Raw genomic sequence first — 144179 nt, forward strand, 5'->3', positions numbered from 1 at the left:
GTCCATCTTCAGTCTTTACAGTGTATGACCTAGGGCTTACTTCCTGCAGGACTGTTGCTTTTCTGTACCATGCATTACATCATATCTTGAGAGTGGTTGCAGGCTTTTTTGTTGCTTTGTCATAATTTTGTTTCTGTTTTCTCTTCAACAACTTTTGCTTCTGCCTCAGCTTTTTGTTCTGCTTCTCCACTGAACTTTAGGGTAGTGTGGTACATAATTTACGACCCATTAAAAGTTCTGCGGGAGATAAATCACACTCCAGGGGCGAAGCTCGGTAGTAGGGATCTGATTTGCTGTCTGTTGCCTTTTTTAACAGCTGTTTGAGAATGTGGACTCCTTTCTCTGCTTTCCCATTTGACTGAGCATACAGTGGACTTGATCTTATGCGTAGAAAGTCATAATGTTCAGCAATTGCAGTTGAACGATGGACCACTGTTGCTTACCACAGCTTGAAGTATTCCATGTCTTGCAAAGATTTACCTGATGTGTGTAATCACACAGTGCTGGAGAGTTATGTCATCTCAGGACAGCTGGAAAAGATATCTATCACTTCAGGTGAAATAGATCAGTTCCAACTTTTTGCCATGGTGCTATTGGAAGGTCAGCAACTATCATGGGCTCCCTCGCTTGCTTGTTGTGATATTTTAGACAAGTTTCACATTAACCTATCATCCTTTTGATATCCAGATTAATTCCAGGCCAGTATATTGCATCTCTAGCTCTTATCTTGGATTTTTCAAATCCAAGATATCCCTCATGAATTCTCTTGAGCATGTCTTGATGCATATTCTGTGGTACGACTATTCTGTCTTTTCTGAGCAATAGTTAATTTACAACACTAAGCTCTACTCTGATCTGGTAATACTGTGCACACGAGCCATTGGACAAGCCTTAATACAGATTTGTAATAATTGTCTGCTGCATTGGGTCCTTTGCTGTCTCTTCTGCAATCTGCTTTGATTTCAGGTCTGACACACAGAGGGTCCAACAGCCACCATATTCACATCCACAGTTGAACTCACATCACCTACGTGGTTGCCATGGGTGCTCGGTACAAGGCATCTGCTAGCACTATGTACTTGCCAGGCTTGTATATTAGTTCAAAGTCATAGTATTGCAGATTCATCATTAATCATTGAATTTGAGGAAATATTCAATTCAAGTTTTTCTTTATGATTGCTATCAGTGGTTTGTGATCAAGAGGTTCTTTGGGAACATGCATGGCCATCATCCTGACTCTATAGCCCTAAGGATGACTTTCTCTGAGGCTGAAGTTTGCCAAACCAAAGATTTCCAAATAAGGAAGTACAAAGATGAAATTAATAGGTATGATAGATTATTTCTTATACACAGCACTGACACTGATGTAAAAATGGTATTATCCCAAATTCACAGCCATTTGCTCTGCATTATATTCTTGTTGATGCTTTTTCCAGTTTCAAACCTGATCTTGTGAGGCTGCATAAATATCAGGCCTCTGACAGTTCAAGTTGCACTACAAGTTTCACAGATAGGACCATAGGTGGTGCTCCTTCCTACAAAAATGTCAAACATCACCGCAATTGAAAGCTCTTAAACTGTGGTCCACAGATGTCCATGGACGAAAGTGTGGGTTATTCTTACTCTATTAAATTAGAGTAATTAAAGCAGACCTACCAGTGGATAGGGCCTGCTTGTATTATATTATACTGCCATTCCATGCCATGTGGAAGACCTCTACTTTTGTAGTTCTCAATTTATATTCATATCTCAATCAATCAATCAATCAATTTGTATTTGTATAGCGCCCTTCGCTACATACAACATACAACAAATGTACAGCAAAATAAAATACATAAATACAATAAAATAAAATAAAATATAGACCTGTAAACATTTTACATGATCTAGAATAAAGTGAGTGAACATTTAAGTAAATAAACCATTTAGGCACGGAGGAGAGAAAAACAAAAAAACTTCTATATCTAAGGCATTCTGTTTTAAGTGAGTGAGCTCGTTAAACCATGGTGAGCGTTTCGTTGGTTTAATTCATCTTTAATGGAGCTACTGTATCTAAAGCAGTTCTTAGCATATGGTTGAAGTTATTTAATAATTTGTCTACAGATCCTGTTTTGATAAAGCTAGTAGTAGGCAACAGAGTAGTACATTTATGAATAGCAGTAGGAATTAGGCAACGAGATTTTATGTTCCTCTCCTCTCCACAAGCATGTGGGACAACTCAAACGAAGCATACAAACTACAGAATCAGTTTCTGCATTGTTGATCATGATTAGACACACTATATTGCAACACTACCACCCTTTTAAATAATAGAATAATTATAAATTATGACATTTGTTGATTTTATTAAAAATATTAAATGTAAACGTATTTTTCTTACAATTTTCCCTTGAAGTACTAGTCAAAATACAACTTTAAAGACAAACTGGGTGACTATTGGGTAAAAAATGAAAAACTGTATATTGTTTCCCTACTTTGCAGTCAATATCTCCTCACAGTGATATCTTAACAATCTTGGTATCATTTACCCCTAGTCTCTAGTTTCCAGTGATATAAAAACAATTTTTCTGGCTATCATCTCAACAATGAGTGTAATGTTTGTATTTAGGTGGGAATCTACAATCTATTTCTAATCTGTTCCACTTCTGTATCTGCCATGTCTTGGAACAGGCTGCCCTTTTGAAACTCTTGGAGGATTTCTGATCATGTTTTTTTTTTTTTTGTATTACTTCAAACCATGTTTTTACATATTGCATGTCTTTTCTTTAGATATTCAGTCTTTAGTGGAACATTATTATTTTTTATAATTCTAAAGTAATCTGAATTATTTTATTGAATTATTCATTTGAAGCTGTTCTATGTGAGACTGTAATCTTACTAGAGCTGGTGTTTCTTTGCCATATTTAGATCTGTTTTAATTTTACATGTTCAATCTGATTCAAAGTGTCAGTTTCCTATATTCTACATAAGTATAGTATTAGAGCTATCTGCCTCATAGCCTCGATTTTCTTTTTCAGTTCTCAAACATTCTTTATTTCTCAATGCAGGAATATTCATACCCACAACTTGCAGTAGTGGTTGGTGAATATAAAAATAGGTTTGGCAATGATCTAAAAACATTATTGATCCAAATTTAAAAAAAATGTATTTATTTTTTTAAGAAGAACTGGTTCTGGTAGATTATGTTTTCAGTTAAGTTATTTTAAAAAATATATTTCAGAAAGATGTTTTAGTACAAATAATATCCCCTCCAAACAGCTAAAGGGAAGCAAAGCATTGAATTTCTGGTATTGCTGCCACATTGCCACTTCTTTCTCTCATACCAAGACATTTTCAAACTCTGCTTACCCCTGTCTTTTGAAGACTAATGAAATCATACAGTTTGCAGGCATGACATGGTTAATTTGTGGATGTGTTTGACTTATCCGTGTCACTGTGTTTTGGAAGAGAGATGAGATTAAATTCAGGGCTGCCTGGCCAATAAGTTGTGCTGCCAAATGTGTGAACAGCAAAAAAACAAAAAACAAAAACATCAACAAAATGAAATTTAAAGGGCAAGTGCACATGTTCTGCCCCCTGCTCTTGTTCACTCACTTTTCAAGCTGCTTTTCTTGTCCCAAGATATGGGAGACCCATCTTAATCTACAGGAAAATGGTTCTAGTGACCAACTGCACAAATTGAACACCCTGCTTCTGGTGACCAAACACAAGCTGCACCTTTTTCAACATCCTTCCCCAGCTTTCACAATAATGCAATTTGTCTTTTAGGTGATTTGGTTTCTAAATCAGAAAACAAAATGACAGCTTCTCATTTGAGGTGTCCCGTATTTTAGGATATACATATATATACATACAGACATGCTCAAATTTCTTGGTACCCCCCCACAAAAAACGAAGAATGCACAATTTCCTCGGAAATAACTTGAAACTGACAAAAGTAATTGACATCCACCATTGTTTATTCCATATTTAGTAGAAATCAGACTTTGCTTTTGTTTTTCAACATAATATTGTAAATAATAAAACAAATGAAAATGGCAAGGACAAAAATGATGGGACCCTCAACCTAATATTTTGTTGCACAACCTTTAGAGGCAATCACTGCAATCAAATATTTTCTGTAGCTCTCAATGAGATGTCTGCACCTTTTAACAGGTAGTTTGGCCCACTCTTAATGGTAATGCTGTTGTATCTTTATGCCTGCATTAAAAGAATGTGCAAGAGAACTGGTCAGTTTATTGTGGGTTCCAAGGTAAAATAAGTAAATTGCTAACAGACGATTAACAGTGGTGTATTTCAGGTTAATTGCAATTAAACAGCTGTTTTTTTAATTAACTATTATTATGTTATTATTATTATTATTATTATTATTATTATTATTATTATTATTATTATTATTATTATTATTTCTTGGCAGATGCCCTTATCCAGGGCGACTTACAACATAAGTGCAAAAATACAGAGAAGTACAAGGCATCAATCATTACAAGTTCAACTAAAACATAACAATTCAAAATACATTTTACAGATTCCAATTTACAATTTACACAAGTACAGTAATTGAGGTCCTACATCCTGGACGGTGAAAGCTAAGTGCTGTCAAGATGTAGGGTTACAGGCTAGGGCTACGGGAAAGGGAGCAAGGAGGAAAACAATCAAGAACGCGAGGAGCATAATAACCTGAAGTGCTATCTAGCAGGGATAGAGGACTAATATTACAAGTGCTGTCAGAAGAGATGCGTCTTGAGTAAGCGCTGGAATGAGGTCAAGGACTCTGCTGTTTTGACTTCAGTGGGCAGATCGTTCCACCACTTAGGGACCATGGATGAGAAGGAGTGGGCTCTGGAGGAGGGAGAGTGGAGAGGAGTTAACCTTCTGGCACTACAAACAAGTGACAAATTAAAGGAAAAAACAACATAAAGTGTCTCAGTAAGGTGTTGATCAACAGAATGTGTAAAAAGTGTAATGTCCCAGAGGACAGCAGAGGTGGACCCAAGTGCAAGCTCACCGAGAGAGGAAGCAGGGCTAACAATACAGAGGGGAAATCTGAGAGATGAGGTTCAAAGACAGTCCAGGGGTCAATAGATGGGGCAAACAGGCTGAAACAGGCAATCCAAAAGGGGTGGTCGAAAAGCAAAGGCAGGAGGTCAGGAACACAGGAAAGTAAATAGCCAGAGGTAATGCTTAGAAATGCTGCAATGAAGAAGATAAGACTTAGCAGTGAATGAAGGACAAACAGGGGTTTAAGTGCAGGGGGGGGGGGTGTGGTGTGGTGTGGTGTGTGTGTGACAATAGAGAACAAGACTAGAAGACAGCCTTGAGGAACAGAATTGTTCATGGCAGGATAAGTACTCTGATGTCTTATGGGAAAACTCTCCTTGGTTTTGAATGAGTTTTGGCTGATGAGTGTTGTGCAGCCTTCCTGGCTGCCTCTGCATAACATGAGTGTGGTATCTTGAGGAGAAAAGGAAAGTTAACTTGAGAATAGATGCTGGATTGCTTTCCTATTTTTCCTACTTATCTGACGGGGCTGGTAGAGCCTGTTCCCCGGTGGTCAGCTGGGCCTGAGATGGAAAGCAGTGCACCTGTGGAGAGACATGCTGGGGAAAAGGATAGCGGAGGGACGTGAAGTGGAACATAAGTGTGTGTGTGTGTGTGTGTGTCCACCTGGCCTCAATGACGCGTCCCCTCTGAATGTCCTTTCCTTGTTCCCCTCTCCCTGCCTAGGATTGGTGGCACTGCAGAGCCTGGTCCAGGGGCTGACGCAGTAGGAGGGGGACCCCGTACTGCAAAGCCTCCTAGGAATCCACTGGCCATGAACTTGAATGGACACTTGTGACGAAGACTCCTTGCAGCAGATTTACACATTCATTCCGGGACTGACTTTGGGGGGCCGAGACCGACTTTATTTTTAGCATAGTTTTATTGTGGATTTTCTTGATTAGTTCGCATTTTATTTTGCCTATCTAAACATTTCCTATGGGTAATGGGGCCTCTAGGCCGGCGGACTTCGTGCCCCACCTGGCAACCATCGTAATAAACTTGTTGTAATTCCAAATATTTACTCTGTGGTGTGTACATTGGGATCTGGCTAAAGCCTGCGTGGGGAGAGCGGAGGGGGGGAGTAGTAAGACCCCCCTCCTCACTGGAACAAAATAGGGGTGGCATGGTCCTGTGACTGTGGCAATTGTTCCCCCCCTTTTGTCATAGTTGCATTAATTGTTTTTGATATCCCCTATGCTCCCTTTCCCTTCGCTCTTAACTTTGACTTAACATCTTGTCTCCACTTACCAGCTTTTACATTCTAGGATGCAAGACCTTATATATTGTTTACTGTATATCTCCCATACACTTGTGTAAATTTGTAAAATGTTTTATTGCACTTTGTGTTGTGCTTATATTTTGTAAGTTGCCCTGGACAAGGGTATATGCTAATAAATAATGATTGCATGGTTAGTATTCTGGTGATGATGAACAGGTGAATTGTGGCTGTAAGGTGTGATAATAACACTGACAGGAACCAGTGGAGGCAAAACCTCTGCTCCAGATGGTCAATGTGATATTTAGAGTGTGGAGATGTGCTGAAGCTTGGGAGAACAAATGGGATTCCTAAAATGTGCAGAACTAGTTTTTTGATTTGGAAATGTATTACAATCCAAATGTAGCAATTCATTGATTTACAAAGAGAAACTGAAAATATGCTTAATATAAGAGCGCTCAATAACCTCATGTATGAGAATTGTTATACTTCCTGGGTGTTAATGGGGTGTTTTCATTAAATAAAATGTGCAAACCACAAAAAACACTTGTAATTGTCAGTTTATCAAGTGTGTTTTATATTGTTTTAATGGTTTTGGTTTTAACCTTTCACTTAATGATGTATAATACCCTGCATTTAGTGTAATGGAAGTAGATGGATTATGAACTAGTTGATCTATTGGGAACAGAGGGTGTTGATAAGAGGAGTTGCTTCTAACGGGAGTGAGGTGTTTAGTGGAGTTCCACAGGGATCAATGTTAGGGCCTTTGCTTTTTCTAATCTATATTAATGATCTGGGTCCAGTTGCATAAAACTAAACCATTAGACTAGTCTTAATTTGACAGTTCGACTAGTATAATGCAAGTTACTCAGCTGCATAAAAATGAAGACTGATTAAAACTTAATCTGAAAAGTTAGTCTCCTCACCCCCAGGCTAACTTGGAATCTATCTTCCCATTGAAATGGATGGCTGGTATAAGTTACTCCTGCCAGAGATATCAATTACACAACATTCTGCTGCATCTAATACTGCTACTATGACATCAGAAGCATGACGTCATGGGCTCGGCATTTGAAACATAATGTTATAACACTTGGACTGCGGACATTGAAGCTTGTGATTGTGCTTATTCTGATCATAACGATGGAAATCCCGGTCTCATCAAACTTAGTTACAGGTGAGGACAGCTGTACGTGTTGTCTTTATGGATTTCCAATGTGGTCTGAGCTTGTATGTGTTCAAATTAGTGCTGCGCCGATACAACAATTCGATGTAAAATGGCAAGACTATTGTTCACGATGTTGTATCGATACTCGGACCTCTAGAGTCGATGTGTATTAATGTACGTATTTATTATGCTCGTAATATGCGAGCAATAATAAGGTTTGGGGTGAATCACACGCACGCAGTTCTGAGCTCAGTCCTGTAGAGGGCAGTGCGCTCGGGCGGCTTTGCATTCTGCTCCCCATGACAACACACCACACCCGCACACCAATAAACCCCCCAGATCTGCCCCATCTGCCCCATCTGCCCCTGTCCTAATGGGACCCTGCAGCAGTTTGCTCCAACACTGAGCGGCAGTGAAGCAGATTTTCCTGCCTCTGTACGCGTTTAGTCCTTCGCCGGAGCACAAAAGGCTCATTACGGCACTTTCTCTCCCCAGTAATTCAGTTTCCTCCGCGGAGAAATACATGCATAAACAAGTTAAATAAATACATTTCATATAGTTCTAATTTAATCGAAATAGCAATCATCCAGACGTGGTGTTATTGAGATGGGTGTACATGATAGTATTACAAGCACTGTATTATTATAACCTACTGTCCACGAAATAGTAAAAAAACACGATCATTTATTAAAATAGTGATCAGGCACAGGCCAGAGGTGTGGTCAATAAGTGACAGCAGCCCTGCTGTGAGCACGGAGGAGAGGCTGATAAAAAAAGCTAAACTGGAAAGACCTGCCTCTGGACGTGATCTTCACACTGAGAACGAACCCTCTGGCCAGGGTGAGCAGCACAAATCCAAAGGTGAGCTCAGCGGGGAGCTGGGACCAGACTGTGAGGGTTAGAGACAGTCATGCTCAATATTTAGCACATATGCACATCCCGGCAAAAGAACCAATTTCCAAATCCAGGAATTGCCTCTCAAACAGAATCCAGCATTTCAGGAGCTGCTTATATCCAAGGTGTGCAGCTCTACAGCTGGGAGGGCACGGCTCCAGGCAGCATGATCTCTTCATCACTTCATTATAACTACCATTGCATTGGGCTGTAAATATTCAGCAAAACTAGGCATTTCAAAATAAGAGACTCCTTGACAGGACATTTACTTCTCAAAGACCTTGTACTTAAAAAAGGCCAATTTCCCCACTGCTGAGTGTGATCATATTCATTATCAACATTTTACACAACAAGACCTAAATGTTTCCTTAAAGACCTGTACTGTTCCCTGCAATGCTTTAGGTGTTTATTAATAGAAGCTGTAAAGATTAATTAAGAAACAAACTATAAAACTATACAAGTGTGTGACATAATCAATGTCTAGCTCTTAAATCCACAGCCACATATTTCTGTTTCAGACAAGTTCTCTATGAGAAGGGGGAGCTGACAGGGACAGGGATTTATGGCTCGGTCTTTGCTGGGATCAGGAAAGCGGACAACGTGCCAGTAAGGATCTTCACTCAATTTCTGAAACTACAATGGATAATTAAATAATAATAATTAAATAATAATTATTAAAATATGGGTATATTGTCCAAAACTACCAATTTTAGTAGCTGAGTACAGTACAGTCATGTAGTCATTTTAATATGTGTCAGCAAGTATTACGATAAAGCTTAAATGTATTACACTTCAGTAGGTACATAGGAAAGATGAACATTTCATTATATAAACATAGTTGAATCTTAAAAAAAGATTCCAGGGCATCTCTCTATTCAAATATATACAGTAAAGTACCACCACCAGCCTGCACAGTGGTAACAAGGCATGATGGATCCATGTTCTCATTCTGTTTACGCCAAATTCTGACTCTACCATCTGAATATCTCAACAGAAATCGAGACTCATCAGACCAGGCAACATTTTTCCAGTCTTCAACTGTCCAATTTTGGTGAGCTTGTGCAAATTGTAGCCTCTTTTTCCTATTTGTAGTGGAGATGAGTGGTACCCGGTGGGGTCTTCTGCTGTTGTAGCCCATCCACCTCAAGGTTGTACGTGTTGTGGCTTCACAAATGCTTTGCTGCATACCTCGGTTGTAACGAGTAGTTATTTCAGTCAAAGTTGCTCTTCTATCAGCTTGAATCAGTCGGCCCATTCTCCTCTGACCTCTAGCATCAACAAGGCATTTTCGCCCACAGGACTGCCGCATACTGGATGTTTTTCCCTTTTCACACCATTCTTTGTAAACCCTAGAAATGGTTGTGCGTGAAAATCCCAGTAACTGAGCAGATTGTGAAATACTCAGACCGGCCCGTCTGGCACCAACAACCATGCCACGCTCAAAATTGCTTAAATCACCTTTCTTTCCCATTCAGACATTCAGTTTGGAGTTCAGGAGATTGTCTTGACCAGGACCACACCCCTAAATGCATTGAAGCAACTGCCATGTGATTGGTTGGTTAGATAATTGCATTAATGAGAAATTGAAAAGGTGTTCCTAATAATCCTTTAGGTGAGTGTATATATATATATATATATATATATATAAAAGCACACACACAAAGGCTTAAGCAGATAAACACATGTATATTCAGGAAAAGTTGTAAATTGCAATACTACTAAGCATTACATTTATATTTTAATGTATGATTATGTACAACAAGTTTGAACCGCTTTTTGTGTTAACTGAAATGGTAACTGAAAAGTGCAAACTTATGATTTGGACTATAATTACAATAAACTAATAAATAAGTATTTTTTTCATATCAGAATAATTTGCTTTACTAATCAGCATGACTACAAGTGTAATGATTGAGACTATTTTATGTACATCAAAATTGATAACCATAAGCATAACTTATTCTGACTTCCTTATTAGGTTATATACTGTGAGGTAAACACATTCAAAAGTAGTTCCAAACCTGACAGGTCATGTTCAATGTATTTCCAGCTTCTTTATGAAAATCAAATATTACACTAGCTTAGAATGAAAAAATATTGTTCATTTGTCTTTTGCCAGTTTAGGTATATCACACATACAAAAATACAATTAATACAATGTAAAATGAAAGTGTTGCACTTACTTTGTGAGTTGATCTTTATTCAGTGTCCTTCCCTGTGTGCTTCTATCCTTTTGGAAAACAACTGTTTTTACAAGAACAACATTGAGTTGTTTCTGTTTGGAAAGTTGTCTTGGAATGATATTTTTTAGGGTATGAACTAATATTGATAAAATCCCTTATGTGAAATGGAAAGGGAAGTTCACTGGGGGACCAATCATTGATAACCGTCTAAGGAAATTATGAAAGCTTGGAGTTACAGAAATGGAAAGTCTGAAATCTTGAAATCCTTTCAGAATCATGTTTGGCATACTGCCAGAATTTCAGCTGTCTAAGATTAGGTATTTAAATCAAGTTATTGCTGGAAACAGTGAACATGGTTGGTTTGTAATTGAACATAGTTTGTACATCACTAGCAGTGTGAATGATGCTATAAGTACTAAGCAATATTTAATCAACAAAGTTTATATTAACACTTACCACTACAGTGAGGGAAAAAAGTATTTGATCCCCTGCTGATTTTGTACGTTTGCCCACTGACAAAGAAATGATCAGTCTATAATTTTAATGGTAGGTGTATTTTAACAGTGAGAGACAGAATAACAACAAAAAAATCCAGAAAAACACATTTCAAAAAAGTTATAAATTGATTTGCATGTTAATGAGGGAAATAAGTATTTGACCCCTTCGACTTAGTACTTGGTGGCAAAAACCCTTGTTGGCAATCACAGAGGTCAGACGTTTCTTGTAGTTGGACACCAGGTTTGCACACATCTCAGGAGGGATTTTGTCCCACTCCTCTTTGCAGATCCTCTCCAAGTCATTAAGGTTTCGAGGCTGACGTTTGGCAACTCGAACCTTCAGCTCCCTCCACAGATTTTGTATGGGATTATGGTCTGGAGACTGGCTAGGCCACTCCAGGACCTTAATGTGCTTCTTCTTGAGCCACTCCTTTGTTGCCTTGGCTGTGTGTTTTGGGTCATTGTCATGCTGGAATACCCATCCACGACCCATTTTCAATGCCCTGGCTGAGGGAAGAAGGTTCTCACCCAAGATTTGACGGTACATGGCCCCGTCCATCGTCCCTTTGATGTAGTGCGGTTGTCCTGTCCCCTTAGCAGAAAAACACCCCCAAAGCATAATGTTTCCACCTCCATGTTTGACGGTGGGGATGGTGTTCTTGGGGTCATTCCTCCTCCTCCAAAGTTGAGTTGATGCCAAAAAGCTCGATTTTGGTCTCATCTGACCACAACACTTTCACCCAGTTCTCCTCTGAATCATTCAGATGTTCATTGGCAAACTTCAGACGGGCCTGTACATGTGCTTTCTTGAGCAGGGGGACCTTGCGGGCGCTGCAGGATTTCAGTCCTTCACGGCGTGTGTTACCAATTGTTTTCTTGGTGACTATGGTCCCAGCTGCCTTGAGATCATTAACAAGATCCTCCCGTGTAGTTCTGGGCTGATTCCTCACCGTTCTCATGATCATTGAAACTCCACAAGGTGAGATCTTGCATGGAGCCCCAGAGCGAGGGAGACTGACAGTTATTTTGTGTTTCTTCCATTTGCGAATAATCGCACCAACTGTTGTCACCTTCTCACCAAGCTGCATGGCGATGGTCTTGTAGCCCATTCCAGCCTTTTGTAGGTCTACAATCTTGTCCCTGACATCCTTGGACAGCTCTTTGGTCATGGCCATGGTGGAGAGTTTGGAATCTGATTGAGTGTTTATGTCTTTTATGTGTCTTATAGTGTATAAATAAGATATATACTATAATATTGACTGTTGTTGCACTAGTATAAGGGGTTAAAGACAATCTATTTGATGCCACCACCCTGTGGGTTAGGAATGGAAAAGAATGTAATGGAAGTGGGGGAGGAAGTATATATTAAATAAGTTATGGAATGTTGCACGCCATGGTCACTGAGTGATTTACATAATTTAAATAACAATTGCTTTGTAGGCCTATGCCATGGAGTGGTAAGATCAGCCAGTGACTGAGAACTTTTTTGTGACTTCAATTTCGTGCAAATTCTTTAAACTCAAGACACTTCCAAATGTGCAGAAACTCAAAAAATGTACTTGTAAAAATGTAGCGGTACTTTTTCAGATACGTCTGCCATATATTGTGTACTTATTTGTTGTTTTTGTATGTGCATTTACTGTTTGCTGTGTCTATACAGGGGAATAGTGTTTAGATATTAATGTATATTCACAATCATTGTATAATACACTTGGGTTTGTTATGGTCTTTATCCTCCCTATCTTTAAGTCTGGCGATCCCTTTCTGTCTTGGTTGGGAAATGTTACAATGTTCCATAGATGTTCAAAGCTGAGAGGGGTGGCAATGGCTCAAATGGGCAAAACCAACCGGCAGTGGCGGTGATTACGGAGTCAGTGTGAAGTGTGAAATTCAATGTGAAGCCTATCTACAAGCATATATAAGTGTAGAATCTAATCTAAGGTTATTGTTGAACATTTTACATTAGTATCAGCTGCCATTAGATGTTTTATGGATTTACACATACTAATCCTTGAACACCAACAGAGCAAAATAAAATTCAGCATCTATATTGATCACTGTAAACGAAATACAGACAAAATAAACATGTATTGATTACAATTACATTACTAGCAAGATAGATAGATAAAGCTGTTTTTCCCCAAACTCACACAGCAATAAACACACCGTAAGAACAAGTTCAACATAGAGAGAGATACTGTTCCCTTCACTGTGTTATTCAGCATTTACATACAGCGAGACAAAGGTAAAATAACAAAAATGAGCTACTGTAATTAGGTAGTCATTGAACATCAACAAAACAAAATAAAACAGCTTCTCACTTCTTATGTGCTTGTTGAACATTTTGCATATCTGCTGAAGTTACTTTAAAGGCTGTGCACCACTGTAATGTTGTTATAGCTACACGAGTCAGATCCAAACTTAATTAATCAATATATTTAAATAGATATATTTTTATACAATATACTACTTAATGTAAAACAATGTGAACACAGTCTAAATCTGCAACTTTGGTGAGCGAAGTTCCTCACTTATTGCTGTAGTATACAATTAACATAAAGACAATTAAAGAAAAGAAAACAATTTGTAATCTGGAAGTCAGGCTGGAGGATAATTACTAATATATTCCTCACCTCCATACATCTTGTGTTTATTTTCAATCATTTTATGTTTTGCAGTTCATATTCTTGTGCAAATGTCCAAATAAAGTTGGATGTGATTGAACTATTTTATATTAATAGTTTGTTGTTGTTGATGGCTGTAAACATGTTGTAAAAGCCCAATACACAAAATATATTTTACAGTGATATATAGTAATAATATAGACTAGGTTATAATTTGATTCAAACTAATTATTTGTTAATTACAGTAGATGCAATTGCCAGACAAAAATTATATCAGTGGATATCTGTATTTGTATTTTTTAAAACTCACAAATTATCATACAGTTTGATTCACATGATACATCATTCCACTGTCCATTCAATACAATAGTACAATCTTCTTTGCCTTTATGATTGTTCGGTTCACCACTTTTCCAATTGGTGAATCCAAGGGGTTTCTCTTCTAAATCTACAAATCGTCCTTCACTCTTCCTATCATTTGCTCCAATGTAAGCAGTCTGAGACTCTGCAAGGAACTTTGAAAAAACATCATTCTCCACTTTGTTTTTCGGTGTGGCCATTTTTGCACCAGCATCACCACAGATCTTTAAGCCTTGGTCAAAATTTCCAAGTTCTTTATTGGACACCATGTATTTATTGCCAACTCTTCTCCAGAGTAGAAACTGTGAAGCTGAAATAAAGAAAACTAATTCAATTACAGTACAATTTAATCGAGGTGAAATTATCCCTTGCAGCTTTTTAAGTCTACTTAGCATCTAAATTTTGGAAAAAAAATAAAAGTGAAGATTGAAATCAAAAAGTAAAATATGAATTTGAATCTGACTGTTATATATCCGAAATCCAAAACTGGCAAGTGGAGGGTCACTTTTAACATTTCTGACAACAGTAATATCAACATCTCACAATCATGTTTAATTACCTGAAACATTATTTTCAAAAAGCAATGCATACCTTTTTCAAGTCTGGATAAACTGCCTTGAAGTGTCTGAACCTGTGACTGTAATTTAGCAATGAGACTTGGATCAAATGCTGCACCTGAAATGAAGAAGCTATTGTTACAATGACAAACTTACTGGTAAGACACCACACTCTGCCAAGTTGAAATGAAGACTTTATGAAGCCAACAAATACATTCCTGGACAAATGTTTTCTGACCATTTTCAAAGAATAATAATAAAAAGTGTGGAAAATTTTATTCTGAGGAGTGAGGGAGGGCTAAAATTGAGAATTTTAATGTATGTGTATTATTTTGTTTGTCCATGCAGATCAATTAAGTGCAGTCTACAAAGGCTAGTACTTTTAGAAAACAGTTATAAAACTACATTTATGATACTTCATACTGTGGAATATATTATATATTCAATGTGTACATTATTGCCTGGGAGTTGCAAGATCACTAACTTGCACATTTAACAACTTAGGGATTGAACAGTTTTTTTAGCACTATATATTCCATGTTTACCTTGATGTCCTTGTTCACCTTTTTCACCTTTCAATCCTACTGGACCGATGGGACCAGCTTTCCCTGGAGGACCCTGGACTCCCCTCTCACCTGAAGAGAAACCCATAAATATTGATAGATGATCAGTGAACACAGTCGACTGACACTTAAAGTATGTAGTTGCTAAAGTTCTTCTGCTTTGTAGGATACATGTGGTTAAATTGAAACAACTTACAACAACAACCTGGTCCAAGATGGCACCAAAATGTTAGGCAGTCTTAATCACAGAAACATCAACTGTATAACATAGCATGCCAGTGTATTCAGACTATATCTATAACAATTTTTCCATGTGATTTAGTGTTTTGACTACTTATTTTCTTAAAGCAATTACATTTTCTTTAGTTTGGACTTGATTTCAGAAAGCAGTTAGTAAGTCCTTACTATTAGCAGCATTATGCAGCCATTTAATTTACAAAGAGCTTGAGTCTCTGGACTGTCCCTAACCTTTATCTCGGTTTGTTTAAAACATCCCTTCAAGGACAGATGTTGTTGAGGCTTAAAGGTACATCTCACTAGTCATATTTGCATTTTAGACTGAAATATGATCATTTACTCCTGCTTTCATATATTGACAGCGATTAATACTTTATGAATACCAAAGGCATGTTAGAAGTGTTTTTCATATGATGGTCTCTGCCCTGGACAGGAGAGCAGTCCATCACAGGGCAGCAATTTATAATCTAAATACTACAAAGAAAAGCATGAAATTGAAACATACCTGGATGTATTATTTATTTTACCCTCTGTTACGGCCCGGCTCTGGAATGTATCAGTAGTCGTGTGTGAAATAAATGGTCTATTTTAAAATCTGACATGAACACTTATTGTTCCAATGTGAAATATATGAACTCCACTTTTCAAACCTCTCTCTCCTTTCTGTCCTCCATCTCTGCCATCTTTCCCATCTCTCCCATCTCTCCCATCCCTCCCTGGTGCTCCGTTGTTGCCGGGAGTCCCTGGGATTCCTGGGTATCCAGAGCAGGTGTTTGTCTGGAGATCTGCACTCAGCCCCACACCGAGCTCCACCGTCAGCAGAGCCACTGCAATGAGCAGCGCTGCACACTGCCTGGACACGGGCATGCTGGGACTGGCCAATAAAGCACTCTGAAACAATAACTACATCAAAATACTGACAGGTATTAAACTGACAGATTTCCTCATGAGATATAATTTATCAAAATGTATTCTTGTCAAAACATTGAAAGTCTGCGAGACCTTTTTGACGAGTCATTGATATCATAGAGAACTAGCAAACAATTATTTAGGGAATGTTATGCATAGCATATACATATAATTGCTCTTGCATTTAATATACATACAATCATGAAAATGCTGTGCAAAGAAAGAACAAATACACTCCCTTTTCTAATGAATCATTATATATATATATATACACTCACCTAAAGGATTATTAGGAACACCATACTAATACTGTGTTTGACCCCCTTTCGCCTTCAGAACTGCCTTAATTCTACGTGGCATTGATTCAACAAGGTGCTGAAAGCATTCTTTAGAAATGTTGGCCCATATTGATAGGATAGCATCTTGCAGTTGATGGAGATTTGTGGGATGCACATCCAGGGCACGAAGCTCCCGTTCCACCACATCCCAAAGATGCTCTATTGGGTTGAGATCTGGTGACTGTAGGGGCCAGTTTAGTACAGTGAACTCATTGTCATGTTCAAGAAACCAATTTGAAATGATTCGACCTTTGTGACATGGTGCATTATCCTGCTGGAAGTAGCCATCAGAGGATGGGTACATGGTGGTCATAAAGGGATGGACATGGTCAGAAACAATGCTCAGGTAGGCCGTGGCATTTAAACGATGCCCAATTGGCACTAAGAGGCCTAAAGTGTGCCAAGAAAACATCCCCCACACCATTACACCACCACCACCAGTCTGCACAGTGGTAACAAGGCATGATGGATCCATGTTCTCATTCTGTTTACGCCAAATTCTGACTCTACCATCTGAAAATCTCAACAGAAATCGAGACTCATCAGACCAGGCAACATTTTTCCAGTCTTCAACTGTCCAATTTTGGTGAGCTTGTGCAAATTGTAGCCTCTTTTTCCTATTTGTAGTGGAGATGAGTGGTACCCGGTGGGGTCTTCTGCTGTTGTAGCCCATCCGCCTCAAGGTTGTACGTGTCGTGGCTTCACAAATGCTTTGCTGCATACCTCGGTTGTAACGAGTAGTTATTTCAGTCAAAGTTGCTCTTCTATCAGCTTGAATCAGTCGGCCCATTCTCCTCTGACCTCTAGCATCAACAAGGCATTTTCACCCACAGGACTGCCGCATACTGGATGTTTTTCCCTTTTCACACCATTCTTTGTAAACCCTAGAAATGGTTGTGCGTGAAAATCCCAGTAACTGAGCAGATTGTGAAATACTCAGACCGGCCCGTCTGGCACCAACAACCATGCCACGCTCAAAATTGCTTAAATCACCTTTCTTTCCCATTCAGACATTCAGTTTGGAGTTCAGGAGATTGTCTTGACCAGGACCACACCCCTAAATGCATTGAAGCAATTGCCATGTGATTGGTTGGTTAGATAATTGCATTAATGAGAAATTGAACAGGTGTTCCTAATAATCCTTTAGGTGAGTGTATATATATATATATATATATATATATATATATATATATATAAAAGCACACACACAAAGGCTTAAGCAGATAAACACATGTATATTCAGGAAAAGTTGTAAATTGCAATACTACTAAGCATTACATTTATATTTTAATGTATGATTATGTACAACAAGTTTGAACCACTTTTTGTGTTAACTGAAATGGTAACTGAAAAGTGCAAACTTATGATTTGGACTATAATTACAATAAACTAATAAATAAGTATTTTTTTCATATCAGAATAATTTGCTTTACTAATCAGCATGACTACAAGTGTAATGATTGAGACTATTTTAAATACATCAAAATTGATAACCATAAGCATAACTTATTCTGACTTCCTTATTAGGTTATATACTGTGAGGTAAACACATTCAAAAGTAGTTCCAAACCTGACAGGTCATGTTCAATGTATTTCCAGCTTCTTTATGAAAATCAAATATTACACTAGCTTAGAATGAAAAAATATTGTTCATTTGTCTTTTGCCAGTTTAGGTATATCACACATACAAAAATACAATTAATACAATGTAAAATGAAAGTGTTGCACTTACTTTGTGAGTTGATCTTTATTCAGTGTCCTTCCCTGTGTGCTTCTATCCTTTTGGAAAACAACTGTTTTTACAAGAACAACATTGAGTTGTTTCTGTTTGGAAAGTTGTCTTGGAATGATATTTTTTAGGGTATGAACTAATATTGATAAAATCCCTTATGTGAAATGGAAAGGGAAGTTCACTGGGGGACCAATCATTGATAACCGTCTAAGGAAATTATGAAAGCTTGGAGTTACAGAAATGGAAAGTCTGAAATCTTGAAATCCTTTCAGAATCATGTTTGGCATACTGCCAGAATTTCAGCTGTCTAAGATTAGGTATTTAAATCAAGTTATTGCTGGAAACAGTGAACATGGTTGGTTTGTAATTGAACATAGTTTGTACATCACTAGCAGTGTGAATGATGCTATAAGTACTAAGCAATATTTAATCAACAAAGTTTATATTAACACTTACCACTACAGTGAGGGAAAAAAGTATTTGATCCCCTGCTGATTTTGTACGTTTGCCCACTGACAAAGAAATGATCAGTCTATAATTTTAATGGTAGGTGTATTTTAACAGTGAGAGACAGAATAACAACAAAAAAATCCAGAAAAACACATTTCAAAAAAGTTATAAATTGATTTGCATGTTAATGAGGGAAATAAGTATTTGACCCCTTCGACTTAGTACTTGGTGGCAAAAACCCTTGTTGGCAATCACAGAGGTCAGACGTTTCTTGTAGTTGGACACCAGGTTTGCACACATCTCAGGAGGGATTTTGTCCCACTCCTCTTTGCAGATCCTCTCCAAGTCATTAAGGTTTCGAGGCTGACGTTTGGCAACTCGAACCTTCAGCTCCCTCCACAGATTTTGTATGGGATTATGGTCTGGAGACTGGCTAGGCCACTCCAGGACCTTAATGTGCTTCTTCTTGAGCCACTCCTTTGTTGCCTTGGCTGTGTGTTTTGGGTCATTGTCATGCTGGAATACCCATCCACGACCCATTTTCAATGCCCTGGCTGAGGGAAGAAGGTTCTCACCCAAGATTTGACGGTACATGGCCCCGTCCATCGTCCCTTTGATGTAGTGCGGTTGTCCTGTCCCCTTAGCAGAAAAACACCCCCAAAGCATAATGTTTCCACCTCCATGTTTGACGGTGGGGATGGTGTTCTTGGGGTCATTCCTCCTCCTCCAAAGTTGAGTTGATGCCAAAAAGCTCGATTTTGGTCTCATCTGACCACAACACTTTCACCCAGTTCTCCTCTGAATCATTCAGATGTTCATTGGCAAACTTCAGACGGGCCTGTACATGTGCTTTCTTGAGCAGGGGGACCTTGTGGGCGCTGCAGGATTTCAGTCCTTCACGGCGTGTGTTACCAATTGTTTTCTTGGTGACTATGGTCCCAGCTGCCTTGAGATCATTAACAAGATCCTCCCGTGTAGTTCTGGGCCGATTCCTCACCGTTCTCATGATCATTGAAACTCCACGAGGTGAGATCTTGCATGGAGCCCCAGAGCGAGGGAGACTGACAGTTATTTTGTGTTTCTTCCATTTGCGAATAATCGCACCAACTGTTGTCACCTTCTCACCAAGCTGCTTAGCGATGGTCTTGTAGCCCATTCCAGCCTTGTGTAGGTCTACAATCTTGTCCCTGACATCCTTGGACAGCTCTTTGGTCATGGCCATGGTGGAGAGTTTGGAATTTGATTGAGTGTTTATGTCTTTTATGTGTCTTATAGTGTATAAATAAGATATATACTATAATATTAACTGTTGTTGCACTAGTATAAGGGGTTAAAGACAATCTATTTGATGCCACCACCCTGTGGGTTAGGAATGGAAAAGAATGTAATGGAAGTGGGGGAGGAAGTATATATGAAATAAGTTAAAGAATGTTGCACGCCATGGTCACTGAGTGATTTACATAATTTAAATAACAATTGCTTATAAACAGAGATGTTACATATACCACTCTTCCAAATCGAGTCTATCATATTAGCAACTTTTAAAAATAATAACAAATAACGGCAGACGTCAAACTTAAGCATGAATGCTCTCTCAGTTTGTTCGGCTGTGTTGACTCACCAGATTTGTCTTCCCTACTGCAACTATTATCACATCAACCATGCTTTAGCAGCGTGCTCTTACTCCTTGATAGTGATTATAGTTTCCATTCCATTCCATTCCAAAACCATCTGCCACATATCTGCAGTATAATTTGCATAATTTGATGCAAAACCAATGTGAGGTTTAAGATAGGTGTTTTCAGTAATGGCTGCTGATTTGACACTCACCTACAGGCCAACTTTGTGCAGGGACTGGGACATTGTTGATGTATGCATACAAGAGAGTAAAGCTACATCTAATATACTTACAGGCCTTACATATTATATCATATGTTAATGTTTTTTTTCCCCACTGGTATTCCCCCACCACTGTCCTCCCTCAATCCTCCCCCCTGAGTCAGCACTGTTTGTATCCCCCATGAGGACACAGGCACATATACACCTCCTGTCAGCACAGATCAATGCCCATGTTTGGAAAGTCCATGTTGTCAGGAGAGGTCACTGCCCAGTATCAATCCTGTTTTCCATCTGTCTGTGAGCAATAGTACAGCTGAGAGAGAAGTAAGCATAATTTTAGCTCAAGGTTTCTTTAACTAATTTTACACTAATTTCCAGATTCTCCAGGAGGTTCCTGGAACTTCATTCTTCCCCATTAATGTCTAATATAGGCAGTGCTGTGCCACAGGGCAACAATACACATCTAACTAGGTCAAAACACAGAGCTCACAGACCTTAATAGAACCGCAGTCACCAGCAAATAGTTAACACCAAGGCAAGGGTATTCCTAGTGAAGACCTCCTCAAGATGCGTGATTAAGCAGTGAGCTATTACATTGATATCAATAAAAATAATACTGGCAGTTTTAGATTATGAATCACATGTGAGAAACCAGACAATCACAGAGCAGCATTTCCCAAAATTCCTATACCTCTTATCTTGTACATAAATGCCATCCCATGTATAGAAATATCAGTATTAAAAAATAATAAAGCTAAACACGCAGCTTGTAGCAGCTTAAATGATGTAAATCATAAACATAAACAAAAACAGATCTGAAGAAACATATAAGTATACATATAAAAACTTGAAAAGCAGCTACTAACTTGTTCTATAAGGTATGGTTGGAGATCCACTTTTTCTTTTGCAGAAGAGGAAATAAAAATACAGCTAATCTCTGCAAGCATTACCTTGCTGTTTTTACCGATGGCACAGGCCGTACATATGTCACACAAGCACCATTACAGACCGAAAATCACCAAGGTGGTCGTAGACAGCCCCAATGTCACTGAAGTACAAATGTACTCCCCAGCAGGCAAAATACATTAGAAATGACATTGTTTTAACATTTCTTCCACGTTGATTGTCAGCATTGATTTAATAAGCCAAATACAACCAACATCTGTTGAACCCCAAACAAACAGACTGTTGGTTGAAATTACTTTATTAAAAGGAGTATCATCACCCCTGGACAACTCAGACCACCACTTCATCTCCTTTTCCCTTTCTCTCCCCTGCCTCCCCACCCCACCCACTCCCTATGTCACCTTAAGCCGTAATCTCCGCTCCCCCTCCCCCTCCACCCTTGCCTCCACTGCTCTCACTCTCTTACCTTCCATTGATTGTTTTTCACATCTGTCTGTTAACTGTGCTACCTCCTCTTTGTTCTCCTCCCTCACCTCCTCCCTTGATTCTCTCTGTCCTTTCACATCTCATCCTGTCTGTCCCTCCCCTCCTCAGCCTTGGATCTCTTCTGTTCTCTGCTCAACCCCGTCCAGGCTGCTGAACAGAAGTGGAAGAGGTCCAAACTCCCAGATGTCCTGTTCATATGAGCTACTAAATACCAGCACATGCCAGATTTCTTACATTGATACAGGAAAACAGCTCAGTGTGTTCATGTTAGGCTCGGGCCGCTAGAGGGCAGATTCATACTTGTTTGGGTGTTGAGTGTGAAGACCGTACCCTGTGTTGACTCTGTGGTCCATCCACTTGGAGGTTTTCCAGTGCCGGCATCATCCCCCTTGTCTGTAACCCTCTGTGTTCAAGACTGAAAAAACTGTGAGCTGGAGAGATAGGATGGGGGCTTTAACTCATGTAGCAACAGCCCAAACAGAGCAGTGTAAAGGACTTAATAAAAAGTTTCCCTCCCATCTTGATTTTAAAGACCCTGCTATAGCTCCCAGGTATCCCAAGGACATCACTATACACCGATCAGCCATAACATTATGACCACTGAAAGGTGAAGTGACTAACACTGAAAATCTCGTTATCATGGCACCTGTCAGTGGGTGGGATATATTAGGCAGCAAGTGAACATTTTGTCCTCAAAGTTGATGTGTTAGAAGCAGGAAAAATGGGCAAGCGTAAGGAGCGACTTTGAGAAGGGCCAAATTGTGATGGCTAGACGACTGGGTCAGAGCATCTCCAAAACTGCAGCTCTTGTGGGGTGTTCCCGGACTACACTGGTCAGTACCTATCAAAAGTGGTCCAAGGAAGGAAAAGCGATGAACCGGCGACAGGGTCATGGGCGGCCAAGGCTCATTGATGCACGTGGGGAGTGAAGGCTGGCCCATGTGGTCCAATCCAACAGACGAGCTACTGTAGCTCAAATTCCTGAAAAAGTTAATGCTGGTTCTGATAGAAAGGTGTCAGAACACACACTGTATTGCATTTTTTAGCGTACCAGTCAGGGTGCCCATGCTGACCCCTGACCACTGCCAAAATGGGCACGTGAGCATCAGAACTGGACTACGGAGCAATGGAAGAAGGTGACCTGGTCTGATGAATCACGTTTTCTTTTACATCACATGGATGGCCGGGTGCGTGTGCATCACTTACCTGGAGATCACATGGCACCAGGATGCACTATGGGCAGAAGGCAAGCCGGCGGAGGCAGTGTGATGCTTTGGGCAATGTTCTGCTAGGAAACCTTGGGTTCTGCCATTCTTTCATTCATTCCCTGATGGCATTGGCCTCTTTCAGCAGGATAATGCACCCTGCCACGAAGCCAAAATGGTTCAGGAATGGTTTGAGGAACACAACAAGTTCAAGGTGTTGACTCAATCCAATCGAGAATCTGTGGGATGTTGCTGGACAAACAAGTCCGATCCATGGAGACCCCACCTCGCAACTTACAGGACTTAAAGGATCTGCTGCTAATGTCTTGGTGCCAGATACCACAGCACACCTTCAGAGGTCTAGTGGAGTCCATGCCTCGATGGGTCAGGGCTGTTTTGGTGGCAAAAGTGGGACCTACACAATATTAGGCAGGTGGTCATAATGTTATGGCTGATCGGTGTATAAGGTCTTACATCCTAGATTGTAAAAGTGCAGACATGATGTTAATTCAAATTTAAGAACTAAGGGAGAGGGAGCATAGGGGAAATCAAAATAAACAATGCAAGTGCTAGTGCAAAGGCAAGAGTATTACAAAACATTGTATTAGTGCAATCTTACAGGAAAATGAATTACTAAATTACAAGTAGAGTCTGAAAAGGTGTGTTTGAGTAATTGCCGAAAGGAGGTCAGAGACTCTGCTGTTTATACTTCAGTGGGAAGGTCGTTCCACCACTTAGGGGCCAGGGATGAAAATAAGCGGGCTCTGGAGGAAGGGGAGTGGAGAGGAGGCAGAGTTAGTCTTCTGGCCCTGGAAGACCACAGGGGTCTGGAGGGGATGTATGGAGAGGGATGTCTGAAGGTAGCTTGGTGCAGTGTGGTTGAGACAGTGGTAGGTGAGGGTCAGCGCAGGATCGAGGGTGACTCCTAGGTTTTTAGAGGAAGAAGAGGGAGAGAGTGTTGTAGTTTCCAAGGGGATTGAGATGGAGAGATCAGCAGAAGGTGAGGAAGGGGGGGGGGAAGAGTAGATCAGATTTGGAGAGGATGAGCTTGAGGTGGTGTGAGTGCATCCAGGCGGAGATAGCAGACAAACAGGAAGAGATGTGAGATGGGATGAGAGCGTCAGAGGAGGGAAAAGTCTGGAAGATCTGGGCATCATCTGCGACAATATGGTAAGAGAAACCATGGGATGCAATGAGGGGGCCCAAGGGAGCGAGTGTAGAGAGAGAACAGGAGGGGGCCCAGGACAGAGCCTTGGGGGACACCTGTGAGGAGAGGTTGGGGGGTGGATGAGGAACCTCGCCATGTCACTTGGTAGGTCCGGTCGTTGAGGTAGGTTGAGAACCAGGTGAGAGCAGTCCAAAGGGATTCCAAAGTCTGCGAGGCAGGAGCGGAGGATGGAGTGATCGACAGTGTCAAATGCTGTGGAGAGATCAAGGAGGATGAGGACTTAGGAGAGGGAGGCCGGCCGAGCACAGCTGAGGGAGTCAGTGACTGCCAGGAGAGCTGTCTCAGTGGAGTGAGGTGGGGTCAAGGGTAGGTGTCTTGAGGAGTGGGAAGACAGCAGCTTGTTTAAATGCAGAGGGGAGACAGCCAGAGAGGAGTGAAGAGTTGAGGAGGGAAAAGATTAAGGGGGTTAGATCAGGAGCAGTTGCTTGGAGAAGGCGAGTGGGGAGAGGGTCCAGGGCACACGTTGTGGGTTTGTGACCTAGGAGGAGAGAGGACAGTTCAGAGTCTGAAAGAGAATGAAGGGTGAGAATGAAGAAAAGGAAGCTTGATCGGTGGGAGACTTTGGCAGGATGGGAGAGGAGGGGGGACTGTTGAAGAGCTTGCGGATATCTGAGGAGAAGAAGGAGGCAAAATCATCAGCAGAGAGAGAGGAAGGTAGAGGAGGGGGAGGTGGGCCGAAGAGGGAGGAGAAGGTGGAGTAGAGTTTGCAGGGGTTGTTGACAGAGGATTCAAAGAGTGATTGGAAGTAAGACTTCTTGGCTGAGGTGAGTGAGGAGGAGAATGTACACAGTAGAGAGCGGTAGAGTTCGAGAGCAGCTGGGTGTTTGGACCTCTTCCACTTCTGTTCAGCAGCGCGCAGACTGGTTGGGGTTGAGTGGAGAACAGAAGAGATCCAAGGCTGAGGAGGGGAGGGACGGACAGGATGAGACGTGAGAGGACAGAGAGAATCAAGGGAGGAGGTGAGGGAGGAGAACAAAGAGGAGGTAGCACAGTTAACAGACAGATGGGAAAAACAGTCAATGGAAGGTAAGAGAGTGAGAGCAGTGGAAGCAAGAGTGAAGGGGGAGATGGAGCGGAGATTACGGCGGAAGGTGACAGAGGGAGTGGTTGGGGTGGGGAGGGAGCAGAAAGAAAGGGAGAAAGAGATGAAGTGGTGGTCTGAGATGTCCAGGGGTGTCACAGAGAGCGTCGAAGTGGAGCAGCCTCTAGAGAAGATGAGGTCGAGCTGGCGATCTGCCCTGTGAGTTGGGGGAGACGGGGAGAGAGAGAAGTTAACAGTGGAGGAGGGGAAGAAATCCGGCAGAGTGGGAGGAGTTGGAGAGGTGGATGTTGAAGTCTCCCAGGAGGATGGTAGGTGAGGATAATGAGGGGAGGGAGGAGAGAAGAAAGTCGAGTTCATCCAGGAAGGAGGTGAGTGGACCGGGAGGGCAGTATTGAACTAGAAGGAAGAGGTGAAAGGGAGAGGTGAGTTGGAATTCAAAGCTGTTAGTCGTGATAGAGGAGAGAAAGGGGGGGGACAGAGAATAGGAAAGAAGGGGAGAGCAGGAGCCCTGTTCCTCCTCCCTGCCCTGGTAAGACAGGGAGAGTGGGACAGGACAAACAGGGAGAATAGGGCAGCAGGGGAGATCCATGTCTCGGTGAGAGTGAGGAAATCCAGAGAATGGTGGGAGGCGAAGGCGGAGATTAAGTCGGCCTTGTTAGAAGCTGAGTGGCAATTCCGCAGGCCTCCGGAGACAATCGGTTTTAACCTTCACTGAGAAGGAAGGGACGTGCTCCATGCAATTGTGCTTTTCGTGTCTTGAACGAAGGATGTTGTTATATTGTTTGCTGCTATTTTCTATTATTTTAGTGGAGGGGAATTGGGTTTTATTTATTCTAAACTTAGTGTGTTATTCTATTATTTTCGTTGTGTTTCTTTAGGTAGAGGGAAAAAAAGTAGTTTAACACACATCAGTAACCACAATCATGACATGACAGCAGCTCCCTGGCTGTATTATGAGTTTCACATAAAACAGCGTGAGAAATGAAGTAGTGGGAAACGACTTATGGTTGATCTACTTGAGCAAGTGACTGAATTTTAAAATAATAATAGCTAGCTTGTTTAATGGATTAATGTCACACAGAATAGCATCACCTGACACGACAGGTGAGCCGTGAAGTGAAATAAATTATGAATAACGTCTGTAACATTCCTCTATCTTGCGCCTTCTTGTCCTTGTCCTCTTTTCACCTCTTCCTCTTCTCTACACCCGGCCGGAATGCTCTTGTAACCTGGGCCTGACCTGCCCCTCCCGCACTAGTTCACGTTTGTATGTCAGTCACTCCGCTAGGGGTCAGCATATTGTGCACAGTGTAAAAGCGCTCGGTAAGAACTTTTATTTTTGATTTTTTTTATATTATTTTATATTATTTATGTAATTTGTTATGGGCCCCTTGATATTCTGGGGCCCTTGGTGACTGCCTAGGCCACCTGTACCTCTGACCGGCCCTGATAATACAAGTGCAAAAAGGAATGATACATTCTAAAGGTACACAAGTGAAATAATTAAAGAAAAGTCCAAAATAACAAAAGTTAATAGATGAGTCATCACACTGTGATGTCTGTGACACTAGCATAATGATAATCCTAGTATAGATGTTTTATCGAATGCAGAAATACATCACTGTCTTGACAAATGTGCAACTACTACCTGATCCATAATTATGGTGTCAGGACAAGGTATTTTTTAAAGGAATACCATGCAAAAAAAAGCTGATATGTGATAATGTTATTGATGTGTGATTAATTTATTTAGTGATATTTATTAAGCTTATGTAAGTTATACAGAAAAAAACACTAACACCGAATTTCTGAAAAACTGAGTAAGTTATGGATCCCAGAGTGTTGTAGACATTTTTATATATAAATGTATTACCCTGCTAACACACAACGTTGCCAACATTGTGACAATGTTGTGTGTTAGCTGGGTAGTTGTTCTTAAGAAACTACATATATAGGCTGCGACTGTGCATTTCATACTGTATATTTCATGATATGCTACACAGGACAGATTTAAACACACGTGCACTTTATTTAATAATGCAACACAGTTTAATTCTCATGCAGAGAAATAATAAGGGAAAATATTTAGGATACTAGATGAAACAGGAGCAGATACGTCAAATATAACACTTAATTCTCTAACAAATACTATCATTTTTAAGGGGACAGGGGCACCAGAAATGCGCAGCAGTGGTGTAGTGGGAGACAGCAGTGGCTCTCTCTGGGCAGTAGATGGGGCTGTCCTGCGCATGAGACGAGGGCAGAGAGGAGAGGCGACAGAAGGGGGTGAGTGACCAGGTGCCCCGCCCGGGGGTCGAGTGGATGGAAGACGTGAGAGCAAAGGTGGGTGTCTGCCCTTTCCATTCGCATGGAAGCTTGTGGCAGCGCGTGCGGAAGATGGGCAGCCCCAGGGCTCCCGAACCCCTGACCATCTGCTCGGGTGCCCTGGACCCCGGGGTCGCATTGCCTCTGCCCTCTGCGCCTGCAGACCCCCAGCCGAGAGAGCGGCTGGAACCCTGGAACAGACGAGACTACGTGGGGACTTGATCCAAGTCTTCAAAATCATGAAGGGCATTGACCACATCAAACCAGAGGAGATTTTCCAGATCAGCAGGGACACACGCACCCGGGACACAAATGGAAATTGGGCTACAAGGCATTCAAAACGGTAAACAGGAGACACTTCTTTACAAAGAGAGTTATCACAATCTGGAACAAACTCCCCAGCGATGTGGAGGATGCTGAAAGTTTGGGAACATTTAAAAATAGACTGGATAGGATCCTTGGATTTATACTTATAATTAATAGAGGTCAGTCAATAAGTATTAAAATGTCTCATTAGTGACCCAATTCAATATTGTTGGTAATATTTTTTTGAGATAATGTAATTATGTTTAAATGACACTGTTTGGACAAATTGTATTTTTTTTTATGTATTAAGTGCCATTTTCCCACCAATCGTGAAGCTGGGATTTGTATTGGCATGTTCATTTTAAACAAACGGCACAAGAAAGAGCGCACATTTCTATTCCATTTTATATCTGTGGATAGTAGATACTATAAATCATATTTTATGTTCCTAAGTTGAACTGTTGAATAAGTTGTTGTATATCTAAGGAGAACACATGGAGCAACAACTTATGTTCTGTCTTGTTTAATGATGGTACTGTAGAATTATTTGTTTCATTTAATTTTTTATAATTTTTATAATTGTATACCCAAAAACATTCTATATACACTCTCTACAAAATGTAGAATGGTGTCCCTGGAAACTAGAAGCAACAATGTAGAAGCAACATGTTGCATTCTAAATGTTCTAGCAAAGTGTAGCAAACTGGTGTCCCTTCAGGTTTAGTGTACAACAATAGGGGCTGGTGTGAGAAGCTGCATGCATCAGTGGGTCAGGGAGGTGGAATATCTGTAGGCCAGTTGTGGTGGGCCGGTCTGGGTCAAAGTCCAGGGCTGTTTAGTCCCAGTTCGTCCCTAAAGTGAATTATAACACCAAGGTTCCTGACTTCAGTTGAAAGTGACTTAATGAAACCGGGGACCAACAGAGATTGTTTCTGAGCTTTCTTCAAGGTGGATGGGGTGCCAATGAGAACTATCTACGGTTAAACCGTAAAACAAATCGTTGAAAGACATCCGTGAGTTTATATCATGAAGGCAAGTGACCAGAGCAGATGGAGTGTGGTTTGGTTTGGTGTGAAGGTAGATCTGGGTGTCATCTGCTTAACAGTGGAATTTGAGACCATGATTCTGGATTATTTGACCAAGTGAGTTTAAATAAATGACCGATCTGTGTGCAGAGGCCCAAGGACCAAGCCCTGAGGGACCAAGTTGCTAGGGCAGATTTGTAGTTACAGATGGAGATAAATTGCTGTCTATCTGAAAGGTAATATTCGAACCAGGAAAGGGCTGAGCCAGAGATACAAAGGAGAGATTCCAAACGAGTGAGAAATATATTACAGAAAACTGTGTCAAAGGCAGCTGATAAATCAAGGGGTATGAGAATATTCGGCTGCAATGAGTATGTCATGTAAGACTTTAACTAGTGCTGTTCCAGTACTATGATTAGTACAGAAACCAGACTGAAAGACCTTGAAGAGCTCGTTTGTGGACATGTGTGATTGAAGTTGAAGTACAGTGCGCTCTACGACAGAGGTTCACAAAAAGAGGTTCACAAAACTGAGCTGGCCCATTTATCGTAGTAGCAGGGCTGGCCATTGAACACAGATCGGCCAAATGCATAACAATAGGGTAAGTAGTGAAATATTAATGATTTGAACCAGAAGAGGGGATAGAACAGGAAGACATTTCACTGTGAGGGAGGTGGGCACGGGATCCAGCAGGCAGGTTGTGGTTCCAGCAGTCGGTAAGAAAGATATTGTCAACAGGGCAGAATGAGTGGCGAAATGGGGAATAGAGGAATCAGGAGCCCAGCAGTGACAGCAGATGAGTACATCCAGATTGCTGTCACCACAAGAATTGGTTTCAGGTGCCTTCTCGAGAGAAAACCTGCAACTCTGCACAGTTATTATTTAGTTAGGTTCAAAGTTTCCCAGGAGGAGGAGTGGCAGCCAACAGTGTTATTTGATGAAGGCTTTGATATTATATAATTTCACAGTCTTGCATTTGGGAAGCAGTTGTCTGTTGTGTATGAGTATGGTAGCATGTTACCCATTGCGGGAGATTAAATTGCTGACAGACAATGCAGATCCACTGCCTGTGTTCTCCCCCAAACCCCCCATTGCCTAATTAGCCTAATGCTACTGTACAGCCTATTTCTTTACTTAATTCCTCATCGTATTCAATTCCATGTAAAATTCACACAGACTGTGCTCCCTCCAGAGGTCACATGTTGTATTTGCTGGTTGTGTTATAACTGGAATATTTCATATTTCAATAGTTTTCATATTAATCATGTGAAGCTTGAATCATAATAAGATGGAGGTATTCTCTGACAGCCCAGGTTTACTGGACTAGCTAATAATGTATAGAATGCAGCCTGTCATGTTATTGAGATTTTAAGTGGAATAGCTACACAGCAACAACAGATCACACAGACAATTATAAAAAAAACATTATTTCCAATATATTCTTCATGTAAACCTGTGTACAATAAACACATTTGTAGATTTGTCAAAGTTTGAATAACTGTTCTTGTTAATATTGTTGTTATTTGATTAACTTTAGTGCCTTATGAAGCCAAAACATTATTTGCATTTTCTTGTCTTCCTCCAAGTAAATAATAAATTAAGGGAATATGATAATATTGTGGGGGATTTCACCATGAAAACAGAAAAATACATAATAAATAAAGCAGAACTGACTGAAAAGGCCTCTTTTCACTTTTCACTGGCAAACATGTTAGATTCCCACCTAAATCCAAACCTTTTTAAACATTCCACTTTTCTACTTTCAGATAAAGCTTCAGTTTATAGATAATCCTGCTGCTTCCATATTTTGAGTTATTTTAACTCTTCAGCTTCACAATGAGACATATACAAATACCATCCTTCCCATAATTAGGCAAACATACTGTGTGAAGTTTGATATCTTTCAATTGGGGCTTTGTGTGACATTTTTGTAGGAAAGAGCACCACCTACGGGCCTATCTTTTCAACTTCTAGAGCAACTTGAACTGTCAGAGGCCTGACATTCATGCAGCCTCACAAGACCATGCTTGAAACTGGAAAGGCAGCAACAAAAATATAATGCAGAGCAAATGGCTGTGAATTTGGGATAATACCAGTTTTACATCAGCATATGCAGTGCTGTGTATAAGAAATAATCCAGATTCCTATCATACCTATTAGGGCTGGGCAATATGGCCAAAATACAATATCACGGTATTTTTCCCATTTCTGACGGTATGACGGTATTTTTAATGGCCATTTTATACTGTTCATAAAGCAAAAATAATAGGACACAACTGACATTGAATTACGATTCCTGTTCTGTGTCAGTTGTCTTGAAACCAAATCATGTCCACACTATCGACGACGCACCTTTTTTCGGGACAGATTCACTAGGGTCAATTTGCTGTGAAGTTTCTCCCACACTACTCTCCTCCATCTCTTCTTCATTCATTGTGCATTGATCACGTTTGTTTATGTCAACACGCAATACACATGGCATTTATTTTCGATATTTGGCTGAGGCGCATTCATTCCAGAACGAGGGCCGCGTTCGAGAAGCGCAGTTCTGCGCAGAGACTCAGAGATGCGTGTTACTGCAGTGTTTCTGCGCAGAATCGCACAGCGCAGCGCAGCTCTGAGAAGCTGCTGTGAGAGGAAAGCTGTGGCTGTGAGACACAAGATTGTGCAGAAAACAAGAGGGACTTGTTAAGTTGAATGAAAACTACTACAGCCCTCTTGTCAACTTTCATTACACAATGAAGCTGTGAACAGTTACTGTCAAAACCATAGATATAGAATTCTAGATCGACACTTGTCAATGCTTTATTAAATAATTACATCAATTATTTTTAAAAATTGAATGTTAATATATGATGTACAATAATTAATTTGTTATTTAAATGATTGACAATTATATTTATTAAAATAACTAAAATATAAAAATAATAAATCATCCAATTACATCGATTTCTGCAGGGTTTGTGAAGAAAGGTGATCGCGTTCTTGTAGCGCAGATCTGCAGGATCCAACCGATCCAATTGGTGGAGCTGTGCAGACCTGCGCAGATCTGTGGAAATTTGCGTTGCACGAACACTATCGGCGTTTTTTTATGTCAGACAGCGCAGTCTCAAGCAGCCGCGCAGCGAGTTGTGGGATACGCGAACACGATCCAGTTTATTGGTAGCTGAATGCTATGACCCAATGACACAGTAAATAGTAAATTATTCAAAACTTTAAAATACCGATATGATGGTTTAGTAAAAGTCCAAACCGGTCCGTATATTTTACGGTATACCGCCCAGCCCCAATACCTATTCATTTCGTCTTTGTCTGACACAGAGGCTGTGTTTAAAAAGTGACAACGGCCTACTTCCTTATTTGGAAATCCTTGGTTTCACAAACCTTTTCAGCCTCAGACAAAGTTGTCTTTAGGTTTATAGAGTCAGGATGATAGCCATGCATGTTCCCAAAATGCATCTTGTGGGTGATTAATTAAATAGTAAGTATAATATAAAGTTAAATAAACACATTTAATAACTAATCAAAACCAGTATGTTTGTTTCAGCAATAATGATTGACAGTGATAAACAAGTGTCCTTTTCAGTCAGTTCTACTTTATTTATTATTTCTTTTTCTCAGTTGTGAGGAAAAATTTGGTTTTCATGGGGAAAAAACGAAACTACCACAAAATCATCACATTCGCTTTATGATTTACTTTGGAGAATGAAAAAAATGCTAAGAAAGAATGTTTTGCCTCTCCTGTGACTAGAGGTTAAAAGTACAGTTAAACAAATGAAGCTTAACAACGATATTAACAAGAACAGTTATATTATTTAAACTTTGACAAATGTATAAATGTGTTTATTGTACACATGCTAGGTGCGATCACATGCATCATCTGATCATCTTGAGGAATTTATCCAAAGCAAATCAATTACATCTGACTGTGTTGGCACATGATCAGTAACAATGGTGGAACAACGATTAATCCTGGTTTAAGCTTTCATTCTTGGCCCCCCAACCTTAATACACACATGTGTATTCTCACATCTGTATACTACACTCTGTAAAACTGTGTAAAAACATTAAGCAGTGGAAGCATCACAAAACGTCAAAAAGTAATATGTAAATCTATTACAAAATAATTATACTCATTTCAATTGCATTCTATGGGTATTTCATTCAGCAAAGTCACTGGTCTGGTGTGTTAATTTGCAATGGATAGCAGCTCGGATCTACTGTCCCATATATTATCATTTCTCAGATAGTTCTTTGAGTGAAAGATTGCAGAATGACCTCTTGGCAGGTGCCAGTCAGAGGAATGTATACAAGAAAAGTGCACACCTTTGGAAAGCAACAAATTGCATTTTTGTACTGAGCTTCCTGTGTCATTCTGTTCTGCAGTTATCATAATGTGATGAAACACAAAAGCTTTTTATAAAAATCTGTGCTCCAGGAAAGCATGGGCCCCAGGACTGCTGTACTACAGATACCTCAGCCACTGGTCAGTATAAACCCAATGTAGTGTATTAGATTATGAAAGTAGTTATATAAAAATTAAGATGACACAGGAGAGGGGTTTCCCAGTACCATGCAATAGCTACAGTTACAACATTATTCAACCCAACTCAACACAATGAATGCTTCAAGTGGTTTCCCCAAATTCAACTGAAAATGCAACTTATAATGACTTTTCCAGTCTCTGATTTGCAATGAGGTTTGAATAATTTTGCTCACAACTGTATGTAATAATGATTGAAATGCAGTCCAAATTTAAAGTATAATAGGCTGCACAATGTACTACAAGTATGACATCACATCATGTGAAAAGGGTGTAGATATGAATTGCTAAATGTGGGCAGGAAAGTGAGAAGGTCAAATAAAGCTTGTGGACCACATATGGTATTTTGGATATTTTAAAGGGGGCAGAAATGGAAAATCAAGAGAGAAACCAGAGACATAAAGAAGGATGTAAAATGCAATTTCTTTGCCCCCATAGCAAATATTCTATTTCCCACATCCCTTTTATTTCTGTTCCTAGTAGAAATCAGTAGTATGTACAAAATTGTATCTTAATCTGCTTCAACGTAAAACATGTCTCGTAGTCAATTTATCTGCAGTCTTGTTTGTGGTTCTTCTTTATTTCATATTTGCTGATTTTTCAATATCATGGGTTCATTTTTTGTGTGTGAGTTGTCTTTATGTACACACGCAATGCCCCTCCCACAGGAAGACTCACCTGTGCCCCAGCACTGACCCATCCACGCCCCTCGGACCCTGTTTGTTTGGGTTGCTATGATGGGGAAAACCCAATAGAGATCTACGAGCCACATTTCAGGTAGTTTCAGTACAAATGGCCCTGGCCCTGGAGGACTGTGCCTGTCAGTCTCCTCTGGATGTGCCAGGAGAGGAGTGAAGCAGCTGTGAGGGCCTGGCGGCAGCACTCCCTCTCCGCTTTGGTTCAGGTGAGATAAGAGAGGCCTACCAGATCAAGCTGGAGAGCATGAGCCTGTACTTACAAAGGTTGCAAGGTTTTCGGATCTACCAGAATGGTTATTTGTTTTTATTACTTTTCCCTCAATCTGCAAAAGTGTACTTGCAAAAGACTGAAGTTTGGTAAATTTGGTAAAGCAATGTAAAAACACTTTTTTTGTATCAGTAAAGCTTTCACAGTCTTGTCTGTGTATTAAGAGAGGCACATTTCAATCCCATTTGCTCACAGACATTTGGTGTTCACAGAAGAGACAGAGACAGATCTAAGGTGAACCATTTTACAAATTTACTACAATAATAATGTACAGTCAAACATGGTCAATAAGCGTCAGCATAGCATTAAATATATAAGCAAGGCTATAAATATGATTTTTATAATGACAGTAATAGGAGAAGCATTTCAGAACATCAGAGTAAAAACGCATTGGGAAGATTGTATTTCTTTCAAGTTATATCAGAGAAGCATCCTGAACTTTCCCGTAGCATATAATCGCATCCGCTGGCCTACTGTGGTCACAATCACGCCTACTGAGATTCCAGTCTTTCAACAACCCAGAATCTGAGCCATAGCTCACCTTTCAAAAAGCCCGGCTGCTGATACACAACACTTTTGCTGCTTGCTTGTGTGTATTTCTATACAAAAACCATCACGCATAACTACTGTACACTTAACCATAAATTACATTGAAAATCTGCATATGACACAAAACCTCTTCAAAGCGGTAAAGCCACAAAAAATAAGAATTACAAATTATTAAAAACAAAACATGCATCTACATTTAGTGTTCTTGTGCAAGTATCACAAAGTAATAAATATGGTCATATTTAAGAAAGTAGAAGCTTTCCATCGAATTCTCGCACCAAGAAACCTATTTATATTCCCAATACTTCCAGAAGCCCCCAGAATCCTGCTTCCTGTTCCATGAAGCTGCCACTAAACATTAGTCTTCACATCTAGAAAGAATGGTGTCCCAGTCTGTGACTGTCTCAGCAATAAGCTGTGTGAACCTTGGCTGAGATTGTAGTAATGTCAGTTTTTAGCCCTGCCCTTATTACATTTGACCATCTTTTTTGTGTCCAAGAATGAGTAAGTATTTCTGAAAAATTAGAAGGAATTGGCGTGGTTCTTGATGGTCAGGCTCAGATTAGTGACACTGATGGGTGAAAGTAAATCTCACTGCAATAGAGGCACTTAAAACCAATTGAGCAATATGACTTAAAGTTCCTTATTTTTCCTTGAACCACCTTACATATATATATATATATATATATATATATATATATATATATATATATATATATATAAATATGTAAATGTAAATATGTATTCCATTGGGAAATACATACACAATTCATCAGTCACCCATTTTGAATTGTATTTGAGTGAAATCATAGTACACTTTTTTTTTTTTTATAATTAGTGGCTTCAGTTACAGTTTTAAAAAACAATCGCACACAAAATCTTGCTACAGATGCTGATTTCCAGTGGAGTTCAGAGGATATCTATGCAAAAACAATTATATAGGTACAGCTTATATTAAAATCATGTACCAATACAGGCTAGTTGAGCACATCTGTATTGAACCTCATTGAAATGTATTATCATTTATTTGCTACAGTGTCCAGTGTCCAAGAATAAAATGTCCTTGTCAAACAAAACAATATGCTTTTTCTCTGATTGTTGTAATGTGTTGCAGATTTTGGAAATACCTTATTTCACTCAAAGTTAAACTGAAATTTAAATGTGTGGACTTTAATAAGGAAATTACCATTCACTGTGTTTTTGTTTTCGTCTGTTCATTTACTGAACATCTCCAGCAGGGGGAGACAAAGTACCATGTTGTGCCAATGGAATGAAAAACATTTTCCTTTAATTTACAGTTAAAGCAATGGATAAATCTGATATTTAATATGTGAGTGACAAAATCCACCATGGAGTGTAAAGTGTTGAAGAATTCCTTCATGTATGTAATGTATTTTTAAAATGTGTTAAGTGTAAATTGTAGCCCTATACAAACACAAATTGCTCTACATTTTCTTTGTCTAAAACTTGTTTTGTATAAGCTTCTTTAATGCGTAAGCCTAATGGCCATTTACACAAACAAATGGTACATAAAGAATAAAGAATGATACATAAAAGGAACAGCACTGAAGGAACCGAGTAGTTTCTCTGGGATTTCTGTTTGCTGTTTTCATTTAACTAAACTCCTCTCAGTTCCTCCAGCAAAGGTTAAGTGTAGATTTGGAGTCAAATATTTGAGTGGGAAATACATCAATAACACGCAAACTGAAAATCCTCCATGGCAGATTAAATATTCCAATTAGAAGTCTTTCAAACAAAGATGGTTTTGTGTAACAAAGATACATCAGCTTCTCTCATTCTCTTATTCATGCTCACAGAATGGTGTAGTAAATTAGCCCAGGGAATAATAATCTAAGGAAATTCCACTTACACAATCTTAACAGGATATTTAGCCAAAATTAAATAGTGGTACACATTCATTCCTTCAAATACCATATTTCTAAGTACCTCTTTTCTTACTTCAGATGTCTATACTATAAAATGTGCTGGAGTGTGTAGGCAGGGACATAGAGTTTCATTTTTAATTATTAGATTGCTAATGGGATGCCAGGAGGTTATATAAAGACTATTAAATGCTAATGGTGGTGAATGTCACAGTGGGTGTTATGAAGTGTTTGTGGAGTGGGAAAAAGTAAAAAAAAAAAAAATTAGAAGTCCCCCCAGGAGAGCCACTGACAGTACATTTTATTGGTGAGGGACTAGCCCACTTTAAACTTTGACCTTTGTTCAAAAATGAGAAGAATAACTAACAGTCCTTGTCTCCCTTGATCTGACAATCAAAGATACAACTGTGGACTACAGCTGGCAGACCCTCCTGTCAATTTTAAAACTGCATTAAAGCAGTAGTCTGAATTAGAGGAGTAAACCAGAAGGGCATGCTGACTTTATACAAAGGTAGTGCCATGATTGTTTTCTGTTTCCAATTAGTTTTTAAAATATAAAATTGCAAGAGTACCTCCAGAAAGTGTACTGTTTACTGTTGTCTAAACAAGGCTGATTGGAGACCACAATGCATTCATCCAGTTTTACATTCAGCCAAAATTTGAAAGCTGAATTTTTACCAAATTTTGGTAAAAGCCATACTGATGGCAAAACTGTCTTTCAGATATTAAAGTTATATCATTCTGGACTTCTTAATTTTGGTATTTTAAAATCTAGTGTATGTCTATATTTTAGTTTAGTTTTTCTTTCAATGTGTTCTGAATAGGTAAGAGACATGTGAAATGGTCAAAGCTATATTTAAAGTATGAAGCTTGGAATTGACTGAACAGCTGTACTTGGTGAAAACATGTCAAAGAACCTTTGATAAATATTGAAAAGAATAGTGCAATGTATGGGTTCAACAATTATTTTTCTAGTTATACCCCAATTTGGTATCACCAGCTTTATATTATTATCACTACTATATATTACACTACTACTACTATATTTTCATGAGCAGATAGAGAACACAACCTCCTCTCCAGCCTTCACCAGGTGAGCTGCTAAGAAGCCATAAATAGTGCTATTTAAAACTTCCACATTTCACATTATATTTTTCACATGACTAGAAACTTACTTCATACCTTGGATTGGTCATTTTTGTTTATTATTATTATTTATTTATTATTTCTTGGCAGACGCCCTTATCCAGGGCGACTTACAACATAAATACAAAATACAAAATATAACCACTTATAATTCATAGGAAGCACTTATGCTAATTTTCTATTCTGTTACTGACCAATATCCTTCTGAATATTGTTGGCTTTGTGAAATTACTTGTGAAGGGGGGGCTGTGTAATGTCTAAAACAGCTGGTTACCTAGGAGTCCATAATAATATTAAATATGTACAACATCTACATACAAATAGTTCTCAATTTTTTATGTAAAAGCTTTCGTTTTTTGTTTTTTCTCCCTGAAAGACTGAAGTTTTTTTTTTTTTTGGAAACAAAATAAATTCCTGTAGTGCGAGTTTCAAGGTAGCTGTAGCTTCTCATACCAACTGGATAGTTTTAAAGGGGGTCTTTCTCCACCATTTCAGTGATAATGTCTATGAGGTGGTCCAGCCCCCAGAGGTAGCCGTCCTCTCGGTTGCCTTCCTGCCAGGTCAAGCGGTGGCTCAAGACCTGCCCCTCTGGCAGCGGAGTTGTCTTCCCAAAGTCTATCATCCACACCTTGGCCTGCTCTCGCTTGTCGTGGACGAAGAGGAGGGAACTGCCTATTACCTGAAGGTGAGAGAGAAAGACATCCAGTATTAGTCCACTTTAGACCAGTTTCAACCCAACAGCAGTGCTACCTAAGCTATGTACACCTTTAAGCCATTACTGTCCTGTGGACAAATTGCTGATACAGTTGTAATCAATTAGATGAGCATCTTGCCTTTCCTCACCTGCAGGGGCCTATAGAGTTCCACAAATGAAGGTTTCAGATGCCAAACCCTTTTAATTGTTAAATAAACTTCATGGAGGTGAAAAGACTGAGCTCAGGAAATCCAAATGTAATTATTTCGTGGTGCAGTTTGTACTGTTCATTTTAAAATGCTTTACACATGTAAGCATGCACCTGTCATTTTGGAAGCTCTAGAAACTTGCTGTTGATGAATGTCCTTAAAGGCATCATAAAATGTATATGTGCGATCTCTACCTAAGAGACAAATATTCTAATTATTACAGACCTTTTACATTTATACATAACTTACATATAAGTTACATATACATATAATTGCCCTTCAGAGTGCATTTTTTGAGGAAAACAACTGAATTGTTTAATTGTTATTATATCAATATCAGAAGAATAAACTGTAATGCAGAATGTTTGCAGTGGAAAGGTCCTGCTTGGTAACATACATGATTGGAATTTATAAAGACATTAAAATATTTAAGTTTAATTTACATATCAAGGCCAACCAAACTGCAATAAAAGAGATTAAATCAGAACATTCAAAATAAAGTTTCACTTGTATATACTTTCTCTCCTTTGAGACCATAACAGAGATAAATTAATACAAAAGTTTCCAATCTGTAAAGATACTATCACCACTAATATATACAAATATTTCAAAGGAATTAAGGAAGTTAAGATATTGAGTTATGTATTGTACATTTTATTATAGTAATAATACTCTAATAAAGAACAATGGGACTTAAAATAAGGTCAACACTAGGTAATTCTACTGCAGTAGGTTTTAAGGGAATTTAGGGAATTGTTTTTATTTTCAGATTAGTGCAATATAAAATCCCCATCTTCTTATTGTAGCTAAACAGTTTGAATGAATATTATCTGAAGCAAGCTAAAAGGAATCTGAAGCAAACTAAAAAACAGTTGTTCATGTGGCAGGTCTTTATTTTGTCATTGTTGCAGAAGTCACTCATTAGATGGCACTTGGTCTCAGCTAAATGCAAAAAACAAAACAAAAAAACTCTATCTTAATAGTTTACTAAATAATAAGGTACAATGGCACATTAAGTCAGGGGTCAGTGTTTATCTGGCCTACCAGGAAACCTTTGGGTTGTACTGACCCAGATACCACCCTCTACCATTACCCACCCCAAAGGCTGAATTATCCTCCTTTACACTCGTCCCTCTCTCTTTCTCTCCCTCCATCCTCCAACCCCACTGCAGCACTCAATGAGACTTTTCTACACATGTTGAACTAATGGCATGCAGGGGGAGTTATATGCATCTTAAATAGTACTTGTATTTGGTTTTGATTTGAATATGCTGCAGTGCAACCGCGTGCCACCAGACATCCTGAGTTTATGCCACAACTCACCAGAGAGACCTATGACAAACCCAAAGCCTTCTCGGGTTATGAATTTAGAACTTAGAACGAAGCTACAGGATGCTGATCATTCAAGTCTTTTCAAATGTAGTCTAAAGCCCAAAACTCCCATTTTCATTTTCATCTCACCCAATCTATGAAGTGATTTTGTTTTATGCTCATTGCATAGCAGGGGCCTCAAACTAGGTCAGCAAAGGGCTGTAGTTTCTTGTATTTGATACAACTGGAGCTCTCATTTAACCTAGATCAATTAGACAAATAGAAACATAGTTTTAAGGTTTAAGTCAAGTTACAATAAGTGTAATGTCATTTACAAATTGCAGAGAAGTATGAAATGCATGCACTTCTTCAGCTAATCTGGAGGCTGTTTCCCTTAATCAACGTGAGTCAAACGAGCATTGTTTCAAATCTGAAGCGTTTGCCAAGCACTATCGTAATTGTACAGGTTTTTTGAATAGCACTGTGAGCTAACAGGTAGTCTGGGGCATCAAGAGACGAGACGTGAGTCATGAAGTACATCAATGCACTACGCTAACATCTCCCTCTCGCTTTATGTGGTAGTATGGCTGCAATTCAGAGAATTATGGAAGTCATTGTTGAAGATGCCGCCCGCACAGTACATTAGTAAGAATGGTAACAATAGTAAGGCATTGATCTTTGTTGCTATAACATCCCATTTTTAAACATTTTTTTTAATTTGTTAATGTTGTTTTCAGCTTATTAAATAATACATTTTGGCCTCTGCAAGTATTTCCACTTCTGATCTGGTGAATATGTGTCTTCGTTTTGTGGTGTCCTTCTCCCTAGTTAAATGACAGCTATTGTTTTCCCTTATTCTTTTATTAATTATTAAATTTTTGCGGTGAGAATAAAACAATTATGCATGTATGTGGTTGTCACATATATGATGATTAAGTTTCAATCTACGTTACAATACGAACATTCCCTAAAAGGCCTTTTAAAATGTAATATTCATCTTTAATCATGATTGAATCCCTATCCTTTTCAGCACCTTTACCATGACCGCACTTTCAGCAATCTACTTAAAGATCGTTCATCAATGGCAGTTTCACAAGGTGGTTTGGGAAACACATGGGAGGATGGATCGACAGCTGCGGTTAATCGTGTGAATTATCTGGAAACCTCAAGTACTATCGTTCTCATGGAGTGGCTCCCAGAACAATTAAGAAAACAACTGGAAAAAAGAAGACACTGCAGCTCTCTAAGTATTGCTTTAAAAATACATAACACACTGAAAACACAGGCCGCCAAGGGTTCTGCCCGTTGCAGGGACCACCACATTAATGATGTGACTAATTAAGTATGTATCCCCCAAAGCATTATTTTTGTCCATTACAACAACAAAAACAAAGGTTTCTAAATATGGGGAATAACTTAACCGAAACCAAAGGGACTCATTTGTTCAATTCTTTGTTCTTGTCACAACAGTAACAAAGTTTTTGTTTCTCAACTGGAATGGCATAAACTGGTGTCAGATGATGGAAGCTGTTGTAATCAAACCAGGCTGAATGTGTACATGCAACAGCTGTAGCATCTGGCAAGCAACCAGTCAACTGAAAACTCTACAGTTTCGGATGTTGGATTGGTGAGAAGGGTGTTTGAAAGACGATTTTCCATTTTATGTATCCAGCACCCCTCTCCCGAAAGAAAAGTTTCCTGGTAGTGAACATGTTTATAATCTTGAGGGCTACACCTGCCTGGCTGAGAGGGTCAGCTGTTTCTCCTTATGAAACTAGATTATAAACATCTGCTATTGTTATTAAATACAAGGTTAATTGATGTGACCGCTCTTTCACCCCACAAAGATATAGAGTATCATCTCCCTTCACCTTTATTTTCTGAAAATACCACTCCTTTTCGGTCATCTGCTTCTTCTACAATGAGTTTCTTTTACACTGCCTGCTGACTGTGCAAACACACACAGATATTAATCCTAAGAAGCCATAAAGGATTCGTTTTGACCTTTGAGAGCTTGGAGCCTTGTTAATGACTGTTGATTTTCTTTTTTCAGTTTGTTTAGTTGGAAATAGGAAGGAGGATGTTGCTACAGTTACAGTAAAAACCATTAAGCAGAATCGGTATCTCAACCCAGTCTTTAAAACAAACAACAGAACTTAAAATAACTAAGCAAGGAAAGGAAGAGAAAATTACCTCATGTGATTTGAAAAATTGTGATATTTCCAACGTGTCCCTTATGTCCTTTAGTCTGTTGAGATAGCAGGCCTGAGAAAAATTTGAAAATAGATGCAAGAGATTATTTATTGTTCTGTAGTCATTATTCCAGGAAATCCTGGAACACCCACTGACCCTTAAAATGTACTTAATGTTTATTATGAGATAATTCCTTCACTGTTCAAAATAAATACCATATGACGCACACTTGTGTTGAGGCTGGGAGGCTGGGCAGAAATGTGCTGCACCTTAGCACTGCAGCTAACTTTTCTAATGATCCTACTGAACCCTGATTGATCATGATTGACCAGTGTTATCATGTGGGGTAGAGCAGAAGCTGCTGACTAACTTCCGGTTTATTTTGTGTAAGAACAGATTAAATAGGAGACAAATTACATCAGAGAAATTAAACATAAGTCAGCTGCTCTTTACAGGCAGAAGACAGTCAGTGAAATGGTCACCAAATTGGACAGGACGAGTCCTTTATCCTAAGAAATCACATTACAAAGGTCATGGCACGCCTTTCCTTGGAGAACCTTAAGAACCTAAATAAGTTAGTGTGTATACAACATATACATATAAAACTCTATGCGCTCTGTGTTTGCAAACATTTATTTGAATTTGCTTTGCCATTGAGTAACTTTCACAAGTGTCAACAATGCCTACAAAACTTTCATTCTTCATATACTTATTCTCCTTCTTTAAACACTCTGAAATCACTGAGCCTGTTTTACATAATTGGAAAATTAATATCTCTGCAACAGAGTAGAAAACTCATAATCCATCCCCTATATAACAGCTACAAAGGTATGTCAACAGTATGTCTTTAAAATAATGCACCAATACAGCAAGTTGGAAGCTCTTTTAATGGCTTCGTGGAAGAGTATTGACCCATTGCCCTTTAACTGCCATGCTTAATGGCCAACTGCAATAGACACACCACTACAGTGCACAGTAAGTACAATTAAAAAAAATAAAAGTTCCTTTATTGACAATGTAATTGTGCAATACCTTTTTATATGCCCTTCATGTGCAGCACAAAGGGCTCGACAGCCTACTAGGTCTCTGGCATTTAAAAAAAGGATTTCCTCTATTAATAGAGAGGGAAGTCCTTGGGAACTCCCTCTGATTCTTGGCAGCCACTCAAGATATCCCTGCGTCACAGGCAGGGCCTTTAGACTCACCAGGATGTTCTTGTTTCCCTTGACAAAGTCCCGGAAGGCCTCAATCACTTGCTCCCTGCTTTTGGTCTTTTTGAAGTCTCTGTTTACTGTCCCATCTTCCTTCTGTGGGGGAAAATAATTAACGACATGCTTAGTTGATATTACTGATGTTTGAATAGAGACAGAAAGAGCTCTGTGAAAGAAAGTGATGCCTGTTATAAACACTACAGGAGAAGAGTGAACATAGTGGTCCGCTTTTCTGTAGACCTGGCTCAGTACATAGCTAACATATTTGCTTTTGGCAACGTTTTGTGAGATTGTACTTTGGTTGTATTTTGGCACTGACAATAGAAACCTATTACCCTGAGCACACTGTAATTAAAGTCCCCTGATTGTCGCACAGCAATGATGCATGCACATTTCATACAATTGTATTATTCTGCATGTATATATAGTGTATTTTGTATTTTAGTAAACTGAAAGGTCCACACAGGTTCGGATTCTGGATTGGTGAGAAGGGTGTTTGAAAGACGATTTTCCATTTTATATATCCACCACCCCCCTCCCAAAAAAAAGAAATGTCATGGTTGTCAAGACTATATAGAGAATAAACCAAAAAAGTATATACCGTGCTGCTGTGAATGTTTATCATATGGTCAAGATGCCAACTCATCATGCCAATCCAGTTTCTCTGGAATTGAGTTATATAGATATAGTTTGATAAATATTTTAACAACATCTCCTTAAGTCTACAAGTCTGTGTTGCCACAAGGTTATTTGGTTAGCTGGGATGATATCCACAAAAAATGCCACGATTTGTTTTCCTTTAAAAGTCACAGATTACACTTGCTTGTTCTCACTATGTCAATTTATAATGTAAAATTTATTAAATGACTCCTAGACTCTGTGTGTCCTGCATTTTAAGGACAAATCTCATGATCTGAGGTTGTTTACCAATATTGTACCAGTGTGCAGCCAACAGATTGTCAAGTCACATTGCTGGCCTTATCAACCACATTTGTCAGCTTAAGCTAGAGGGTTAAAAAATACAGAGTGAAAAGGATGATTTGTCATTTACAAACATTGTGCAGTCAGATAGAATAATGCTGTTTCTTTGCTGTTGTTGTTTGTTGTTAACTTTTATGAAGAAAGGAAAAGCCCAGACATTTTTTTCCTTGTTGGTATGAACCCAGCAAGGCCCCTTGGACAATTAATTAATCGGTCAATTAATCAATCAATGAATCAAAGAACTGATCAATTGCATTACATAGTAATTAGTAATTAGACAGATTAGTATTTTTTATGACAACCAAACTGCTATACAGTAATATGTCTATATGGCTTAATAAAATGAATTAAACAATAAAAAATAAATCCCTGTATACAACACTGTCCCCACAAAAGGTAATTCATGTTTGACTAAGAAATAAGCTTTGCAAAAGACAAAATGTATACAAATACAAATAAACATTGCACAATTACTAGTGACTGAAAAATGTCTCATTTCATTTCTTATGGACAGGGCAAAAGCAAAGGAACATAAGTGCTCCCTCTACTTCTTAAGACATGTTCCAATGAACTCTTAGAAAGACTAATTTGTATATTTGTAAATATTTATAATTGAGTTTTCTAATGAAGGCACAGTACTTAGAGAACATGTAAGGAAACAAATTCCATAGACATTGGAAAAAATATATGTGTTTCTAGCGGGTCTCTTGTTAGATCTGCTCCATTAGTATTTCAGGCTTTGGCCCAAAATGCTTACAACATCCCACTGTTCTCCTTTTATTAGTCGTGGTGTGGAATTGAATACAGACAGGGAGTACACAAGCATAGATGGCAAACTCACAGAAACAGCCCTGTCTGTAAGAACTTGAAGCCATTCTCAGAGGCTGGAGGGCAATCTCTGATCTCATTACCACAATGAACAATCCTACCTTCTATGGGCATTCCCAATATGTAAACTCTGAGATGGCACATTTATACACTATTGTTATTTTTGCATGACATCTTCAGCCATCCACGGTAGAGGATTTATTTAATGAAACCCTATTTTTAAATTTTTACATACCAAATATGGTCAGGTGGGGGGATTTACGTTTTCTCTGACTTACTGTGCTAAATCAGTACAACGTAATGCAATGCCAAAAGGTGCACTTTTTCCAACAGTTTCCATTTGGTTAGTCATCTGCACATGACACTTAATACGAGACATACACAAAAGTAAATGTAAGGTTACTATTGTGTGAAGATATTAATAGAAATGGAAAATGAAAAAAAAAAAATCTAGCTGCCCACCAACATAGCATAGAGGTAGAATACTTATGCACTGTATGTACTCAGTTTAATAAATACATTATAGCAAGAACATGGCAAACTATTCTCTGTTTTGACATTGTGTAAAAACAGTATTAATCTTACATTTGTGAGTGTAAATTAGAATTGTGCTTCTTTCCATCTAGTCTAATTGTTAATTCATTCATGATACATCAGGGCATTGTAATGTATTCATTTAATCCCAGAGGCCTTATTTAATAATTATTCCAAATGCACCAGGATACAGGATTGTATCTTTGTTTTTTCCAGAGACATGTGTATGATATAGGCCTATCTGTTTTCAATCAATACCCACAAGTCACCAAAGGAGCTGCTGGAGGGGCTTTGGTGGTTTTAAAAGACACGTTTATCCCGCCTAAGTTTTGTGATAGGTGTGATTTTGCATTGTGCTCAGTAAAAAAACCTAAAACTTAAGAAGCAAAGACTAAGACATTCAAAGTGCTTGTAAATATACTGGTGTCTTGTCTCATGCAAATGAATAAAAGCTCTTTCTCCAGTGAGAAATAATAAACCTTCACAAAGTCTAACAGAACTGACTGTTGAAAAACTTGCACAGTCCCATTATTTACCAGGCGATTAGACTACATAAGGAATTGATAGGTGACAAACATTTAGTAGATATGGTATCTAGAGTAGTTATCACTTCCCTAGAAACAATCTCCTGAGTCTGTCCATTATAATTCAACACATTTTTTTTTTTAATAGCAAGGCCTATATTTCCCACTGCCTAAATTCTTTTCAGGTGAAAGTTAAACATCACACCTAAGGAGGAGAAATGCGATAAACTGTAGTTGGAAATTACAAGGTTTTCTTAAAATAGTCCAGGGATAAGGATTAACCTGCACCAGACTTCAACCTTTGTGGAAAGTACAGGATGTCAGGAGCTGATGTCGGTTTTCAATAGAAATGCCACAAGCAGGCCCATTTTGTGACAAAAACATGCAATAGTGTACATATTGGAACAGGGAGAATGAACCCAGGAAATGTTGTCTATAACAACCAGACAGTGGGCAACGTAATACATACTGGTTATCTACTGACACTACGCACACTAAACAAACACTTTGGCGATTCCAATTTTGGAAAAAAGGACAACCTCAATGTCAGTTAGCCTTTGTATCAATGTTGTACTGCAATGCAACAGTTTAACTACACTTTTACTAACCACTAATCAAGTTAATTATAACACAAACAGTAAATATTTGAATTTTTCCTACAGTTCTCTTGACTTTTCGTATTTGCTTTACTATATTGGACCTTGAAATCTTAGTGTACTATACTAATCATGGCTTAGAAAGTACAGTATATAATGGTTTCCCATAGTGCATTGTAGCAAAGCACAATGAAGCATGCTGAATCCATGGCAAACCTGTGGTAAAACCATGTCAATAGTGTGGTAAATGTACTAAGGGAAACTTGCATAAGGGTTTCTATGGTAATTTTGTCTATTTTCTTTCTCAGTATTCTGGGTTAGTATAATTAAGTCATTCAGAGGAATGAGAGCCCAAAGATACAGCAGCTCTCCCAGAGGAGGGATGCTGTCAACTACTCAGGAGAGCGCCCACCTTGATCCCCTCGATACGGAAGCCCAGCGTGGCGGTGGAGCTGATGGTCTCCCTCCACTGCATGTAGCGTGGCTTCGTGACGGCTTGCTGATCCTGCTCCTCAGCTGTGGGAGCATTGGGATCCACCTCGATCATCTTCTGGTACATGTCCTTTCTCAGAGTGGGCTTCTTCCGAGCTTTCGTGAGCTCATCCTCGAGATACGTTCTGCATCGCGGAAGAGGGCGGAGAAAAAAAGGCATTTGGAAATAAAAGGTAAATGTTTTTTTTCAAGTACTCCCTTTTTCACACTCTAGCCCTGGATAACTCATGTCTTCTGGTTTCTGGTTCTGCCCACCTCTTGACTGCCTGACTGTCACCTTCATTTTCTCAGCCTGACCTTTCCAAAGTTAGGTTTCTTCATCACCTCAAACAATTACTAAGAAAGACAGACCGATAAAACGGTGGTGTCAGGCAGGTAGTGAAAAGCACAGCTGGAGATGAAACTAGAAGAGAGAGAGGCTCAACTTCTGATAGAGATAAAAGGTTGGAAATATTTGGAAGTGTCTTATTAGAACTGAAGCACCAACAGAAAAGTCTAAGGGTATTCAGTTTTTAATTCTTGAAAAAATACAAGTTTACAGGTTTCTAAATAAAATAAAATAAAATAATCACTATTGGTACCATCAGTAGTCTCAGCTTCAGCGTTGCAACTGGAACAATTAATTACCTTCTTAATTTCTATGTTCGTTAGAATGCAATGTCTTTCCTGAAGCTTCTAAATCAATTCCATCTGATTAAGCCATTTAATCTTTATGTATCAGACGCAAACACAAACCCGAGATCCTTGTATCTTATTGTTTTGTTTGGACAGCCTTGCTCAGAATTTGCTAATATCCTGACCATCTGGTTGATGCTATATCTGTCCATGAGCTTTGCTGTGTTCCAGGGCAGTCCAGTTTGAGCAAACAAATTTCTGCTGAATAAACGTGTGAGAAGAGTGCAACTGAGGGTCAGTTTCATCAAGGTCTTTGCCCCTCAGTGAAAAACACAATTTCTTTCAAATGTTTTGTGTGTGTGCGTGTGGATTTAAAAGAGGAGAAAAGTTTCAATTCTACAGCAGCATCAAACATCTTGTAATGTTTAAATTTGTATGTATGTTTAAACCCCAAAACTTGTTGTTTTATGAATATCTATACAAGAAGTACATCAATGTAAAAAAATAAGAAAAAACGTAATGTTCCTGCAACCTGGAGATTTTCACACAACCTCTTTGACCTTCATGTTCACCGCAAAACAGAAATGTTTGGATTCTAAAACTGACAAACTAAAAGTGGTCATTTGTTTTGATACCATATTGGAATACAAATCTGGATTTTTGGATTAGAAACTACTATCAGAGCTTTACTGGATCTGAAAATGCTATCACTCTAGTCTAGTGGTTAGTACAGAAATGATTATTTTTCCAAATTGATTGCTGAAGCTGTTTTATCTGTTTGATATGATACTGTACATTTTTTTTTTTTTTTTTTTTTAATTATTCCAAGTATTGTCAGTGTGCAATGGCTACACAGCTCACCTGACACCCATCTTACAGTCCATGACACAGGGCAGGTCAAACTCTGCCAGCAGGTCATCCATCTGGTTGTATTTCTCGCCATCTTTTTCAACGTCACCGTGGTAGGCGGGCACGTAGGGCTTCAGCACGTCGCTCATGAGCCTGTCCAGACATCGCTGCTCACACTCGCAGTGCTTCTTCAGGATCCTGCCGTTGGCTCCGGCCTTGAAACTACCTGCAATGTGCACAGCATCCCTCCATGTGAGATCATAACAGTCATCTTACATGTGTAACAAACTAAAGTACGGGGAGAACATGCAAGTATATCATTATTTATAAGTTATATCTGAATCAATATCTCTACTATAATAGATATCTTGGTCTATGACGAGATCTATCATAGCGTACAACAGCATTCCACTATGTGACATTTTATTTCTGATATTACATTACTTAATTTGAGTGCTTCTCATCTGGTAATGCTTCCTAGGGATTTTTTTGTCCGTTATATTTCCATAAGTATGTGCTTTTCTGGCAAACAGAGAAACAGCTGCCTCGAATTGGCAGAGAAAGTAGCTTTTATTATTTGAATAAATGAGATATACACCAATACACTCTTATCAAACTGGACAAACTCTTCCAATAAATCTTTAACTGTTTTATCCTTGTCTCTCAAGTTGAGTGGTGAGGAATGCATATGCAGAGATATACACACCAAGGTTGTGCTACAATCCAGAGGTTTCTGAACTAAAATAAGTCTTCAGATTCCAAGCACAACACTGACTGTTTGCCCTTTAATAGACCCCATTTTATACATGCATACAATTTTAATACTACATACCCTTTTCTCAATGTGAATGTATCATGTCAATCTACTGTTACAGTGATGGAAAAAAGTATTTGATCCCCTGCTGATTTTGTATGTTTGCCCACTGAAAAAGAAATGATCAGTCTATAATTTTAATGGTAGGTGTATTTTAACAGTGAGAGACAAAATAACTGCAAAAAAATGCATTTCTAAAAAGTTGAAATAAGTGAAATAAGTATTTGACCCCTTCGACTTAGTACTTGGTGGCAAAACCCTTGTTGGCAATCACAGAGGTCAGATGTTTCTTGTAGTTGGCCACCAGGTTTGCACACATCTCAGGAGGGATTTTGTCCCACTCCTCTTTGCAGATCCTCTCCAAGTCATTAAGGTTTCGAGGCTGACATTTGGTAACTCGAACCTTCAGCTCCCTCCACAGATTTTCTATGGGATTAAGGTCTGGAGACTGGCTAGGCCACTCCAGGACCTTAATGTGCTTCTTCTTGAGCCACTCCTTTGTTGCCTTGGCTGTGTGTTTTGGGTCATTGTCATGCTGGAATACCAATCCATGACCCATTTTCAATGCCCTGGCTGAGGGAAGGAGGTTCTCACCCAAGATTTGACGGTACATGGCCCCGTCCATCGTCCCTTTGATGTGGTGCAGTCGTCCTGTCCCCTTAGCAGAAAAACACCCCCAAAACATAATGTTTCCACCTCCATGTTTGACGGTGGGGATGGTGTTCTTGGGGTCATTCCACCTCCTCCAAACACAGCGAGTTGAGTTGATGCCAAAGAGCTCGATTTTGGTCTCATCTGACCACAACACTTTCATCCAGTTCTCCTCTGAATCATTCAGATGTTCATTGGCAAACTTCAGACGGGCCTGTACATGTGCTTTCTTGAGCAGGGATTTCAGTCCTTCACGGCATAGTGCGTTACCAATTGTTTTCTTGGTGACTATGGTCCCAGCTGCCTTGAGATCATTAACAAGATCCTCCCGATTCCTCACCGTTCTCATGATCATTGAAACTCCACGAGGTGAGATCTTGCATGGAGCCCCAGACCAAGGGAGACTGACAGTTATTTTGTGTTTCTTCCATTTGCGAATAATCACACCAACTGTTGTCACCTTCTCACCAAGCTGCTTGGCGATGGTCTTGTAGCCCATTCCAACCTTGTGTAGGTCTACAATCTTGTCCCTGACATCCTTGGACAGCTCTTTGGTCTTGGCCATGGTGGGGAGTTTGGAATCTGATTGATTGATTGCTTCTGTGGACAGGTGTCTTTTATACAGGTAACGAGCTGAGATTAGGAGCACTACCTTTAAGACAGTGCTCCTAATCTCAGCTCGTTACCTGTATAAGAGACACCTGGGAGCCAGAAATCTTGCTGATTGACAGGGGATCAAATACTTATTTCACTCATTAACATGCAAATCAATTTATAACTTTTTTGAAATGCGTTTTTCTGGATTTTTTTGTTGTTATTCTGTCTCTCACTGTTAAAATACACCTACCATTAAAATTATAGACTGATCATTTCTTTGTCAGTGGGCAAACGTACAAAATCAGCAGGGGATCAAATACTTTTTTCCCTCACTGTACATAGGACTATATATTGCAGCACATAGGCCTATATATATATATATATATATATATATATATATATATATATATATATAAGAAAAAGTGTTTCCTTTCAGCTGATGTTAATGTCCTCCCTACCTGCATGTCCAGCCAGCTGGATCCAAGGGTATTTCTTTTTGAAGGACATCACAAAAGGAGACCAATGTACCATGTTCTTGATCTTCTTCCATGATTTAACCTTGGAAAGAAATGTTGATTGATTTACTTTATGAGAACCATAAAGGAGAAAGGGTTTCTTGTGATGTTCTAAAGGGTCTGTGCAGGTACAGTAAAAACAAAAAAGATGTAACTTTTCATCAAAATCAATAGAAAAATAGTCATGTGTTAAAAACCTTATGTACAGAACAGGAATACTTTAAAATTAGCTACAATCTAAGTTATTCTATTTACTTTCAAACTCTTATTTTCATTTCTAGGGCCTAAACTAGTAAGTACGTGTGTTATAACAGAAGGTACAAAACAATGTTATAAGGTACTGTGACACAACTTCAGAAGAGGGCTTGCACAACACCTGGACAAAAGCGAGATTATTCCTGTGTTTCCCCTATTTCACATTTACTGCATGAACAGTTTAAAAGGTGTTGATATCTTTTTCGTATTGCACACATTTTTACCAGTGGTCTCTGTTTCCTCAGATTATCCCCTGCACATTCTAATTTGCTTATCAGAGCAGACAAATAATTTTGTAGCCCCTAGGAAACTCAGATAATCCAATGATGGAAAGTAAACCATCAAAACACTGGTTATTTTGCATATCCCCATCAACAGCGGCTGCTGCTTAACTGCCTCACTTGAGAAGTGCTGCTGTGATGTTAGAGGTGCTAACATATTGCTTTCTGGAACTATGCAAATTTGTTAGGGTTTGCAAAACATTTGTCTGATCACATTGCAAGGCACAGAAGTCTCTGTGAGGTAACTCAAATTGCTCCGGCTTTTCTATGAGACGAAAGAGAACTAGTTGCTTAGTTAATGCCATAGCTCAGTGATTTCATAATCGTATTACTGTAACCCAGACAAGGCTTGGTCGACATTACGGGGGGGTTAATTAAATTGATTTTCCTGTTGTTACTGGGACACACTAATGTGTAAAATTAGATAGCATATGAACTCTTAAAGGTGACTAAAAATAACACTTATTGGTGAAATACTGTAAATTAGAAGCTCTATACATAACTCAGCTAGAAATATGATGATATTTTAAATGTTTCAGTTGTGATGAATCAGAATATCTAAAAAAGCAATCTAAGCTCTAACAAGCAATAACTCTCTCTCTCACACTCTCACACACACATATAGATAGACAGATAGACATATATATATATATATATATATATATATATATATATATATATATACTCATAGCTGTAGGTTACACAACCAATGGAAAATTGTATTTTTTATTTAAAAAAAAAGTCAAATTCACCACAGAACATCCTGGGTGACTGTTGTCAGTACATAGAACATGCTGTACATGTATTCTTGAGATTAATGTGATGCTTCTTGGTTAAGTTCTTTCCTTCATTGGTGGACTGTTGAAAACAATCAAGGACACTTTGTACGCACCTTGGATTGTGCTGTCTTGATGGTACAGCCATTAGAAAAATTGTTACCTGTGTGATCCAGGTGCTTAGATACAGTTGTTTACAGTCACCAGAGTATTTCCTGTTTGGTCTTTGTGTTTTTCTGGTCTGTTCACGGGTGCTGGGGATTCACTGCTCAAACCAAGGTTTGCACAAGTGTCTTTCCTGTCTGCTTGAACACTTTGCTCTACACTTTTAAACAATGCTCTCGATCTGGATGTGCTGATAATAAACCGCAGTGGCACTCCAACAGCCGAGTAAATCCCTTCCATTAAAATTTGAAACGGTCGCATGAATTAGTCAACATTTTATTCTTTATTTAGAAAGAAATGTTTCAGTATCAGGTGGAAAATCTTATCTTGTACTAATATGATTATTCTGTCTTAAAAATGTATCTGATTAACTCGTCCGTTAACCCTTTCAGATGTGTAGCTGCCATTTGTATTTCTGGTAGGACTCTTGTCACTTTCACTGCACAAGTAAATTTTTCTTGTATCAATACTGAATTAAGAAAACAGAAAGATATGAGTAAATGAATAAGCACTTAAACAGCAAAAGAAGCTGATCATCCAATCATTTCAGATTTAGATGCTACTCATAAATGGCCTGGGAAGCAATTTCAGCTTTTACATCCCAGTTTTCACCTTAATGAAAATGCAAAGATATAACTACATTAATAAAATAAAAACAGGACACAATTTTAAATCACACGTAGTGGACTTTGAATTTTGAAAGTAATCTGCAGCAGACACTCTTTAGTATCTATTTATAATGAATAAACCCAAAGTATTGATACGCTTGACTAACTGTCCACTGACAAAGCTGAAACAAAGGTAATTTGGAGGTTTCTCACCTCTTGCCTGTCCAGTACACAATGTTCCTTATAAAGAAGTTAAGTAAGTGTGGTGGGAATGAAGAGGTTAATGATAAAAAGCCTGGCAAACAAACCCTCAACACTCTCACATTCCCTTGCAGGCTATTCACCTCTGCATTCCCTGGATACTGCTCACTGAATGTAGTAACAAGTACAGGCAGGCCGTCTAACTTCATAGACCTGTATTCCACATTTTTTAATTTTAAAGAGAAGGCAAACATTCCCGAAAGGCCTGGGAAACAGGGTTGTTTTCTTTTTCGGTTTTAGCCTGCATCATCCAGACTTTAGACATCAGACAATAAATCGCACAAACATACTAGCCATGTACACAAAGAATGCACATTGGTATCGTGAAAACACTTTGCTGCTGGGACCCCTGTCAGAGCAATACCAAAAGTGAGTTGAATTTTGAAGCTTGACTTGAAAATAATGTATTTTTTTCTGTTCCAGCTCACCTGCTCCTCTAACAGCTACACAATGTTCTGCTAATCACATAATCTTTGTTTAACTTTCCATGCTGGCACAAAAGCAAGGTTTGGGTTTCCAAGATATATGTGGGGTTTCCCTTAGTTACTGTGTTGGTTATAAAACCAGGGGAAGCCTTTCTCAATCACAGCTCATATCAACAGAAAACTCTGCAGGCTGCTCCGTATCCAAGGTCACTGATAAGCAACACAGCAATGCCTAAGCTTGTGAATCATGTCCTGACAGGGCCCACTGTGCATGATTTATGAAAGAAATATCCTTAAACCGTTGTTCCCTAAAGAGGTGCTTTTCAAACCCAAGAACCGCAGTGATGTCTGCTTCAGTTCGACCTAGCATGCCTGAAATCACAGTGCAGGGAATTATGGCAGGGATGGTTAATTAAGCAGTGCCAATTATAAATAACCTTTTCAACCATATGTTCTGCTTTTTATCAAAAAATGTAATCTCTGTGAACAGTCCTGTTTATTTAATTTTACACACGACATGCAGAACTTTGCTCTAGAAACTGTGTGATGAATAAATATTTTTTCTGACTGCTGAAATGTCAGGTATTTTGGTGCAAACGTCGACACAGAATACAGTGTGGAATATAAATAATAATTAATTAAAACTCAGTTCACATTGTGGTTACAGAATTTCTCCAGCTGAGTGAAATAGAGAAAATAGAGAAAATAAGGGGTTCTGAGGCTATTCTTAAAACATTTCCTTACTGGAAGGACAAGACTTATGAAAGAAACACACACACACAAAAACAATCACAGCAGCTTTTGTCAGTAAAACAAGACTTTGGAAGAACATAAAAGGTCTTAATGACTATCTCTGTCTGGCCAGTGAACTTTTTTTCCAATCATGTCCTTTTATTCTGCTCCAATAGAGGGAATAGATTTCCAGATGAAACCCAAAGAGTCACGTCATTTGAACTTCATGCCACTGAAAATATGAGCGATGTGCCTCGACACAGTGGAATACCTTCACACAAAAAAACATGTTGTTACTCGGAAGGTTGCCCGTTTTTGTTCAGACTTCACTGCCTCCAAAAAGCCAGTCAGCTTCTCTCAAGCGTGTGGTGGAAACTCTACAAAATAAGAGGTTGTTGCCTTTTATGAGTACACTGCCTCATCAGCAACTGGGAGATAGCTAAGAGCAGATAAGACTATGTGGACTGCAGGACCTTGTCTGCTTAGAGACTTTTATTTATTTTTTACCATTATCTCTCCTGTCATTAAAATGATAAGAGTGTTTAAGGAACATATGCCCAGGAATATGCAACAATGATTTTCTGGAATAAGCATAAAATGCAACTCAAATTGTCAAGTATTATCTCTGGTTTTAGTCTGCTAATCACACTTGAGATCTTTCATGATATTAACTTCCTGAGATGTTTGATGTTCTAAACTAAAGCAAGGGTCTCAAAGTAAGATAATGGAGGGTCGCTGAATCTTCTGTTTTAATTGAAGCTGGAGCATTTGATTACTTTATTATTCTATATTCGATCAATTAGACATTGTTTAAGGTATTTAACAGTTGATTGCTTAACATACTTTTGGGACCAAGGTGTACAACTTATAACACAATTGACAGGCTTTAGAGAATTATTACATGTTTCCAGTTAATTAGCTAATCATAAACAGCAGATATTGCAGAAATTTTTGCAGCAATAACCATCTCTACAAATTCTCCATCTATGCAATACTTGATTTAATTAATTGCAGAAAATGTAATTGCTCTTCACTGCAAATGACGACTAGAAATTGTCTAGACTAGTTGAGTTGAATCTGTTAGACAATGGTCTTACAAAGTCTATAGAGCAACTATATAAAATTGTACTTTTACTTATGGAAGAATTATGTTAGATGTCTTAGGTATTTAAGAAAACTTGTGGCTTTTTATGACTCATCACTCGGATGAGGCTGAAATTAAGATATGAAGTATTTGATTCAATTGTTCACGGCTCAGGAACTTCTCCGCTATATGTTTATTTGTTCATTGTTCAGTTTCCATGCTTTTCTTGATTCCGTTCTCAAACCATGGCACACCTTTATTTTAATTGATGGATCTTATCAGTGGAAAAGTCAAAGTTGTGTTTAAACGAAAGACAGACCCGATATTTACATAAAAGCAAAAGGTACACCACAGGGTTTCCGGACCAGCCTCAATTAAAATCAACAGTGACAGAAATTCCATTGATTTGCTAAGGAAATCTGGTCAAGGTTATCTCTGCCTGCCCTTGTATTGTGACTAACTCGCGCCAGAATAAAGCAATTAGTAGCATAAACAGCAAAATATTCCTTTTAGAATTCAAATCATGGAAAAAAGAGCTGCAGACTGAAATTAGCACCACTTCTCCTCAAGACAGGGGAAATCAAACATTTTTTAGGTAGGCTTTGTTTGGTGGTTATGAATGAAACAGTCTGAGTTTCAAAGGACCATGTGTTTTGCATTTCAATTTTGAAATGGCTGCTTTAAGAAAGTGCCAATTATCTTTCATTGAGCTAAAAAAAATGTGTTCAACTGTTTTCTTTGATTCACAATCAAAACTCACATTAAAGCTCTGTAAACCTGATTACATAGGTACAGTAATACATTTCATATTTGATTAAGTTCAATATCAGAGTCTTGAAATAAACACAATGCATTGTTTTATTAACTTGGTGGTTGTGAGATGGTTATATTCTCTGCAACACTGAGAACAATATCACAGTCTAGTAGAGTTTGCTAAGTCATGAAGAAATACAGACAACTGAAACTCAAAGCTGGTGGGTTAATCTATAGTAAACCATGCACCCCCTTTTAAGACTAGAAAAAAGTGCTCTTGCAGGCAGAGAAGCTTTGGTCTACACATCTGAGAAAAATACCACGGCCTTAGTCACATCTGTCAGATGGAGGACTCATTTTTTATGACGTATACATAGCCTGGGATAGAAGTATATCTCATATTATTTCAGTTTTGTCTACTGAGAAAACCTTGAGACTCATATGATAAGAGAATAGGGTTTAGCCTCCCAGGTCTTTTAAGCATTACGGCCTTTCTATTTTCTCTTGTATTTCTTAACAAATATGTTTTTGTTTTACCTCAAGTTCAGTTGCCACTAGCAAAGGTGACTCCATGATGTTCCCACAAATCATGAATCTACAGTAGCTTTATAGAGGATATTGGTTACTTACTACATATGACTTATAATGACTTATTTATAAGCAGTGAGCCTTTCCATTTCAAACACAGTGCTCAAATGGTCAAACCCCCTCCATAACCTCCAATAAACTCCCCATGTTTCTCCATAAATGTATTACAAATACTGTATATTAATCAGAAATTAAATGTTATAATTTGTTTTTAAAGGTTAACATTTGTCAAAAATGTAACTGTGACTGCACAATGAAATGTCTGGCCCCTTTCAATGTCTACAGTTTTACCGTACACAATCTGAATTACATACCTTCATTTTAAGAAGAATCACCAATTTATGTATCATTTTATTAATGTATTGATTTATATATTAATTGCAACATTAAATTGTATTTCATCACCTGAATCAACTTGGGGGGAACCCAGAAGAGAGAGAGAGAAGTCTCAGTGCTTTTCATACTTCATTAGTTATAGGTGCAATTGTTCGCCCTTCTTGAAATTAAAGTGCTTTTCATTGCCATTGTGTTTATGTGCCATGTTTATGTCAAGTCCTCAGCTACACAGAAATATTCATATTACAAAATGCAAAATGAAAAATGTAATTCTCTATGGACATCTATGGTACCATGGATCTTTGAATGTGTGCACCATGCTATAAAATCCATACAGAAACAAGTAATTGGTGACATTAATCCGGATACAACAATGGTTCACCAAATGTTTGCATCAATACTTGCAAACAAAACAAACAAAAAACAACGAAAATATTTTTTCATATCCGTCAGATGAACAAAACAGGTTACACTGGAGAAAATATATGCAGTATAGTGACCGCTTTAAACCCAGCGCATATAAATACTGTGCTGTTGCTGAGAGCAATCAACAAATCTGTAAATTTCCTATTTACTGTCCATCGCTATCAGTCTGTTTGCTGGTCTCTCGGTCCCCTTTTGAACATGGTTTACAGGTTTCTATAGAATATAATATATTTACACACACTCAAAGCCATATGGTACTATAGATATCAGTATATAGAGCATTGCCCTGTATTTTGATTTGACATCGACTTTAATCCTGAAATGGATGTGTATACTCACACATAACGGTAATGAAAAGCAGTTTTATTTCAGAAAGAGTGAGCAATTAGACCTTTAAGCACCCACTGAGCTGAACATAAAAGAACAGCAAGAGGAGCTTAAATAATTTCTCACACAATAGACATTTTTCATTTTAAGGAAATGTATATTGATGGCAAGTATTGGTTTTACTAAGACTTACTTTGAAGACAAAACTAAAGATGAGTTACATCAATGTGTGTGTATCAGTACAATAACACAAGTCTACCAAGAACAGTTACTCACAAAGAAAGATCATCATTGAGAGCATGCTTTACAGCTTGTGAAACACTGGGGCCTCGTTTCTGATTTGAATTAGGACTGTTGTTATCTACTTATCTGGTGTTTAAAAGAGTTGTCTAGACATAGACTAGAACACATATCTGGTTACTAATGAATCAGCAAATAGGAATTTGGACAAACCTACCTACCTACCTACCATTAACTAGATTGGTGATCACAAAGGAAACATTCACAAACAGCCAAATGAAATTATAAAATGATATTTTAATGCAGTGAGATGTGTGTTTCTGTAGAATATTAAAAAAAAAAAACATTTCCCCATTTGTTGAAGTTAAGTCTCTCAATATATGTGTAAGTTACCACATCAAACAGAGATACAAATCCTCTCCAGACACAGTAATTATAAGTCAAACTAAGAACTAAATACATTTAGATTTGTACAAACTGCAGACAAAAGAGAACTCCAGTACATTTAACAAAGTAAAAATGCATTTCAAAGAACCTGAACATCAGCAAAATGAAATGTAAATAACTGTAATTAACAAAAAATCACGTTAATGTCGACTGAGAAGTGAGAGCTTTAATTTATTTTGCTGTCATCCTCCTAGTCCCGAAATGAAATGATTCACTTTGATAACTTTTTATTTGTCATTCTATCTCACAAGGTATTGTGTAAGGAATGTGATCAATTCATATGTGTTTTTCATTTTGAGTCAATAGATATTTTGTTTTGATTTTAAAGTCTGTAGTCTGCAAATCTAGAAAAGTCCTAATCCTGCATTTATATCTCTGTATTACTGACAGGCAGTTTATTTATTAGCAATAATCTATGTTGGTAAAGCCACAACTGTAGGATCTAAAGCCCTCAAAGAAAAAGTAAAATTGATCAAATTGATTACCTGTAATTCTCTGATGAAACAGACAGCTGACTGTGTTAAATTATAAAGCACAGGTATTATGTACCGCCAGGTCTGTGATAGAAAGGATGGCATCATGGCATCATGGCAGGAGAAGTCGATCCACAGTTTAAACTCAGTACAAGATCTGTATCCAGGTATTTTCAAAATTACTGCAACCAAACTAGCTCGTGTCAAACAAATGTTCTCAGTGCTTTCTCTCCCAAAAGACTACTTAACATTACAGTCAATTCTGAAATTAGTCATTCCTACAGCACATGTAAATATGATCTTCCCTGGAAGACACAGAAAAAAGAGCACTTGGTAAGACTGAAATTTGTACGATTGGATAAAATCCCCGCAAAAAAGTCATTCTGTTGGAATGCTCTCTTTTAAGCTTTAAATATTGTTGCAACATTAAACAGCATCCTTGGGTTTAAAAGCCACCTGCTTGTACAAAACATTTGTATAACATTTCCCTGTGTTTTAAATGTCTTGGTGTGGAGTATAGGATCATGGAAATTAGCCCACCTGGAACATACGACAATGTCAGTTCTACAAAAGCATCCCAAAGCTTTGGACATCTAGTGCTAATATCTCATGAAGTCCTTTACATCCCACAGGGGAATTTCAAAGCTTCTCTCAATATTCTGAAAGTTACTGTAAACGTGTTTTTGTTTTGCCTGATAAGTCTGGTGTTGTTACTGTCTGTTTGGATATTAAGTCTATTGGGCTCCTTTTTTCTGGGAAGTTTAAACATTCACCTAGAGCTATGAAGCCAGAAAAGGTCAGAGAAAGTGCAAAGACAAAGTTCCTCAGCAATTTGTAACTTTAATGATGGTATCTTGGGTATATCGTAAAGTTCAACGTAAAGGATAGTTCTGCATTACTTGTGAGAATCAAAAAGACACTACCCTGTGTTCCCTTGTTTAAAAAACTAAAACAACTAAATCAACATTTCCAGGAATAAAAACTGCAAAACTACAACAACAAAAGCAAAAGTGTTTTTCTGTCTATATTAATGTATTCATAAAGTGCTTTATGTGCATAGATTAAAGGCTGGAGCTGCAGTAATCTCAGCTGTCTCACTTTTACTCTGCTCTGTCCTTGAACTAAAACACCAACCCTCTGCATTTTCCACTTGCTTACATACAGTGTTTTGTGTAATGACAAGAAAGCTTAATTTGCAAGGCAAAAACACATACCCGCCACAACAACTAAATGATTCTGATAAAAACAAGTTTACCACAAATATATTGACAATGCATCTATTCTGATTTGCTATCTTCCCATTCGAATGCATTAAATCACCTGTAGTGTATCACTGCCACCCAAAACAAAAGCATGAGACAAGCATTTCCCCATTCTTCCCCATTCTTCATACAGTATATGTATGTATATGTATATGTATACATGTTATTTATATATATATATATATATATATATATATATATATATATATATATATATATATATACATTCACCTAAAGGATTATTAGTAACACCTGTTCAATTTCTCATTAATGCAATTATCTAACCAACCAATCACATGGCAGTTGCTTCAATACATTTAGGGGTGTGGTCCTGGTCAAGACAATCTCCTGAACTCCAAACTGAATGTCTGAATGGGAAAGAAAGGTGATTTAAGCAATTTTGAGCGTGGCATGGTTGTTGGTGCCAGACGGGCCGGTCTGAGTATTTCACAATCTGCTCAGTTACTGGGATTTTCACGCACAACCATTTCTAGGGTTTACAAAGAATGGTGTGAAAAGGGAAAAACATCCAGTATGCGGCAGTCCTGTGGGCGAAAATGCATTGTTGATGCTAGAGGTCAGAGGAGAATGGGCCGACTGATTCAAGCTGATAGAAGAGCAACTTTGACTGAAATAACCACTCGTTACAACCGAGGTATGCAGCAAAGCATTTGTGAAGCCACAACACGTACAACCTTGAGGCGGATGGGCTACAACAGCAGAAGACCCCACCGGGTACCACTCATCTCCACTACAAATAGGAAAAAGAGGCTACAATTTGCACAAGCTCACCAAAATTGGACAGTTGAAGACTGGAATTTCTGTTGAGACATTCAGATGGTAGAGTCAGAATTTGGTGTAAACAGAATGAGAACATGGATCCATCATGCCTTGTTACCACTGTGCAGGCTGGTGGTGGTGGTGTAATGGTGTGGGGGATGTTTTCTTGGCACACTTTAGGCCCCTTAGTGCCAATTGGGCATCGTTTAAATGCCACGGCCTACCTGAGCATTGTTTCTGACCATGTCCATCCCTTTATGACCACCATGTACCCATCCTCTGATGGCTACTTCCAGCAGGATAATGCACCATGTCACAAAGGTCGAATCATTTCAAATTGGTTTCTTGAACATGACAATGAGTTCACTGTACTAAACTGGCCCCCACAGTCACCAGATCTCAACCCAATAGAGCATCTTTGGGATGTGGTGGAACGGGAGCTTCGTGCCCTGGATGTGCATCCCACAAATCTCCATCAACTGCAAGATGCTATCCTATCAATATGGGCCAACATTTCTAAAGAATGCTTTCAGCACCTTGTTGAATCAATGCCACGTAGAATTAAGGCAGTTCTGAAGGCGAAAGGGGGTCAAACACAGTATTAGTATGGTGTTCCTAATAATCCTTTAGGTGAGTGTATATATATATATATATATATATATATATATATATATATATATATTGTAATGAAAACTTGGGAGCATGATAACTGGGAATAAAAAACTTGGGAGCATAATAACTGGTATGGAAACATTCAAGATTAGATTTTTTTATTGTGCATTCAAATAAGGACTTGCTGTAAGATTTGAATCCACTCATACAAGTGGGGTTTCATACGAAAAGCTTCTCATCTGCAAAAGAAGACTTGAATCATGTGGCCCAGTGCAAAAAGTCTTCTTAAACAGCTAGTGATTTGGAAGTCATCCCAACACAGAAACAACAAATTCTTTCAGTTGCTCCCACACTAGGATACACACAGCTCCCACACCGCCAGTGTGAGATTCTGTATGGCAAAGCTGAACATTTACAAGTTGTAGCTGTAATTTACATCTTATAGTTCCTGTATTAATGTGAAGGTTTTATTTAATGTAGAATCACTCAATACCAAATCAGCATCCCTCACTCGTTTGGAATTTAAAGCTCGCTACAGTGACATCATAACTCTGACTTTGAACAGTGTTCAAACACTGCATGCTGGGTCTGGTCTATTGGCATAATACACTGTCTGGGCTATGCAGACATGTGCCTGTAATGGTGGTTCAAATAAAAGATCTCACCACATAATCTGCATAATGATAAAGTTGTAGTATTTTTGAAGTTGCCATGGCTTCCCATAGTTTAATAGACATCTCCAAAATTTAGTGATTTATTATTTTCTATTTACTACACCAAACCACAGTTGTCTGTACTGAAATTATTGTATTCCCACTGTAAGGTTTAACTTGCCACCCTTGAAACACAAATACCACATCATAAATTATTAAAGGTCATAGCTGTTATATTTGTGGCATAATACAAATGTTCACAAACGTTTAACACAAAAGAGAAAATTGAAATATAACTTAAAATGCAATCCAACATCTTCAAGTAGATGTACCTCTCTAATTAATACTAAATCAATTTAAAGGGGGATACCAAAAATAAATATTATTTATATTTTAAACCAAATTTAATATATTTTGGTTCATTTCTATGGATTGGGAGATACAACCTAGAACCTAAAATGGTGTCCTATGTTTATCATCCCTCTAAACATGTTAACTTGCTCGTACCACAAGAGTAATTGGCATTTAATCAGTGTAGTGTTCAACAGAGCAGAAACGATAACAAACCCAAAAACATAAGGTGGCTTACTGTATTATGTCTGCAGTTGTTCGGTCATTGTACTACAATGTGTGCTTATTGTATTTTGGACTGATTGTATCACTGCACTTTGTAATGTTTTGAAATGTTTCTCATGTAAGGGTGTCTGCTAAGAAATAAATAATAATAAAATAATAATAATATTGTTACTTTAGTTATGATATGTTAATATGTCATTTAATTGCATTATTTTTGTTTTCCATTTTTCCATTTTTCATAACGTTAAATAACACTGAAAAAAAACAAAACATCACAGCTTTAAATAATACAAGACTTCAATTTATAAACCATATTATTTTACTTAAAATTTATTCTCAGGACCACAGGAAGTTAGGAACGGAGCCAAGGTTAAAAGAGAGTTTTGAAATACATCCGTACTTTTTTTTTTTTTTTCACTTGTGCTTTCTATAAAGATATAGCTCCAAACAAATGGACAGAAATCTATTGAAAACAAACTGCTTTGCTTGACACAAGCTTGCCGACTGAGCTGCGTTGGCCTCAGATGTAGAGCCTCTCGTGGTTCTTTGCTGCAGGGGAAGTTGATTTGGGTGCTGCCTGACATACTGTCATTAAACTCAAAACAATGCATTGTGGCAAGACTTAACGCAAGAGTAGTTTCACAAGCCTCTAGGGTACCTCTCTGAACTACAATTCTACTACTTAAAGAAAACCAAAATGAAAACATTAAACAGACCAACAAAACTGAAATCAAGGCAAATACAAAAAGGAGTGTTCAAGAGGAAGAAAACAAGTTACAAATATCATGTAACCTGCAGAGTTATTAGCATGAATGCCGCTAACGTGTTTATCCAAGACAATAACATCCCCCCCCTTGTGCGTCTGAAGGCTGCCTGCTTGGCACTGCTACAACTTCAATAACATGAGACTGACTGTCCCAAAAGCAAACAAAATCTGTAGCCTAGTTTATAATACCAAAAAGCTCCTGTTATGTCCCTTGTTCCAGTTACTTATGTCTACTGTATGTACTCTCAGGGGTTTTATCTGCTTAGATTAATGTTTGCCATGACTTCTGAGAGAACACTGAGAGTAGGAGGAAGTGTTCGAAGGAAGTAAAATGACTTGAGAAGGGAGCACCACCCATATTCATCCCCACCACCCATCTCACTCAGCTTTGGGAAACCTTTTTTTTTTCACAAGCTTTAATTGTTGTTGGAATACATAGACAGATAAATATTCATACAAGAAGCACATTTCCAGGAGGATTTTTTAATTTATTTTCATCACATAACAGAAAAAGGTATGCATTATACATGGCACCTTCAAATATAACACTTGACCTCTGAAGTTAAGCAATGGCTTGATTGTACTTGGATGGGAGGCCCTTTTGAAAATAATTCTCCTGATGATGGACCAGTATGCAGCACTCTACATTCTGTGTCAGAAGCAAGAAATGTATGCCGTGTGACAACATGCAGTCTGTGTTAGTTAGGCCTTTTTAAAAATATAATGTTAAACTGAATCGCAAACAACTCATGGTCATCAAAGATTAATTTGCATGACTTGCCTCAGTAAGGGAACTGCACTTTCTTAGCTAAATTACAAACCAGGGTCTTTCAAATACTGCCAGACATGAATAATGGGCCGGATTAAATCAAAACGTTGACCCCCCCCCCCGCTGATAGCAACCTACAAACCTGTACATTATAGTGATTATATTTATGATTAGAAGAAAGTGTCATCTTACTAAAAATGAAGCAGCAACTGAGTATAGGCCTGTAGTTTTCTATTAGTGGGTGGGTGAAAGTTTTGATTTAATCCCAGCCAAGATCTGCTATGGATATAACATTAAGAAAATGGCCTGACACACTTTGCACAATATTAACATACATACAGTTGACAGCTGTTGATTTAAAATCCATTACTGCTAGTGTAAACTCTTTCAATGCATGTAAACTGTACTATCAGTCCAGACTCTTAACTCTTGAGTGTCACAATGAAGTAATGTTTATAGGTCTCTATAAAGACTCGAAACCTGCACAAAAGGGGGAAAAAAGTTTTAATGTTTAGCTATTCAAGCTAATAAGTAGTAATTGGATAATTCAGAGGTCAGATGGAAACAGAAGACCAAGCGGCCTTTGAATAGCAGAGATGAGGAACCCTTTATTTATGTCTGAGGAAATACACTCTTCTCTAAATTACCACAGGCTTGTACTCTACACTGCGTTATCTTCACATTAAACCAATATTGTTCCATGACCACAAGATGAACATCGCTGGCCGCCGTCACCTTTGATGCAGCGCAATGCCGTCTGCGAGCTAAAGGTCAGTGTAAAATGGTTGTGCAGTTCCACATGATCAGCAGGACACATCCCAGTGAGCATTACTGTACATGCAACTATCAATAGCCTGATGTTTCTTAAATTAGGACCGGAAGAGAGAGAACCTTATCGTGGAGTAAGCAGCAAAACCTCACAGTGTAATGCCATTGTTCAGATAAAACAGCTTTCTAAATTCAGAATGAGGAAAGGGATGCCGCACTTTTAAAGCAACTCTTTAACCTCACTCATGTTTTAAAGTTTCCACTGAGCGTGAAGGGAGGAAGTGGTTTTTAACCCTGCGAGAGGAACCTCTTTCTGAAGCACGAAAGTGGTATAGCTCTACGGCAGTATTTTCCACGTCTGCAAAGTGGTAGTAAAGTCAGCAATTAAAACACAATTCTTCACGATGCACCCAGTTCATTGGCTAATCCGGCAGGACAGCCACAAATAACAGCATAACAAATATTGTCGCAAACCATTCTCCCTTGTGATCATATATACACACATCTCTTACTTTACTTAACTTCTCCTTCGTTAGGACTTTTGTTGCCAGTGAGTTTGAGAGCAGTGCAATAAGATAAGAAAGGGTGTCTTTAAGAAGCACCTTGCACAATTGCTGACATTCCTCCATTCTCCATTTCCCCGGAGGATGCATTGTATTGTTCAGACCCTTGGTTCAAAATCACCTTGCCAAATAAACAAAGGAAAAGGACCTCTTACAAGAAAATGGGTTTGTGCTGTAAACAACTCGAACGTTTATTTTACTTGAATTCAGTTTGCAATATGAATCACCACAATATAGGGAACGCCAAAAAAAGAAGCCCAATCGAGATCAATATGAGAAAGACTCTTGAATTTCTTACCAAAATTAATGTATGGTCTTGTGTTTATTTTTAAAATGTTTTAATTACGTCAGATGCTTAGCGTAATATAATATCTTGACCTTGAGACAAGCATTGGAAAGTTCACAAGCCAAAGCAAAACCCACATCCAAAACAACCCAAACCAAAGACTTTGTGTAAATATCACTCTTTTGCATGTCACAGGCCCTGCATGGCACACAAGGAAACACAGACAGACACTACTGTTTGTTTTTCCTTGGCATTGTCAGATACATACTATTTCCATGCCAAAAGACATATAAATATGTTTGTCTTCAAAGCTTGACAGATGCACAGCACGGTCGGTGGTGAAACTGAAAAGCATACAACCTGAATCGCTATAGAAAAAGGTTAATCCAAGCAAGCACTGATGTCAAACAAAGTAATGTAATATTAATGGTATCAAATCAAAGCAGAAACTACATGCAGTAATTGTTTTTAAGCAGTAGCCCCTACTGATTGAACATAGCATATGTGGGATTTATTTGATAAATATGGATTATGTGAACCTCTTGTGTCACAAGAGCTTGTTAAAGTTTGGTCAGTAATAGGGCAGAGACAACTGAAAGATTTTACAACTAATGAATGCAGCAGTCACGTTATTTAAACTAGTTGCTAAATAACAAATGGTATTTTCCCTAAACTTGATATGCTACCCTTAGTGCAGTCGTTGTGTTTAAAAAAAATGTCATTTTTCCAGCATCCTTGCACTTCCTTATACAGATAATAGCATGTATTCTTCAGTGTCATACTCTGCATGATCAGTTTTCTAAACATGTCAAAACTGCTGGGTTTGCCATATCTTTTCTATGGTTTCTCTGTTCATGTTAAAATGTTAATTTGAAGCATTTTGAATCTAAACATTAATCTAAAATTAGATAATAGATGTGGTTATTAGTATTATTTTTACACAGTCATTATAGGAACAGAGCATTAGAAAATAAAGCTATTATTATTATTATTATTATTATTATTATTATTATTATTTTACAAGTCGTTTGACTGACTTTTATTTACTCATTTGACCCTAAAGAGTAATTTTCCATTGTTTACTATAAGCTGTCCAGCAGAGCTTCTTATCAAAACAGGTTCACCACACATGAAAATATTGTTCCAGCAGTTATTTTTGGTGCAAACAACAGATGACAGCATGCACAGCTTATTTTTGCATTAAGCTGTAGACATGGTGAGCAGATTGCAGATGAATAAGAAAAAATATATAATAATGGGGGTAAACAATGTTCAGATTCGTCATCAAATAGCAACTGTCCATAGTCCAAAAAATAACATGCAGCTAAAAACATGTATCACACATAAAAATTAAACCCTTAAAATGGAAAAGGCCATTCCATAGAAACCTGCTTTAAACGCATCTGTGTTCATTGCAGATGTTGTTGTTGTCTTAGTTTTCTTCCTTTCTTCATAAAAATATCTGTGTAATAAATGACTGTCGCTCTTAATTTTCAAAAGTCCTCATTCAAATTTTATAGTCTTGGTTTTCAACCAGTTTTCTCTTACAATGAGGACATGGATTTAAGGACAAAGCCCAAAATACAGGTCCCGAGACAAAGGCCTTTGTTACCTCCTACTTTCACATTCCACACACCACATCATTCAAACCAGAAGGGATTCCTTTAACTTATTTCAGTTAAAAATTAACTACAAATAGCGTGAAAGGAAAATAGTCACAATGTTGTTTTTAGATTTTTTTACTGACAGCAATCCTCTCACATTTTCAACCTCGGTGGCTATTGTGGGAGTGTCAAAGTGTTACTCTGTGCAAAGCACAGTACACAACAATGTTTTGAACCAACTTCAAATGCTGTGACCTTTATTTATACTAAAACCACTGTGAAACAAGCGGTAAAAAATACTATTTCACAATACTAAAACACAGGCTTCCTCCTCCTCTCGTAGAAGATAACTCTTTAAAACAAAAGTCCCCACTAGTTATTGAATGTGTCCAGACACACAAAGTCAAACACATATCTCTTGTTTACCTTACACAAAATATGTATGTTAAGAAATAATAACATAACAGGACATTTTCTATTATCCTACCCTTGTTAGATAAGCAGAAGTTGACCTTTATTCTTTAGTTTGCAGTCTGCAGACACCAGTACTCACTGTGGTTTATTTGAACCACCCCATTGGGAAATACAGGGTTAAGCGTTTTTTGGTGGTGCTGTGGGGATTTTAACTGAGAAGGCCAAGGCAGGTAACACCACTGAAGAGGTGCATCAAGCAAGGTGTAGAAACAGAACCACGACAGGTGTGTGAAGCAAGCTGTTCGCTGCCAGACACCTTGTGCTTTCATCCTCTGAGAAGACTGCAATGGTGCGCGCCTCATTTGAAGATTTCATTTCATTTTCCCCCTCGGGGCAACATTTCTCGCTGCATGAGCCAAACAAGGTTGTAATTTGCAGTTCTTAGAAAAGCTATTGCGCAACAAATGAAAAGCATGCCTACATGGATGACATCAGACAAAGGATGGTTTTATCGGACCAGTATATCAACAGCTAAATCAAGGGCGTCACCTGCTGCAGTATCACAAAAAAGGGGATAAAGTGGCAGGCTTAACTGTTTAAGTGTACAACCCATGTTTCTAGATAGCAGTAAAGTGAGCAGCATTGATCACCTAAAAGATTAATCCACTGGTAAGAATAAAATTGTGGTTGAATATGAAAGAACCAAGTTATCCCCTTTTAGCTGAAACGACTGAAAACAAAACAAGCCACAAGAAAAACAGGAGAAAGACGTGAAAGTATTTGTGTTGCTGCAAAAATCTTTAAATAAAGCTATCAAATAGACTATAAAATAATAGGGGGAAAAACAATGAACAGCAACCTTGTCTGCATCCTCCTATAGCAGATGTTTTTGGATAATACAGTCTTTTACAATCTGAGGTGGGATCTGTCTTAATTGTAAAAGAACAATCAGTCTTTGATCAAAGAACAAGTACAAAACAAAAAAAAGTGTGGCCAGTCTTTTTGATGACCGATTTCCAAAGAATAGATAACACTAATTTCAGACAGTCAGATTGTTTGCTAAGATGTATCAGCACAAGACCAAGTAGCCTGCACAACAACATCTTCAGGTTAGTTTGCAGAATAATCACTGTTTCACAGTACTTCAGTTATTGGAAGGCCTGGCAATTCTAGAAGAGACATCTTCTCATTTAATTGCTACACTATGGTGATCTCCACGATCTCAGCTACAACTAGTATGAATGAAAGAAGGAACTGAACACTCATTACAATCAGTAACAGTTATATCTACAATAAATTGCTCTGGTCATTCTTTGTGATGACATCAGCATCAGCACAGAACATCTTCAGGTTTTTATAATTGTGCTCTTTGTGGGACAAACCTTCCAATTCCTTCCCATTTTAATTGCTTAAAATATACAGTCTTTAGTTTAACTGTCTTTTTTTAAACATCTCTTTTGCTTTAGGTCTGTTGTTGCCAAGACACTGAGCAAACATTATGTTCAATCTGTCTACAACTAGTTCAATAAACTTCTCTCTTAATCCTAAACAACTCTTAATGATTAACCAATAAAGGTGGTCATTATATTGTATCAAACCCTCCCATAATCAGCATTATTAATTATTTATAGGCTCAATTAGTTAAATTCCAGACATACAGATGTGCTCAAATTTGTTGGTACCCTTATAGCTCATTGAAATAATGCTTCATTCCTCATGAAAAGTGATGAAATTAAAAGCTGTTGCATCATGTATACTTGTGAGCCTTTGGTATGTCATAGAATAAAGCAAAGAAGCTGTGAAAAGAGATTAATTATTGCTCATTCTACAAAGATATTCTAAAGTGGCCTGGACACATACCCCTTAGAAAAGATAAATAATTGGACTATAGTGATATTCCAAACTAATTAGTTTCTTTAATTAGTATCACACATCTCCAATCTTGTAATCAGTCATTCAGCCTATTTAAATGGAGGAAAGTAGTCACTGTGCCGTTTGGTATCATTGTGTGCACCACACTGAACATGGGGGCAGAGAAAGCAAAGCAGAGAGTTGTCTGAGGAGATCAGAAATAAAATAATAGACAAGTATGGTAAAATGTATAGGCTACAAGACCATCTCCAAGCATCTTGATGTTCCTGTGACAATAGTTGCAAATATTATTAAGATATTCAAGGTCCATGGAATTGTAGCCAGCCTCCCTGGGCGCGGCCGCAAGAGGAAAACCGACCCCAGATTGAACAGAAGGATAGTGCGAACCAAAAAGAACCAAGGATAACTGCCAAAGAGATAACTCCAAGGGGAAGGTACGTCAGTTTCTGATCGCACCATCCGTCGCTTTTTCAACTAAAGTAGCCTCCCAGGAGGACTCGGCTTTTGAAAGAAACACATAAAAAAGCCAGACTGGAATTTGCTAAAATGAATATTGACAAGCCACAATCCTTCTGGGAGAATGTCCTTTGGACAGATGAGTCAAAACTGAAGCTTTTTGGCAAGTCACATCAGCTCTATGTTTGCAGACGAAAAAATGAAGCTTTCAAAGAAAAGAACACCATACCTACAGGGAAACATGGAGGAGGCTCGGTTATGTTTTGTGGCTGCTTTGCTGCGCCTGGCACAGAGTGCCTTGAATCTGTGCAGGGCACAATGAAATCTCAAGATTTATCAAGGCATTCTGGAGCAAAATGTACTGCCCAGTGTCGGAAAGCTCTGTCAGTTGCAGGTTATGGGTCCTCCTACAGGAAAATGACCCAAAACACACAGCTAAAAGCACCCAAGAATGGATAAGAACAAAACATTGGACTGTTCTGAAGTGGCCTTCTATGACTCCTGATCTGAATCCTATTGAACATCTATTGAAAGAGCTGAAACTTGCAGTCTGGAGAAGGCACCCATGAAACCTGAGAGAGCTGGAGCAGTTTTCTCAGGTTGAGTGGACCAAACTACCTGTTAACAGGTGCAGAAGTCTCAGTCTGAGAGCTACAGAAAACATTTGATTGCAGTGATTGCCTCTGAAGGTTGTGCAATAAAATATTAGGTTGAGGGTCCCATCATTTTTGTCCTTGCCATTTTCATTTGTTTTATTATTTACAATATGTTGAAAAACAAAAGCAAAGTCTGATTTATATTAAATATGGAATAAACAATGGTGGATGCCAATTACTTTTGTCAGTTTCAAGTTATTTCAGAGGAAATTGTGCATTTTTCATTTTTTGTGGAGGGGTACCAAGAAATTTGAGCCAGTCTGTATGGTCATTTAACCAGCTCACCTACCCAGCACTTCGTAAATGTCTAATGCAATTTCCCTAATGCCAAAAAATCTTATTAAGAACTATAATTATTCAAGCAAATAATTTATTTAAATATACCAGGAAAGCCTGGCCTAACAGAAGCATTTAGAAATTAACCTCAAATGAACACCCTCAAACATTGGACTTCAATCATTGGAGATCATTTCAAAGGCCAGTGAGAAAATGGATGCAGTTCTGTTAGTTAGTAAATTAAGTTGAAACAATTGGATGTGTGAAAAAATGACAGTCAAATGAGTTAAGAGTTACACCTAAAAATAAATATGGCAAAGTTATCACAAGCTAAATTGAGAAAACAAGTCCGATTTGACATTGTAAATGCTTCCTCTCTGAACTGCAGTACACGAAAACACATTAAGACTGCACTAGTAGTTTCCCATTATCTGCTCACTATCAGTGTGTTTTCCTTTTGTGCCTCGCAATGGGTCTACCTAACAACAACAACAACAAAAAAGATCTCATAGCATTTCCTGTCCCGTTAAACAACTCCCTCCACCACCACGGCTAGCACGGAGGCCCAGCTGTTTGAACGCTTTACGTCAGCTGGTTTCTAGGCAACCATCTACCACAGGGGTGTTACATTTTCCATTGCACTGTGCTTTTACATTCTGAAGTTAATTTCAACAGAGGAGCTATATATTCAGGCAAAAACTACAACTTAAAAAAAAAAAAAAAAAAAAAAAAAAAGATATACAGCTGTCATTGTTATTCCCTAGGGCCTGAGTGGAATTACTACAAATAGGAGAACCCAGAGTAGTGTTTTACTGTGCTGTGAGCAATTAGGCACACTTTGTCAGCAATTTCCTCTAGCACTTTGGATGGAAATTAAGGATTCCCCAAGAAAAAAGTGTGTCCATCCATGAATTTAATTACAAGTAAAATTCACTATGTTTTGTCCCATTATGATTTGAATGTAGGCTCATGGCAAGCAGTCAATACAGTCAGTGTATTGTTTTTACTCCCATTACAGGCAATCTGTACCTCTTTTTCGTAGTTCTAAGATTAATTCCTGGCCTAACTGTTGATCGAGACAACTGTTTAAATAATGACACTGCATGTTATTTTATACAAGGTCTGAGAACAGGGGCATGTTTAGAATTTGTTTTTGATATTCCCCATATTTTTTTTTTCTTATGTTTCAACAATTGCATACCTCCTCATCCCACATAAACACACACACACATTTGATAACTTTATAAATCATATTATAGCTATTGAATGGACCTCAAGAGATGATAAAAGACGTAGAAGAAGACCACATAAAAGATGGGAAGATGAAATAGGAAGCTTAGCTGGTATGACCTGAAAAGAGACGCTGTACATCAAAACAAGTGGAAACATCTTGGGGAGGCCTTCGTCCTTTGAAAGAGGCTGCTGATGATGATGATATTGGCCTATATATATACACATACATATCCTGTGATTAATAACCATGTTAAGATAATGACTGATGAGAAATTGCATGGCTGCTTTTTATTCTATTTTTGTCCCTCACCAATTAAAGAAAGTTATAATTATTACCAGGAAGGACATAAACCAAATAGCGACTAAAAATCAGCAATAGGATTAAGCACTGAAGTTGTTTTTTGGTTGTTTTGTTTCTTTATGGCAGGGAGAGGCCAATAATGTATGTCTCTGCACCTTAATGTCTTTGTGTATAGGCCTATGTCTTAGTGGGAAAAAGAGACATGGCAACCACATACAAATTAACTTTTAATCTCTACTTGAAATGTATGGGGGAGTTATAAGCCCCCTCGAACACATACCTTCCACCCCCACAGCAGCTTTAGGTGCACTAGCATTCACACAGGAACAGCCACCCACATATATATGCAGGTACACATGAATTTCATTTAAGTACACAGTGCAAGTATGTATTGAAGTCATACATACCCTCTTGTAAGTACCTATGTTGCCATCTACCATGAATTCACAGTCATAGAACTGAATTTAATTTCAATTCCTTGAACTGAATTCTCAAAACAGATATGGTTTCATGTGTGTCACACAAGGCAATTCACAAAACTTTGGAAAGAGTTGTATTCTATATTGTTGTAACTGTTTATCAGTTGTTTGCATGATGTTTTGGAATACGTTCATGTGCCTAAATGCCCTGAAGTGAAAGGCATGTAAGTACAGTTAAATCTGAGCAAATAACTGAACAGTGGGTGGTGGGTGCAATTGTTAATTTGGCCATAATGTAAACATAGAAACATTACCAAATGCATATTTGCAAAAGAGCATGAATGACAGCATGGATGACAAAACTATGACAGAGTTGCAATCTGAATACGTGGCAGGATAGACTGTTATAATGAGTTTTATACTTTCTTTCTCTAATGCTTGCTCAACCGCTAAATGGACACCATTATAATATCTGTGCTAGTCACCTCCTATGATGTATTTGGTACTTTAAAGGGAAAAGTAAGTGCCTATGTTTATTGTTCTAAATATAAATAAATAAATTATTCTTTATATTATTATTTTGTTATTTAAATAACAAAAAAAATGCTCCATAGAAAGACAATCTTTGGAAAACAGTATAATTATAGTATGTAATTTGCGGATCCTGACTAAATGTATTTTATCTTGTATAAAATGCATCTATATAATAACATACAATGGATGTCAACCATTATGATAAAAGGGCTTTGTTTTTTATTTATTGTGCATATAGAATTTAACTTATTTTGTTTATTTTGTATGTTTTTTAATAAATGTGCATACTATTAAGAAGAATAAATGAGAAGTGGATTTGTTTTTTAAACCAACCCTATACTAACACAAAAATACTATCAATCTTAACCATGAAGTAAAGTCATGTTAAACCACATTCTTCAGACATCTATAGAAATAAGTGAGCAGTTATTTCTGTGTGTGATGTGTATAAAGCCGATATGATATAGGATCCTACAGTTTACTAGTTTTATTATCAACATTACAAAAAAACTCTAGAACTGTCATTAGACAAGTGTTCTCCTGTTGTAAGTCAGTTTTAATGTGAATTTGGAACCTCATACAATGGCTAGATAATACGAACAAGACACATAAAAGATTAAATAATCTTTCTATCAAAATCCAAATTCAGGGGACTAGTCCAGCCATGGTTCTGACAGACGGGCTGTTTATGTTATTTAATTATTTAATTCTACATTATTAAAAAAAAAAAACACATTAGGGAACTTTAACATTTTTCTTGCAGTATATTGTATATTGTGACAATGAGGTCAAATGTTATAGATCAAATATAGACCCAACATTTTTTATTTTGCTTGTGCAAGAAACGCAGGAAAACGACATTCCAGTCACAACAGCGCCAGCCCCAGTATTCAAATTTTGCTAAGCACCTGTAATCAGGCAGTGCTTTTCTAGATTTGCAAATCAAATCAGGACTGTGACCAGTGTTTACAAAAAAATATTAGATGCTCACATTACTTCTGAGAGGGCAGATCAGTTTTTAGTCCAAGTTCAAGTTTTCAACCACAAATAATTGAATTGCTTATTATTAACACAATCCTGCAAATCACCTGAAAGGCTCTTACTCTTTGATCATTTATTCACACTAAGCTGGACAACTAGACAACTACCAAACCAGGATTGGTGACAATTTTCAATGCAAACAGCTTTTGTTGAAGAGCAAAGATAACACCATGTTCCTTAGGAAACTCATAAGTTAACAAAAACAGTATGAAAATTTTTTGATGCAAGTGCAAGGAGTACAACTGTAAACGTTTAGTCACAATTTATCCGTGGGCTTACATAGACCCTCTTAGATAAGATTATCCACTTCTAGCAGTCCGGCAAGAGATTTGCAATTGAACAAGAACTCATTGCGCCTGACTTAATGTGCGTTTACCAGCCAGTTCAGTTCTCAAACATTCTTATGTATATCACAAATGTCCAAGTATGGGGATTCTTATCAATTACAATAAAATACATACTCAAATTTAAAAGAAAGCCAGAAACTTCAGATAATTAAATTCAAATATCAAACAAAAAACGGACACAAAATGGGCTCTCATCAGACTAAACATTCTACCAGTACTAACAATGTAAACTAAACCATTCAACAGAACAATGATCACAATCAATTTAATTTCTAAACAATTACAAGGAGATTTGTTAGTACTTAGATACCATTTTATCATATAATGAAGCAAGCTAATCTATAAAGAAATGTGTTTGAAAGGTTGCATTTGGTATCATATTATGAGTAAGAGAAGGTTATGTACCTATATTAATTCTTAACAAGGTGGTGAGATGATGTTTTGTATTCATTATGATAAGAGGATTAGGAGGACAGCACACAAATAAAAAATGTTAATTTAATGGTTGTCTGGGTATTGTAATACTAATAGAAAAAAAGATTGTGTACAGTATGAATGTAATTTTCCACTTTCAAATTCATATATAGAATTAACATTAACATCACTATCTTGAAATTGTTGTGTAAACATATTCTATACCTACTCCTTTGAGCAGTTATGAGAAAGAGTGCATTTTAATGTATAATCTAAATGTAGTAATGTAGTCTATTAGCAGCACTGAACCTCAATTATTAACTTAATTGTAGTCTGTTTTATTCAACAAACATTAAAGAGAATTTAGTTTACTTAAGTCACTATCTGTCAAGTTTATTCTTGTTTTTCCCTTCTACCAGTATGATTTCATAAATCAGCCCAGACAGAGATATTATTGAAGAAATAAGGGTTAACATGGGATGGAGTGCATTTGGAAGAAACAGCACTGTTGAAAGGAAACCTACCCACTTGCCTGTAGAGAAAAGGCTGTGAAACCTGGTAACTAAATATGAAAATGATACAGAAACTGCGGACAACACAAAGGAGCAGGGAAAGATAAGAAGAGATGTAAAAGGAAAGGGATGGATCCAAGGACAAACCAAAATATGACATGGAATGAGTGAAAATGTTAAAATGGGCTTGAAACATTGCAAGAAGAACAGATCAAAGATGGACAAAGGAAGCTATTGAATGGATCCCAAGAGATGGAAAAAGACCTAGAAGATGAACACACAGAAGATGGGAAGATGAAATCACTTTGCCATGAGATGGAAAAGAAAAGCTGTAGAGCAAAACAAGTGGAAACATCTTGAGGAGGCCTTCATCCAGCAGTAGATCGATAAAGGCTGAAGGTGACGTTGATGAGATACATATATATGTGTGTGTGTGTGTGTGTGAGAGAGAGAGAGAGAGAATATGATAACTATTCAAATGAATAATTCACCCCACTGTGTTACATTTGAAGAAAAACATAATGAGCTGACGTTGAGCTTCAAGGAGTATTTGTTCTCTCCAGACAACAACAATAAGTGTACTGACTTCCTGACTTCTTCACCACATTCGTAATGGTCTGAACAACAAAAAGTGTTTCAAACACCCTGCTGCAGTGATAAAGAATTCATGAGCCTCGACAATTTCCTGACAGCCATACCAACAATAGGAAATTGCCATCAGTTAAATCCACCATATCTCTATGACCTTGTGCTTGTCGTGGTCCAACAGCAACAGCGGAAAAAATAAAAAACTCCAGCCATGAGGAAAACCCTTTAGAGAAAGATAGCGTTCCGTAATCTCAAAACAAATGGAGATATTAATAGAATAACCACAGCAAGAAGATGAAATTTGTATTGGATTTTTTTCAGTGCTAGCACAATAGTAAATCCCTCTTCCAACAAAAAAACTAAATAACCCAAAAACGTTTTTTCATAAACGTTGATATATTAAATTAAGTAAAATTGTGATTTCTAATTATCCCAATTTACTGACAATACTTCTATGAAATTTACATCCCATTTCTAAATCCGCTGCATTAACAAATCATATTTTCAGTCAGGTGAATGTTCATGCATAGTACGACAACATTAACTCATTTACTCATTTTAATGAAGGCTTTGGGTATTTGAATCTCTAATAATTAAAGATATGGTGTGTAAGTTTGCATACATGTTGCTAACGTAAACTTATGTATGGTTTTTAAATAATGTAAAGAAAAAAACATACAGGAAAAAAATATTGTATTTATGTCTGCACATCAATAGATGATCTGCAGTACAATTCTCTAAGTAGCACATTTTACAGTGTTTAAAACATCATTAACACCGGCTGTACTTGCATCGTACTTTACCACAAGCTTGCAGTACTTGCTCTGCAAAAAGGCTGTTTTTTTTTTGTTGTTGTTGTAGGTTTTTTTTTTTTTTTTACTTTTCTGCTAATATGCAAACATACAAGGTTCTTCCCTCATCTGATTAGCACAGGGAAGGAGACACCATTAGATGTTTTCAAAATGTTACAGGAAGCCCGCAGTCTTTGGGCAGGAGGTTACAAATCAGCCTCCAGCACAGGCCACTAGTTGAAAAACTGCCAGAGCTCAAGATTAGGTTTGACTTTCCTTTTGCCGAAATGCACTTTTTACCCCCTCAAAAAAGTAAAAAATGTGTTCTACTTAACAAAAGCAAGTAAATTGTCTCTCTTCGAAGACCTTAAACAAACAGCTCATAATTAGTGTGTCCTCTAAACTCATAACACTGAGGAAATGCTAGAGACAGTTTTTTCTTCCTGGTAAGTTCTTTGGTTATACTTTGAAACAGTATGAGAGAATGGCCTGGCAAAAGAATACAAATAGTTAAATAGCTCAGTCAACTTTAAATTGACTGATTAACCTGTAATTAACGTCTTGAGTATCAGTATATTCAGGTTTATGTCAACTTTTTTAACACTGATACTAACAGGAAAGCAGGAGAGGAAAATAATTCCTTTGAAATGTATATTACTAGATAGTAATTTACTCCCTTTTCTTTTTCTTTTGTTTAATCTCTAGCATGGACTGTGTAATGTTACAAATACCTGCTAAAAATGTTAATTACAAATATTCTCCTTCAATTACACTGTGCAAAAAATAAATAAATCCATTGTTTGTGTATTTTAACATGACTACAGGCATCTTGGAAAAATTAACTTACATGCAGAGAAAACAGTTCTCACTTAAACCATTTAACAGACAAAAAGCGACAGAGAGTCAAGCACCCAGGTTAAAAGAAGCTATGGAAATCAGGCTGGGTGGAAAGGTTTCACCTTAAACAAATGAACTCATTTCAATGCTCAATTTCAAGCTTACACAGAATAAAAAAGTATGATTATCAAAGCTCTATCTTTGCATATTAAGCCATTTGTATCAGGTAGAATATTCTGCTTAAAAACGCTGCAGCATTGTACTTCCATAAAATACTATTCTCATCATCTTCTCGGGATTAAGAATACAGAATAATGAAAGGCTGAATGTTTTACTAAAATGGACCCAGTAAAAAGTAAGTCAAGGAGGGGGCTGCAAGGACTGTGATAGTGGGAGGTGGAGGAATGCGAGGCAATCGATGTTGGGGAAGGAAACACATCCCCAGCAAAAGGGACAGGAAGTGAGGTTTGTGATGCTAGTTGTGGGGAATTGTCAGTTTCCATTCTAAATATATGTGTACCTTAAATCTTTTATTTTCGTTTTGAGAGAGGGGGCGTGGGCAATGTAAAAGCTTCAGAAGCTGGGGTTTAAAGGTTAAATTCCGACGCTATTCTCATGTAACATGTAAGGCTCTGTGATGGCGAAGCTGGTACCTACAGAAAAGTCCACATTCCCATTGAAAAGACTGTGAATCCTGCTGTACATTAATACACTCCACAACAACAACCTCTTTGAACATAATTGTCTTTTGTATTGGGTAGCGATTGTCATCTAATACTCCTCACCTCGTGTCACTTGAAATGCTTAAATAACAACAGAAACAGATTGTAATTATGAACAGGAACAACATGGAGCAATATTTGAAGTGTATTTAGTTAAAAAAAAAAAAGAATCAAGGACACAGACTACATCGATAAAAAAATATTTGTAATGAACAGCACTCAGGAGTTTATACACACAGCAGAATCTAAATGTGGGATTTAAAAGTTTAACCTTCAATTGAAATGAGTCAGTTCAGAGAAGCACTTACAAATTACTCTGAACAGCTGGACTCGGCACAATCATGGCTCTTTCTTTTTTTCCTTTCCTTTCTTTCTCACGTCCCAGACAAAGTCCCACACAAGGAAAGCAAACCATGATTTAGTCTATTACCGTCTGGTTTTAGAAATCCTCGTGTGTGAAGGCCTGGCAGCCGAAGTGAAATGAGTTTCAGAATCGAAGTGGAGGAGGATTAACAGAGCCATGTAATGGGCTGTAAAATGTCAGTTGCCAAACGTATATTCAAACAACCACCTGGGACTGAAGCTTATGCATAAATATCCCTGCTACTCATGTTACATGTTATTTTCCAGCTATAGGAACACACACACAAAAATAAAACAAAGAACACGGAGAAAAAACTGCGGAAAACACTTAACATGCTGTATAAACTCAGTATAGTTATGATTACAAATTCAGGCTTGCCGGCAAGTTCTGTGTGAAATGTAAAGTGTTAGTTCTTCAGAAATACAGTTCTCAATTCTATGGATCCAGCAAGAGGGTGATTTAGAATCTAGGGAATGATATACAAATATGTGATAGTTGATACAATCTGCGTGGTGTACCATAAGGGATTCCACTTATTGGTCTGTAGGGAAACCTCATGTCTGACCTGGATAGTCACTGCCAAATTATGTCAAATTTGATGTTAATGCTGAATAATATGCACTAGTGCCAAACCACTGATCTCATTCTTCTGTCAGCTTACGAACCCAAGGCTGTTGACAAAAATAGCAAGCGAGTTTTCCACCACACATTTGCCACAACCTCTCACTGGGGAGGTCCTGGGTTGAATGGTTTTCTGGTTCGAACGAAGGTGAGGTACATTTTCATTATTATTATTTTTTTTAATTTAGCTTTTCTAATCAATGTTTGTAAAGAGCACAAACATTCAAATCAATATACCTAATTCTTTCAAATGCGGCCAGTCAATTTTTATTATATAGGCTAAATATTGCATTTATAAAATGAATGGAGCAATACAGCACCTCAGACATTTAACACACGTACAAGCAGTGTATAGAGTAAATAAATTAATAATGTCTGTTTTAATATGTGAATATTACCTACGCCTATGCAAAGCTTACACTTTTAGCTTTGAGAATGAAAATGATCAAGATACACATCTACACCTGTTGAGACAACATTCAGTGGAATTTGGCACATCACAAGACTGCACAACTGACATCAACAACAGACACTCCAACTTGGAGGAGAAATCGATCAGAAACAAAAAACATACAGGCCGACAGCTGTACTATATTTTGAAATGGACCTTGTCCCTTGTCACTATGGAAGTTCTTTCAGTAAATTGAGGCCTATCTTCAGGCTTCTGGCAGAGGCTCATTTAAACTGCATACTGACTACATGAAAAAAAAGGGTCACCGCTACAGCAGAAATGCCATTTGGATATTAAAACTAATTAACTAACACTGATAAAGGTCTTCATGCACTATATCATGTTTTGATTAAATTATATGGCTTTATGATTAATTGCTTTATTATACCTTTAATTTCCTCATGTAACCTAATCTATTTCAGCGATAGCAGTGATGCAAATTATTGCACTTACTGTACTTTGACCCATTGCAAAGAGAGGTAATAAGCAATAATAACCTACATAATAATAATGACATAATTACATGAAATGGGACAAGTATGAAACACTGTGCTCTCTGATATACTCTCTCAACTACATTCATTTTCCATTGCATTTTTCCATCACTAGATCCTGTTAGATGAGCTGTGACCAAATAATCTCTTTCTGGCAATTAAATATATTCTGAATAAAGGGTCGGGGCTTGAGTCAGAATTCACAACAGTACATTGACAAGGAGCAGATTCACAACCTCTACCAGCCCCTAGACTGTGTATCAGTACCTTTGAAAATGATGGACTGTAAGGACATACAAAACAGAAAAGCCTCCCCTCTTTACAGGCCCAGACCTGCCTGAGAAAGGGCCTATTTTGTATTTATTGTTACAGAAACCTAGCCTGAGATTACATGAAAAGTTTGACCCTCCCTCTAATCACAAATTACAAACTTGTAGTCAGAGGCTTCTTTCTCCTACACACAAATAAACTAACAAAAAAAACAACTTCTGAGTTAATCCCAATTTTAAATACTGCCAATAGATCCAGAACCAAACTAGTGATTTATATCATACCATTAGGTTTTATGTATTTTGAAAAATGGAAACATGATGCCAACTTTGATGTAGGCCTATGCCTATATTTCACAAAAACACAGCTTACATCAAAAGTGCATTGAGTTGTGTTTCCAGTTTTCAAAACACATAAATCTAAAAATATAACTTCTCATGATCAGCAGTTAAAACATATATTATCGCCTCACCTCTAACAGCCGACATGGAGCACTGTGAGATTATTAAAATTAAGATTTCATTAATTATTAAGATTTTTAAAATAACATCTTTAAATATGTCTCTGTTGTTTAAAAATACATTTTAAAAAGCTCTGGCAACCTCCATTCCCCCCTGGAGCAATGTGGCTTATTAAACCTTATGTGGAACTGAGTCGTTCTGTGTATGAGGCCAAGTCTCCCTTTACCTCAGAGACTGAAAAACAAACTGTGAAAAGCCTGGAAAGAATTTCTATGGACTGGCAATGTTAAGCTGTCTAAAAATGGCCTTGAGTTTGAAAAACAAAAAACAAAACAAAAAAACTCTGGTCAGCCTTGGCCAAAATTACTCCCGGTAAATAACTGTGAGGGAGGGAATGGGAAACAGACTGAACCTAGGATTAAAATAAAATCCTGTATAAATGAATGACCTCGGCAGCAAAGTTCAAATCTCGAATTAATCTTCATAGACTATTAACAAGAAAGATATTATTACAGTTAAATATCAACCTAGGCCTATATTGATGTGGCTGATAGCAATACCAGTGAAAAAAAAGCAGACAGCCAATAGCAAGTAGGCCTACAATATGCAGATTTTGTACTTTGTTTAAAGGACATATATGTGTATGTTCTAGTAGTAGTTCCAGTTTAAGGCTCATTCCTCAGTTTTCGCTCCTTTTTACTTGAACAACACTGAAAGACTCTCACTTTGTACTGAATACAATAAAGCACAAAGCATAATGGTTCTGTTTCCTAGGTTCAGACCCTTAAAATAACATATTTCAAAAAATCTATCAATTTGACAAAATCAAGACTAAATACAGTTATATTCATGAGACAATTTACATACTAATAGAAACACACAGTGAAACCCAAGTAAAAAAAGCAATGAGAGTCAGGTACTGATTTACTACTGCACAAAATAAATCTGTGGAGGAATATGAAAATATGAAGTGTCTGACTGATAAATGTTACATTTTTGAATCCTACCAGGATCCAGTTGCTGAACTGAAAAGGGGATAACAGGAAACTGGTAATTTTTTGTGTTTCCATACAATCAATTAAACCATTCAACTGCTCACAGGCCATGATATATATATATATATATATATATATATATATATATATATATATATATATTTTTTTTTTTCAGAAGAAGAAACAGCATAACGTCAGAAATATTTGCAGTTCAGTTTCATTTAGAGGGAGAACAACGCACACTACTCAATATAGGCCTAATGCATTTCAGAGTGGAACTAGATTCCTGTATCAAAACTGATCTGTTTTATTTCTAAAGCCTTGAAGATTTAATTATTCTTCCATTATTCTGCTATAACTGAAACATACTGAAAATTCTCTGGAAGTCAAACATAATAAAACGTTTGTTTATTGTATTTTTGGTCACCCCCGCTGAACTTTTTGTGCAATGAAGTTAAATAGAAAGTAACTCCACTTCTCTCACTGTTATAGCCTTAACTATAACTATTGCCTGGAAGGGAGGCTCTCATTAGGCCTAGGCCGTGGACCCCCAGAGATTTATTTTCTCCTATAATAATCTGCAATTCGTAGGAGTTTTGTTCTTCTCTCCTCTGTGCCTAATGGTTTATTTTATTTTATATAAAGTTTATGGTTAATTTATTTGTTTATTTTATTAACTTTGTTGTTGTATGTTTATCAATCTGTAAAGTGTTCTGTGGTTACCCTGCGGAGGGCACTATACAAATAAAAAAGTATTAATTGACTGATTAACTGTACTATGGGAGAAATAGCACATTATTTATCCAGCCATCTTTCAATATGAGGTGAAACACACTGAGAATAGCTGTATTTTAGTATTTCTATGTCAAAGGTATTGGGACACCATCTAGTCATGATCTACATCCAAACCCTACAGAACTGAGTACCTTGAGGGTAGGTTTAAGTGGGTGGGCAATTGAAAAGTGGTAAATTGTGTCATTGCTTGGACAAATTAATCATTTTCCTCCAGGTCGTTTAATATTTTTGTAATTTGAATCGAAAGGATTTATTTTGTAATTATCAACCTGAAGAAAAAAATGAAATGCATATGGTATTGATATATTTAGAGTAAACAGTATATTTATATGGTAAAAAAACAGTTAGATCCCATCATGTATACAGCTCACTAATAGACGAATTACACTAAATACACTATTTTTTTAAATCATGCTCTTTCTTCACTAACAAAATATAAAGTAGTCATACCAGTACATTCAAATTCAGGATTTTTAAAATAAACTAAATCAAACTTTGCTGAATAAAAGTACAGCCAGAATGTGAAACAAATACACTTACATGCCAAATGTCTCATTTTTTTTATTTATGTTTTAATAATACTTTGCTTTTGTGGTTTTTCAGTTTCCTAAACATTTTGAATATGTAGTTCCCACGGAAACAGGGAATTGTTTCAGACAAACTGAAGATGATGCTTTGCAGCTTTGCTCTGGCAAGTTCATGAGCTGCAGAACAGAAGTGTAATTGACAGAAAGGGAGTAACGTGTCTTTATCGATCTCCTGCTTTCATAACTGCAGCACTGCAAAACAACAATGCACAGAGTACACTGAGAGAGAAGCTACAGTAAACAACTGGGCTTTATCTTCTCGTGTAGGGTATATTCTGTTTTGTCCATTTCAAACAAACTTATCTCTGTGCATATGCAATGACAAAAATGTGCTTTTCAGTGGAATGCAGACTTGCATTGCATTGAGCATGGAAAAATGTCTATTTTTTAACATACATTTTCTCTTACTGTGAATTCTGTCTTAGAAACCTAAAGGGCAAGAATTGCACAATATTTATCCACCAGCATAGACATTACACTGAAACGGCATTTTGTTTCAAAACTAACTGACAACAAAATCTGTATTTGCAGGTGTGCACTGCTTTTGAAACCACCAATTCCTTTCTTTAATAGTTGTATTATTTTCTTACTAAAAGCCTAATATACACAAATCAAAAGAGTATAAGAAAGAATGCAGTCATTGCACAATGTCCAATGAATCTACTGTTTGAGTTATGTGCCGTTTAACATCTGCCTGAGATCTTTTTACATTCAAACACAAATCGTCAGATTAATCTAAAATAAAGAAAGAAATTAACTAAAAAACGACTGCCTACAAGGTGCAGTGGGGATTTATTCATGCAGGTGACCATGGTCAAGTGTTTCGGCAGCATTCATAATATTATCACTATCTCAGGAACTGGGGGACAATGTGTGATGTACAAAAGACTACTGCTTGCCATAATAAAATGATCAAGCCTGAAACACACCCTCAACACAAATGTGAACCCAAATAGAAGAGTTAATATATCTGTCTCTGGTACTTTGGCCTCGTTTGTCTTGTAGGACCTGAGGCACACATTCATGCAGGAGCTTGCTTTGTGTACAACAGAAGCTGACACGCTGTGGGGAAAATGAACAATTACAATCATACTACTATGTACAATTATGGCAGGGGCTGTTCATTCATATATAAGCTACTTTGGCAGAGTAAATATGTCTTTAAAATAAAACACTTGACATTTTGCAATAATCCCTGGGTATACTGAATGGAAAGCCCTTGTGCATGCAAGCACTTTGTTAATAAGACTTCCAATCTGTTTAAAAAGCATGGTCCTGGTCAAACACAAATGAGAATGTGGCCACACTCTAGAGTTAAGAAGCCCTACCCTAGGACACACCCTCTGGCCTGAAAGGGCAAGTCAGCTTTGAGTGCTTGAGAAGGGATTAAAATGTTATACAACTGTCTTGCTCCATTCTCAGTGTGTCCTTCCCCATCGTGTAAAATACAAAGACTGTATTATGGATTCCAAAACAATATCAACGAGTGACTAACTCTCTCTGACTTCGGTGGGTTTGTTTATGCTGCAATATACACACTGCAGGCATAGGCAGTGAAATGAAACATCTTGTTTTCAAAAGTGTCACGGAGACACAAGACATGGACCTTTTCCCACGTGCTAATATGAAATGAGTCCACTATTAGCCATTCTGAACTGCAGTATATTTCATTCTGAGAGCTTTCCTGCAGGCATGTTGTCCCCTTTGGTTACGGTATCTCTCATACGCATGAGTATAATATTGCACTGACACCGACACTGCAACTTCATTAGAAAATCACCTGTTTCCAAAGCCTGAGACGTTACACAGAACCAGCATTTATTTGCATGTGAGCATTCGACTTGAGTATCGGCACTTTTTAGTTTCCATTTCAAACAATGTCTGTTTCAATGGAAAAATATTAAATGCTGCTGTATTTGATAAGAAAATATAAGTCCAGTGTACGTATTTTAACTTATTATGAATTGGTGACATCATGATACAAAAAATAAGAAGGAGATAGGAAAGGTGTAGTAAAATGTAGTTACAGTACCTGCACAGCATTCCACACATTTACTTTCACGCATTTTAAACAAATTTATGTCTCAGATCTTTGCTGCTCCCCAAGTAGAAGTGTTACTGGCTTGCACAATGACTGCAAGGTAAGCAAGCAGACACCCCAGTGCACCCGTTCCAGTCGTCAAGAAAAAGTGCAGTCCTGGCTTGCATGTGAGATCACTGACACATATTTGTTTTTGCATTACTAGTTTAGTCGCTATAGCAGATGCACAGGACTTTGAACAGTTGATTTTTTAGAGTTCTCCTCTGAAAGCAAATTATATGAGTATTCAAAATAGTTGCTAAATACTGTATGTATAAAGCTAAGCATACTGGAGGGGGTCCTCCTAGAGAAAGTGAACAATTGGATAAAGGGGGATTACTGCGCTATAGCTTCATAGATGTAAGCTTGTCACGAGGAAGAGTTTAGGGAATTAAATGTAAATATTCAGACCTTTAAAAACATTTACCCATGCAGGATCTGCTGGACATTTGAGTAAAACCAACAGACCACAATCTGCCATCACATCCTTTTTCTCTAAAGCATGTAAAGAAAAGGAGCTTCCAAGATGTTTCGTGCCACAGACCTGAAATATGTGAGTAATGTTCAGTGGCAACCTCAAAATCAGTTCAGCTGATCAAGGTTAGTGCCCTGGGATGGGGGTCCAAAGTGTTTTTCTAAAGCAAGTAAGATATAGGCCTATATGTAACTACATTATAACAGCTGAATTCCATCTGCTCAATTATAAATGATTGTATGTTATAGATTAAAGTATTCACACCCATTTGAAACCATGTAATTCTGTGATTCAGTCATTGATTTTGTTTAGTATTTTCTGTTGGTGCTTAACTACTAATGGTATCTTTTCATTCTGAAAACACAAGAGCAATCCTTGCATATTTAAAGGCACAGCTTAAATGCCAAAAAAGGTATTGTATTTCTTCAAATAAGCAAAAAATTGTCTTAGAGATTGTAGCTGGAGAAAAAGATTATATTGAAAAAACAACCTCTAACAAGGATAAAATCAAGGGCCGGATTAAATCAAAACTTTGACCCACCCGCTAATAGCAAATTACAAACCTGTACATCATAGCGGTTACATTTATGATTAGAAGAAAGTGCTAAAAATGAAGCCGCAACTGAGTACAGTTCTGTAGTTTTCTATTAACAGGTGGGTCAAAGTTTTGATTTAATCCGGCCCCAAGTCTATTTTATTGTATTCATTTTTGTATATACATAAGCTATATAAGTACAGTGGGTCACAAAGTAATATTGATTTAATACAGAACAAACTCCACTAGCCTGACACAGCCTGAAGAGGGATGGGGGGTGGCTGATTTACAGAAAGGCCCTGTCCTGCTGAGAATCTAATTAAAAGTTCAAAACCGAGACAAAGAAAAGTAAGGGAAAACAGAAACCTCTGCTGCTTCTTTCTCTCTATACAGAAAGGCTGTTTGTTCTTTGCCGAAACCCCCTGGGCAAGTTCCACATTTTTTAGTTTTATTAAAACAATGACATTCTGCAGAAACAACACAGAGAACAATCCATCCCATATTAAAGCACAATCAAGAGTGAAGTCGACTTTAGCAGATGTTCTGACCACAGGGGAATGGAGTCTTTTAACCTGTATCGCAGAATTATTGTGGAATGAAAAAAGTACATGTAGCCCTAAAGCACAAGATTATTTTCCATTTAAGAAAGGTTTGTATCACGTGGCTGTATACTGGGAACATTACCAACAATTAAATAAAATATATGTGGAGACAAGATACAAATAATCACGAAACTGTCACTTGTGAATTCTTTAAGCTGTTCAGTGGTCAAAACTGGTTAATTTATTCAATAAACCCCCAGTAAAGCGACTCCGTTAATCCACCTCTTTCAAGCTAATCCAAATAAAACACCAATCAAACTGACACGTTTCTAACCAATGTTTTAGCCAAGATGTGTTTCTGCAGCCCAAAGTGTCAAATATTAGCAAAGTGTCAAGTGTTTGTTGTCACAACATTCATTATTGCTTGACAGTTAGAGCCGCAAAGACACCAAGACTGAAATGTTATGTCCTGCTGTGCTCTGCTATGTCCTGCCTGGTCTGTCCTCAAAACAGTTAATAAATTAACTTTTTGTGAGATTAATGATGGACGGAGAACCACCTTTTTCTCGGTTAATTACTTGAATGATAGTTTGTTTATCAGAGAGGTTACTGTTTGGAATAGGTTACCAACGATGGCTAGAATCACATTTTCCAAATATTAATGGAAGAACAATTTCCTATGCCAAAAGTCAAACACCATTCCTGGCTATATTCTGAATGACTTTTTATTTCCTTCACTAAAGCTTGCAAAACAACTAATTTTGTGACATGCTGGTACAATATCAACTTCACAAAAAATAAGCATCAAATATTTCTCTCTTGGCCTGGAATTGATTGATTTCACTTTCTTAGTTTAAACTTCCTTCATAGATAGACATATAGATTAAAGTTGGTATGTTGTGGTATGTTTCAGATACTCCACATTTAGGATTCATATGATGTTTTTTTTTTTTAATAGATGAGATTTAGGTAGCACCCCCAGAAATTGACCAGATTTTAATCATTAAATAATTTCAGATTTATACAAATACACATTTTGGTTTATGTGAAACCACCTATGCACGTTTGGAGAAGAATATGTGCAAGTCCATTTCGAACAAAACCTTAACACATATGTGCTTTGTTGCTCGAAAACAAATTCCCAGTCAGATTCTCCCTTTGAAGGAAGCCAGAGTATGTGAAACGTATAACAGTGTAACTGAACTGTCTCCTCACACAAACATAACTGGAACTGAGCTGCACAACATCATTTATCACACATCCAGGCCAAAGCATAGTCCACAATGCTAAGACCACAGTCCAAAAACTTATCTTTGGTTCATCCTTAGTTTGCCTCATGCCCTCAAGTTTAACTAAAAAACTTGGATTTGATCATTTCTGGATATCATTATGGTCTACGAGAAATGTCTGGCATTCAGTAAAACAAAAATACTTTTGCAATTATCGTGAAAATAACTCTTAAAAGCTTGTATTACAACATGGTGGTGACAAACGTTTCTTGTGTTTTGGCTGACTAGGCAAGCACTCTGTTTGTAGCTTCCCCTGGGATTCCACATGTTAAAATAGTTTGTAAAAATGCCCTCTTCTGTTCTGTAAATTTCTATAGATTGCTTCTGTTTTGTTTTTTTCTTAGTTCACAAAACCGACTTTAGCTTTATGCAGCACATACATTACATGCTGCATAAACAATATTTATATATAAATATATGATTTTGTGTCATTTTTCAATAACCTTACAGAAATATGCCGTATTAAACATAATTCTGAATGGAGAAATTTAAAAAATATAATTTGGGCAAGTCAGGACACAACTGTAAAAACTGATTATTCACAGAAAGCATTGTGTTCCCATTTCAGTAATTTAACGCATGAAGAAAACATAAATAATAAGACTCACCGCTCTGCCTTGTCCAGCCTGCAGGAAAGCAGATGACTGCCCGTCTCCACGCTCAGGGTCGCTGGAGATATCTTCCTCAGATTCCTCCCAGGAGGAGGAGAAGCCAGTGGAAGAGTTGGAGGAAGAAGAGAGCTTCCTCGCTGCTCTGGTGGAGTTAGGGCTGGGCTGCAAGTCGGCCCCTTCCCCCGAAGCCTCCATGCCGTGGTCCGTGATAATGACAGAGGGGATGTTCCCCACCTCTGGGCAGCTCCCTTCACCTAAAGCAGAGGCGGCAGCTTGCTGCTGGGTTTCCGTTGGCTCGGCTCCTTCCTTCGTCAAGCAAGGCTTGGTCCCTGCTGCTGGCTCTGTCGCTGCCAAGTTCTTGCCAACCCCCAGTGAACTAGGAGAATGACTGCTGGCTGAACTGTCTACTTTACTCCACGTTCCTGCTGATTCGTTCACATGTTGCCTGCCCTGTTCCCTATTTGGGTCACCCAGGCTGTTTTCCTTTCTGCAGTTCCCCAGTCCTCCGTCTGAGCTGCTACACCCTTTCCCATTTTGAAACTCCTTGGGGATACTAGGCAGGCCGTCCTGCAACTGAGGAGAAGCTGGACACCTCCTATCACCCTCCTGTGTGGCCACACCGGGCTCAGAGGGGGATACAGGCCTACGGCCGGTCCGAGGGCTGCGCAGGATCTCAGAATTCTGCACCTGGGTGCGAAGGTCCGAGATCTGGGCTTCGAATAAGCCAACTTTTTTGTTCACTTCCACATTCTGTAACTCCCGGTGGATTTGTGGGATCTGCACTGTCCGTTTCCAGCCCAGCTCCCCACAAGTGCTGGGTGCCTGGCTGTCATCGCTGAACCTCCCCCGGTTGGGGCTGCTCAGTCTCCGCACACGCTGGCCCACAGACACCCCCAAGGTGTCCGTCTGCCTAGTGGGAGATCGGCCTCTTGGGCTGCCTGGGTTGGGCCCACTAGGGAACACAAAAGATGTCCTGGGGGAGGTAGGACTCAGGCTGCCAGGACTGTACCGGCCTCCACTCACCAGGAGCTGGCAGTAGTTAGCGTTTCGATCTGGCACGGGCAGCACTGGTCTTGCCGTCCGAGGACTACTATCACTTTTCAGATTGTTGGTATTCATCATAATCAGGCTGTTCAAGGCATATGCAGCCATAGTATCAGGCTGTGGGTGACTTGAAGATTTCCCATTTAGCCTTGGTCCTGGTTGTTCCATTGGCTCTTGAACCCCAGCATTGTTTTGGAGGGGGTGGGGGGGGGGGGGTGGGGGGGGGACAGACTTGGAGAATACAGAAGTTGGTGGTAGGAAAATATTGGGGCAGTGAGCAGTAGGTGCTGTTTTTGTTGAAGCTACTTCAGGTACATAAACAGAGTCTGAGGGAATAAAATAGAAAAGCAGCCAGTTCAGTGAAGACTGATTACATGCAACAACATTTCTTTACTATATTGATAATTGTATTGCTTTACAGCCAACACTGAGCATGTTGTGACTATACTGAACTACTAACACACAGTTTGTAAGATTGCTACTCATCACAAAATACAATATAAAGCATAACATAGTCTAATTCTAGTATTATATCTGTTGACTGTGTTCTTCACTGTCAATATTCCAGTTTCTGAAGAAATATGCAATACAAGTAATTATGCAGCTAATATGTCCACTTAGACATGCCCAGAGTATTCAAAAATTAAAGTAACAGTGCTGGTAGGTTGTGTGTGAATGGTGCAAGAAATAGCTTAATTATGCATTACAGAAATAAATGATGTCCACATGTCCACAAAAAATACAATTCAATTTTGTTGAGAAGCAAGAGTTTTTCAGGGTAAAACTATGTTTAAATGGCAGCAGGAACACAAGAGAAGCCATGGCAATAGTGAAAACAGATGTTTTGTTTGTATTACCTTATATGTCTACACTTAAAGACAGAGGAACGACTATTGAAGTTTTGCTATGTTTTGGGGATTTTCAGACCTCCTCCTCTGAGAATTGTGATATCATCCAAAAAAAAAGGTGGGTAGTTGAGAAGGGAAGTCAGCAAGAAAATCACTAATTGAAACCAGCAGGCCACATGTCTCCCTTCTGTGGAATTACACCAAGAATCTCCTACAAATAAACTGCTACAATATGCAATCCTGGACAAGATTTTTTTTCTTGCTTTGGAGCAACTGAATACCATCTTTTTACAGCTATTGCAACATGTCATTACCAAACGTCAGTGGCACATTAACAGGAGCAAACAGAGTATTAGTAACATAGATATCGTTACTCCAAGTTGCAGAGCATGATGATCAGCAGAATATCAGCAAACCCTTGATGCAATATCAACTGGATCATTGACACTGTAATTGGATGGCTGGGCACTTTTATAAACACACTGGGTTTTTAGGATTTTATTTTAAACAGTGCTTCAAAGCAACATCTTTTTATAAACTGATATGAATAAATAAAGTTTACCCACACACAGGCGTCTCTGCAAGCCACATGTTAGCAGCACCACCTTAATAACAAATCTATCTTTAAATCGCACCCTTATTTACAAAACCAATTCAACAAAAGTGGCCTAATCTGTTTAAAAGAAAATCAACTTTCCGCCTACAAGCTTACACTAACTATCTTTCTGAAGAGGGAACTGTACACACAATTTACAGTACTTGAAAAACACTCTCAACTTAAACAATGAACAGGCTTTGTATTTCCTTAGTAGGGGATGATCTAAGCCCCACTCCTGGGATGCCACCGCCACACTATAGATCTGATTCACTTCTATCAATGGAAATTACCATGGGGCAAAGGGAAGGAAATCATGTGAAATACGTTTAACTTGTCAAACTGACAAATGAACCACGATTAGAGTGATCTGCACTTTATCAGGAGTGGCAATTGTGTAACTGGGCCTCGTGCCATGTTACAGTTCAGGTTCCTCCACACTCTGGTAGTAGAGACAGGTAAACAAAACCATATTTCTTTGGGGGGTGGAGTTAAAAAGTCTCTGCTGCTCCTGTGAATCAGAGCTTCATAATTTACAAAGTCAGCAAAAACATACTTCTATGTTGGGGGCAGCAATTTCAAAAACACTCCAACAGCATCAAAACACATTTTGACTGCACTTCAGATGGAGATACTTGAAGGGTCGAATTAATACCTTCTGTGTTCGTCTTTTCTATTTCTCTAATTGTGACATTTGCATTTTGCATTCAGAAGGCCAAGAGCACAGTGTATTCTGGAGTGCCTTTGTTTGATTAATGATACTTTCTTGGGTTTAGCTATAAGTAACCATGTTTAATTGAGAATTGGTTACATAGTATGCAATGGTTATCTAACACCAAACTGAGCACCACATTGTTTTTTAAGTTTCCATAGCCAAGCGTGGAAAATTCATCTCGGTATGTTTCACCCCAGCACACCACAGTGACCACTGCTGTGCAAATGCAAGGGGAGGTCAGGCCAGATTCACCCTCATAGCACTAGATTCACTTAGGCTGTCCATCAAAATACAATGATGGAACTCTTTCACTGTGAGAGAGTCAAAAGATGCAATTTGTTCATCACTTCTTTATACACACGCGAGGATGCCACAGGGAGGTGAAATTAAAATCTGGTATTGCAAATTAGGGAGAAACAGAGGAAAATCTAAACTGGACATCATTACAAACATCTCTTAAAATATAGTAAAAATAACTGATTATTTAAAATATTTGAATTCTATGCAAACTTTTTCTGGTTTGATTGTTTGTTTTTTATTCGTGGGACTGAATATACAGCAGTATCCTAAAAGAGATGTATCCTAATGCTATGCTTTTCTCATCACGTCATCATTGGAATAATGTGAATTTGGCTTGGCTTAACGAACTGTGAAAATCCAATCATCCCATAATTGAACACATGTAAATGGAAAAGTGCAGCTGCAGAAGTACTTGGGCTGTTAACTTGGCTTCTGCATGTGCTCCACATCTTCTGAATTATTCTGCTTATGCTGTGTAGTATGCATGTAAAAAGCAAGCTGGAATATCCTAAAAACATTTTACATTTACACAAAAGCCCTTATTTCATGTCTTAATTAAACATATTAATCTTTTTGTATATTGCAATATTTTATTTAGTAATATAGAAGATGTACTGAATATTTAAGTACAAAAAAGACTCTTAGCAAGATAAAACTTGTTTGCTGTACATGGTGAAATGTAGTCTTAATTTCAGATTCTTGAGTGTGGAATGTTCATTTAAAACAAGTCCGATGCTGTAATGTTTGCCATTATTCGCAACTTTTCGAAAGTTATTCTGATTAGGAATCTATGTTGTTGATGTAGATAAATGTTTATGCATTCCTTTCAATTAATCAATGAATTCAATTAAGGTGGCAAGTAATAATACAGACTGTTCCAAAAAATCAATGAAGGAACTGCATCCAAATCTATATACCACCACCACTACTACTACTACTACTACTACTACTACTATCAATCAATCAATTTGTATAGCGCCCTTCGCAGTACTACTACTACTACTACTAAGAATAATAACAATAATAATAATAATAATAATAATAATAATAATAATAATAATAATAATAATGTATGTACAGTCATCTATAACACTCATATTATGTAATATTTATGTTTTGGGGCGGGAAATAAAGTATCTGTATGTTTCTTTGGTTTGTTGTTGTATGTGCTGTTTGTATCTACTCAGTTCTCTGAGTAAATGCATATTATATAGACATGTACCCCAAAGCAAAAATGCAATAGTTTGTCAATTATTTTTCTTTAGGATATTTTTTTTTAATAGTGCCATTAAAAAAACTACGAAATGGGTAATACAGTTTTTGTTAGGTTGCTTTTTTTTGTCGCTGCCGAATGTAACTTTTTTAAGTGTAACTGTTAGGCTGTCTGGAAAGGCTGCCTTGGTACAGTGTCAGGTAAATATTCACCACTATAGAGTCTAATCAGACGTTATTTTATTAATGAAATCGTATTTCGGTGTCTGAGAGTGAAAGCAACAATTCGAGCCATCCTTCCAAACTAAAATCTCTGAATAATTTAAGAGGAAACGTGACTTCATTTCTACACATGTATATCGTCTAGATTAGAGTATGTGTATTGTGTATACAACAACAACAGCAATAATAATAATAATAATAATAATTAAGAAGAAGCAGCTATTGTTACATAATATTCAATCAGGATGCAGCTACTCTGTAACTATGTGCACGTCTTTGGTTTTATGTTTCGTTTTGCCATAGTCACGGTAACAAGTGACTCGTAGCTCATTTCATGTGTGTTGTTCCCAAAAGCACTCATTCACTGTCCTTAGAGCACTTCGTCACTTTCGTCTGGCATTATTACAGTATTGTGGAAGTGTGCAGACGTATGGCTACAGCATCCTTCCTCGCTTTAAATCCCCTGCTTTCTCACCAGTGCTATACTGCGACTTCAAACCTTTCCCAGGCACAAATGACAGTAAAACTACGATGCCCATCCCAACTGTGCCTCCTCTTACCTTGTTCAACAGGGCAGCAGGTTTTCCCATCACAGACCCGTCCCCATGCCCTCCTCCACCTCGACTGAAACACTAAGGTGAGTGGGGAACAACTCCTACATAGGTCCCACCAAGACCATCTGCTCAACAGGCTCTGAAAGCTGAACCCCTCTCACGATTTCCGGATAGATGGTCGACTCGTACAATATGTGTTGTTGTTTTTTTTGGTTCCCTCAGTGCAATTCAAAATCCTCACGATCTTGACCAGTTCAGTTCTTCAATGCTTAGCCTTAGCGTTGCCTGCTTGTTTAATGCACACAGAAAAGCAGGAAGGAAGTTCAACTGTCTGCAAGGCTCAAATCGACGGAACAAGCTGCTCTCTTCTGTATCGCCAAACAGCAGGCAGCAGGGAAGCGCTTCAAGAAAGAAAGAAAAAAAGTTTCCATTGCCGTCTTAAAAAGCTCTGAACTGAAGCTGTAGCAGTTAAAGCAGCGGTTGTTTTTCATTGTGTAAATCTGTACCCAGCGGCGCACCACTATTTACATACATGATGCTCAAGTACAATGTTCTCTTTATTTTTGAAATTGTACATGCACTTTTTTTTAAAAAGAAATCCGTTTAAATGAACCCCATCAGCAGGTATGTAATGATGTAATTCATATTTTTATCATGCTAAATAAGACATATGTTTCTGTGTTTGTTTGCTTTTTGTTTATTAGTTATATATATATATATATATATATATATATATATATATATATATATATATATATATATATATATATATTCTAATAATACAATCTCCTCTGTGACTGAGAAAAGTTAAATGATCCAAACCCATTGAAGTATTAGCGTACATAATGAAGCATACATGTGTGATAAACAAGAGTATTAAGACTGTTCGTTGGGAATGAAAGCAGAATGAAAATACTGAGAATATTACATAATGTGTACATGTCAACTTAAAACGTTTCACAATAAAGTTGGAGGGGGGGGATTAGCAATAATTGTTTGGTGTATTTTCTAATTGAGAGTCATATACAATGTTTCTGTCGAAGTATAATATTAGTACCTTATAGTACATCTTGGTGGACGTCTGAGTTTAATCTTTTGCTTTTCATGAAATTAATATAAACGATTATACAGTAAAGTGGTGTGCAGTAAATGTTCATGTTAATATATAGAACAATAAATTATTAAATATGATTTCGCATAGTTGCACTTTATTTGTGTAACTATTTTGAAGGAAAATTAAGTACTACTCTTGAAATGTCTTGAACATTTGACTAGTACTTATTTATACAGTCATACTAGCATTTAAGGAAAGGGAGTAATCAGTGATCAGTGAGAAATGAAGACATTCTAGAAAATCTGGGTTTCGCCTCACAATAATTTTGTAAGCGAAGGTCCAGGCTCATATTGAGTGCTTCGATCCTCTTCCAGTAACATATGGTAGGTGTGTCGGGTCAGCGTCAGGTTGCTGATTCGGTTACTCTCTGAGCTGTGTTGCTCATTTTGTCATTGGACCCCATGGAGAAGGCCACATGGTATCAGGATGCCAGTCTGTATCCAAAGGTAGATTGCCCAGAGTCAATTCACCTCAATCCATGTGAGCAATTTCCACATCCTGTTAGATCTGTCAATCTGGTTTCTTTGAGTCACCTCATTGCTGGATTAATGGGACTGTATTGTCTGTATTTCAGATACCAGCCTCTGGGATCCCATTTAATCTGACCCAGGGTCTTTTATCACATGTTGTCCATATGTCTATATGTACGCCTAAGAACAGCGTTTTTGGTTATTGTTTAGATCAAACTTAATTGTTTAGACTCACTGAGCCCTTGATTTAACTATTTTCTTAATATACGCTTACCTTTTTTTTTAGGCCAGATGTGCTCTTGCCAAGACATTCATCAAACAGAATTCTGTTCAGTCTGCCCTAACTTTTTTAAGAAATCATTGCTATCTTAAACCAAAATTTTATTTTTCATTGAGGTAAGTGGTCAATTTATTTTTCAAACAAAAGCCATTTGGGTATTGAAACACCTAAGTGAGGTTAAATCAATTATTAAATCCAGCTCCTAATATAGGGTTCATTTTCAAAATAGCATTTCATTTGTTTTCAAAAAAGCCTCTATGAAGTAAATAGTTCCATTAAGGCATTTAATTAGAACAAGTGACCAAGAGCTCAGGTGGAACAAAAAACACAGAGGGTCCTGGGGACCAGAAATGGGAAACACTGCCTTAGGGTACGAATCTGCTGAAGGTACGTTGTAATAATGCCCCATCAAGTGAAGTGGACAGAATTTTATATTAACATCCTTTATACAAATAAGGGCCAAGCGGGTCAGGCATCTGTTTCTGACTTAAGTGCAACTTCTGCAGCTAAACACAGACCAATGCTGTCAAACCTGTATAAAATATACAGTTTGATTTGATTGCATAAGCAGAGTCCTTCTGTAGAGTTTCTTAGGACAGCTTGCCAACTAATGAAAATTAAACCATTGCTTCAAGAAGATCTGTATAGATTATGTAGTGACCATAGATTTTGATCCTCGATTGCTTACTCTTCCTGCTCGAGATTAGTCGATTGGGGACATTTCTAGTTTTTGGCAATTAAAATAATCAACCTGTGTCCAGAGGCTTTTATTATCTTCTGATGTATAATACTATGGGCAGAGCAATCCTGGTTTACTCCTTTATCAAAAGTGACTCACATTCAACAACCCAAGTGCATAATGTAATTTTAAAATTAACTACAAAAGTAATCTAGTGTTTAGTTGTTGTAAATGTAGACTAAACAAAAGTCTGAAACTACAGCAAATTAAGGATAGGATTATAATATGAGACACTTGAATAGCAAGTATGTAATGTAGGGGAACTAAGAATGAAATAAAATGTGTAGTGATGCAGCTCATTGTTGGTGATAACAGATAAGCATGCGAGTTTATCTCAATTATTTTATTTGTTTCTGATTGGTATATAAAGTGAGGGAAAAAAGTATTTGATCCCCTGCTGATTTTGTACGTTTGCCCACTGACAAAGAAATGATCCGTCTATAATTTTAATGGTAGGTGTATTTTAACAGTGAGAGACAGAAAACAACAAAAAAATCCAGAAAAACGCATTTCAAAAAAGTTATAAATTGATTTGCATGTTAATGTGTATAGATTATGTAGTGACCATAGATTTGTTTAACTTCCCCTGTTGGACAGGACGAAAAATACTAATACCATAATTATACTCTAAAGTAATCAAACAGTAAATGGAAGAGTAGTTATCAAACAAAATACTGAAGTAATGTAAAGTCTTTTGTTGGTTATGATGATGATGATGATTATAATAATAATAATAATAATAATAATAATAATTATTATTATTATTATTATTATTATTATTATTAACAGGCTAATAACTCATATTAGATTTAGCAAATGCTTTTATTACAGACGTTCCAAACAAATGCTTGCAGGCTTTTATATGATCTGTTGTTTTTCATTCATTTGCCAAAGACCTTTATCCATGTCAGTAATTTGAAGATAATAACATTGGTTATTATGGAGAAATCAATTACATGTATGGTTAACCTTAGTACACTACATTCAAGTCCTTTGTTTTTATGTTTATATGTCATTTGTATTTATTTATTATTTTATATATATATATATATATATATGATATCTAACAACAATGATTAAAAAATTGCTGTATTTATAAACACAACTGTTTTGTGTGACAGTAGGAAACTAGGGAATTAAACAGGTAATTTTCTCTTGACTATCAGCAGGGTCATGTGAAGGTATCTTGACAGGTTAGGTTCTAAAAGAAATAGTAATGACCAAAAAGTATAGTTTACCTATGTGTTTGTTTGTATAAATGTATTTCTAAACATACTTTTTTCTCTGGTATTACAATTCAGAAACTGCTAGTAAAACAAATCCTTGCTTGACAAGCCCTGTCTACAAGCACAATGAAGTGTCCAGTCTGTAGTGATTTTGCACTTTATCTTGGAGATTGACAGTGCCGTGTTTATACGTGTGTAAAATAGGTAAATGTTTTTTGTCAGAGATTTTATGATGCAAAACTAGAAAGTAGTTATATTATTATTAATAATAACAGTAACAATAATTATAATAAAACTATACTTTCTTCATAGAACTTTTACCTTTTGACTACCTGGAAACCAGTAGTTATAATCATGGAAAATGTATTTTCATACCAACTATCAGGCAGTGTCTCATTCAAATTAGAAAGGCCACTAACGTTTGTATTTTCCATCCACAGTTTAGCATGTCAGTTGATAAGCTTCCTTGTGATTTAGTGACTAGAGCACTGTGAGACAAAATGCACTCTTCAACATGAATTTCAGAAGAGATATCTTATACCAGAAATCTGTCTTTAAATTTCCACTGTACCCTGTTTTTTTAATCCAGCTAAGGATTTTATTATTATTGAATCGATCTCCTTATTTCCTTTAGCATATAAAAATTACCCCATTTCCTTTGTAGTTATCTAAGGATATTTTAAAGCAGTGTTCCTCATTCATTTGCCCCAAAAGAGTGACCCCTCAACTTCCTCTGTACAACCTGGGCACTGCACATTTCATATAAAGTAATCAATTATGAGTATTTGTCTTTAACTACACATTACAAGCAAGCTTCCTTGGTTCTGAAGTTGAAAATGAAAAAGGTAAAGTTAGAAATGTTTGGTTTTCAATATGTGAGAATTAAGACTGCAATGTAAGTGACCCACCAACAATCACAGTTCTTTATTTGAGCCTACACCCTGTTTTAGTGGGCAACACTGATTTGAAGAGATCTATATGACCTGCAGGACTCTGGCTTGCCCCTCTGTTCCTTTGTTATTTTCCAAGAGGTAGAAGAAAGATGACATCATAACGTTAAAGACCATTCATTTTATTTTCCTCATGATTTAACTACGCTTATACAATGTTTTTACTTTACTTTACTTTGATTTCCCCTAATCTGCATTGGGCTTCGCACTCCCCAAGTTGCATATGGTGGTTCACCATACCTCGTCATCGCTGTCCCTTGATTTCAATATGCTTTACTAAACTTTACTGTGATTTTACAATTCTATACCACTTTTCTAAGGGGACTGTCTACATCTAGGATTCTGTTTCAACAATATAACTGTGAAGGGGCTTTTTTTAGCAGTTGATATTTTGAACTCAGTAGGTAAACTTAGTCTTACTTGGGCGCAACAGGAAAATGTTCCTTGAATCTGTTTCCATTTATTCTTAGCATCCAGATATTGCAAAGGCCAGAGCGTGGTGTCCTTAGCCTCTTATTGAAGGAGGATAAATACAAGACAATAGCAGAGCTTCAGGTCTAAATGATTATGTTAGTGATCAGGGTATGATTATATTATAGTGTATATAATCAATGTATACTTATATTTTCCCCACAATTTCTTCATGTAAAGTTGTCTTTAATCCTTTAATTTTTTTTTTAACCAGGACACCCTCCACTACTTTTTAATCTTACATCTGCTGGTCTTTAATCCCCAGCAATATTTGAAATGCAATAATGGTAATAGAAAATACAACAGCTGTTTTTCATAGTCTTTGAAGACTGCACATCACCATTAGTAGATCCATCCATCCATCCATCCATTTTCGAAACGCTTATCCTGGTGAGGGTCACGGGGAAGCCAGAGCCGATCCCGGCAGACATAGGGTGCAAGGCAGGAATACACCCAGGACAGGACTCCAGTCCATCGCTGGGCACCATTAGTAGATGACAATTAAAAGGTTTAGTTTTGACACCATTGGCATTTCATTGGATAATAATTTACTTTCTAAGGATTGTTTATTAAAATGTGCCCATGCTCTGAGGGAACCGATTTTCTAACATAACAGGTATGAATCATGTCATTTAAGCTTAATTTTGTGCCAATACCTAATGTGGGCAATAATGTGCCAACAACGCCATCTGAAGTTGATCATGTGAACTGCACATACATCATGACTGCTTGACCTTACAGAATTGTTTGCAGATGTACAACTGAAAAAAGAAAAACACATGTATGCTTAAAAACAGTTATTTATATAAAATAAAATTGTTAAAAATCTCCTGTGTTGTATATGTACATCGGAGCATACTGAACCTATTTTTTCAACTAATGCACAAGGTGTGCTTATTAAAAGAATAATTTGAAAGTTTATAACCTTCACTTTATAATGTCACATACACCATAAGATTTCTATTTCACTTTCATTTTGCCTTTTTTCCTTTTGGTGTGTTTTAATTCCCCCCTCCAGTTTTATTGTGGATCTGAACTGTAATACCCCTGTGTGATAAGACCCAATGCCCATTTTCCAGCTACAGATTATTATAGTTTGTGTAGTCATACAGGGAATGGGCAGAATACTGTGTTTGGGTTGTCTGAACTCCTGAATAGGTTTAAGACCCTGTGAAAAGGAAGTAATGTTACAAGATGTAACAGAAGATATGTTTTCAAAGACATCAGCATACTTTATGGCATATTTCCAAAGAACTGAAAGATACTTTATAAATCAGCATGGACCCCCTCCAAAACTGTTCTGCTTTGCTGTGAGACATCCCATTTAAAATCATTTTCAAGAGCAGATTTTATCTACAGTTGCCAATATATGTATGTAAGGAAACTTGACACATATTTTAGGTATAATGTGATAAAAGTGAGGTATATGAATATGTAATTAAATCTTGAATCTTAAATCTTGTTCATTCATTTGAACGATCACTGTTCTGTGACTGATGATTGATGGTTGATGGTTGATGGGTGATGGGTGACATGATCAAGAAAACAATAAATCCTAATGCAGGCTTAATATCAGGGCATCAGCTCCTTCAATAGCTCTGAACTGAATTCCATTCAACCTGCTTTTATACCCTTGTTTAATGAGCCGCTCCCCCGGATCAAACCATTTTCCAAACATAAGGGAACAAAATAAAACACCTTCTAAACCATACATAGGTTATCAAAAATGCAATACTTTCAATGCAATTAACAAAACAAAACCTAATTATCCTCAAATACAACATCTAAGCCTGCCCAGCTCTTAAGAATACCATGATTGGGAAATAGCATAAGACCCTCAAGAAAGATGGCCTCTGTAATGGCCTCACTGCCCTAAAACAAGATGGCCACCCACCTCCCCAAACAAACCAACTCAAAGGTGAGTATTTTTTCCCCTTTAACATCCTGTGTGCTGCCATACATTTAATAAAGGACATCATCTTTAATTGAGTTCACATGGCACTGATGAGCCGATGTTGGATGGGCCTTGCTGCATCACACAGTATAATAAGATTACTATACATGTTATATCTGTATCCTACAATCAATAAATGTTAGGTGAAGTTATGTTTGGCTGTGATTATTTAAAAAAAAACTAACAAAAGACAATCAAACTTTCCTTGCACCTAACATACTGATCAGAGTAAGAAAATAAACAATGTATCCACCAGTCCCACTCCACTGTATTTTATTTCAGATTTCTCAAAGCTGTATTTTATCATATATATATATAATTCTACAATTTTAGACAAAAATACCAAATCACAGTCCCCACTGTGTGCATTATATATCAATTCAGTGTCAAATAACTCAGGTTAGCTAGGATACAAAACAAAATAGTGGAAGCTATAGCTCTTCAGTAGAAAGGTAATTAAATATCTCTGGACAAGCTGCATAAAAGTAGTTTGAACCGCTCTACTCTCTCCTCTCTACCTCTACCCTCTCTCTCTAGAACAGAAGCCAAGTGTTCTGTTCTGAGCCCAAAGATCCACTGTGTCTCATTTGCTCAAGTGAGCTCAAATTATTTTTGAAAGAAAATGTAATTATGATTGATTGATTAATTAATCATTCACATTCTATTAATGAATATCCTTTAAATGATTCTAAACTCTAATAATTTAAAGGAAATTAATTGATGTCCTTTAAATGATTGTAAGCTCAACAGAACAGGCAGGGGTCAAAACACAGGTAAACAGGGCAATGCAGGAAATCCAAAGGTGAGGTCGGTACAAAACAAGCAAAGGGTCAGTAAACCAACAAGGCAAAACAGGAGATCCAAAAGGCAGTGGTCAAGAGCGGAAAGCAAGGGTCAAAACACCATGACTATTTGTTCAGGAAAAAGGCTCGGTAGTGTCACACAGGCAAACAAGACTTTAAATTGAGGTAAGACTTGGTGCAGTTTAAATACATGGAGCTGAGAAGGGAGATCTGGAACAGGTGAAGGTGATGATTCAAAATACAGGGCTATAATACATTGAAACAGAGAGAGTGAAATCTGGTGGTGAATGTGGGGATTTCAGGCTGAAAGCGTGACACTCTCAAGGACTAGAATTTGCCAACCCTCCCATTAGGCTGCTGCTCTGCTGGTTTTCATGACGTCATAATTTCAGTTGCCACATTTGTCTAATTATTTGGTCAGCTGAGAGTACAATCACATTTAAAACATTGAAAGGCCTGGAGACAAGTTTTACATGTTCACAGTTAATGTGTGTCACATCTCTTGGCACACTAAACATCTTGTAGTTATAGTCAGAGATTGATATTTAATCCTGCCTCTTCCATAGATTTTGTTACATGTGTCAAAGGAGTACTACAAAATATGTTTGTGTTAACAGTGCAGTCAAAGCAGAATCTGAAACTATATTATTGACTTTAGCAGGGACAGTATGTTTTGCCATACAGTGAAACTGATTTAAAAAAAAAAAAGCTAAGATCTAAATCTTCAGTCAATTACAGGGTAGATATATGTTTATTTAGTTAGAATACAATATATTTTTTACCCATTCAGTCTGGGAAAATTAAACAAATATGCAGATGTACAGTAAGAAATTTTCTAAAATGACACAGCATTAGAGAACAATGTCCAATCATACATGTTTCTAATAATATGGTATTTAAAGTGCTGTAATGTATAATTCGTTACATACTACATATTCATGTTAAATAGGAGCTTTATATTAGTTCAATAGTGAATATAAGCAAGTGTTTATATTTTGGTATAGGTTGAAATATTATTCAAAAGGATACCTTTAAACGAGCTAAATACGGATAAGGTTTGACATCATGTGGTTAAAAGTGACTTGCACAAAATAACACATGATCTCCTCATTGAGCAAACACAACCCATTTAAATATTGTTTGAAGCCCTCTAACAGGCTTTGTTTAACAAACAAATACATCAATCTATTAATACTGCCATCTCCCAAAGATACTAAAACATAGCAGACAGATGTATTGAATTATCACCTGTTGGAATTGTATCCACACCTCATTATGAAAGATACACCTCGTTCAAATATTTTCATGAGCGAGATGACTCATTGTCTTTGGTTAGTATTCTGCAGAGCAATCTTATAATAATAGATTATGGACTTGATTATGTGAAAAGGGGGGTGCCATTTCAGGAAAGAAGCAATTAAACTGTACATCAATAGGAAGTGTAAAAAGGTAATGAATAACAATAAAGAAATTACTGGACACATCACTGATGGATGAAACCATTTTGAAAGGGGGTGTCTGTGTGTTACAAAATGATTTGGGTTCAAGCTAGGCTAGTGAACGTGATCATCCAAGCATAGAAACTAGTTAACAACTTAGGGAGTTGTTAGTATTGTAGTCTGTACTTAATTGGTACCTTGAAAAGGTAGTTGTGAGGGAAATAGTATTGTATTAAGAATGGTAATTTTGGACAAAGGGAGGTGTAGGTGTCTTATATTTTCCTTTTCTAGAAAAATAAAAAGCAAACACCAAGGCCTGTGAAATCCAGACTGGCATTTTTGTGTGACCTGTGTCAATGCACTGATAAATCACTATATTGTGATTTCATCTCTCAAGCTTCATCTTGTAAATGTTACAGTACAGAGTACAGTACAATGCAGAACAGATCAATTTCACTTTGTAAATGTATTCAACAATAGTTATGTGTTTCCAGCGATGTGGAAATAGTGTTCAGCTTTATAGAAAGATTGGCGCTCGCTATGGAAAGCAAGGCAGGTTTACTTCATGTTTGCCTGTATTGTACAGATGTACAGTTGCCTCTGCTACAGACATGTAGTTGCACTTACATTAAATTAATCCTCCAAAAATAAAAAATAAAAAAAGATGATGTTGCTACAACAAAGAACGGGAAATGGCATCATACCCATGGATTAAGTCGGTGTGAGAAGACTCCCAGAACCCACAATGCACTTCTGCAAGACTGTTACAGTGTCCCACAATGTAGCACAAACAAGATTATGCTCTCCTGAAATTGGACTCTTGGCAGATGGTCACCCAAAGTGAGGACCCTTCTCAGATACCACTTTCACCTATTAATGTCTAAAAACTGCAATTGTGGTTACTATTCTGCTATTCCACTCAAATATTCCTAATAGTTTCCTAACTTTTCTAATAAAGAGACGTACCTGTCATGTTTCCCTAGCACTCACCCTCAATCCCCGCTAGAGGCCGCCATTTCCCTGCCTTTCCTATCACTTTTCCCTGCTCTCATCTTTCAATCATCCCATTAACATTCCGGAGACCCTGGTGCACTTCTGCTATCACCCCCTGCTCTCATTCGCCCTGCACCTCCCAACCTGGTTTCTGTTCCCCTCACTCTGGGCGCAGTTTTGTCAGTTCTAACAGTTCTAATGATAATGATTTTTTTGCAGATTGTTATGTGTATATTAGTTCCTACAGGGCATGCGTATCAGGTGATAATTCAGTTTTTACATAAAAGAACATAAATTCATCTTTTTCTTCCATTTCAGTATTTCAACTGTATGATCCCATACTTTACATCTACGTTTGAATGCAGATTCTGATGGAAATATTTGATTCCAACAGAATAAATATACAATATGTGTGTGTATACAGCAGTCCATTGCTGTCCATATATAGATGTGCCCCTAAGTGCACAACTAAACAGGGAGTTAAAGCAGGTAACAACCTGTGCCGAACATGGCATCAACAAAGCATAATCTAGGGGTGGGGTGGGGACAGCCAAGTCTTCTAGCCAATCGAAGCTTACCTTTAATGAGAGTAAATACCTGTGGCCAATACCTGCCAGTAAGGAAAAAATGATATTTGTACAATGACACTGGTTGATATGATCCTGTGTATCTCTCAGGAGTCACCATTGACTGTAATCTATTACACATCAAAACATCACCATGTCTGACAGTTCTGGTATGAAGTTTTACAATCTGAAATAATGTATTTGAAGTATTGAAAGGCATTGACATGGGAATGTGTATAATTTCTCTGTCCCTGATTAAATATTAGAGAATAATATGTTGGTTAAACGCAGAGATTAGGCTAATCTTGTGTAAAATGTTAGTACTATGTAAATAAGTTATTGTATTTTTTACAATAAAATTTTTATCCTTGTATTTTGTCTTTGTCCAAGTATTCAAGTAACTTAGTGTGTCCTGGTCCTAATTCATTAATCAACACTACAATTATATGCACAGTACATTTAAGTATTTTTTATTAATTTACTTCTATCTGTTACCCTTGTAGAATGACACAAATTTTATTTTTGTGTTTCACAAAAAATCTTAAAACAGTGATTCATCCCTTCCATGCCAAATCTCAACAGAAGTAAGATTTCATGTACATCTGATGTACATTAGGTCTTGTGGAAATTATTCCAAGAGTTTACAAAATGTGCCACTAAGTGTCCCTACTGCTCTCAAACACTAACATATGTGTAATAGTTTGGGACTTGAAAGCATAGTATTAAGTACCTTTTAAAGTTATTCTGCTTCCAAACGTGAACATACAAATGCACACACACACACATACATATGTATGTATATATTTTTGTGAATATTATTAGAACAACAGAGGTTAAAGTAAGAGGCCATCATATTCAATAAAAGCGCAATCATTTGAGTTTAAACATTGAATGCAACTTCAGAGAGATATTACTATGTCTATGTATAGTGATGTCCTTGGGATACCTGGGAGCTAAAGCAGGGTCTTTAAAATCAAGATGGGGGAAACTTTTTACCTTTACACTGCTCTGTTTTGACTGTTGCTACATGGACATAATCACATACTGAGTTAAGCCCCCTTCCTATCTCTCCAGCTCACTGGCGCACCCAGCATTGCCAGACTCCCTGGAGGAGTTCCATACACGTGTGTGTGGGTTAAAGGAACTGAGTTTCTTCAGTTTTGAACACAGAGGGTTATAGACAAGGGGGATAATGCCGGATGTGGATGGACCACAGAGTCAACACAGCTTCACGCTCAACACCCAAACGAGTATGAATCTGCCCCCTAGCGGCCCGAGCCTAACATGGACACAGATCTGAACTCACACGGTGGGCCATTCATCAAGTCTGTGGATTAATAATACAGATCTCTGCAGATAACAGGAGATGTACCTGCTGTCAGACCAGGTGCTATTCTGACTGAGCTGTTTTCCTGTATCAATGTAAGAAATCTGGCATTTGCTGGTATTTAGCAGCTCATATAAACAAAAACATGATTTAACCACAAATTAAAGTGTATTATTATTATTTACCTCTAAATTGAAAGACAGTAACTTTCATTGATCATTCAGTTCCTGGTAAATTATTAGTGTAGTGCTATGACAGTGCTCATGCACTTCTAACATTTGTATTTTCATTGTTTTTATTACTTAAGTTACAGTATCAATATTGTATTTTAATAATGGATGATACACCACTGCAAAGAAGCACGGCTCAGTACTGATACTGTCATTGAACTGACAATCGGAATCAGAGAGAAATAAACTCAGACAGTATCGATATATCAAGGTATCCTGATAGGTGTTAAACTGAAATAAATATGACTAAGGAGTTTTCCTTTTTTATTGTTAATTCTTCTATTATGGATATATATCACATTTCTGATGAAGCTAAAACACTTGGTATTAATAGGACAATTGATTTAATTTCCACGTTGGGAGCCAGTGGAGGGAGCGGAGCAGTGGAGTAGCATGTGCAAATAAGGGCAGAGAGAATACCAGACAAGCCACAGAGTTCTGGATGAGCTGGAGCGGGCGGGTAGTAGTTGCAGGCAGGCAGGCCAGGAGGTAGTTGCAGTAGTCCAGGCGGGAGAGGACCAGTGACTGGACAAGCAGCCGAGTCGAATAGTTGGTGAGGAAGGGGCGGATTCGGCATATGTTGCTCAGGAAGAATCTGCAGGTGCGTGTCAGCGTGGTGATGTGTTGGGTGTAGGAGAGTTCTTAGCGGAAGAAGAAGGAGAGAGTGTCATAGTTTCTTAGGGGATTGAGATGGAGAGGTCAGCAGAAAGTGAGGAAGAGGGGGGAAAAGAGGAGATCAGATTTGGAGAGGTTGAGATTTAGGTGGTGTGAGTGCATCCAGGTGGAGCTAGCAGACAAGGAAGAGATGCGAGAGGGGATGAGAGGGTCAGAAGAGGGAAAAGATAGGAAGATCTGGGCATCATCTGCGTAAAAATGGTAAGAGAAACCATGGGATGTGATGAGGGGGCCCAGGGAGCAAGTGTAGAGCGAGAATAGGAGTGGGCTCAGGACGGAGCCTTGGGGAACGCATGTGAGGAGAGGTTGGGGGGTCTCTCGGTGGATCCGGTCATTGAGATAGGAGGAGAACCAGGTGAGAGCAGTTCCAGAGATTCTAAGGTCAGCAAGGCGGGAGATGAGGATGGAATGATCAACAGTGTCAAATGCTACAGAGAGATAAAGGAGGATGAGGACTGAGGAGAGGGAGGCCACCCAAGCACAGTTGAGGGAGTCAGTGACTCCCAGGAGAGCAGTCTCAGTGGAGTGAGCTGTGCAGAAGCCGGATTACAGAGGATCAAGGAGTGAGTGATAGGAAAGAAATGCAGAGTGCTGGTGGTGGACAGCATGCTCGAGGGTCTTTGAAAGGAAGGGGAGTAGGGAGACAGGTTGGTAGTTCTGAGGAGAGGTGGCGTCAAGGGTTGGTTTCTTGAGCAGTGGGATGACAGCAGCTTGTTTAAATGCAGAGGAGAAACAGCCAGAGAGGAGTGAGGAGTTGAGGAGGGAGGAGATGAAGGGGAGTAGATCAGGAGTGGTCGCTTGGAGAAGGGGAGAGGGTCCAGGGCACATGTTGTGGGTTTGTGACTTAGGAGGAGAGAGGAAAGTTCAGAGTCTGAAAGAGGTGAGAATGAAGAAAAGGAAGATTGATTGGTGGGAGACTTGGGTGGCATGGGAGAGGAGACAGGACTGTTGAAGAGCTTGCGGATGTCTGTGATCTTAGAGGAGAAGGAGGCAAAATCATCAGCAAAGAGACGGGGGGGGCAAAGAGGAGATGAAGTGGTGGTCTGAGATGTACAGGGGCGTCACTGAGAGTGTCGAAGGGGAGCAGCCCCTAGAGAAGATGATGTCTAGCTGGCGGCCTGCCCTGTGAGTCGGGGAAGACGGGGAGAGAGAAGTTAAAGGAGGGGAAGAAATCCGGCAGCGTGGGAGGGGTTGGAGAGGTGGATTTGAAGGCGAGTGGACCAGGAGGACGATAGAGAACTAGAAGGAAGAGGTGAGAGGGAGAGGTGAGTTCCATTGCATTGAGTTCTCAGGGGAGATCCATGTCTTGTGAGAGCGAGGAAATCCAGAGAGTGGCGGCAGGCCAAGGCGGAGATGAAGTCGGCCTTGTTGGAAGCTGAGTGGCAGTTCCACAGGCCCCCAAAGAGGGGAATGGAGGGGAGGGAGGAGGAGGAGATAGGTAGGGAGATGAGGTTAGAGGGATTAGGGAGGCAATGGTGTGTAGGTGCATGCTGAGAGGAAGGAGAGAACAGGACGGGAATCGTCGAGATCGTCATGGTTGCCTGCTGTTGCTGTGCGGCGTCTCCTCACAGTCTTCTCCTCACTGGAGTACCACAGCTAGAGTCCCTGCCCTTTGGAATTGGGGCCCTTTGGAAGGGGGGCACTGCAGGCTGCTGGCACAGAGCAGTCCAGGGGGCTGTTAAATACTCCACCTGTAGCTAATTAGGATGGTACACACCTGCGTTGTGTTGAATGACACAAGGCTGTCAGGACGGCACAATCCCTGGTAGGACTGCTAATAGCACAATTAATGGAAAATCTGAATACAGACAAAGACCGTGCCAGACATTCAGTTACACTGATTAATTACTCACATCAATGCTAAATAATAACAGCCTACAATGTAACCACTTCTGATTTACAGAAACTGCGTGTCAATCTATGGACAAAGTGCGCTAAGTAAGTCGCTAATAAATTAACAAACAGTCGCTGCCATTACTACAATACAGGTGCAAAATATATCTAACTCTTAGCTAAATAAGTAACCACATAAACAATCGATGTACCTCTTTACTAAACTAGTAAACACGATACTTAATTGGGGTGAGCTAGGCGACTCCTCTACTGGCATGCCTGACTGTCCAGGAAAACTTGTACTTTGTGTATTTTAATATTACAATCAACATAAAACATGTATTTTACTCAATTTTGTATAAGTACAGTATGTTTTACTGCACCTTCCAAATACATGTAATTTTAATCTTAAATTGAACCTATACATGATTATTTCCACACTGCAGAGTTTTACCTTTAGGTGAAGTGCAGTATAGCTGTACAACCTGAGACAATGATCCTTCCTCAGCAGGTAAACTGAAATATTGTAGGATTTAGATTGCTAGCTTACCACCTCTCATTCATTTTTCCACCAAAAATGTTACTTGCTAGCGCAGCAATTCTCAAACTTGGGGTTGTGACCCCACGTGGGATCACCTGACATGCAAATGGTGTCACGGGAGACACCGAAATGTACTTTTATAACAAATGTTATGGAAGGTGATTGGGAGGTATAAGGGGTTAATTATATGATTATGGTTTAATTATTTGATTGTGGGTTTTGTGGTTATTTATTTTGTTGTATTGTTTTGCAATGATAATTTTCTTCCTTGGACCACTGTCTATTTATTTTGGTGTTGTTGATTTAAGCCTCCAACCCCCTAAAGTGACTAATTGCCTAATTATTCTGCCATCCCCCTCGCACACCTGCGCTCATTCCCTTGATGAGGGCATGGACTATAAACCAGGAAGTCAGCACTTACCGGGAGCGCATACATACAGAGACAGAGACAGCAATGGAGGGTTTTGGCTGGTGTCTAAAGCGGTGCTGGGAGTAGCTGTAGCATGGGACTCTTACTTATACAGGGTTCTTGCACCATTTTTAAAGTCAAATTCAATGCTTTTTAAGACCTTTTTAAGACCTCAACAAATATAATTTAAGAACCAAAAATGTCTAAACAACGAAAAGATTACACGCAACCAGACATCAATGTCTGTAGCTAGCTAACATAACGCAAAAGTAAAACTTATTTTATTGGCGGAGTCTCTCATTGTCTAATACTAAGTTAATCCTCAGAGGACTGAGCCAATTTTTCCAGTTTTTACCACTGTTACATTCTTGCTGATAAACAATATGCATTTGCTTATAAACCACAAAGTATTTTATATCTATTTCTTCAGAACAACCTCTGCTAAATGCATTTTTCATGCACAATGTACTTATAAGACAGTATTTGAGTGAACAATGTGCAATTAAAAAAATAAGAAACAGAATTCATTTTTTTTATAATGATTGATTTCACACCCCATACAGTAATAGTGAACAGTTTTGACACTTAGAACATACTCTTCAAAGCCTTAGGTATTGCAATATGCATTGTATTTCAATAAACTATGTACATAACACTGAAATAATGCACCTTTTCTGCAAACTGACCCAGGAGAACATTGAGATCCTATTTTCCCTGAGTTATTCATGTCCCTCAGACATGCCACTGAGCAAAGCTGGGCCTCCAGGAAGTGGCAGAGGGGCACCTGGCATGCCAGGGGGTCTTGTTATATATTCTGCTGACCTTACAATCTTAATCAGCTTCTATATATTTTTCTATTGCTGGAAAAAAAAATCAAATTCTGTTTCTTTTCTTACTTTATTGCAAATTTTCCACTTACAGTATATATTATTATATTATATATATTATAAGTACATAACACTTGCATAGCTGAAGCTACTCTGAATCCATAGATACCACATATATAGCAGTAGCATCTATAATAGCGGTCTGTAACCCGACACTGATCAGCTGCTGAGACAGGTTTTTTTTGATTGGCTAGTAATGGCAGATTTCCATGACACACATAGTAAAATCCTCTCCATTGGGCAACTCCAGCCCCATGTGCTGCACTGCACATTGAATTTCTAAAACCAGGAAGTATGCGATGTAAATACACCACACATGGCTCTTTTCAGCAGAATCTCAGCTACGCAGCTAAAAACACCGCAAGTCCTCATCTCAAATTGTTTATCAGATAATTAATACTTTGTAATCGATGGCCGAATATTGGGCGGATCCGCCTAAGTCGTCCTTTAATCAAACAAATACACACTAACTCGACGTTTGACCTACCATGCCACTGTGCGTGACAATTTTCCCATCAGCCTTAAATGCACCATCCGCAAATGTAATACCTACAGCAAATTTACGGTAAATTTAAGGCAATTTATGACCTTAATTTCCCAGATTTTATTTTAAGACCTTTTAAGACTTTTTAAGGAGCCACGGGAACCCTGTTAAAGGACACATTGAAGCAGAGCATCGGATCCCACGGGAGACCAGGTAAGGGTTCGATTAATTGGAGAAGCGACCTGTGGTCGGGGAGTGAGATACATAGCTTAGAGTTAAGAAATCTCTTTATGATAAAACCCATGCATGAGGAAGGCAGGTCTGTGATGAAGGGTGGTAAACAATAAAGGCACAACTGGGTGATTTAAAGTGGGGGTATTTTTGTTCGTAATCCACAAAGATGCCTATCCCCTCCCAATGATTGAAGAGTCCCTTACTAGTTTGACCGGGGCCGAGTGATACTCTTCCCTGGACCTCGTGGCTACTGGCAGGTGGAGGTGGACAAGGAGAAAACCGCCTTCGTGACACCCTAGTGTCTGTTCCAGTTCGAATGTATGCCTTTCGGTCTTTGAAATCCCCCTGCCACATTTCAACAAATGATGCAGTGCTGCCTTGGGGAGCAGGTGAATAGATCATTGTTAATCCATATACACTCACCTAAAGGATTATTAGGAACACCATACTAATACTGTGTTTGACCCCCTTTCGCCTTCAGAACTGCCTTAATTCTACGTGGCATTGATTCAACAAGGTGCTGAAAGCAAATTGTAGCCTCTTTTTCCTATTTGTAGTGGAGATGAGTGGTACCCGGTGGGGTCTTCTGCTGTTGTAGCCCATCCGCCTCAAGGTTGTACGTGTTGTGGCTTCACAAATGCTTTGCTGCATACCTCGGTTGTAACGAGTGGTTATTTCAGTCAAAGTTGCTCTTCTATCAGCTTGAATCAGTCGGCCCATTCTCCTCTGACCTCTAGCATCAACAAGGCATTTTCGCCCACAGGACTGCCGCATACTGGATTTTTTCCCTTTTCACACCTTTCTTTGTAAACCATAGAAATGGTTGTGCGTGAAAATCCCAGTAACTGAGCAGATTGTGAAATACTCAGACCGGCCCGTCTGGCACCAACAACCATGCCACGCTCAAAATTGCTTAAATCACCTTTCTTTCCCATTCAGACATTCAGTTTGGAGTTCAGGAGATTGTCTTGACCAGGACCACACCCCTAAATGCATTGGAGCAACTGCCATGTGATTGGTTGGTTAGATAATTGCATTAATGAGAAATTGAACAGGTGTTCCTAATAATCCTTTAGGTGGGTGTAGATGACATTATCATTTATTCCCCTAGTTTTGAGGCCCATCTCCAACATCTAGAAGATATCTTCCGGATTTTACAGCAATATGGCCTGAAACTGCAACCAGGTAAATGTTTCTTGTTGCAGCGGCAAGTTGGCTACCGGCCACAGGATCAGCAAACAAGGGGTGGCGCCAAATCCCGGAACAGTGGCTGCAGTAACTGAATGGAAGGAGCCCATGACCGTATGGCAGGTAAGTTCATTTTTAGGATTTGTGGGATACTACACACGTTTTATCCCTGCCTTCTCCAAAAGTGCTGCACCACTACATGCTCTGTTGGTGGGGACTGGGGCTTCGGAACAGAAGACTGCACCAGTAACTTGGACACCTCCATGCCAGAAGGCATTTGAGATGCTTTGAACCAAGTTGGTGAATGCCCCCATCTTGGCATATGCCAACTTTTCATTGCTGTCCCGGTTATACACTGATGCTAGCCTGGATGGTTTGGGTGCTGTGTTGGTGCAAATGTAAGAAGGGGAAAAGTGGGTGATTGTCTATGCCAGTCGCAGTCTGTACCCTCTGAAACGGAACAGTCAAAACTATAGCTCCTTCAAGTTGGAACTGTTGGCCCTTAAGTGGGCTATTACGGGAAAAATGTAAGGACTAGTGGCATTCACTGTCTTCACGGACAATAATCCCTTGGTGTATTTGGACACAGTCTGGTTAGGGGCTACAGAGCAGCGGTGGGCAGCCCAATTGGCCAATTTCCATTATGATATTAAATACCGGCCAGGGCGAGCCAACACTAACGCAGATATTTTGTCTCGGCTGCCTGGGGAGCAGGAAGGAGCTGGGACTGCGGTGGTGCACACTGCAGCCAGATCTGAGGAAGAGTCTAGTTTTCCGTGGGATGAATGGCAGCAACAGGATCCTGCCATGGCCGAAGTAAGGAGGTGGGTAGGTCAGGGACAGGTGCCTTCCCCCTCCTTACAGAAGACTATGTCCCCGAAAGCCTGGAGGATTCTGAGGGAGTGGCCAGACCTGCACCTGAGTGACGGAATCTTGGTTCGTCTTGGCCTCGGTGCCAGCGGAAGTAAGCAGCTGCATCAGATCGTGGTGCCACGCACAAGGGGGAAACAGCTCTGGGTACAGTACCATGAGGCCACCGGTCATGTAAGTAGTGTCAAGACTTTGTCAGTATTACGGGACTGATATTTTTGGCATGGGATGGGGGAATATTCAAGAGAATGGGCAACGGAATGTGCTCGGTGCACCTGTGCTAAAGCACGACCTGGGGTGGGGGCTCCCTTGGTCTCAATTGTTACCTCTTACCCACTTGAGTCCTGGCCATGGACCACTTGTCTTTAGGTAGACCTGAGGATAGGTACCCTTGCGTCCTGGTGATAGTAGACTTGGGTACCCGTCCGTGATCAAACTGCTTCAACAACTGTTAAGACTCTATGGAAGGCTGTCATTCAGTCTTGGCCAGCTTTATGGAATACACAAGAGTAGGACTACGCCCTACCATCCCCAGGGGAATGGAGCCTGTGAGAGGCTAAATCAAACTTTGTTGTCCATGCTAGGAACTCGCATGGAACTAGCAGAGACTGACCAGAACTGGTTGCCAGAAAAACTACCTGCACTGGTACATGCTTATAATAATACCACTCACGAAAGCATGGGCTATGCATCCTTCTATTTAATGTTTGGAAGGCAGGCTCGATTACCAGTTGATATGGACACTGGGGTGGGTGGGAATGCATAGTCAACATTTACGCCAGGCTGGCCGCTGAGAGAGCCAAGAAGCAAAAGACTTGGGACAGTAAGTGGCGTAGAAAGAAGGTTGGGGAAGCTTCTTTGATACCAGTAGTGAGTGTTCTTATCCGCAGCTTTAAAGCATAATGGTTCTGTCAAAAGACAATGTAATAACATTATGCGCAGATAAAGATGCATTCTTAAAAACTGTTACTTGTGAGGGGAAAGCAATCAATGCCCAACCTTTTTTATAATAAGCTCTATGAACTTGGTATAGACAGGGATAAGAAGTGCAAACACTTCTACAGAGGGAGAAGCTTCTCAACGTTTCAAAACAGTATGATGTAATGAAGCCCCATTCAGTCTAGTCACGTGACTTTGCCATTTTGCTACAGGCTTCGGAGCAATGTGTCGAAACATTACAGAATGCATCTGCTGCGACACATGTCAGTTTTGTAACAAGAATGCACATTACCGTAAGACATTTCTACATGGACAATGAATAACCAGATCAAAATAAAATGTGAAGGGGCACAATATTCCAACTGAGGGGACATTGTCCCCTTTTACCCTCCTGTGGTGCCGGGCCTGATCTTGATACTCTTATTTACAAACCAACATAAATTTGACATATCAATAATATGTTAAAGTAAATAAGGTGTATCACGTTCAGTCATTTTAAGCAGGAGTTGGTTTCAGTTTCAGTTGTAAGTACGTTTAATTCTTATAAAGACTACAGTTTATTTTGTTCTGTCTGTGAAGATACACAGATAAAACAACTTGCTATATTAAAGGGGATTTAAACACCATGTATTGTTATCCATGTTATTGTTATCACTGGTTTCAATTCACCTGGCATTTGCTCATCAGCTCTCTACCTAGAAGATCACAGAATGTTAATATGAATACTTACCACTTGTGTTTAGCCTTCGCACACTCCGCAGTTGGCACCCCTTTCTCAAATTCTGTTGACTCTTCAGGAGAAGCAGTCTTGGCCGACGTGACTTGCTTGCTGTCCAATGGCATAAGACAAATATATTTTACGATGTACCCTCCCTTTCTGTAATTGCTTCTGAAAATGTTGCAGCCCGTTTTATTATTTCAGCAGTTCCAAATGTTGCAGCCGCTTTATTTTTTCAGCAGTTGCACTTCAGGGCCACTGTGATAGCGCTGACTAGCAGCTCCATTGTGCTGCTTGTTGTACAGTGGCGCCTAATCAGCCACTCTTTGGCTAGAGACCGTAAATAAAAACAATGTTGCAAAAATACTACAGGCGGGCCCCTTCAAATTCCCTTACACGTGTACACTTTAATGTAAATGATGTAAAAGTAATCAGTAATCCCTTACTCTTTAAAAAAAACTGTATTAGTAATCATAATACTCCTCTGACAGTAGTAATGTAACAGAAATATTATGTAATCTGATTACATAACGCAGTTACATGTATTCCGTTACTCCCCAACCCTGTTGAAGAACGCCTTTGTTCACAAACCCTGCAGACATTGATCTGATTTGATGACTTGATTTTGTATTAGTTTTATATTATTTCAGTTTTTATTTAAAACATGGGGATTGTCTATCATGTGCACCCAATGCTTTATTGTGCATCATAGATTTACATGATATGTGTTAAAATTATTGTAATCATTGAATAAAGCATTGTCAATAGTAGTCTAGATGGCAGCTCATGTTACTTTTTTGACAGCCGGAAGTCCCGCCCTCCCTCCGTACCATATACCCCACCTTTGAACCGGAACTCCTCTCTCCTTCCCAGCCTCCCCCTGGGTAACCCTTTGACCCTCACCTGTCAGCCATTTTGGATGTCAGCCATCTTGGATGATATCGGCCATTTGTAAGGTCATAGGTCATCTGGTAAGATGGTAGCCATTTTGTTAGGATGATGGTCCAAGGGTACCTCACCCTGCTGGTGTGGAGGTGTAATGTTTAATAGCATAAACTGTGTTTTTAAGGTTTTAATGTTTTGTGATACTGTTTTAGTAAATTAAAAAATAAGACAATTTTCAAATACATATATATATACACACATATATATATAGTGAGGGAAAAAAGTATTTGATCCCCTGCTGATTTTGTACGTTTGCCCACTGACAAAGAAATGATCAATCTATAATTTTAATGGTAGGTGTATTTTAAGAGTGAGAGACAGAATAACAACAACAAAATCCAGAAAAACACATTTCAAAAAAGTTATGAATTGATTTGCATGTTAATGAGGGAAATAAGTATTTGACCCCTTCGACTTAGTACTTGGTGGCAAAACCCTTGTTGGCAATCACAGAGGTCAGATGTTTCTTGTAGTTGGCCACCAGGTTTGCACACATCTCAGGAGGGATTTTGTCCCACTCCTCTTTGCAGATCCTCTCCAAGTCATTAAGGTTTCGAGGCTGATGTTTGGCAACTCGAACCTTCAGCTCCCTCTACAGATTTTCTATGGGATTAAGGTCTGGAGACTGGCTAGGCCACTCCAGGACCTTAATGTGCTTCTTTTTGAGCCACTCCTTTGTTGCCTTGGCTGTGTGTTTTGGGTCATTGTCATGCTGGAATACCCATCCACGACCCATTTTCAATGCCCTGGCTGAGGGAAGGAGGTTCTCACCCAAGATTTGACGGTACATGGCCCCGTCCATCGTCCCTTTGATGCGGTGCAGTTGTCCTGTCCCCTTAGCAGAAAAACACCCCCAAAGCATAATGTTTCCACCTCCATGTTTGACGGTGGGGATGGTGTTCTTGGGGTCATTCCTCCTCCTCCAAACACGGCGAGTTGAGTTGATGCCAAAGAGCTCGATTTTGGTCTCATCTGACCACAACACTTTCACCCAGTTCTCCTCTGAATCGTTCAAATGTTCATTGGTAAACTTCAGACGGGCCTGTACATGTGCTTTCTTGAGCAGGGGGACCTTGCGGGCGCTGCACGATTTCAGTCCTTCACGGCATAGTGTGTTACCAATTGTTTTCTTGGTGACTATGGTCCCAGCTGCCTTGAGATCATTAACAAGATCCTCCCGTGTAGTTCTGGGCCGATTCCTCACCGTTCTCATGATCATTGAAACTCCACGAGGTGAGATCTTGCATGGAGCCCCAGACCGAGGGAGACTGACAGTTATTTTGTGTTTCTTCCATTTGCGAATAATCGCACCAACTGTTGTCACCTTCTCACCAAGCTGCTTGGCGATGGTCTTGTAGCCCATTCCAGCCTTGTGTAGGTCTACAATCTTGTCCGTGACATCCTTGGACAGCTCTTTGGTCTTGGCCATGGTGGAGAGTTTGGAATCTGATTGATTGATTGCTTCTGTGGACAGGTGTCTTTCATACAGGTAACGAGCTGAGATTAGGAGCACTCCCTTTAAGAGAGTGCTCCTAATCTCAGCTCGTTACCTGTATAAAAGACACCTGGGAGCCAGAAATCTTGCTGATTGATAGGGGATCAAATACTTATTTCACTCATTAACATGCAAATCAATTTATAACTTTTTTGAAATGTGTTTTTCTGGATTGTTTTGTTGTTATTCTGTCGCTCACTGTTAAAATACACCTACCATTAAAATTATAGACTGATCATTTCTTTGTACAAACGTACAAACGTACAAAATCAGCAGGGGATCAAATACTTTTTTCCCCTCACTGTATGTACATATATATATATATATATATATTACTTTTGGTTATGTTTATACTGTAAGTAAATAAAAACAGAATAAGTTTATATATATATATATATATATATATATATATATATATATATATATATATATAATGTTATGTTGTTTTATGATACTGTTTTAGTAAATTAAAAAATAAGAAAAATAAGTTTTAAATACATACATATATATTTTAGTTTAGGTTGATTCATGATACTGTTTTAGTAAATAAAAACAATAAGAAAAGTTATATATATATATATATATATATATATAAGGTTGTATTGTTTTATGATACTGTTTTAGTCAATAAAAGAGCATAATAAAAGTTTTAAATATATATTAGGTTATAATGATTTATGATACTGTTTTAGTAAATAAAAAGAAAATAAGAAAAGTTTTATATATATATTAGGTTATATTGTTTTATGATACTGTTTTAGTAAATTAAAAAATAAGAAAAGTTTTATATATATATATATATATATTTAAGGTTATATTGTTTTATGATACTGTTTTAGTCAATAAAAGAACATAAGAAAAGTTTTAAATATATATATATTTAAGGTTATATTGTTTTATGATACTGTTTTAGTCAATAAAAGAACATAAGAAAAGTTTTAAATATATATATATATATATACATTTTTTAAGGTTATATTGTTTTATGATACTGTTTTAGTCAATGAAAGAACATAAGAAAAGTTTTAAATATATATATATTAGGTTATATTGTTTTATGATACTGTTTTAGTAAATAAAAAGAAAATAAGAAAAGTTTTATATATGTATATTATTTTAGGTTATGTTTTATGATAATGTTTAAGTAAATAAAAAGAGAATAAGAAAATAAACGTTGTATATACATAGGTTATATTGTTTTGATACTGTTAGTAAATTAAAAAATCAGAAAAATAAAAGTTTTAAATACATATATATTATTTTAGGTTATATTGTTTCATGATACTGTTTTAGTAAATAAAAAGAATGAGAAAAATAAAAGTTTTATATATTTTAGGTTATGTTGTATGATACTGTTTTAGTAAATTAATAAAATAAGAAAATAACAGTTTTAAATACATATATATTTTTTAGGTTTATGTTTTATGAAAAGTTTTAAATGTGATTAAAAAAAAAAAGTATTCACCCAGAGTGGGGTTCGAACCCAAGCGGACATACGTCCATGGGTTTTTAGTTTATATGTTTTATGATTTGGCTTAGGATGATACTGTGTTAGCAAAATTAAAAGGTAAGAAAAAATGAATTAAGAAATGTATAGACTTATTATATATTGCATCTCATTACATATATATAAATATATTTATAAGCATAAATATTTGTAAACACATAAACACACATACATTCCTGTATCTCTTTAGTTTATATGTATCAATAGACACTAAAGACAAATACACCACTTTTCTTAGAGAACAACTGTGAAATGTATATAATTATATATGTGTATTTTGACCAGCCCTGTACGTATTTTATCTGTTATATTAGTGAATGCTCAAACGTAGCCTTAACATGTATCATATTTATGAATATTCTGCAATTTAATTACACATATATGTACACATATGTATATATATATCGTTGCTTTATTTATCAATAGATACTAAAGACATGTACACCAATTTTCTTAGAGAGAAAAAGCACTATTTGTGAATACTCAAATGTCTAATACAGAGCCAACAACTGCATTGGCAACAGGTAGCAGGGTTTAGACAATGCTGTGCGCTGGGATTTAAAATGATTCTGTAGGCCAGGGCTTCAAAACTTTACTCCATTTAAACATTGTTAAATTAGCCTCCAACCCCTTTTTAGTATCAGAAACATTGTATTACTATGTACATTAATGTGGTTTATACTTTTGATTTTAGGTGTTAAACATAATGTTATCATATTTTAATTACAAATGAATATATACAAATAACAAATACTATATAATAATGATAATAATTCAAAAACATTAAACAATATTTTTAATTACAAAATAATATATATATATATATATATATATATATATATATATATAAAATAACAATGGGTTGTGTATGCAACCTCGGTTATCTTTCAAGTCAGAAGCACTGCCCAAGGGGGAGGAGTTTCTGCGCACTTCCGTAGGAACCCGATCGAAACGTCACTCTATCAAAGCTGCCATTGGCCCCTGTGCTCATCACTCAGAACAGGTCACTTCCACTTCCTGTTCTATAAAACGTGATGTCTGCGCAGGTTCATCTTTTGCTCCCACGCGACCTTGCAACCCTTGGCCCCTCCGCTTACAAGAGCAAGGCCAGCTGCTCTACTAGTGCAGCTAGGAGCGAGGCCGTAATCTACTTGCACAATGTCTGGCGCAGGCAATCAAGTACTTGTGCGGCCTCCGTGCAATATCATGGCAGTGGACCCCTGATCCAATAGGAGCAGGGCCACAGACCCAATGAGAAAAATAGAATATAATACATAGCTGGCTAGTCAACAGAGTAGCCGAGCTGAACCATATACAATATGTACATATCGCGTGACAGCAAGACCTTCATGCTGTCAGCACACAGCACAAGAGCATTCAACTCAACTAAACAGTACAGAGTGGAAGAGCTCCATTGTGCTGACAATTTAGATTTCGTACAAACGAACTATATACACCACGGGGTGCAGGACCGAAGTCATGCGCCACCCATGGAACACAGGAGCAGTTGACGCCTGCTGGTTAGACCGGCTAACGCAGGGCAACATTAGCTCTACTGTGTTAACAAAGAAACTATATACACAGTGGAACACGAGAGCCTGATCACATACTTACTGCTGAGGGAAGCAGCTCTTGCTCTATGGCACACTGCCAGAGCAGGCCATAGACCTGCTGACCAATGTACACAGCGGGGCAGCGAAACTCAAGCTCCATCAGCAGGGAACAGCGGCAGTGAACTCCATTCTACAATTTTAGAATGGAGCCACAGTCCTGCTGTTTAACACCTAATATACACTCACCTAAAGGATTATTAGGAACACCATACTAATACTGTGTTTGACCCCCTTTCGCCTTCAGAACTGCCTTAATTCTACGTGGCATTGATTCAACAAGGTGCTGAAAGCATTCTTTAGAAATGTTGGCCCATATTGATAGTATAGCATCTTGCAGTTGATGGAGATTTGTGGGATGCACATCCAGGGCACGAAGCTCCCGTTCCACCACATCCCAAAGATGCTCTATTGGGCTGAGATCTGGTGACTGTGGGGGCCAGTTTAGTACAGTGAACTCATTGTCATGTTCAAGAAACCAATTTGAAATGATTCGACCTTTGTGACATGGTGCATTATCCTGCTGGAAGTAGCCATCAGAGGATGGGTACATGGTGGTCATAAAGGGATGGACATGGTCAGAAACAATGCTCAGGTAGGCCGTGGCATTTAAACGATGCCCAATTGGCACTAAGGGGCCTAAAGTGTGCCAAGAAAACCATTACACCACCACCACCAGCCTGCACACTGGTAACAAGGCATGATGGATCCATGTTCTCATTCTGTTTACGCCAAATTCTGACTTCATACCATCTGAATGTCTCAACAGAAATTCCAGTCTTCAACTGTCCAATTTTGGTGAGCTTGTGCAAATTGTAGCCTCTTTTTCCTATTTGTAGTGGAGATGAGTGGTACCCGGTGGGGTCTTCTGCTGTTGTAGCCCATCCGCCTCAAGGTTGTACGTGTTGTGGCTTCACAAATGCTTTGCTGCATACCTCGGTTGTAACGAGTGGTTATTTCAGTCAAAGTTGCTCTTCTATCAGCTTGAATCAGTCGGCCCATTCTCCTCTGACCTCTAGCATCAACAAGGCATTTTCGCCCACAGGACTGCCGCATACTGGATGTTTTTCCCTTTTCACACCATTCTTTGTAAACCCTATAAATGGTTGTGCGTGAAAATCCCAGTAACTGAGCAGATTGTGAAATACTCAGACCGGCCCGTCTGGCACCAACAACCATGCCACGCTCAAAATTGCTTAAATCACCTTTCTTTCCCATTCAGACATTCAGTTTGGAGTTCAGGAGATTGTCTTGACCAGGACCACACCCCTAAATGCATTGAAGCAACTGCCATGTGATTGGTTGGTTAGATAATTGCATTAATGAGAAATTGAACAGGTGTTCCTAATAATCCTTTATGTGAGTGTATATATATATACATATATGCATCACGGGGTGCAGGAGCTGGCTCATGCTCCACACGTGGAACACAGGAGCAGTTTACACCTGTCGAATAGCGCAGCTAACGCAGGGCAACTACAGCTTTTACCGTGTAAATAAATTAACTATGTACACAGCGAGGCACTGGAGAACTCAAGTTCCCTCTGCTGGAGGACAACAGCAGCGGTCCCCTGCTCCATGGCATAAAACAGCCAGAGCGGGCCACAGACCTGCTGACCAATATACAGAGCGGGGTACAGGCCAACGCATGCACCACCGCAACACAATTATAATGAACGAACTATATACAGAGCGGCCTCGTAAGGCAACATGCCTGTAGGCCGCATGACAAGCCCTGGGAACACATCGACAGGGCTGTCCGTACATCCAGGAGCAGCTCACGTGGGTGCTCAACTGGAAGGCATAGTCCGGTGGAAGGGAAAGACACGGTTCACTAGCTCCCTCAAGAAGCACTTACAGGGGCAGACTGGGAGACGAAAAGGCAGGAGCCAGAGCCCGTAGGCTAGTGGGGCTCGACTGCAGGCAACACCAGGTTCCCAATGGAAGGGACCGGTCCTGTCACATCCAACCTGTGGAACTGGGCAAATGTAAGCGGCGAGGCCCAAGCTGCAGCCGCACAAATCTCTGCCAAGAGGGCACCTTGAAAAAGGGGCCACGATGTGGCAACGCCTCGAGTCGAGTGGGCCACCAGGTGATCAGGCACCGGGGTCCCAGTAGACTCGTAGGCCATGGTAATGGTGTCCACAATCCAATGTGAGAGGCGCTGCTTTGAAAGTGCCTGGCCTTGTGTCCGCGCTCCATAAGACAGTTGGTCTGAGCGCCGAATTGCCTTAGTGCGTTCCAAATAGCACCTGAGGCCCCGCACAGGGCAGAGCAGGTGAAGCCGACTCGCTTGCTCTGAAGCGAAGGGAGGAGGATGAAAAGCCATCAACTCAGTAGGCCTGTTGACATGAAATGGAGACAGCACTTTCGGGAGGACTAGCGCGTCGATCCCTAGAGTTTCTGAGCGGTCTTGGATGGAGAGCCATAGTGGGCAGTGTGTGGACTCTGCCGAGGCAAAGAGATCCACGTCCGCCGTGCCGAACCGGCTCCACAGTTGTTGTACCACAAGTGGGTGGACCGGGGGGCCTCCCCGAGAGAGGAGATCTGCCGCCGTGTTGGATAGGCCTGGGAGGTGAACTGCTCTGACGGAGCGGAACCGTGGCTGCGCCCACAGAAGCAAACGGCGTGCTAGACAGTACAGTCAGCGCGACCGGAGACCTCCTTGCCTGTTGATATAGGCAACCACCGCTGTGTTGTCTGTCCGGACCAGCACATGTCTGTCCCACAGGACTGGCAGGAAATGAGACAGTCCAAGGTGTACTGCTTGTAACTCCAGGATGTTGATATGGAGGGCCCATGTGGGCTCCGTCCACCTGCCTCGGACTCCACGTCCGTCGCAGACTGCTCCCCAACCCTGCTTGGAGGCATCTGTCGTCATGACTGCTTGGTGGTAAACTGGCCTCAGGGGCACACCGAGGGTCAAATTGTGGGGGCTCCGCCACCAACGGAGCACCTTCCAGCACACCGGAGTGACTGTGACTCGGCGTGCTCGATCGCGGCGAGGGTGCATCTTGAGAGACCTGAACCACCACTGCAATGGCCTCAACTGGAGGAGGCCGAGGGGGAAGGTCTGTGATGCAGCCGCTAGGAGGCCCAGCAGCCTCTGGCAAAGGGACACCCTGACACGAGCTCTCAGTCGGAAGAGGGAGAGACACGTGTGTATTGAGGCAACTCTCTCTGGCGCCAGCGTGGCGAGCATGGCAACGGAATCGAGGCGCAGTCTGAGGAACTGTGCCTGCTGAGTTGGCGTCAGGCGGCTCTTCTCTCGATTGACCCGGAGGCCCAATTCGGAGAGGCGGCCTAAAATCAGGTCCGTGTGAATCCGAACCTGCTCCCTCGAGTGAGAACAAACCAGCCAGTTGTCTAGATAATTGAGGACGCGGACCCCATGGCTAGGGGGCTAATAGGATGTCGAGAGGATGCCACTGACATGTCAGTGAGGAAGAGAGACTCGCACAGTCTCTGGAGTGTTAAAGACGCTGATAATATCCACTGCCGAGAATGAGCGGCCGCTCAGTACAATGAACGACATTCTGACAGATATCAGAAACTCGTTGTCGCTGGAAAATACATCCATGCTTCTAGAAACTGTTGGTCCCCCACTTTTCAAACGGGAATGCAATCTCGATCTCGGCTGGGAAAGGGTTGGCGCCATGCAGACATCACTGCTTGTCGCTCAAAGCAGACTGAGAAAAACAAATCAACTGTCATGGCCGGCCAGAAACCCATCTGGGACCTGCTGGGATGAGTTAAGGTAAGAGTAATTGAATACCTTGATAAGAACACAATATTGACTCATATACAATATGTATTTCCAAGTGTATTGTTTTACAATTAAAACTAAGTTAAAATATGAAATGACAAACATTCTTCATTCTCACAGGTGAAACGGTGAACATGGGCTGCAGGACTCCAGCAATAAGGTTCACACTGGCACTTTTAAACCTTCATTTCACCACTGTGTGTAGATATCATGTGTTTAAAGTGAATGGTGGTGAAATGTGTATATAAACAACGAGACTGAGCTGAGACACAATCGGAGCACCGGGGTAGCACACAGCACAGCACGGCCCAGTGATGAACATTAACAACAAATACACACAGAGTTATGAATCAACTGGAGTGACTCAGAGGCGGATAAACTCTTGGAATGAGCAGCCAGCCGAAAACACAGACACTGCAATACAAGTCCAAGAGCGAAATGGCAAAGAGGACGTTCCTGTGTGTGAGTCACTACACAATCAAGCGGGAAACAGCCCTGTAACCCTGCTGTGTATATTCCTGTACTGTGGGTCTGTGGCTCTGCTCTGAGCTATGCTAGTGGAGCAGGAGGCCACAGCTACTGAGTTACACAGAGGACACAAGAGTCACCCTCATGCCCACGCTGTATGATTCTATCAAAGCGGACCTGTGGTCCCTGCCCTTGCTGTGCTAGTCACACAGTAACCCCCCACAGGGCAGTGCTTCCCACTCAAAAGATAGCGACAGGTTGCGGACGCAGCCCCGGCCATCTGAGATAGGACGCTCTGCCAAGAGGTCACAAGGTCACGTGGGGGTCGGGTCTCCCGGTGAAGAGGAAGTCCTTGTGTGTGAGTCACCTTATATACAAACAGGAAACGGGAAGGGACTGTTTGAGTGACACACACAGGGGCCTATAGGCAGCTTGGACAGAAAGATGTTTTGCTGAGGTTCCTATGGTGACTAGCTAAACCCCCTCTTAGACAGAGCTGGACAGATAACCTCGTGTGACTCCTCTTCCACACCGGTGAAGCATGCTGGATAGTTCTGCCACCAGCGGGAGCAGAGTAGGATGCCTGGAAGACAGAAACAAATCACCGCAGGTTAGAGACCACGTATCATTTGATATCACCTTCTCTACAATGTGCTTGAACAATATTTTACATGGAAACAGTTACTTTAACAGCAGATAACACATCAGCTTAGTCTTGGCCTTTCATACACCAGTCTGGGTACGTGCTATATTAGACAACAGTCTTTTTAATCGATTCTTTCAGCAAAGGGAGTTGCTCTTTTGAAGGAGCTCCAGCCTAAAGCATAGTCACCTCCTCGATGGTTGGGAGGCGTCCCCATGTTGGCCTTGACTTTGGCTGCCTTCCTCTGGACGCGTGAATCAGAGTCCTTCAGAAGGGCAGAGAGAGCTGGGAGGAGAGAAACACGGATAAATGAGAGGGTCTCAAATCAGAAGCTTCTCACAACAACACAAGTGTCACCAGGGTGTATGTGGTTTCATTGGGGATTATTTTTTTATTTTACTGGCCCATCAAAGCTTTTGTTTCATCACACAACTGGGCCGACAGCAGGAGACACAGATGATTATTGTTCTTGTTGTAAATTAAGTTCCTCATTGTCACTTATTCTTTCATCTTATGTAAGCGTGGAAACTTCTGGCATCACAACAAGCAAGAAAGTGCCCCTCAAAGCTCTGGTACCTGTTTTGAGTTTCCTGGAAGCGCTGAAGTTGCAGATGGTCTTGTCCATGTTCTCGAGAAGGGCCCCTGACACGTGTGAAGCCGTGTGAGAGACAGCAGGACAGTGGCACAGGACACGCTTTATCTGGCCAATTAAAACAGCATTGAGGGCCAAGCTCTGTCTGGCTCTCTTACCGATGAACACAGCGGCGCCGGTGCGGAGGTGAGGGATGCTGCTCTCGGCAAGGCGCAGGGCACAGCGTCAATACACCGCCGTCGTGCTGGGGAACCGCGCTCGCTGCAGGGACAATAACCGGTTTCAGCAAGAGATACAAGAGGCGGTGTACAGACAGCGAGGCTGGGAATGCTTCCCCACACACAATGAGCGAGACCAGGAACCAGGAACCCACAGTGACTCACCAGGGCAGCAGCCACGTCCCTCACAAGGGAGGTGAAATCGAAGGTCTCCTGGCTCAGGTGCCCCTCAATCAGCTCGGTGAGAGTCAGGCAACACAGTGCCGGAGCGCAGATCCGCAGGGTCCGCTGGCACGCCTGGAAGGGACACCACAACACTGCACTGTTCAGGCACCAGCGTTCTGTCATTATATATCAGTCTCCACAAGGTGCCATCCACAAAGAAACCCCTCATCCCCATCGTGAGATCCAGTTTACCTGGGAGACGGCCGGGCGCGAGTCCTGGAGGTGGAGCTGCTTCTGTAGAGATTTATTCACGGAAGCCACTGTCACCAGCTCCCCCAGCAGCAGCATGGTGGCCCCGCAGATCTTGGAGTCTGGCTGTAACACAAGCACAGCACAGACACGACTCGTCAGCATTGAGCCATCTTTCATTCCCACCAGACTCAAGGAAAAAGCCCATCATCTTCACTAATATAACCAAGGAAACGAAGGACAGTGAATCATTCGACCACTTACATTTTCCAGACACTCCTTGGCTGTGTGGTAGATCTTGGGGATGATCTTCTCGGCCGTGCCATACGCACAGAGCCAAAGGATGGTGCCCAGTCTGGAGATGGCACTCAGGATGACCGGTTTCCCTTCCACGACCCAGAGGGACAGAGCACCAGTCAGCAGCTTCAGCTGCTCCATGGCGAATCTGTGCATCTGAGCAGAGAAAATGTAAGAACACAGTGAAAAAGTGCGTTAACAGCATTGATGTAAACACAGCACTCAGACAGGAAGGCTGCACACCCAGCCAAAACCAAATGACACCAAAATGAAAAGAATGAGCCTAGATGCTCGATTGGTGGATGAAAGACTCACATCTTCTCCTCTTGCAGACAGAGATGTTCCCCAGAGAGAGGAGACGGACCATCGCTGGGTCATTTCTCTTTACCTCCTTCATGGGCATGACCTTCAGCCCCTGCATGGCCAGAAGGCGGACGTCCTCCAGGGGATCCTCGCACATCTGCAGCCCGGCTCGTCTTACCTGGTCAGCCAGAAGATCTCCTGGATCAGGCCCCAGACCAGCTGAAGCTGTAGAGCCACCTTGTCCAGCTGTGCTCTGGACGGCAGGACTCTCAGCAACTCCACGACGAAACTGGAGAGAGGGAGGAGCAGCGTCAGCGGAGATAAAGGGATCTGTGTTACACAGGGAGCGGTTCTGTTCTGGTGCGATGCTCAGGGTGACCCCTGGCTCCCCACACATGCTCTTACCCCTTGACAGAGAAGCCTGTGTCTGAATCAAACGTCAAACATCACCACCTCCAGGCTGAGCTCAGTCAGGACGCCCAGTACAGCCCAGTCCTGGCATTGGCAAAGACAAGCAGATTGAGTTAGAGTCTGGAGGGAGAGCGCAGTGCCATGTCTTCATCATATGGGGCTTTCTGGACACTTACCACCCAGGCGTGACTTCTGGTCGCCGACTGGAACATTTCCACCAGCGCCCTGAATGTCCAGGGGCCCAGGCTGCTGGCCCCGATGGCCCCCCACAGCTCCCTGTGCCACTGCTGGTACCGAATGGTGCTGGAAAACACAAGCAGAGTGTGCCGACCTGCACTGTGACCGACCGCCTCTCACTCTTAATAGGACAGAGAGGCCGACCCTCAATAGAATTGAGCTCATGATCGAAACAGCACGTGGACATTGTGTGGACACACGTGAGGATATCGGACACATACTGAAGGCACGATCAAAGCATTTTAAAAACATTTGACAAGCTGTGGGACTTCAAGCATGTTTGCTCCCTTAGAGAATCGCATCCCTCGTCTACACAGGACAGTTAGGATGATGTTTTAAATGCTCACTGGTCAGCGGGTGGCGGGAGATTGACAAGGGACTCGATGGCCAAGGCTCAGTCTTGGAACACCAGCTGGAGGACGCCCTCCTTCGCGCTCTGCTGCACACTCTCCTCCGCACCGGACAGGCCCAGAACCGCGTGGACCACCTGAGGGAACTGGAGACATGCATAGAGCAGATGACACTTTATACTTCACACACGCTTTTCCCTGGGTAACAGACATCTATTTGGGTCAAAAACACAAGGCATCGATTGGTTTACATTATGAATCATACAGATCTCTTCTTCCCTAACAGGGAGGCTGGAACTGAGCTTCCTGTCAAGCTGTACGGAAGCCCAAAACGCTTGCTATAGAGACGTTCAGAGCTGCATCAGACGCTCTAACACACCAGTCTGGTGAGCTCATCGGGGTGAGACCTCAAGAGCTGGCACAGGAGAGCGCAGCAGCCCAGGGCAGAGCTGGGCTGGGAGTCCTGGAGTCCAATACGCAGACCCTGTATCAGAGTCTGCTTCTGCTGCGGAAGGAGCAACTCACTGAGGATCTGAAACACAGAGACAAAGGTGAGGTGATGCAGCTCCTCTCCTCTCCCTCTCCGTGGGCCAGGTGTGGGAGAGGGAAAGCAAGAATAAAGGACTCAATATCGCCTGGGATTGCGGCAACAATACAAGTATAACAAAGACGCCCATCAGTGCGTGACTCCGGGCTCTGTGGAAGGAAGACTGTGGTCCCACTGTGGAGACGGCAGGGCTGGACATAGGCCTCACCTGGACAAGAGCATCGCAGGAGTCCGAACCCGAGGACTCCTCATCAATTCAGCGAAGTATGTCATCCGCCTTCTCCTGGTCAATGTCACCACCTTCAAACAAGAAAAAAAAGATTTAGCCAGAAAGATAAGGCTTCATACAGTGTCAGGTGCACACACACACACGCACATGCGTACGCACACACACACGCATACTGAGCTGGTCACTTCATAGCAACACAATCAGGTGCTTTTCCATTACCTTCATAATGCAGCCAAATGTGCAGAAGGATCTTGACACACTTCACAGCCTGTTCAGTGACTGGGTCCCAGCATCTCGGCAGGAGCGATGCCAGCAGGCTGGCAACCGGGACAATCCCTGACCTGGAGATCAATGCCAAGACCAGTTTGGTGTGCCACCATCACCACGCTCAAATACACGCACCCACCAGGTGTAAATCAGCATGTGAACATGAGCTGCACTGTGCCACTTGCCCACAAAAGCTCAGTCTGACTCACCTGGACGACTTCAGTCTTCACCCAGTAGAGGGTCAGGAAAGTATTCACCAGCGTCAGGGCCGTGACTTTTGTCATGTCGTGCGGTGATGAACACACAGACTGCAGGGGCTGAGTATGGAGTGATACCAGAGAGAAGGAGAGGAAGTGAACACCAGGAGAACTACAACTGAATAAACAAACTTTTTAAATCTCACCAGATTCGTCTCTCATAGCATCCTTATTAGTCTTTATCACTGCCCCTCACTGAGCAATGGCATCTGTAGACATGGGCTTGTTCAGCATCAATTGTTGTCCTATTGTAATTTGTATAGAAAACAATAGTCCAGTCTTTTAGACAGCCGATAATGTGACAGTCACTCTACTGTAAGGCGAGGTGAAATGGCTGACCTCCTGCAGATCTGCCAGTGTGTTGGGGGGGGTGACGTCCTGACTCAGCGTTTTGGTGAGCAGGGCAAAGAGGCCACATGTGTTGCCTGAGTACACCTCCTACACAAGACAGACACAATATTCGTGTTACAGACATTACAGAAGGTCTTTAAGTTGAACACTTGTGATCATGTTTAATGCCATTATATTGATCTCATCATTTCTGTTACAACTCTGTGGCCGATCTCTCTTCCCTGGACTTCTGCTCCATGTTTCTCACAGGAGATATAGGACAGATGGTAGAATAGTATTGTTCATTCACCAACATCACACATATTATTGATGAATCACAAAAGTCATTTTCAGCTCTGGACCTGTTTCAGTATGAAATGATGAATTAAATTAAGGATGAAGTGTGCATGAGGATTGTCCTACAGGTACCCAGTAATCGTGTCAAGACAGTGGGCCACAGACTCCACAGATCCTACCTGGAAGTAAGTCTCATCAACGGCCTCGCTGGGAAAACACGGAGTTCCCCAACACACAGCTGTACAAGACTGAAGAAGGGTCCCACTTGGCTGGGGAAACAAGAGCATACACATCAAATCCACGTTGCTTTAAACTGATCTCTTTGGCCAAAACACTGAGCTGATCAGCTGACCGATCACATATTCATCATAGAAGAGCCACTTTGATTCAGGTCAAGTCTCCCTATGCACTGTTATTGTGGGTCTGATTTGTCAACAGCACACATTGAGTGTTTTTACAGTCAGAGGTGTTTCCAGTGGGTACAACTGAATCAGGCCCTGCACCCAATGACCGATCAAGAGCCAAAACACATCTCAGCCATGTGCAACAATGAGAGCCTGATGGCTGCAGTGAAGGGTGCGTCTCTAAGGGAGAGTTACTTAGATGGATGCAGGCGTGCAGGACCTTCTGGCAGTAGAATCTACTGGAAGCTACTATGGGACGATCCCTGATATATTTCTGTGGGGGGTGGAAGAAAATGGGTTTCTGACACTGAAGACGCAATACACTTGTACAGACAAGCATCTATACAAATCCATTACTCAAGGAAACCCCAATGACCATCATCACATTGAGCACCTCTGCTTTGTGAGGGAAGTCCACCCCAGCGTTCCTGATTGCCTGGGCCATGACGGTCAGGCTGAAACAGACACTGGCCCTGATGGTGAGGCCCTGGAGGACAAAGACACAGCATCTCTATGAAGGTCGTCACCAGCAATGAAACAGGCAGGTTTGGACAATCTTACTGTCTTTCTTGTTTAAGACATATCTTGTCTACCCTGGAGGTGAAGAAGGGGTGCAGTTTGGCCAGGATGTGGCGCCTCAGGTATACCTGCCGTTGTGCTTTGGGGATCTGCAGGGTTACGAACCCATTGCAAAGAATCACTCTCTTGTAGAGATCGGTCTGCAGGAGAAAACATATCAGGTTATCCAAGATGGTGGCCGTGTTTTGTATGTGTGCATCCTTCGCACTTTAGGGGAAAGGTCTGAGCTGGAAACTGAGCTGGAAGCGAATAGAGATTGTATATATGTCTGTCACAATCTTCTGCATTTTAGTAAAGCCTCATGATTACTTTAGATTACTTCATTTGAATCCTATTCTTTAAAACAGTGAAATGATATCTGCATGTGTATAATATACTCATTTAAAAACTAAATATAAATTCATCAAAAAAGGCTGGGTGCATCACCACCAGTCTAGTCTTAGTCTTTCAGACTGTATACATTGTGATTAAAGATTTCACCTCAAGGCAATTGCCCATGTCCCGAAAGAACGGAAGAGTCTTCTGGAGACAATCCACCAGGTTGGCCAGCTCACGTTCATCACAGGTGTCTGATGCCTGGTCTGCTTCGCCGTGGTAGCGGGAATGGAAAAGAGACACACGTCATGCCGTCAGAAGACATTCAGCCGCCCACAAAGACCATCGCAGGACACAGACACTGCTCTCGATATGGAAGCAGTAAAATTATATGCATATACACTCACCTAAAGGATTATTAGGAACACCTGTTCAATTTCTCATTAATGCAATTATCTAACCAACCAATCACATGGCAGTTGCTTCAATGCATTTAGGGGTGTGGTCCTGGTCAAGACAATCTCCTGAACTCCAAACTGAATGTCTGAATGGGAAAGAAAGGTGATTTAAGCAATTTTGAGCGTGGAATGGTTGTTGGTGCCAGACGGGCCGGTCTGAGTATTTCACAATCTGCTCAGTTACTGGGATTTTCACGCACAACCATTTCTAGGGTTTACAAAGAATGGTGTGAAAAGGGAAAAACATCCAGTATGCGGCAGTCCTGTGGGCGAAAATGCCTTGTTGATGCTAGAGGTCAGAGGAGAATGGGCCGACTGATTCAAGCTGATAGAAGAGCAACTTTGACTGAAATAACCACTCGTTACAACCGAGGTATGCAGCAAAGCATTTGTGAAGCCACAACACGTACAACCTTGAGGCGGATGGGCTACAACAGCAGAAGACCCCACCGGGTACCACTCATCTCCACTACAAATAGGAAAAAGAGGCTACAATTTGCACAAGCTCACCAAAATTGGACAGTTGAAGACTGGAAAAATGTTGCCTGGTCTGATGAGTCTCGATTTCTGTTGAGACATTCAGATGGTAGAGTCAGAATTTGGCGTAAACAGAATGAGAACATGGATCCATCATGCCTTGTTACCACTGTGCAGGCTGGTGGTGGTGGTGTAATGGTATGGGGGATGTTTTCTTGGCACACTTTAGGCCCCTTAGTGCCAATTGGGCATCGTTTAAATGCCACGGCCTACCTGAGCATTGTTTCTGACCATGTCCATCCCTTTATGACCACCATGTACCCATCCTCTGATGGCTACTTCCAGCAGGATAATGCACCATGTCACAAAGGTCGAATCATTTCAAATTGGTTTCTTGAACATGACAATGAGTTCACTGTACTAAACTGGCCCCCACAGTCACCAGATCTCAACCCAATAGAGCATCTTTGGGATGTGGTGGAACGGGAGCTTCGTGCCCTGGATGTGCATCCCACAAATCTCCATCAACTGCAAGATGCTATCCTATCAATATGGGCCAACATTTCTAAAGAATGCTTTCAGCACCTTGTTGAATCAATGCCACGTAGAATTAAGGCAGTTCTGAAGGCGAAAGGGGGTCAAACACAGTATTAGTATGGTGTTCCTAATAATCCTTTAGGTAAGTGTATATATATATATATATATATATATATATATATATGCACATAGTAATAAATAAACCCAATACCCATGATTGGCTGTATGTATGTAGGTCATCTTACTGCCGAATAATATTAGCAGGATCACACATGATTTTGGCCACTCCCCCCATATTGCTGTGGGTCTGTAGTACACAGTTCAGTACAGCACATCGCGTTGTATTAAACGCATAGATTATTACAGTCACGGCTCGCTGCTCCATCAGTGGCATGGAAAACCACCCATATCAGTAATTTGACCTACTCGACTCGCCATCCAGAGGCAGGTCCATTAGAGACCCCAGTGCAGCGCAGATGTATAACTAATAGATTTTATTTCAGACAGACACATCAAAGACCACGTATGAATGCAGATATTGGGTCGTTCGGAATCAATTAATTCCAAATGGACATTCCAAACTGTTTACATGATCGCATTCATGAGGTTTATTGTGGGCATGTCAATCATATAACCCGAATAGGATCAATAAATCCACCTCTACCCCCAAGAGTACGAAGGCCAAGTGGTTCAGTATTTCTAAACGCATCGTCTCCTCATTAGACCAGTCCTTTCTGTTCGCCGTCTCCGATATAAGGGGATTTTTCTCAAAATTGATTTGATTCGGATCGTGAACGGAATTTCAGGCTGCGTGTAAATACAGTCTCACAGACAAACATATCGCTACAGGGATACATGACATTGAAATTCCTCCATTACAGCCGCCTCTAATAAAAGCGACGATGGCAACAGTCTTGGGTCCTCAACGACAGTTTTCCGGGTCTCGTCCTTGGGGTGTGGCCTTGGGGGTGTGGGAAAATTTCTCACAATTGCGAATTTTACTTTTTAAAATGAATTAGTTTTCTAAAACTCTTATTGTGTGGAGTTAAATTAGATGTAATTTATCAGTTTTGTTGCAACACGTGCAAACTCTAGCTGGTCAGCACATGGGAAGAAAAAAAAGTGTGACATCGGGGGGTAGGGGGAGCTCCCAAAGGGGGAAGAGTATGGCAAGCCATTGTGACATTTAATCCATAATTGGTCATATCAAGAATTCAATCGGCCATTTCTCGTACTGTACAGGAGTAATTTGCATATGCTCGAGTATTTGTTTGTACTCTGTCAGCCGATATAATAGCCCTTATAATACGAACGGCCACAACTTGTTCTTTCATTTGATATAAGATAAATGCATATGGTACAAATTATCAAGGAGAAGCACACAAATAAACAGGAAAAATGCCAGTAGAGAATGGTAGGGCAGTGTCAGACATTAACAATGAGAGGATGCCAGTCTGAGAGCTGAGTTATTCACATCTACTGGGGGACTTTTCCAATGAAGGGGAGTAACTATATCACGGAAAGCAGACGAAAATGGATGCTAATTAGTTTGCATTTTTGATATCAAAAATAGAACCATTTAGTATGCATTTTTGATATCAAGAATATAATTTCTGATATCAAAAATACAATTGTTGATATCAACAATTAACAGTTAATTCTTGATATCAGCAATTGTATTTCTGATATCAGCAATTGTATTCTTGAAATCAACAATTGTATTCTTGATATCAAAAATGCATACTAATTAACATCTAGTTAAGGATTAAATGTCACAACGGCGTACCATGAATTGCTGATATCAGCAATTGTATTCTTGATATGGATTATGGATTAAATGGCTTGCCATAGAAGAGGGAGAAAATGTCATGTGTGATGTTCATATGTAAAACTATTACATTTGATCCAACTCTGTTTTTCATTGATGTCACACAGCTGTTTTACAAAGGAGCCGCACATGCGGGCGCAGTGGTTGTATGTGGCATGAAATGTCGTCAGTGTTCAACAGAATATATAGCCTACTAAAATGTTTATAGATAGTTGAAGCAAATTGAAACAATCATAAAACAAGGCGTCTACAGTGTATTTGGTCTTCTGTTCATAATTATGTAAGTCTAATAATTTTGTCTTCCCAATTAAAATGTATATACAGTACTGTGCAAATGTTAATACATTATATTTATCAATTAACTAAATCAAAGTGAGTGAACAGAAGAAACATCTAAAACAAATCCTTATTTGTTGTGACCACCCTTTGCTTTCAAAACAGCATCAATTCTTCTAGGTACACTTGCACAAAGTCAGGGATTTTGTAGGCATATAGTCAGGTGTACGATTAAACAATTATACCAAACAGGTACTAATGATCATCAATTCAATATGTAGGTTGAAACACAATCATGAACTGAAACAGAAACAGCTGTGTAGGAGGAATAAAACTGGGTGAGGAACAGCCAAACTCAGCTAACAAGGTGAGGTTGCTGAAGACAGTTTACTGTCAAAAGTCATACACCATGGCAAGACTGAGCACAGCAACAAGACACAAGGTAGTTATACTGCATCAGCAAGGTCTCTCCCAGGCAGAAATTCCAAGGCAGACAGGGGTTTCCAGATGTGCCATCCAAGCTCTTTTGAAGAAGCACAAAGAAACGGGCAACGTTGAGGACCGTAGACGCAGTGGTCGGCCAAGGAAACTTACTGCAGTTTACGTCCCCTCACAATCGGAAGATGTCCAGCAGTGCCATCAGCTCAGAATTGGCAGAGAACAGTGGGACCCTGGTACACCCATCAACTGTCCGGAGAAGTCTGGTCAGAAGTGGCCTTCATGGAAGACTTGCAGCCAAAAAGCCATACCTCCGACATGGCAAAAAGGTCAAGTGACTCAACTATGCACGAAAACACAGGAACTGGGGTGCAGAAAAATGGCAGCAGGTACTCTGGACTGATGAGTAAAAATGTGAAATATTTGGCTGTAGCAGAAGGCAGTTTGTTCGCTGAAGGGCTGGAGAGCGGTACACGAATGAGTTTCTGTAGGCAACAGTGAAGCATGGTGGAGGTTCCTTGCAAGTGTGGGGCTGCATTTCTGCAAATGGAGTTGGGGATTTGGTCAGAATTAATGGTCTCCTCAATGCTGAGAAGTACAGGCAGATACTTATCCATCATGCAATACCATCAGGGAGGCATCTGATTGGCCCCAAATTATTCTGCAGCATGACAACGACCCCAAACATACAACGAAGTCATTAAGAACTATCTTCAGCATAAAGAACAAGGAGTCCTGGCCCCCACAGAGCCCTGATCTCAATATCATCTAGTCTGCCTAGGATTATATGAAGAGAGAGAAGCAACTGGGGCTGCCTAAATCCACAGAAGAACTGTGGTTAGTTCTCCAAGATGTTTGGGCCAACCTACCTGCTGAGTTCCTTCAAAGACTGTGTGCAAGTGTACCTAGAAGAATTGAAGCTATTTTGAAGGCAATGGGTGGTCACATTTGATGTAGATTTTTCTTCTGTTCACTCACTTTGCATTTTGTTATTTGATAAATATAATCTATTAACATGTCTTTTTGAAAGCATTCTTACTTTACAGCATTTTTTCACACCTGCCTAAAACATTTGCAAAGTATTATATCTAATCCGATAGTCGCAACAGAGCTGTTTGTTTCCTTTATAAAAATATCGTTAATGTAATAATGATTGTTTTTTTTATTCTGAACAGATTACCTTGTCCAGAGCGACTTACAATTAAATACAAAATATACAGAAAGAATAAAATAATTGCAAGTTATGAAATACAATACATTACAATATACAATAACTTTAGTGCTAGTAAGAGCAAGTGTCAATTACAATAACTACAGTACTACTAGTAATGAGTAATAAGACACCATATTATTATTATTATTATTATTTTTTTTTTATTATTATTATTATTTATTTATTTTTTCTTGGCAGACGACCTTATCCAGGGCGACTTACAACATAATTGCAATGCAAAGTGCAAAAATACAGTTAAGTACAAGGCATCAAACATTACAAATTTAATTTACATTAAACATAGCAATCCAAAATATAATAAATTTTACAACTTTCAATTTACACAGGTAAGTACAGTAAGTGAGGTCCTACATCCTGGACAGTAAAAGCTAAGTGCTGTCAAGATGTAGGGTCACAGTCAAGGGCTGCGGGAAAGGAAGCAAGAGGAAAACAATCACAAATGCAAGAAGCATAATAAAACTCTGTGAAGTGCTATCTAACTGGGATTAAAAGGACTAATATTACAAGTACTGCTCCTGATAATAATAATAAATGTTATATTGCAATGCAATCAGGGCCGGATCTAGGCATGGGCAGGGATGGGCAGAGCCCACCCAAATGTCTGTCTTGCCCACCCAATCAGAATTTAGGCAAAGACAGCATTCATCTTTTATTTTTTATGATATGTGCATCGGTTAAAAGCAATCTGAGGCGGGCTGTGTGTTGAGAAGTTTGTGGGATTGCCCCAACCAATCAAAAAATAACACCAGAAAATTGCAGTATTTTTCTATGTTTTTATTGGATGAAAGCAACTGCACTACAGACTCACGACTTTTTTCAGTAGCGACACGAGCGATTACATTAAAAGCAGCAGTATTGGCGTGCAATGCGGAGATTGTTGGTGCTTGTAAGAAAGTCTGTTAGCGGCCACTGTTGTTTCACAAACTCCATCTTCCCCAGCTCCCGCTTCAGAAATAAATCCGTCTCCCTCCATCTCAGCCCCCCAAAATCACGATGCCGGTGGCAGCGAAATACTGGACCTAAATTTAAACGCACCGTCCCAGCCAATATTAAATAGCTCCCCCAAACGTGCAGTTGGTCCGTATCATGGTCATTTAATGCTGGATGGTACCGTTTGCGTCCACGGCTTGAATACAGTGTTATGCCAGATATGTGCCTAGATAACATTTATTTTTGTTGGATGTGGTTTTCTTCAAGATAAAAGTGAGGAACCATAAAAATAAAATACCGTGATAATGTATGGAAAATGAAATGTTGGATTAAAACATCAAATGAATCTCTTGCGTGCCCACACACAAACACATGCACATTCACTTTATTACTAAAATCACAATTTACTTTTATTTTTGGTACTTGAGTACTCTTGAAAGCAGATTACTTTTACTCAAGTACTGTTTGAATGGGAGACCTTTTACTTTTACTGGGAGTAAGTTTTTGTACTTTGTACTGTACTTTTACTCAAGTATGACTTCCAACTACTTTTTACACCTCTGCTTCTGACAGAAAATATTCCTGTTTTTGTTTAAACGTTTAGTAATGGAAGCAGCAAGGTGGCGCTGCTGAGTTTGAACAGGACGGATACTATAGAAACAAAATGGTACAGGGGGCTACAGTAAAATGAGTGGAGCAGAGTGCAATCAGCGCTCTCACCACAGCTGTGCCTCACCCTATTAATACCTTATTCTGTTTTCTTCAGACTGATGGGCTGAGGGGTGAGACTGAGGGAGGAGAGGGAGAGGGAGAGGGAGGACCAGGCTGCATGCATCGGCTGCAAAAGCACTGCAACAGGCTGAGCAGGAGAGCCAGGTGAAACACTGAACTCACTGCACACACTGTGAACTGACACACTAAACGCACCGTGCACTGACAGACTGAAACCACTGAACACACTGCACACTGACACATTGATGCACTGATACACTGAACACACTGCACACTAACACATTGCAAGACACTGACACACTGAACACAGCACTAACATGCTGAACACACTGTGAGACACTGAACACACTGCTTGACACACTGATACACTAACACACTGCTCATTGTAAGGAACCAACAATCTGAGCTCTATTGCCTGTGTGTAGAACACAGCTGCCTCTGAAGTGGGCGCTGTGTCCAGTGTGTTCTGTCTCCCCAGTTTACTGTGCAACAGTGTGCTGTGCGTCAGTTTGCTGTGTTGTGTGTCCAGTGTGCTGTGTGTCAGTGTGCTGTGTGCTGTTCCGTGCTGTGACTGTGTGTCAGTGTGCTGTGTTGTTCCTCACTGACTGTAACGTGTATCCAGTGTGCTGTGCTGTGTGTCAGTGTGACTGTGCTGTTCCTCACTGTGACTGTACTGTGCATCAGTGTGCTGTATGTCAGTGTGCTGTGCTGCTGTGCTGTTCCTCACTGTGACTGTGCCATGAGTCAGTGTGCTGTGCTGTTCCTCACTTTGACTGTACTATGCATCAGTGTGTTGTGTGTCATTATGCTGTTCCTCAGTGTGACTGTGCCGTGTGTCGGTTTGCTGTGCTGTGTTTTGGTGTGCAGTTCTTTCATACACATTTTTAAAATTGAGTCTGCTACATCAGACTTGACCTTGTTTGTAATTCGCATTTGTTGCTGTGATGATGCTGGAAACTGTCACGTGTGTCTTTTGAAGTCCACTTGTCCCTGTAGTGGACTTGAATTTTAGCAGTGCATTGCAAGTTTTGCATGCATCTACTCACCATCTACACAAACATGCACAAAACGTGTTCCATACAGTGCTTTTTCCATTTATAGTTTTATAAGTGATCCCATCCCTTTTAAGTCTAATATGTTTCTGAATGGTATCTTTCAGACCTTCAGTTTCTTTGACCGTTACATTTTTTCATTATATCTGAAATGAGACAGCTTTAGTTGTGGAGGGCCAAAACATCAGCAATTGGAGGAGAATGTGTAAATTTAAATATGCATGTCATTGATATGAAAAGTATAGTGTCTGTCTTGGTAAAGCTAGTTCGGTTGAGTTTTTGGAAACCAATGCTGTTCTGAGGGCAGCGATGCCCCAGGGGCTGAACAGGATGATGTGTCTGATTGGTTACTTGGTTACATAGATCACGTGTTTGATTAGGTTATTTACTTATTTTTTTTATGTGGTACATAGCTCTAGATTGGAATTATTTTAAAGTTGAAAAACGGGGGACAAAATAATACTGGAATTTGTAAACGTTATCCTAACAAGCGATCAGATGTCTTCCTTGGCCAGATTAAACTCTGAAAATAATTAGGAAAGCATTGAAATAACATACAAGGATACGTTAACATACAAGCATACAGTATTATCATCGACAACATTGTTTATTTGGAAAATATATGGGAAATATTGGAAATATATGGGTCTCCTCTGTGTTCACTGTGATAATCCGGTTCCAAAGACAGTCATTTGGACCATTCTGATTTATATATACTTATTAGTACTACTTTATTTAGCTAACACTTGTATCCAGGGTGACTTAGAAGATCTCTTACTTAGGGGCTCATTCTGTACAGATTCAGAGTTAATGCTCGATGGTGGCAGTGTCGTTTCTGTCCGCTCCCATAAGGTTAAATCCTGCTCCCACTGTTCCCGAGTTTTTTTTTTTAATATACATTCCTGGTCCCATTCGTTCATGTAAGTTTAATTCCCATCCCATCCCATCCCATCCCACAACAATAAACTATTACGGTACCGCTCGAATCCCAGAGGTGTTCTACCTAGACTCTAGATGCTGAGCACAGTTGTGGAAATGTCTTCAGTGCTGATCCGCTCCCCACTGTGATCTTCAGTGTTTAATTCAGCAGCTTTCCCTTGAGCAGCATGCTGACTGCAGTGTTCAGGTACTGCGTGTTTGCTGACTGCAGTGTTCAGGTACTGTGTATGTGCTGACTGCTGTGTTCAGTACTGTGTGTGTTGACCGCAGTGTTCACTGTTCAGTACTGTGGGTGTGCACTGACCGCAGTGTTCAGGTTCTGTGTGTGCACTGACCACTGTGTGCAGTACTGTGTGTGTGCTGACCGCAGTGTTCAGGTACCTTCTCTAACCTTTCTCTATCAGCTGTGGAGATTGTGATTCTCTTGTGGCTGTTTGTGTGTATTTGTGTAAAGCAGGGGTGGGGAACGTCTGGCCTCCGGGCCGTATACGGCCTCTGGGGCTGTTTGCTCTGGCCATAGAGTCCATTTGAAAAAAAAAAATCTGTGACATACACTTAACACTAGAAGCGCCAAGCGTATGTAATAAACATCTCTACTGTGTTTTAACTGCATAAACACGAAAATAAATAAGTTATAAATACATTTACCTTGAATAGCCAAAATCAGGTTATTTTCACCAGTCATTAAAATACATAATAACTCAAATATAACCCATAATCCTGTCTGCCCTTTACAATAGAGTCAGTCTGGCGCTCAAGTGGCGATCTCTACCTGTCTACAGTCTTGCATGTGCTTGAAAAATACACACATTGTACAACATTACTGCATTCTTACAACTGTAGTCAGATTGAGTGGATACAGTGATTACCCGCAAATAAACATGGATTGGAACATGACTGATCCAGGGGCATCAGTGATACTGGGAATGACAGTGATTCGGGTTTTGTTGTGAAAACATTGCGAGTGACACGCCAGGTCCAAATGGCACCGAGTGCTTTTACTTCACTGATCAATGTGTGATTGCTACTGCACATAGTACAGAGTGCAATAGCACAGGCACATCCCACGCAAAATAATGATTCATGGACATTATCATCGGAGGAGCATTTATTGTGATGCTATATATTCGTGGAGTAAAAGTGTTCACCTGGAGAGGGCTGTCAAAATGCAGTGTGAGGTACGAGCTCATGCAGGTAAAGTGCAGAAACGTGTCCTGTGTGGACTGTACGAGCGGTCAGGTATACAGGCTAAATATATAGTTAAATAGTTCATTGAAATACACTGATTTTATTGACTGTAGCTTTGTATGTTAAAAACAAAGTTTACAGTGTTG

General features: G+C 39.2%; 2 protein-coding genes and 1 long non-coding RNA gene across 5 annotated transcripts; all 3 read right to left on the reverse strand.

Annotated features, from left to right (window-relative positions):
- Positions 1–3941: 3941 nt before the first annotated feature.
- On the reverse strand, positions 3942–10650 carry LOC136750907 (uncharacterized). Its single transcript, XR_010816973.1, has 2 exons — positions 10505–10650; positions 3942–4842 (listed from the first exon to the last, which is right to left on the reverse strand). It is a non-coding gene; the product is annotated as an uncharacterized LOC136750907 (long non-coding RNA).
- A 2383-nt stretch (positions 10651–13033) lies between these two features.
- On the reverse strand, positions 13034–18468 carry LOC136751279 (mannose-binding protein). Of its 3 annotated transcripts, none has more exons than XM_066706973.1 (5): positions 18322–18468; positions 15993–16258; positions 15088–15177; positions 14577–14660; positions 13034–14295 (listed from the first exon to the last, which is right to left on the reverse strand). In XM_066706973.1, exons 2-5 carry the CDS (start codon positions 16207–16209, stop codon positions 13925–13927), a joined length of 762 nt encoding a protein of 253 aa, XP_066563070.1. In that variant the 5' UTR covers positions 16210–16258; positions 18322–18468; the 3' UTR covers positions 13034–13924. The 3 variants fall into 3 exon arrangements, with proteins under 3 accessions (XP_066563070.1, XP_066562982.1, XP_066562894.1); XM_066706885.1 differs by having other exon boundaries at positions 15993–16233; positions 18322–18467; XM_066706797.1 differs by having other exon boundaries at positions 15993–16245; positions 18322–18467.
- A 17427-nt stretch (positions 18469–35895) lies between these two features.
- itpkb (inositol-trisphosphate 3-kinase B) lies at positions 35896–96580 on the reverse strand. Its single transcript, XM_066706187.1, has 8 exons — positions 96130–96580; positions 90631–92003; positions 51778–51877; positions 49270–49483; positions 47714–47918; positions 43833–43934; positions 42628–42699; positions 35896–38899 (listed from the first exon to the last, which is right to left on the reverse strand). The coding sequence occupies exons 2-8, from the start codon at positions 91843–91845 to the stop codon at positions 38687–38689; spliced, it is 2121 nt and encodes a 706-aa protein (XP_066562284.1). The 5' UTR covers positions 91846–92003; positions 96130–96580; the 3' UTR covers positions 35896–38686.
- Between the last annotated feature and the right edge of the window lie 47599 nt (positions 96581–144179).

This window comes from Amia ocellicauda, chromosome 1 (assembly GCF_036373705.1).
Source record: "Amia ocellicauda isolate fAmiCal2 chromosome 1, fAmiCal2.hap1, whole genome shotgun sequence".
NCBI classification, from domain to species: Eukaryota; Metazoa; Chordata; class Actinopteri; order Amiiformes; family Amiidae; genus Amia; species Amia ocellicauda.

Excerpts from the sequence above, each read along its gene's own strand:
- LOC136751279 (XM_066706973.1), bottom strand. The coding sequence starts at position 16,209 with ATGCCCGTGTCCAGGCAGTGTGCAGCGCTGCTCATTGCAGTGGCTCTG. Across the intron at positions 14,661-15,087 it reads AGGTGAACAAGGACATCAAG|GTGCAGCATTTGATCCAAGT; the intron begins GTAAACATGGAA and ends TCTTCATTTCAG. Across the intron at positions 14,296-14,576 it reads TTTATCCAGACTTGAAAAAG|CTTCACAGTTTCTACTCTGG; the intron begins GTATGCATTGCT and ends TCTTTATTTCAG.
- itpkb (XM_066706187.1), bottom strand. The coding sequence starts at position 91,845 with ATGGAACAACCAGGACCAAGGCTAAATGGGAAATCTTCAAGTCACCCA. Across the intron at positions 51,878-90,630 it reads AGGCTGGACAAGGCAGAGCG|GTTAAATCATGGAAGAAGAT; the intron begins GTGAGTCTTATT and ends TTTCTTTCCAAG. Across the intron at positions 42,700-43,832 it reads AGGGAAACAAGAACATCCTG|GCCTGCTATCTCAACAGACT; the intron begins GTGAGTCTAAAG and ends AATTTTTCTCAG.